At 42.4% G+C, this 144,179-nt stretch overlaps 2 protein-coding genes and 1 non-coding gene across 3 annotated transcripts; all 3 read right to left on the reverse strand.

Annotated features, from left to right (window-relative positions):
- Nucleotides 1-6,569: 6,569 nt before the first annotated feature.
- Nucleotides 6,570-14,085, reverse strand: LOC141991579 (bone morphogenetic protein 2-like). Its single transcript, XM_074959919.1, has 5 exons — nucleotides 13,794-14,085; nucleotides 13,045-13,184; nucleotides 11,977-12,093; nucleotides 10,494-10,695; nucleotides 6,570-7,021 (listed from the first exon to the last, which is right to left on the reverse strand). Exons 1-5 carry the CDS (start codon nucleotides 14,083-14,085, stop codon nucleotides 6,570-6,572), a joined length of 1,203 nt encoding a protein of 400 aa, XP_074816020.1.
- A 12,200-nt stretch (nucleotides 14,086-26,285) lies between these two features.
- Nucleotides 26,286-103,881, reverse strand: ERCC6 (ERCC excision repair 6, chromatin remodeling factor). The gene is made up of 20 exons (XM_074958591.1): nucleotides 103,448-103,881; nucleotides 96,521-96,641; nucleotides 94,062-94,170; nucleotides 90,507-91,251; nucleotides 77,327-77,455; nucleotides 72,182-72,340; nucleotides 62,582-62,717; nucleotides 49,691-49,861; nucleotides 48,927-49,103; nucleotides 47,259-47,375; nucleotides 44,831-44,926; nucleotides 41,848-42,066; nucleotides 38,740-38,850; nucleotides 35,479-35,598; nucleotides 34,036-34,130; nucleotides 31,321-31,466; nucleotides 30,505-31,224; nucleotides 29,710-29,911; nucleotides 28,311-28,389; nucleotides 26,286-27,824 (listed from the first exon to the last, which is right to left on the reverse strand). The coding sequence occupies exons 1-20, from the start codon at nucleotides 103,879-103,881 to the stop codon at nucleotides 27,393-27,395; spliced, it is 4,518 nt and encodes a 1,505-aa protein (XP_074814692.1). The 3' UTR covers nucleotides 26,286-27,392.
- Nucleotides 51,535-51,638, reverse strand: LOC141991763 (U6 spliceosomal RNA). Its single transcript, XR_012640452.1, has one exon. It is a non-coding gene; the product is annotated as a U6 spliceosomal RNA (small nuclear RNA).
- Nucleotides 103,882-144,179: the final 40,298 nt, after the last annotated feature.

Consider the following 144,179-nt stretch of genomic DNA (forward strand, 5'->3'; position numbering starts at 1 on the left):
CCTCAGAATCCACAACAAACTGAGGGCTCCGTCTCCCCTCAGCGGACAGATAAAAGCCTGCTAAAACAAAAGAAATCCTGAAACCCACAACAACCATAAAACTAAACACACACACAAAGAAAAACAGAGCACACAGTGATGCACACCCACACTCGACCTCACTCCCAAACACTCCCACAATCCTCAGCGAGGTCCAGCCCTACTGCTTTATAATTTCTATGCTTTATTTTTATATATATATTACATGTATATATTTGTATGACAAATATATATGCTGCAATAATTTACATAATGGTCTTTCATAATTTATCCACAGTGGAGCAACTTCAACAGGAAAACCTGAGAAAGCCTCAAACCAGAATATTGCATAACTCAGTGGCTGGAGGACTCTGAGACAAGAGAGACCCCTGTTCAAATACTTGGTCCCCTCAGGGAGAGGAGGGAATTGAACCTGGATCCCCTACATCCCAAGTAAGGACTGTAACTCATCAGATAGGTAGCTCCACCACTACTGCTGCCACCTCTACCCATTTTGTATGGACAAGGCAGAAGGCCTTATTCATGTCCCCAAAAATAGCCGAGGCACCTAAGCCTCCTGACCCCAGGCAGCAAGTTCCCATTCGTGGATCACTAAGCAGAGCTCAGGGCCTTCCTGCACCCTGGATTTAAGCGCCTATCTCTGTGAGGGGGTGGGGCATAGCACATCCCCCTCTGCTCAGCATCTCCCATTGGCTAATTTAGACGGCTCCCCACCTAGCGTGGTGGCTTTTGTGGATCCTGTTCTTAGACGCCTGTCTTCCCATTTATTATCCTAGCCATCTAAATCAGGCTTGGTGAATTGCAGTGGTCTTCTGGGTGCCTTTTCTAGGTGCCTAAAAGTTAGGCACTGTGATGCTGAGCACCACAATGCCTAAATCCCATTTTGGATCCCACCCTCAATCCCTCTGCGTCTATTTAGAATGTAAGTTCTTCAGGGCAGGGGCTGTCTCTTACTATGGGTTTAAACAGTGCCTAAAACAATGGAGCCCCATTAAGAGTTGGGGCTTCTAGATGCTACGGTAATTCAAATAAATAAATAATAATAATAATAATAATAATAGATATAGGTAGACTCCAAGTGAGTCACAGCCCTTTTCCATACTGTCTACTCTGGTAGACATCCACATTCCCTTCAAATCTCCTGCTACTTCTTTGATTAGGTCACGTAAACACATGCCTGGTTCAAATGTTGCAACTAAACCAATGCTCCAAAATCCATCAATTCTTATTTCTGGAATTCTTACTTAATACAGCTATTTAACAACAAGAAATTCACCTTGTTACTAAAAAAATAAAAGCCAACTTATGTGTAATTGTTATTCTAATTACAAGTCCTGGAGCAGTTCTCATTTCCCCCTCAGCATTATTATGAACCTCATTTCCTTACGAAGTCCAGGATAAACAATTCCAATATATTTTATTTTAATTATCAGTGTTTAATGAGCCATAATGAAACTATGTTGAGTGGTGCAGAAAAAAAATAATTTAAAGAACTGAGTGGTGGTAACTTGCTGTGCATATTTCACCTGTTGTGGCACAGAACTGTATTATCTAGTATTCAGCTATGCCATCACTTTCTTATTAATTATATCTGCTCTTTAATAGAAAACTTTCTTCTTTCTGTCACCTGAATCAACAGGGGCCCCATAAAGATGTCCCAGAGGAACCAGGTGACTCTTTGATGTGCGCATTGAGGGATATTATTGAATTGAAAGTGATTGCGTTAGGGGGCCACATTCAGTGTGTTTGTGTGCTTATATCTCTTGGTGGCATTGGGCTAATGCATGGAGATCTGTATTGTGCTGGGTGCAGATATTGTCTAAACTCATGGGTTCCCAGGTTTTTAGTGCTAGCCTTATAGTTGGAAGAATTTTCTCATCACAAACAGCCTTTCCCTCATAAGAATGACACTCACTAACACCGACACAGCCCAATCATCCCTACCAATAAAAAAGAGAAGAAGATATTACAGCGGAACCTCAGTTTTACAAACACCAATCTTACAAGTGGCCAGTTATAAGAATCATTTTTTTCATCAAGAAAAAAACCAAACACATAATGCTGGCAGCGGTGACAAAGAACAAGTCAACATCCCTTCGCATTCCGATGCCTTTGGTGCATTGGAAAGCCCTTTGCAGTGGTTTGAAGGACAAGAAAAAAGTAAAGCAGTGCACCAGACTGCAACCTATGCACCAGGACTCCTGTAGTTTTGAGGTGTTAAATTTTATGCACTTTTTGATTTTATGAACACCTCAATCCACTATTAGTTCATAAAATAGGGGTTCTACAGCAATAAAATCTAATTTGAAAAGAAAAACCCTACCCCAAACCAAATTTTTACCCAAAAATGGAGAAAAGCAGGAGACTCCACGAAGGCTTTCACTGCTGCTATTGTCTCTACATGGAAGGCACCCAGATACTATGGTGATGGGCAGTGCTATAAAACCCTAAAAGAGAAAAAAACAGCAACTTTAAGTTAACAGTGTTTTGTGTGTAGGAATATATATATTAGGATAGGGAGCTTACCCATCTTGCTGGCTATTGTCATGAGTCTCAACTTTACGTGGTGATGCAGCACTGGACCATCTTGTGGTGCTGGGGCACAAAAAGGGGAAGAGAACATTGGCAGGAGAAGAAATGTACAGTATCTGAAAGGAGTTTGGGTTCTCAAGCAGGCCCACAAGCAGCCACACGAACGTCTATGAGTCAGCAGCAAGGGTTTGAAACTGAGACCTCCAGCACCAAACCACAGACTTCACTTGCTAAAGGAGTAACTCCCTTAGCTGGATAAAGTAGTAGGCAGTTCTCCTCTTTGCCAGTGGTGTCCAACCTCCACTCCCTCCCATTCTGAGTCCCATCTCCACAAACTCCCATTCTCCCTTCTCATCCCTCCTGAAGTCAGTCACTGCCCCCCTCCCCAATGTAGGGTGCCAGGACAGGGAATAAAGTCCCTTGGACCATTTTGTTGCCTTCACAGGAGAAGGGGAACCAGTGGCAGAGATTCTAGTTCTTCCCCTCTCATCCTGGGAGGGTGGGGGAACCAGCAAGGGGAAAGACCTTTCTAAGAGAAGGGGTGAATTGGGATCTCCTTGCTAGGACACCTTTTCTTCCCCTGTCAAGGGCTCCTACTTCTCCCCGCACGGGTGGGAAGGCTGGGAGCCCTCAGTAGCTGCTACGAGGCACCGACATCTGCTGCTCCCACTTCAGATTCCCAAGCCTGGTGAGTTGGCAAACCCAGTGAGGAGGTGGAAGGAGGGAAAGCTCCAAGAGACTCCTGTTCTCTCCATCAGGGAGAGGTAGAGAAGCAGGAGCTCGCCTCTTACTTTAACCCCATGTACATTGTCTCTGCTTGTTCCTATTTAACAGTGTCATAACATATTTACATATTGAATGTTATTCCAAGGGATCTCAAAACACTTTCCAAATGTTATATTATTTTATTTAATTAATTTGTATTTAACTAATAAAAAGATGCCTAGGCAAGATTTTAGCACCTTACCAAGTAATCATTATTTTAAATGATTTGTACTGCAGTGGGCTGTCATGGTCCAGGACCCCATTGTGTCAGGTGCTGTACAAACAGAACAAAAAGACAGTCCCTGTGCCAAAGAGCTTGCAGCCGAAATAATAAATACAGGAAAGTCCCAGCAGCACTGAAATTAATTTTTCAAACAGGAATGCAGTCACCTGCAAAAAAAGCTCCTTTTTGCCCCGTTATCATTCTGGGAAGCAATCCTCGGCCCTCTCCAAAATGCGCATCAAACATGTCTTTTGCAGCAAAGGTGTTAGGAATCATTTCACCCAACACTGGCATGCAGCTACCTCTGGGGCCAAACAGGCTCACTTTAATACTTTTCCAAGGATGGAGATCTGGGAATGGTAGCCTTTGGCCTTTAGAGTGGCCTTGGCCAGGTGGTTCAGAGGAAGGTATAAAACATTCAAGGTCAAAGTCACTCCTACTGTAACTACACATAGGGCCGGATTACTAGAGGTATTCTTTTCAAAAGCATTGTAAGTGCCTAACTCCCATTGATTTCAATGAGTTAGGCAGCTCACCTCTGGAAATCTGGCCTGTACTCTCCTAAGTGGAATTACACCAGGGCTGAATTGGCCATCTAATGACGTGGCGCTGTACCATAAGAGCAGATGCCTTTCTGACCCAAGGTGGGGATCACTTTATGCTCTGAAGTTTATACACTTTATTGACAGGCTCTGTGGTTTAATGGGTAGCGCACTGGCCTTCTAGATCTATGACAGAATAAGTTATTCAATGGGCATGAATTTGAGCTACATGGAATTTGAGCTACATGTGGGGGTTAGACTAGATGACACTTGTGGTCTCTTTTAACCCTATGGCTCTAAAAAGCAGGAATCTTTATAATTTGGATCTGTTAATGTAATTGCAATAGCTTCATACAACTCTATATGCATGGGAGTGTATAATATAGAAACACAACTGGGCTTTTTTTCCTTAAGAACTTTATATGCCAACAAACTGAAACAATCTTTCAAAAAGTGTAGCTTGGGACTCAGATAGGCACTGGCACAAAAAGTGAATGGGGCTAATCCCCGTGGATCTGAGCTTGCTGATGGTACTCAGGCAAAAATCCTAGCAAGCTTTAGTGTGAGTTTTATTTGAATAACGACTACAGGATCAAGCGCATAGGGATAGATATTTTGTTTTGTTTATTCAATTTTGCCATGGGAGTTTAGGGCCTGATTCAGCACCCACTGAAGGCAATGGGAATGTGTCCATTGTTTTCAGTGAGCATTGGACCAGGCCTTAGAAGGGAAACTGACCAATGTAATAACATTGCAATAACATACATTGAAGACGTATTTCATAATTGTATTGGAAAATTAAATTACTCTATTACAGATTAATTAAAAATATTCCACACATTCGTTTAATACAGTAAAAACAATTTGGCAATTTGCTAATTGCAGAAGTTGCTATTTACAGAAACAAAGATAGTTCCTTACAGTATAAATATTTTCTCCAGCTCCCTGCAGCAGACGTCTCCAGAAAGTTACTGTTGAACTTGAAGAAACTACAATATTGCTTAACAATGTGTTTTGCTATTTCTAATGTCTGTCCTGCATTGTTGACCTTTAACATACACAGGTCCAGAGCACGTGACAGAGTGGAAAAAGGCACCAAGAAATGGCAGATATTTGCCATGTACACACAGCAGAAAAAGCTGTTCCTGCAGCCTGAGCACCATGGTCTGTCTCCCTTTTGCTTCAGAAACGGTAGGTGTCAGGGGAGGGTAATGGGCCGTGCTGGGCAACTGCCCATGCGGGAGCTGGTGTCCCAGGCAGGCGTTGGATCAAGGCTGAGGTACAGCTCTTCCACTATCTGTCCAGCACTGTCGGGGACCCCTTGGTACTTGGGTGGGACCTGCCCTATAGGACTGTAGGCCTGCAAATCTGGAGCCTATGCAAATAGAGCAATGCCATATTTGATAAATATGTATTATTTCATTTGCATAAAATCTGTCTCTTCCCACCCCCATGCCTGGTTCCCTTGCCCTAGCTCCTCCCTTTTCCCTTCCCACCTCCAGGTTCCAGCCCACTCTCTGAATCCGCCCACAGACACACTTGACCATAGAGCCCCTGCCTAAAGCATAGTCGCCAGATCTCCTGGGTTGGGGGAGGAATGTGCTGTTAGTGTCCTGGAGGACTTTTGGGGGTCTCTATAGTTTAGTGTCATAGTGGCTGTGAAGGACACTAACCATAGAGGAGCAGTCTACAGAGGCCCAGCTCCTTGGGAAATGGACAAATATGCAGACTGGGAGTGGGCCTGGCCTGGCCTGAGAACCAGCTGCAGAGAATGCCCCCTACTCCAAGCAGGGAATAGAACCCAGAAGTCCTGACTTCCAGACTCCCCTTTCCCCACTCTAACAACTAGACGCAACTCCCCTCCCACAGCTAGGGATGGAACCCAGGAGTCCTGGCTCCCGGTTTCTGCCTCCCAGAGCTGGGAGAGAAGCCAAGAATCCTGGCTCCCTGCTCCAACAACGAGACTCTAACCAAACAGAGGTGTTTTCTAACAATGGTTCTGCCTAAAATGCTCAGGGTTTTACGTTATAGCCCTGATTAAACCAAGTTCTGCTCTGTCCCACTGGTTTGTATATACAGAAACACCCCCCACACCTTCCCTGCATTGTCACTACAGGCCAGGCAGCATGGGACCCTTGAAAAGTCAGCAGGTCTGTAGAACTTGGCAGCATTCTCCTCTCAGCTGCTGTCCCATGGGTGGAGCCTGGAGGTGGAGCCTTTTCAAAGCTGACTGGCTGGCTCCCCCCTTATCTGACATGTTATTAATCTGAACATCACAAGAGCTGTGAATAGGTGCTGGAACTAGGGGTGCTATCACCCCCCTGGCTTGATGTAGCAATAACAACCCAAATACATGGTATCCGCCTTCAGCACCCTCACTATAGAAGTTGTTCCAGCACCACTGGGGCTGTGGAGAACGAGTGCACTGAGTCCAGATGCGAGTCAGTTGCAGGCAGAATGGGCTCTTGTTAATGACAACCACAGCTTGTAGCCACCATGTCTTTATAATTCTTAAGGACAACATTCTCATTGTCGTCAAAGTACATAATACTGATAGAACTCAGTTTGTCTGGGACACAGCACGGCGTGCTGACGTCTTTGGTCAGTTTCAGCGTATGCACTATGGACTGGACGGTAGCATGGTTGGTTGCTCTTAGACTTTCCCCTAAGGGGAACAGGCAGGCCCCTTTGCAATAATAAGCCTTGTAGCCACGTGGGGAAATGATCCACCCCGCCCAACCAATTTTATGGAAGTCGACGAAGAGATCATTGAGCTGGCATGGCACAATTTTGTCTTTGTGGGATAAGGAAGAGGTATCCCGAATTCTTCTGCTTTTGTTCACTCTGATGTTTGCAAAGACCTCATTTTGGTGAGGTAGGTGTGATGAAGTATCATCTTCAGGCGAGGATGGCTGGAATTCTGAAAGCAAGAGGACACGACAGGGGTAAGTAAACCTTTGTCATGAAGAACACTGTATTTCTGTCTATACGTTGGGAGGAGTTTATTGCTCTCAAAGGAGATATTCCTCATGAAACACACAGATTTAAACAAAACTGGATAAGGACATGACACTTATGCTACATCTATACTATGAGTAAGGGGTGCGATTGCTCCTGTTCGGGTACACACAGGCGAGCTTTCATTGAGCGAACACGAATACAAATAGCAGGGTAGCCGCAATAGCGGAGGTAGTTGCATGCTACCCATGGCTTAGTCATGTCTCCACCGTGCTATCTGTGCTTCTGTGGCTACACTGCTACTCAAAGATAGCTAGTGTGAGTATGTATACACAGGCAGGGGGATCACATTACCAGCTCCTAGTGTAGACATAGCCTTAGACAATGACAGTATTATAAATCTTAAATACTTAGATATTAGGCTGCACTTCCCTCAGGACCAAATCCTGAGGTCTTCTTCATAGAGTCATAGATTCCAAAGCCAGAAGGATCCATTGTGATCATCTTGTCCAGGGGTTCTCAATCTGGAGGTTGGGACCCCCTCAGGGGGTCGTGAGCTTATTACATGGGGGGGTCGCAAGTGGCCAGCCTCCACCCCAAACCCCGCTGTGCCTCCAGCATTTGTAATGGTGTTAAATATATTAAAAAGTGTTTTTCATTTATAAGGGGGGGTCGCCCTCAGAGGCTTGGTGTGTGAAAGGGGTCACCAGTACAAACATTTGAGAGCCACTGGGCTAGTCTGATCTGTGTAACACAGTCTAGAGAACTCCTCCAGAAGGGTTCCTTTTGAACTACAGCCTATCTTTAAAAAAAATAAAAATCCAATATTGATTTAAAAATTGCCGGTGATGGAGAATCCACCACGACCCTTGGTACGTTGTTCCAAGGATTCATTATCCTCACTGTTCAAAATGTATGCCTTATTTCCAGTCTGAATGTGTCTCGCTTCAGCTTGGCATGCAAGGCCCAAAAAGCAGTGAAATTCCAAAACAAAGGGTCAGGAAATAATGAAAGTATTGGAGACTGCACAGCTCCCTGCACTACAGAGCCAAGTCTGGTTGTGTCTCTGTATAGGAAGGTGGAGGAGAAATGGAGAGAACCAGAGAAACATGGACTGCCCAGATTTATTGACCACAAATTGTAGATGGGGCAAAGGTTCCCTGCACTGAGAAGCAGGATTCCGTCTCCAAGCCACTACATAAAGTCCTTTTACTGGACAGGGAGCCGGAATTTCACTTAAACTTGGCACTATGCTGGTCTGTTTTACTTTTGTTTCTAGTCAGTTTCACTGTCTGGTTCTCATGAGCCAGCACAATATTGTCTTGTTTGGGTCCTTTCTGATGTACAAATAAGGCTGGAAAGTTTATTTTTAAGTTTTATTTATTTGGACTTATCAGGACTGTAAAGACTAATCTCCCTTAGCTCTGGTGGAGGATCAGTGGGAGGTGTAAGGGATGTTTGTTATAATTTAAGAGGTGAGGTATTGAACAGTCAACAAAAATTTCCCTTATTCAAAGTGTCAATTAGTCGTTGCAGTTAAATCGACATTTTAGAAAACAAAGCAAAAGCAAAAGCAAAAAAAAAGTTTTAAACTGCCCAACTAAAAACCCCCTCCCCTCTGGACAGCTGAACTTCCATTTTGTGATATCACCATTTGCATAAGCTCTCCAGTCATGTAGAATCTTCCAGCCCAGACAGGACCCGCAAGTCTAATGTAAATCAAGAAGAAGCAGAACCCTTCCCCCTTTTTAAACAAAAAAAACCAAAACACCCTTTTGGCTTTTATTATGAGTCAAAGAAGAAAAAATAGGTATAAACACAATATATTTTTCCTTAGCAGGTCACTTTCTTACCTAAATAAAACAACTAAAAGTTTTCTACTCCTTTTCCTTGCAGAGATAGACCTAAAATTGTAACTCAGCCCCTAAGGGAACCTTGGCACTGGATAAAAGAGTGCTACAGGGTTCCCGAGCCTCCTGAGTGAAGGGCCAAAGAAGCCTCTTTAGTCTCTCCGCGGGCTTTTGCGGACCTCAGAAGTTCCATAGGAGTGAAGGGGTTGCCTTCCTGATCTTCTGTCCCCCAAGCTTAGTGCTCACCAAGTCCCTTCTCTCTGTGGACCTCCTGAGAGGATTTGTAACTTGCAGGAATAGCATTCCCCTCTGAGGTACCCTGGGAGGTTTGTCAAATAGAGAATACAGATTCTGCACACTTCCATTTGCTAACTGCTTATGGCCCTGTCAGGATGTTAGATACATAAGAAGTGACAAATCATCACACTTAGTATTAAAGACATGATTGTGGGAAATGAAAGATAAAAACCAACGTTCTTTCAAGCATGCTTTCAATAGTCTACAGGGAAAGAAGGAAAGATGGAATGAACATCTCTCTACAGGGGCAGAGTTAAGGTGGCTTGAGTGCCTTGTTTGAGAAGGGAAACCTTACCTCTTCATTTCCTGGGTTCTCATTTTTGTTTGTGTTATGATGTTTGTTGTTTACCTGCTTGAAAGGTAATATGCACTGAAACCCAATATGAGCCTGCAACCTTAGCTTCATAGCCATCACATTTTTTGTGGGAGATGCATTTCATAAATAGGAAACCTTTGTAGTATAAATTCCAATTTTTTTCTTTAACTTACTAAAAAGTTGTATGGTGGACACGAGCGTGCACATGCACACACACAAATCTGAGTGACATTTCCAGCCCGTCTTCCCTTCTGGTCCTCTTCTCTTCCTTCCTCAAGTGTATATATCTCCTTTCCCTCCTTCTGCTTGCTACCCTCCCTATCATTTTGTGTCCTCTTCCCCAGCACTACCTTGCATCCCATGAAGTACAGAACTCCACATATTGGTGGAGTTGACATTGCATGCTCATAGGCTGGGAGTCACTGGTTCTACACCTTTGACTAGAATGATGGGCATGAAAAGAAGACATATTTAGGCCAGGACTGTAGATGGAAGACTACAAACTTTTGCTGGCATAGCATACTTGTGTTGGTCAGGGATGTGATGAGTTGTGTTTTGTGACTGACATAGCTGTGCTGGCAAAAGCACCTAGTGTTGATGCAGATATACCAGGAAAAACTGCACTTTTGTCAGTATAATTTGTTTCACTCACGGTGGGGCTGGAATAAGCTTCAGTTTTGCTGGTCTAAACTGCCTCCAAACTACATTTGCCTGCATAGAATACTAATATAACTATACCAACAAAGCGCTCCTACTATAGACCTGGCCTAAGATGTCTGGTGACCCACTACAGGAGGCAAATAATAAAATGATTATATCAAAGCAAGCTTTTGACAGTGGCAAACCAGAATCAGTTTCAGTGTCAGAACCTGCTTGTGACTCATGCAACTATCTGCAGAAAATGCATGAGGAAGTAACAGAACTAATTAAAGGGAGCTTCTGTTCAAAGAGTTACTGTTGCATTATCTTACCGGTGGAAGAGGGTAGGAAGCTGGAAGATTTCTGTCTTTCATTATTGGTGAAGAGGACCAAGAAAGCATTCCTACTGTCTCGCATATTGTGCTGGCTCTTGGCAAACTTGACAAAGTTGGATTCCATTTTGGTTTTAGATAGATGAGTTGTAGTGATCAAAAAGCCATGGTTAGTGCTACTGTGTCCCACCCATTTGGAAACCTCGGAACAAAAAAGAAAAGTGGAAAGGATCATTTGAATAAGTCTATCTCATTAGGACTAAGTAATATTTATATGGGGGAAGAAGGAATAGGCTAAAAGATTGCCAGGACATATGTATATTATTATGAAGACAATAGTTGTAACTGCCTAGTTAAGGTTAAATTGAGTTTTGTACTTAAACCAGGAACTCACCATCTTTGTGCTGTACGAAGCATACAGTGTAACTTCCCCAAAACCACAGCCCTTACCTTAAATACAGAATTATTTTTTGAAGAATTTACTAGTACATTGATTGATTAATCTAGGAGTCAAAATTAATTTTAAAATTGATCCTTGCCAGGAATTTAGAACCCTTTGCCAGACCTCTCTTTTCCCAAGTAATCTTAATAATGGAATAATATAGACTCCAGACTTTCCATATTGTTAAAACTCATTTAAATCTCACACACAGGCTACATCAGAGGAAATTAGCAATCAAGCTAAATTATTAACAATTGCTGAATCTGACTATTATGATTGTGGACTAACAGTTAAAGCTAAATCACTGGCTCAGGCCACTCTTAGCTCAGGCCATTGTAACCTCAGAGGTAATTCAACCAGTCAGCCACAGCATGCTTGTGAATCTGATCTTAAAGATAAAATAAAATAATTATATAAGGCTGATAGTAATGAGTTGCAAATCTGTACTGATATCAGATGGTTAATTTTCTTTTTTAAGTGAAATTCCCCAGACCAAAAACACAGGTTCAGCCGGAGATAAGGTTGAGAGCACATATCAATAATTTAAAGGCATCTCCAAAACATGTATTACAAACCAAAGAGATTTAGAGTTAAGGTTACATTTATAAGGATCTAGAGATATTAAGGTATGGAAAATACAAAGCTAAAGCACCTAAATAACCTTAACTCTGCCCTGTAGTGATGCCATGAGCGTAAAAAGAAAATGAAAAACCAATTTCTCCTAAGAAATCGATGCCGTCTACCCTGGGACTGCAAACATTAAAATGCTTTAATCATAATTATGTAGTTATTGTATGCTGTTACTATGAGCAGAGTTAAGGTCATTTGGCTGTTGCAGGCCGTATGCTGCTACCAGTTAATAAGCTCAGGTTATCAGGCTTGTGGCTTTGGAGCTAGAGAATTTACGGTTCTGTCTCTGCTAATGCCCTGAAGTTTTGGTATCCAGCGTAGTGGCAACCATGAAGTTCCTAGCCCATGGCCATGAATTTGTTACAATATCTTTAGCATAAAAAACAACGGAATTAAGAATTCTCCACTTACTGTCTGCGTGACATTGAACACCTCCCAGCCTTCGGTATACAAAGACAGTAGTCTGGATGAAATGAGATTTCTTCTCTGCAGCTTACTTCCTCTGTCCAAAAGCTCATACACATCCACCTTGAATATGGTAATACAACAAAACAAAATTAAATGGGGAACAATTCATTGTCTCCAGCAAAGAGGTCAGCATCAAAGAAACGCGTTTCCTCCACTTTCAGGATGGATTCACCCTGTCTGTTGACCTGGACTGAGACTAAAAAGTGGCTTCTGGTCAGCTTCACATAAGGGCAAGAAGTAATGTACATCTACTAGATACCTACAGATAGATCTATCTATATCCCTAACCCTAGATAGATATATACCCCTAATCCTTAGTAATTTTTTAGGAGTAAGTAATAAATAAGAACCTGTATATCTGGTAATCATAATGAAAAGATACATAACAAAAACAAAAAACAGTGAATATTCTCTCAGCACTTGGATATTATCTCATGTACTAAGAGCCACACAAAAACAAATATCTGCAAATGGAAAATCACCTGGCCATCTATTTTTTGTCTCTTTTGACTACTTGATATTGTCCCAAGTTTTCTATTGCCCCACATATTTGCCCATTGGGTTCGCAGGCCACCTGATTCCCTCGAGATGGACTGGAGCTGCAGAATTTGGATCTGGATTGCAAATATCTCAAAATCTGGGATAGCTTGGCTATGGTTTGAGCTCACCTTCAGGATCACCGAACTGTCCTGTTTGCTTTTGCACAGATAAATCAGTAGATTGTTTGGCAGCATTGATGTTTCATTGAAAAAGTTCAGAGGAAAAAAAAATAGCATAGCAACAAAACCAAAACCCTGGCTGTATTTCTTTGCTTGTTGCAGTCAAAGAAATAGATGAAACTTCTACATTGCTGGCAGTAATCACATAAAACACAGGATAGTTTCATGGGGTAGTTGGTTTCAGTCTCATTTCTTTCTTGCTTGATTTTTTAAACTTCGTTAGTTTAAAGACACTATCTGTCGATTAATTATTCATTTGTTATTATTGTTAATAATATAATCGCCCACTTACTTTGAGAAAATGTTGCCAAAAAGATTTTTGAGGCACATGGTTTTTATTTAGCTTGAAAACTCTGAGCTCAGCTTTTAGCATTTGTTCATTCCTCCCAACTGAAGAGATGTTGAAGTAGAAATAAGACTGATCAAAATAATCTAGAAAAAAAACAACAGGATTATTAATAACCAGTCCAACATACAAGACACAGAAAGAATACTCTGATTTTCCAGGAAATGGCAATATGTCACCTGCAGTAACAGAAAGAACTACTCAAATGTGTGTGTTAAAACAGTGATAGACATAGGACACTGAAGTGAAAATAGAATTAAAAATAGGTCTTCAGAGCAAACCAAAAGCATATAACCATGCAAGAGCCAGGCATCTAATAAAATGGAGCAAATTAAATTTTCTGTGCATGGGATATTTTAAAAGAATTAAAAAAAAAAAAAGAATAAGACCTGTGTTTATTTTGAATTCAGAATGTCCCACCCCCCACCCCACATTCACTAAGTAGCAATGAGTTTGTATCAAAGGCTTCCATATAAAAGTTTAATCTACAGGGGTCAGGTATATACAAAACACCTTACATCATCCAACACCCTTCCACATTCCTACACATGTACACACCTGCACACCCGATACAGCCCTGCTCTCCCCACAAACCCATTAGCTTCAGTGGAGTTATACTGGGGTGAATTTGCTTCCCTAGCTTTGTCTTGTCCCACTTATCCAGCCTCTCCCCCATCTCCCTCTCTGTGGCTTACCTCGGTCTTCAAGGCTTCGCACCACATTGCCCTCCAGCAGCCCTGGGGCCTTCGTGATCCCGTTGGAATCTGCCACCTTATTGAAAAGATCTACCATAAACTGGGGTGGTTTCCTGTGAGGCAGGACATCATGGGGCAGGGCCTCAATGTCAAAGACCTCCTGCAGTCTCCGCATGGCTTCGGCGAAAATCCCTTTTCTCTGCGTCCGCACGGACACCCTGGACAAGCGAGCGGGGTCACAGAGCAGCAGGAGCACAAATGCGAGGCAGCGCCAGCCCTGGGATGCTGCCATGTCAACTAGATCCTCTTCGGCTGTTACAGAAGGAGAAGTGCAGCTGCAGCTCAGGTGTGCTCTGGTCTGGAGTCTTTGAGGAGTGCAGAGCTCCAGGAGGTACTTGTCACTGGCAGCCAAGCCTCCCAAATGGGCTGAGAAATCCGCCCCACCAGCTCCTATAAGGCAGTGTGCAGGGAGTGCTTGGTTTTGCATGACAAATCTGAGCACCGGCTTGGTGGTGGTGTGGCCATGGGCGGAGTTCCTGCAAGTGACGAAGTGGACAAGCCACACAACTAGCTGGCTAAGCAGCTTGAATCCACACATCTGACATAATGCTTTATTCCAGGCCTTTGTCAGTGTCCCTGCTGCAGCTAGTCACCCTCCAGTCACCAGAAGGGGGTGGGGGCGGGGGAGATGGACTTTTGTGTTCTTTCTAGGTCTAAGATACAGTCCCCCTTTTCAGTCCTTGGCCTTAAACCTGATAATTGTGCTAAGCATGCTCTTCTTTCCCTAATCAAACACCCCATTGGATGGTGCTTTCCCTGGCCAGCTGGGTTATGCAGGGATGGTCTTGTAATGAGACCCACACCCTACCCCCATTATTGAAGCTTAAGGACTGTGAAAGTACAACATACAGGGATTCAGTCTCAATTAGGGGAGTGTCATTTCCACTCTTGTAAGCATCAAACAAGCCATTTGTTTGTAGTTCCCTGAATGTGCAATACCTTCAGTGATAGGAGAGATCAGTTTCTGTTCCTCCAGCTGCTTCTCTTCTTTGTCCTTCTGTACCCTGCATGCACTATTCGTTAGAGCAGGAAGGAAGGATGGGCTTGTGGTTAAGGCACTGGAGTGGAGCTCAGGAGATCTATAGTCAGTTCCCAGTCTCAGAGAAGAAAAGGCAGAAGTTGGCTGTGTGTGATCCACCCAGTGGTTTAAAGCAGTGGTTTTCAACTTGGAGTCTGGGGCTCACTGGAGGGCCGCAAGCTGGTTTCAGGGGGTCCGCCAAGCAGAGCCGGCATTAGACTTGCTGGGGCCCAGGGCAGAAAGATGAAGACCTGCTTGTACGGGACCCCTGCCATCCGGGGCTGATGCCAAAGCCTGTGGTGTGGGGCCCCAGGCAATTGCCCTGCTTGCTACCCCGTAATGCCTGCCCTGGCTTTTCTATGCAGAAAAACAGTTGTGGCCCAGGCAGGCCGTGGAGTTTGTACAGCACATTGGGGGTGGACCTCAGAAAGAAAAAGGCTGAGAGCTCCTGGTTTAAAGGGCGCACACGGCGGGTGAACAGAAGCAGCAGCGAATTCCCTTTGTTTTCATCTTGGCCTCATAAAATGCAATTCACAGAAGCAGGCGTGGATGTGGCACTAAAATGCAATATCAGACTGGAATGAGAAATAAGCCCAAATCTTAGGCTAGCTAAGCCACCGGATCGCCCTACCCCAGGAGCCTAATTGTGTTATTGTTCCCTGATACCAGCTCTTCCTCACCAGGTGAAGGACAACTACCAGTTGAGCCCAGAAACAATTGAAAGAATCATTATGTGCATGTACAGTGCCTCGCACAATGGAGCTGGGGACTCAACGCTACCGTAATACAAATAAATAAAAATACAGAAGAACAGCTGGGTCTGATCCAATCCCCTTGGCCAGGCACTCCCAAATTTTGCATGTATGAGGCTCAAATTCTGGATCTGGAATTGACACTGTCCAGGTCTATCTCTGCCTTTTGGGAACAGCAAAGGAGCCGTTTGCCCCTCTGTACATTGTGCATAACAACATCTCATGGAAATGCAATTGAGCAACATGGCATGGAGAATTTTGCTATTGTCCTTTCTGTTTCCCTTGTGCCGTTTTAAGTTTTAAAGACACAGCATGACAACAGGAGCCTAGCAGCTTTGAGGGTCATCCGCTCTGTAGGATCCCAAGCAGGTGACATCCACCTCTCCATGGCAGCTAAGCATGATATCACATAAGAAGATGACCTCAGGCAGAACATGAGCAGCAGAAGCAGATGAACTAAGCAATGAAGGACCCTAGGGCAGATCCTCTGTCTCTGTGCAGATGTCTCTCAGGCTTTGTCTATATGAACGTGTAATTTAAATCAGCGTCTAAACCAATTTAGTTAAGCTGATGTAGGCTCTAGTGTGGATGCTCTTATTTTGGTTTAAGTGGCTTACTGTGAGAGAGCTAAAACCAATTTCTAATTGATTTATGTTAAACTACAATAAGTCCTTCTTACATGGAAATAAGAGCATTCACACAGGGATCTGCACCAGTTTAACTAAACCACACCTTGAGTCAAAGCAATGCAGTTTTCTCGAGTAGACGAGACCTCAGTAAATAAAACTGCACAGAACCAGCTGCCTGCAACCCGTCCCCTCTCAGGAACTAGATGAAGTATCAGCGGAGTTGCGTCTAATAGAACATTTGTAGTGTTTTCCAGGACATGTTGCGTAGTGGGGGACAGAACTCGTGCATTCTCAGCTCTGCCTCTAGGACAAGTCACTTCATTGCTCTGCATTTCATTTTTCCCCCATCTGTAAAATGGATCTAATAATAATGAAACTGGGCCTCTCTTTGGTGCTTTCCATATGAGGGAATGAAAGGATTTTACAGAAGTTGTTTTGTTTAGTGCCATGATACATTTGTATTAAGTAACAAATCTGTTGCTGCTTGGGACTTCATGGTGGTCACTGTGCTGCACACTACGGCCACTTGTCACTTCGGGGTAACAACCAGTAGAGAATTCAGATCTTCCTGCTCTAAAAGCACGAGCCACTACCACTCAGAGGAAGAGAATACCTACCAGCTGCTAGCAGAATGGGGCTTGTGATACGCACCCCCATTTCTGAGCACTTAGAAATCCATCCAGTTGAGGGCCGTGGTGCACCTCCTCACTAGCCAGTTACTTATAGTATTATCAGCCTCATTTTGCAGACGGGGAAACTGAGGCAAAAAGAGGCTGACTGATTTGCCGGGGTCGCACAGGAAGTCTGCAGCACAGTCAGGCATCTGACCCAGATCTCTGGAGTCCTAATTATTAGCAGACTATCCTTCATACCTGAGCACAGCATGCTTATCGTATAGCTTAATACATTGCTTGGAAAAAAATTGGTGTGAAAACTAAGTGTGAAGTATACATTATTTTGATTTTAAAATAAGGCAACTCTCCAAACTGAGCATTTTACTAAAGCACATTCTTATTGTAAAGACAGATACATCTGTTCAGAGTTCAGGAACGTCACTACGTGTGTTGCATGAAGCCTAAAATGTCTGGTAAGTCAGTATAACACGATGGAAGCAACTACAAGCATGGCCGAGAGCTCTTTGTGTTCAGTAGATCAGCAAGGTGAATCGTTACTGGGTGTCATGGTCGGTTATCATGCAATTGTTAAGATCTGAGCCATTTTGACTTTACACATTACACCTGCATGGTTCACAGCTGCAGTAAGGCATGACTCTATGCCATGCCAAGAGTCCTAGACCATTGTGATATCAGGTTTCAGAGTAACAGCCGTGTTAGTCTGTATTCGCAAAAAGAAAAGGAGTACTTGTGGCACCTTAGAGACGAAAGCTTATGCTCAGATAAATTGGTTAGTCTCTAAGGTGCCACAAGTACTCCTTTTCTTTTTGTGATATCAGAGTTAACTCAACCAGTCATCACCCTTACTCCACAGCTAATTTGAATGCAAAGATTTCATTGGTTATCTGAGCGAGAGACTGCACAGATCATGAATTACTTGGCTCAGTGGCCACACCCGTGCTCCCAACTGCCACCTGTACAAATCAACACAAATCTCCCAGCAAAACCCCTCCGATACAAACCAACACAACTCCCCCACAACACAATCAGCACACAGTGACCCCCAAACACACATTGCTGCAGCACACACCCTTTATTTGCCACCCACACAAATCAATACAACTATCCAAGCACAACTCACATGGGCACTCAACCTCACTCATACCATAAAATCATACACTTGAGTGGCAAAGCTGTGCTCCTGTTTATAGCCAATTGGTGCGCACTGCGAGCAGGGTTGCATTTGAGAAGGCTGCATATGAATCCATGCGCTTCAGAAACACTGTTCACTAATCCGTCATTGCTAATTGTTAGTCGCATAAAAACAAAGCCAAGAAAAAGAAAATATTGATGAGGATAACAACATCTCACAGTCCCATTCCACCACTCAGGCTGACAGTTCTCAGGGGTGTAAGAAATCATTCATGTACAGCAGCACTGAAATGCAGCCACTTCTGGGGTGGAGTTTGGCAGCCGGACAGGAAACACTGCAGCGTATGTAACACTAGTGTAGATGGGAATGATCTTTTTGGCCAAGGTTGTAGCGGCAAATCCCTGCTTTTGTGAGAAGAGTCATGGGATCATTAATGTCTATGCTGAAAGGATATGCTTTTAGATTATGTTGTCTTAGGGGGGGATCCTTCTTAACGTGGCATCACATGCTGTGTATCACTTAGCACATGCCAGCACAAAGCTAGCCTGTATTCATAGAATCATAGAAGATTAGGGTTGGAAAAGAACTCAGGAGATCATCTAGTCCAACCCCCTGCTCAAAGCAGGACCAACACCAACTAAATCATCCCAGCCAGGGCTTTGTCAAGCCGGGCCTTAAAAACCTCTAAGGATGGAGATTCCACCACCTCCCTAGGTAACCCATTCCAGTGCTTCACCACCCTCTTAGTGAAATAGTGTTTTCTAATATCCAACCGAGACACCCCCACTGCAACTTGAGACCATTGCTCCTTGTTCTGTCATCTACCACCACTTTGAACAGCCGAGCTCCATCCTCTTTGGACCCCCCCTTCAGTTAGTTGAAGGCTGCTATCAAATCCCCCCTCACTGTTCTCTTCTGCAGACTAAATAAGACCAGTTCCCTCAGCCTCTCCTCATAAGTCATGTGGCCCAACCCCCTAATCATTTTCATTGCCCTCCACTCGACTCTCTCCAATTTGTCCACATCCTTTCTGTAGTGGGGGCCCAAAACTGGACACAGTACTCCAGATGTGGCCTCACCAGTGTCAAATAGAGGGGAATGATCACTTCCCTCGATCTGCTGGCGCTGCTCCTGCTAAATGCAGCCTGTTATGCCATTAGTCTTTTTGGCAACAACGGCACACTGTTGACTCATATCCAGCTTCTTGTCCACTGTAATCCCCAGGTCCTTTTCTGCAGAACTGCTGCTTAGCCAGTCAGTCCCCAGCCTGGAGCGGTGCATGGGATTCTTCTGTCTTAAGTGCAGGATTCTGCACTTCTTCTTGTTGAACCTCATCCAATTTATTTTGGCCCAATCCTCTAATTTGTCTAGGTCACTCTGGACCCTATCCCTACTCTCCAGCATATCTACCTCTCCCGCCAGCTTAGTGTCATCTGCGAACTTGCCAAGGGTACAATCCATCCTATCATCCAGATAATTAATGAAGATGTTGAACAAAACTGCCCCAGGACTGATCCCTGTGGCACTCCGCTTGATACCAGCTGCCAACTAGACATAGAGCCATTTTTGTAGCGTATTAATTACGTATGGTGTGTCCTGCCCATGTGTCTACACCTCTGAATTTCATTAATATGCTGCTTATTGTAATGAACCTCTTGTGATGGGAAGGAGCAGTTGTATCAGTATAAAAGAGGCATCTGTGGGAAGAGAGCCCACCTAAATCTACCTACCGCAATTACGGTGATGAGAGTTTTCACTAGGTGGTGTAAGTCAAGTACTTTGAGAGTTACATGAAAGGTGCAATTTAAGTGCATAGTATTATGGCTGGGTGAGGGTATCTGCATAGGCATGGCAGGGGTGGAGTCTGAGCAGGGAGCAATACGGGGATTTCCTGCCTTTTTGCTAGTCTCTAAGGTGCCACAAGTACTCCTTTTCTTTCTGACTTTTTTGGTAATTGGAGGATTTGCGGCCACAAACATGGCTAAAAGGAACTACACATCAGGGATGGGTGTAAACCAAATCCCTGGATCAGAATACCAGGAAACTTCAGAACACAAACCCAGCTCTGGTTCCAGATCTCATGGCTGGCTCCTTTTTGGCTTTCGGTCTGAACCAAATCCCAGGCTCTGAGCGCCACTGAATATCGCAGGCTTTACCATGTACCTCCAGATCCAAATTTTGCAGCGGGGGCTGGTGTAAGAGCCACCTGTGCCCACTCTAAAACCACTTGTGGGACTCCTCCTCTAGGGGAATCCCCAGCTGGAGGGATCAAGCTGCTTTCTATGCCACTGGCTGGACTGCAGGTCCGACCTCTCTGTTGTGAAGTTAGCCTTCAGAACAGAAACTGGATGCTAGGGCTATGTCTGCCCTTGTGATTTCACCAAATATTACTGGCTGTTCTCTCCTCTTTCTCCCATGCAAATATCCCACCTTTCTCCGGTGCCTGCTTCTGATAGCTGGTCTCTTCCTGGCTCCCACCGAGAGATGGAAACTCTGCCAACCTCTCCATCCAGGGATGCACTGCCCTCTTGGGACTTGTCCATGCTGGAGATTACATCGTGTTAGAATACAAGTAACACTAACTGTGTTAAACACAACACAGTAGTCAATGTAGACAAGGTCTGCAATGCTCAGCGTTCTGCCATCTGCTTGTGGGACCACGCGTTAACCACAACCAGCAGCTGGATTAAAAACGCAACAGTTGTTGTCTATGCTGAGGGACAGACACTCAGTTGGGGAAAACTGGGGTCGCTCCATTGGTGTCAATGGTTTATAGCAGCTCAGGAGTCACACGGTGTGGTTAACATTAGATTAGTTAATGTTCTGTAACACCATGCAATTTCCCAGAGTTCTTGGGGATTGTACTTTGGGAGGCCTATTTGAAACAAGATGCTTTCTCCAGTGGTCTGAGGAAAGCTTGATGTGTATTTCCTTGCTAAATAAAAAAAATTAATCTACAAGTTGGAAACAGCTAAGTTATTGAGAAGGCCTTTTTGACTTCAGGTAGCATTAGGATCAATTTTGCTGGAGCACAGGCAGTTGCCATTGATTTCCATGGGCGTTGTGGCAGCTCAGCATTTCCAAGGTGCTGTTGAAAGGTTACCATTGTTCCAGTTTTCACAAGGTCCTGGTGCTGCTAGACATTTCCTGTCATGGCCAAGAGTCCTGGCTTCTGGGGAAACCCACAATGAATGTGAGATACAGACCCTGTAACGGGGGGAAGTTACATGGGGAATTTCATATTCGGTGTAAGTGTAACCCACTGGTCAATGTGTGTTATATGGCCAACTCAGTGCCCGATCTACAGAGGATGAGAGTCTGTTACAACCCCAACTATAGAACTTGGCTATTTAGCTCAACCCACAGTGACTCATGAGGATTACTGGTTCAATCTCTGGTGTTGGTCATGATGGCACTGTCACACCACTATTAGAGGTGGTAGCCAAGAAATTCACACAGGGCAGAGTTAAGGTTGTTTGAATGCCTTAGCTGTGCATTTTCATCCCACAGCATGTTTGGATTTCCTGTAAGGGTAATGTTGACTCAAAGTTTGAGTTTGTAGTGCTTGGTTCTGGTGTAATTACAACATTTCTGTAATGATTTTTACCCTTGAAGTTAGTTACATACTTTCAACCTTAATTTCATTTTTGCATAGTGTGTTGTCTTGGAATGAAGCAGGGTGAAGCTTGCTTTCCTCTCTCCTGGCCTCCCAGCAGCCTTCCCCATTCTCCCCTGTCTCTGCTGCATAGCCCCTGACTCTTTGCTAGCCCATGATGCATTCTCCTCTCACCAATAAGTACTCCTTTTCTTTTTGCGAATACAGACTAAACACGGCTGCTACTCTGAAACCTAGCAGTAGCGTTAGTGATTCAGTAGGAAGCACTTTTTCTTCTGTCAGTAGTGAGTCGTTGCCCCCACATGGTGTTAGGGGGCGCCTGTGCTGCTGGCTGCGATGTCAGATACGATGTAAAAGGTGTCAGAGTAGCAGCCATGTTAGTCTGTATTCGCAAAAAGAACAGGACGACTTGTGGCACCTTAGAGACTAACCAATTTATTTGAGCATGAGCTTTCGTGAGCTACAGCTCACTTCATCGGATGCATTCAGTGGAAAATATAGTGGGGAGATTTTATATACACAGAGAACATGAAACAATGGGTGTTACCATACACACTGTAACGAAAGTGATCAGGACCTTGATTATCACTAAAAAAGGTCCTCCCCCCCACTGCCACGCTCTCCTGCTGGTAATGGCTCACCTTTCCTGATCACTCTTGTTACAGTGTGTATGGTAACAGCCATTGTTTCATGTTCTCTGTGTATATAAAATCTCCCCACTATATTTTCCACTGAATGCATCCGATGAAGTGAGCTGTAGCTCATGAAAGCTTATGCTCAAATAAATTGGTTAGTCTCTAAGGTGCCACAAGTACTCCTTTTCTTTTAACACTACTGCCTGCAGCAGCTGGCTGTTCCTGGGAAACCTCCCAGGCTAAATCATCTTCACTTCGAGGATATGACAGATCCACAGTCCAAGTTGGAACATTAAACAGATTCCACAAGGAATCAGCCCTGTACACAAGGGGACTGCAAGACTTAATACATTATCCCCCCCTTGGTGCTATTTATTCATATACCTAGCTCTCCCCCTTAACACTAACGCCAGCCTCCTCTATTAGAGCAAGGTATTACCCTTTCCTTGGAACAGCTTTGTCTGCGTTCCCCAGGTACTCCGTGTTTTCTAGGCCCTCGTTTTTAAACCCATCCCGTTTTAACAATTTCATTTTGACAATCAATCCCTTTCATAACTTTCCCCCAGAAGATGCAGCTTTTGCTGGATATGCAATGGCTGCCAAGATGTTTTTCTCTCTGAAAGCTTCCTTAAGAGGCAGCAGATTTCTCCTGAGAATCCAACTGAGAAATACACAATATTCTTCTTACGGCATCGTATCTTGCCTTTGTTTCTTGCAGCTTTCAGGCTCTGCATTTTCAATCTGTTGGAAAATGTTCACAACATGGTGCTACCAACAGGCATTCCTCTGTGGTATTTCCTCACAGACATTTGATAGCATCTCTCTTTAAGGAATGGGTTTCCTTTATGTTCAGTCTCAAGAAAAAGCCAGAAAATCTCTCTCCATAAAGAAGCTCCCTGTGCCTCTTCTGGTTCTGGCAGTGTTGCATATGGGACCATATTTACTCAATATCAAGCTGAGTTAGTTGGTAGATATGGACAAATGGATTCAGCTGAGCTAATCCAGATTTACACCAATGTAACTAAGAGCAGTTTCTGACTCAGTTATCCATATACAGCAATCACCAGACACTGGTGTCAGAAGTAGCCAAAAACCATCGTGTTATGAATTGGACAGTAGAATGAGGACAGTGGTCAATATCTCCTCTCCTCAAGGTTTCTGAAAGTACATCACAGAAGCTATACAGTATATGAAGTCCGGTGACCAAAAAACCCCAACAAGATCATCCTCTGTAAAAAGCATTTTATCAGCAAGAGAAAACCCGACCGGAAGCAGGCATAAAAGACATTTCCCAAATATTTAATGAGCCAGAGCTGTCAGTAACACAACTGCTTAATTATTTATTGTGTTGGGAAATGGACAATTAGTGTCTCAAATCCAAAACATACCCATGGAAATCGGAGAAATTGTTGGACTTGTCTAGGATTTTAGTATGCACCTGCTTAAAGAGATTATATTGCATATTCTGGGAAGAGCGAATGCCAATAATTGATGTGGTGGACCCCATGGGCCATATCCTCAGGTAATGTAAACTGGCATAACTCCATTAACTTCAATGGAATAGTGCTGATTTGCACCAGCTGAGGATCTGGCCCACTGCATAGCAAGCTTTGTAGCTGTAATGATTTAGCAGAAGATTTTTCAGAAGCGCCGAAGGGGTTGAGGAGCACAAGTCTTGCTAGATGCTTTTGAAAAATCTTCCCCCCTTATGCAAAGAATTCCACTACTACTAAGACTGGTCAAAACCAGTCATGGCCAAGTAGTCTTGGGATTATAGCAGACAAATGGAGGTAATCTATGAGTAAGGCTACGATTTAGTCACGGGTATTTTTAGTAAAAGTCATGGACAGGTCACGGCCAACAAAAAGTCACGGCCAGTGAGTTTTACTAAAATTGCCCCTAACTAAATCTTAGGTGCTGGGGGAGGCACTTCAGCAGATGCTGCTGCTCGAGGGGGGGTGCTCCGGTGGTCGCTGCTGCTCCTGGGGCAGGGGGAGTGGCCTGTGGCCCCACCACCACCACTGCTCCCAGTAGGGGGTAGCCCATGGCCCTGCCCCCGCTGTTCAGGGCAAGGGTAGCCCAGGGCCCCACTGCTGCCCCTGCTCCTGTGGGTGGGGAGGCCCCAGGGCAGTGCTGCTGCTCTGGGGTAGTGACCGGGACTAGTTGCCTGGGGCTGCCGCAGCTGCTCAGGCGACCCTGGGGTCAGCCACTGCAGCTGTGGAAGTCCTGGAAAGTCATGGAATGCATGAAAGACTCGCAGCCTTACCTATGAGTAAGGCTATCATTTTGTCATGCAAATTTTTAGACAATTTCACAGAAGAGGTGCAGAGAGGAAAAACTCAGTCTCATCAGAAGGTCACACTGCAGCAGCAGTTCCTGTCCCACAGGGCTAGGTCTGACTTCCCATTCTGGGTGTTGCAACCCAGTGTGCAAGGTCACAGCACCATTCAGGTTTGACACATCCGCCCCTCCAGCTCCAAACCAGAGTGGTGCTTGAAGCCTTTTTTAAATTGATTTTAATAACTTCGTATTAAACTACCATGTATTCAGCTTCTGTTGCTAGAGTTTCAAGCTCAACTGAGTGAAAATCATTTTTGGTGGTTCTCTCAAATTTGGAGACTTTAGGAACACACAAAGTCCAAGGACAGTGACTACAGACACCACCATAAGTACAAAGTCTTATCTGTACTACAAATTTTATTAACACTGTAAGTAAAGTTAGACTTACCCATGCATATAGAAACCCTGCAATAACCCATGCAACAACTAAGACTATAGTCATACTCACATCCTCAAAGATATTCTAGGGTCTGATGGACCTCTCAATAGATGATCACGATGATTTCTTCTGGGGTTTCCAGTGTGGTCTTCCCACTTTTACCCAACCAAAAAGCCTCTTTTATATAACTTAACCCCAAAAAACTGGAAGCCTCTTAGAAAACGTTTGTTTTTACTAGACATTTTATTAAGTTCATAAAAGTTGAGGAATTATAAAAGCATGTACAGCTCCTTTTATATCATGAACACATCAGAGGAGAGAGCTATAAACTTTCCTCCCTCTAATATAGGAAATATGCCTTTACGAATGAAAGCAGTATGTGATGCAGGGCATTCAAACTCTTTGTTAAGCACCAGAGATAAACACTTAATTCCTGCAGTTTCAATCAAAATCTGTACAAACAACTTTAAAGGGAACTGCAAAAAAATATTTGGTTTTGCCCTTTTACTGTTCTTTCAAGGTGCGTGAAGTCAGACTCAACATTTTCTACACATTTCTGCATTAGAAATATCAGCTCTTTGGTTTCCCTCTCTTCACTGGAAATCCTTGGCAAGTTTAGAGACTGTGTCATAATAGCCTGCAACGTGAACTGCGGCAATCCCTCCTCCAAACTGAGTGTGGAGGGGATGCCAGTTCTTGGCCAGTCGGACTCAGCAGCCTCTCTCATTCCTTTGTGTGGGAAGGCACTGCTGTAGCTCAAGTTATGGCACAGTGTGGCATCACTATTCAGGTAATGGAGTCCCACTAAGGATCTTTCAGCAAAGAGAGGGAAGCAAGAGCCCAGTATTTCTAGGCTAATACACAAGCAGAGGAAAGCCTATTTGGAATAAACTCAAGAGTTGTCTTTCTAAATCACACTGGAGCAGGAAAGTAGAACACTATTCTTGCTTCACCATTCTACTTTAATTTTTACTTGTACTTGCAGCTTGAATATCGTTAGTTAAGGGAAATTGCTTATTACGAATGAACTCAAATAAAAACCTGCAGCTGATCATCTTTGCCCTTCTCCCTATAAGGGGAGCCACTGACTACAATTGGTTATTCCTAGTTTAAATTATACAATAATGGTTTAGCTGTGCTGCAAAGAAATGCAGTTTTCTCATTTTGGCATTAAGCTGTATCACTTTTCCATTAAAATCTCTCTCTGTAGCATACTGGCATCATTCTTGCAGAGAGACTCAAGGTGGCAGTGGTGGAAACAGAAGTCAGGTTGACTACAGTGAATCCAGTTCTTTCTTCCTCTAAAGGAAATTCATGTTCATTCAGTGCGGGTTTGGAAGTGATGGAGATGGATGTTTTCTTTTTATCCACAGAACAGGTACAACAAGGAAATCTTCCCCATATACCCACAAATGTGCCTCAGCCCTGACCCGAAAGGACCAGGACAGCAGGGTGAGGGCAGTTCATTCTCCACAGCTAGTTCAGTTCTTGGGTCAAGACTGAAAACAGGTCACAATTAGCACCAATTTTGGAGAGATTTTTTGTGGTGTTACAGAGGCCACAGATGGCAACTACCAATCACCCACTACCAACTTACTTCTTACTATCACCTTGGTTTCAACGGGACTCTTCATGGTAGTAAGTATTACACCAGGCAAGTGCTTTCGGACTTGGCAGGATTTGAATTGGTGATTTAAAGGTAAAGGTATTCTATAACCTGTTACCAATCTGCTGACACATCCAGATGCTCTGCCTGGCTCTTTATTTTTGCAATTACACCTTCATGGTAATACAATTTTGTCCAAGTATTTAGTGACATACATCAATTACTGGCAAAAAGGAAAGCAGCAACAGTACAAACAAATTTTCAACACTGATGAAAGTCTCTCACAATGATTCTTGATACTGCGTCAGTATAAGTTACCTTTTTATACCCACCTAAACTGTTCATTATTAATGCTTCTGTTCATTGGTGTAATGTGCACCCCCTCATGACCAGTCAAACAACATACAGAAAATCAGACAAAGACCGAACTTCACAGAAATCGGATAAAAATCTGACGACATGGCAAAATCCATGGCTCTTATTGCAATAAAACGTTACTACCCCTGCTCCGCAGCCCATCTACATTAAGATTTCTTTAAAAGAAAAGGTGCTGTTATTTTGTATTGTTTCAATTGTGAGGTAGATGCCACTTTTTATATATAAATATCGTAAATAGGAAGTTGGTCAGTCATGTCTCCAGTGAGACATACTTAAGTGCTGCACCAGGTACAGTACAAGTCAGTAATTAAAATATTTACACAAAATTAAATGGAACCTTCCAGTTTAAAAGATGAATAGAAAGTCTTATGGAGCAGAGTTTTGGCCAAGCACACACAGATGTACTCCTAATCAAAGGGTCAACAGAATTCTGGCTTTAGTTTCCAGACACCTTCACCATTTGGGCTTCTATGGAAAGTACAAAGATTTCTCAGAAGTTCTCTGAACACACAAGACTGTGCTGCTGACAGCCTGGATTCGAACTCCTGCAGTATCTCCTGAGTACTCGCCTCTCCGTCCACATGAGCCTGAAATGCTATAAAGTTTCGTACATCCACTAGCAATTCGTCATGTTCCGTTGAAGTTGGGAGTGGAGCAGAAGCCTGAAGATTCTCAGCGCCCTCATTCTCCATCCTCTGCGGTAAAATAAGGTGGTTTCTTGCCCTCATCTTCGCTAACAAAGATGATGAATCTAGTGCACTGGATGATGATTCTCCTCCTTCGATTTTCCCATCAAAATGTACACTGGAAACATTTTTCTTTACCTTCTCTTTCCTTATTATATCAGCATCCTGCAAATAAACACAGACACGATAGGAAAAGTTGGAGTTTGAGATCCATGGAACCTTGGTGAATTTGCCTGCCATTCAGGCTTACACAAAAACAAAACAAACCAACCTCAACAAACTGCAGGAGTTAATTATGTGAATTAAAACATGTTTGAGTCAATGTGCGCTAACTTCACAAGTTGAATATGTATTTCAGTTGTTGGGTAACTAAAAAAAAAAAACAACTCTACTCTTGAACCAGAGTGAGCACAGCAAGATGAAATGAAAGACTGGTGCAACTGATTAAACTGAATTTGATGATTCTTTTTCAAGGTGTAAGATCAAATCTGTATGTAATTCAAGGCCTAAAACTTTGGAATTTTACGTACAGAGTATGGTAATTATTTATGAGACATATACCCTAAATAGCAAAAGTTAAACTAGAATGTTTCAACTAAATCAGCTAATACTCATGGAAAAGATACAGCAGTACTAGTTCTTGGGCTTTACCTTGCATTTCTTTCCAAGAGATGCAGTGGAGGAATTTGGGACAAGCAAAGTAGGGTTCCTTTTCTGACCAAACCTACTCCTAAAAAACATGCAAGAGAAGTAATTTATTACAATATCTCTCCTAAATATGCATTGTGACACTTTGTAGGATACTTTGATTGAATTACTGTTGTAAAAACCCGCTCCAAGTATTGTGGATCTTATCACCCCTTTAGCGATCAACGATAAGAATTTCTTAGAATTTACAGACCAAGGGGTTCTCACATACAGGATGCAATTGTCACTATCAGAGGCCCAAGAGCAATAGGAAGCTGTAACCTAGTACACAAGACAATTTACATTTATATATGCCTTTCATTCCAAAGTTGTCTACAACTTCGCCCACCTCTAGGGTAAAATGTAGCAGCAGTTTAACATGGCAACACCACACGTGAGGTTGAGACAGGAAGTGAAGACTTACTGTATTCAGCTGAAACTGCAAGGAAAGTTTTAGATAGCACCATATAATCTGACATTCACACTAGGATCTGACACCCAGGCTAACATGGAATGCGACACAGGATCCTTCAGGCTAGGAGAGCTCAGGACTTTGGTTTTATGTCCCATTGGAAGATGGTGGGGCAGATCCTGGCACCCACTCCATCCATTCTGTACCATTCTAGTGGTGCAAAGGACACAGGAAATTGAGTTACAAAGTCAGCCCCTAGATTACTTGTACCTGGCACTCCTCATCCACCACAGTGCAGTATTCTGGTGGGGGAGGGAGAGGAGGGGAGGGCATGGCCAGAGAGCACTGCCCCCCCTGCCTCCCCAGGAATCCCTGAATGGCAGAATGGCCCCTAGAAGGCTGCTCTGACTTGTGCTGGTTGCTGAATTTGCCCCAGCTGGACCTAGGAAAGGTACACATATGTTCCCCTTCTGAGGTGTGCAGGGCTAGCCAAGGCACACCTAGGGATCTCATCCAGTAACTCGGACAGCACAGCATCTGTAGCACCTTCCAGGTTTTCCATCCAGGTACTGATCCAGCTTGAAGCTGGCTTAGTTTGAACGATCACAACCCCAAAATGGTACTTTCGTTAATACGGACCCTTCATTCATTCTAATTATATCATCTCTTCTCAACTATATGTGATGAGGGGTAACATTTTCAAAAGTGCCTAAGGGGCTTAACTCACATTTTCAAAAGTATCTTAGGCACCTAAGTAAGCTAATATGGGAAAATGGGACTTAAGTGTTTCCAAAAATTTTATCCGAGAGCTAATATTTCAATACAATTCCTGTAATCAGCCCTGTATCTCATTTATAGTTTTTGAAGTAAATCCAGAGCAAATAACCAGCACAAAAAGCAGACTATGTTAAATGCTCCCTCTCTGGAGAAGTCATGTGGGTACTATCTTACTTTAGTCCGGATGGTGCACCAGTCAGACCACTGTTGCCTGTCCAGGTTGGCACACCAGAAGCTGCTCCTAAACATCGCTGTCGGGAGATCTTTAAGGCTCTCAGGGCATCCTGGGCCACTCGGGTTGCTTCTGCTTCCACTAACATATAATCTGGATTGGAAGCCTCCATAATAGCATCATGCTTCATCACACTGTGTACTCCTAGCAGAGTATGTACAATGGGCAGGAGGAGGAAAGAATGTGTAAGAATTAAGCAGTGAGCTTTTAAAAAAAACCTTAATTCATTTTTACACTGTCAGCGGAAACAGTCAATATTTTAATACATCCATTTATAACACAGATTCCTATTATATCAAGTGAACCGAATATAATAAACCACTTCTATTGCCGTTAGGGGGTCAAAATTCATTCGTTCATACTGGATCTCCCAGTTGTTAGTGCAGATTAGTAAGGTTCCATTGTATTGCTAGATGTAGGCTAAATCCACCTGGGCAACTTTATCTTCAGTGGAACTCCCAGTTAAGTGAAACTCAGTTACCTCCCTCCGCACCAGTGTTCCCCACCATACTGCTGTCCCACTTATTACCTTTGGCCAAAAAGACCTGTGGTTGTTTTCACTATATGAAGATTAAATCATAAATACTTTCAACAAACCATTTACATTAAAGAAAATGTTTAAAGTCACCTATTGTATTGTGGCTGCTAGCAATTATAATAATGGAAACCCACTTGTGTAGATTTTTCTATACTTTTTCCTAGCCTGGCACTGTTGCGCAAATGAATAAAAAGGTTACCTGATTTTTTGAAAAGTCTCTCCAAGACATAATCATCATTCTTCTTTTGTTCCTCCTCCTCCTCTTGGTTGTCCTTTCTGTACTGCTTTTGTTTCACCAGATATGGGATACGCTCCCCTTCAAATCTGGCACCTTTGCGATGTTTTGGCTTTTTAGGGTTACTCTTGTGGCCCTCAAGTGTCAGCATATCCATGCTGTGTTTAGTTTTTGAGGTGCGTTTGTGAGGATTACCACCTAGATGTTCATCTTCAAAGTTATCATTCTGTTTCCCCTGGGAGCTCTCTGTCTCACATACGAGACCATGTCTGCTCTCAGTACTTACAGTAGGTGCCTCACGCATTTCACCAAATAATGAACATTCCACGTTCTCTGAAGTCCATGCATTCCCTGGCAGTGCTTGGAATACAGACCCCTCGGCCGTTTTCAAACTTTTCTCCTCATCTTTAATCAGTGAATCTCTGTTATTTGTAGCTTGTGTACCATCTTTCGCAGAACCGTTTTGGTTGAAAGTTTCCAAGTTTCCTGTGGTTTCTCTAACTGGCTCTGTTGTTTTAGAAGAAGAATTCACCAACTGGCATGTAGAGGAAGAATGTGATGGCTTGTCATATTTAGGCGAGTTATGCTCCTTAAAATGCAGATCACCTTTGGAAGCACCATCAGCTGGCTTTTTAAGTTTCCGTTTTAATTGGCGTTTCGGGGCTTGAACATCTGAACCAGTACCTGATATAGGTATGAAGTTAAATAATAATAAACATTTTGCATTGTCTCTTGTACAAAATCTAGATTTCACAGTTTAGGTAAAATGATTTCATGTACCTGCAAAAATAGCACTAGTTTCTGTCCCTTGAGACCCATCTGGGCTGGTCAGAGTGAAAAGTTCGTAAAGATCGTTGGATTTGAAAAAGCGCCTTTGTTTTGGGTCTTTCAACACTCTGTTTGTTAAAAACTGTTTGAAGATTTGTCTGGAAAAATATTAAATAAAATTGTACTGCTGGCATGAAACAATGTCTAGCGATGTTTAAGTACTGAAGACAGTGCTCCAGCAGAAAACTTTATCATCATGAATTTTACCCTGCAGAACAATTAAGTGGTGGGAAGATGATGTTTGTTTCACAAAGACAATCTGAGTTAGTAACTTTTAAACAACCCACTAAATTGTTAACCATAAGAATTTATTGCATTTCAGCAATCCCATAACACACTAGGTACCCACCATCCTGAAGTGTCCTATGAGACTTCATTTATTCTAAGTAGTAAATAACTTCACAGCTAGAGGGTTTTTTGTACATTAAAACTGAAAACGCTGCATATGTAAACCACACAACCATCAGGAAGCTCTGTGAAAGAAGAGGGTGAGATTGTCAAAGTGATGAAGTTTAGATGGTATGATGTTGGTTAGAGAGGCCACAAATCACATAGGCAGTGCAGCAGCACAGAGCCCGACTGTATGCTGGTGTGGGCTGAACTACCCCACAGGGCTGGAGGAAGACCAAGAGCCCATCCAGAGGGACTGGGAGGAACAGAGTCTGGGGGAACTAAGCTGCCAGAACACTCCATTCAGTACTGGTAGATATAGGCTTCTGTTTAGCATTAGTCCACCCCTGCAGTTAGGCTCCGTTTGTACTACAGTATTCAATGGCAAGCTATTAATACTCTTTTCCCATCCACAATAGGCACGGCCTAATAGGATTGCAGAATAGTTCTCAAAACCATTTCCCCTTGTTCACACCACTGTTTTCAACCTAGGTAGGCCCTTGTCAACACTGTGCAGGGAAACTGTGTTAGAGCCCTGTTAGCAAAATCTGTGTTCAAAGACAGGTCACATTAACATGATTTTGAACTACAGCATAATGTAATAAGAATTCTTATGATTCTTATCTATCAGAGGATTTCAAAGGCATTTACAATAATTGATTAAGCTTCAAAAACCCCCCATGAAGTTGGTCAGTATTACTGCCATTTCACAGAGGGGGAAACTGAGGCAAAGAGAAAAAGTTGCTTGCTCAAGTCTCAGAGTGAGTCCATCACAGCTCTCTGAAAAGAACTGAATTTCTGATGGCTGTTCTAACCCTTAGATCAGACCCCACTTCCTTTGCGTGGTCAGGGTTAGTTAAACTGAACCAATGTTTGTCCGTGGGAAACGAGCCAACTAGCAGCGGAAGCCTTGTGTCTGTATGGTGAAACAAATAGCAAATGCTCTCCGTAAGTGCTGGTACTGGATTATTTAGAACTTTTCATTTATCGGCCTTTTGAAAGAGGATGTTCCCATTGTAAAGAGAAATGTACATCCAAGTGACGTCAAAGTACCTAAGTACATTCATTTGGAGTTCACATTAATGGAGTGATTACAATAACTGAATGGTGAAACAAACTAAAAAATAGCTTTGATTTAGAAGTATATATGTTTTAAGGGGTTTGGATGCATTTTAAACATACCTCTAAATATTTACCAGTTCTTCATGGGGACTTATTCATTTTGATATTTGGAAAATTAATAATTTGGGGATAGAAGCAAACTATAAAGTCTGGTGAGTGGCTATTTTGTTTTTTATACCATGTATCACATATATCATGCATAATACTAGAAATCTTATGATTTCAGACTATATACCTGCAACAGCACTCCCAGGTAAATATCAGGTTTTGGCAGGTAATGGAAAAGAAAATAATTTAAAACACATTTTATAACACTGAAATTGGTTCTATGCTGACACTTGTGTGGTGTACCACTGCATTCTGTAAATTTGTACTCATTCTACTTCCGCAGTGTCAGTACACAACTCTGTTGACAATGCATCAGAATTAGCGGACTCCAGCTCATTATGTTAATGGCTGCAATGGCTATGCACAGCTAAGAGGAATAAAAAAAAGCAGTAGCCTTCCTTTGGTAATGAAAGTAATCTGATCTGACTGAATCAACACAGGGAACATATCTGTTAGATTATTTTTAGTAGCAGTGGGTTATGTACTTACGCTTAAGGTCCATTTCAATTTTTCTACAGCATTCTCTTTGTTCAGAATAAGAAAATACTTGCAGAGTCCTATTTAGAATACTAAATGGTGTAACTCGTTACGATTTACTAAGTATACAAGGGGATTGCTATAAGGGGCAAAAATGAAGAATGATTTAAGCATGTGCTTAATTTTGCTTACATGGATAATCCCATAGAAATTAATTGGGTAGGTGTGGCCCAGCGCAATGTGTCCTGGACTAGGACTCAGGACTCCTGCATTCTATTATTTGCTCTGCCATTGGCCTACTTGGTGACCTTGGGGGAAGTCATTCACCTCTGTTCCTCAGTTCTCCTATCTATAAAGTAGAGATAATTATACCGACCTCCTTTAAATTGCTATGAGAGCTACAGATAAAAACTGCTATGGAAGAGCTAGGTATTATTATTACTACTATTATTGCTACTCGCTTGAGTAAGGTTGCAGACATGATTCTGTTTTTGCAGGATACGGACAAGTCACTCCAACCTTTCCTCCTCCAGCACAGTTCAGTTATCAATGAATATTGGTCCTACTGACCTGTGGTAAATCTTCTCTTCAATAGTACCTGCAGTAAGGAGCCTGTAAACAGTCACCTGTTTCTTCTGGCCTATTCTCCAAGCACGCTCTCGAGCCTAGAGCATAAAGATGTGTTTAGCAGACCCACCCTCTGGAAGCAAAGGGTTGTATTCACAGGCAGCTACTGATACTATTTTAAATCTACTTTGAAAATTTAACAAAGAGTTCAAGAGATTATAATGATCACATTTCTACACTGATAGGAAATGAAAACAATTCCATATGGACCAGCTTCCTAGAGAGATAAGACTCTAGTAACCATATCTACAAGCCCATGTAAAATTTCAAGAAGAAAGGAACCAGCATGTTATCTAACCGCGGTTTCCCTTGGATGAACTTCTCCCCAAGGAAGATCCATTTCAGAAATCAACTCTACTTTATGCATGTGCACCCCAACAGGTTTTCCCTCCTCCTTGAGTTACCTTGAAACTGGAAGGTCTTACAAAATATACCCTAGACAGAACAACTCGGGTCACCCAGACTGTCTGCGAAGGGAGTTTCATAGGGCTGTGCTGATGGTCTAATGGAGCTACATTTCCCCCCCTTTTTTCCGATGGGCAACTTGCATTTAAAGAGAGACTGAATGTATTGCTCCCACACCATATGAACATGCATTTTGAGAACAAAAGGACTGCAGAGTAATTTTATTTAGAAACGTGGCTATTTTACACAAAGCCCAACTCTTTCCAAAAGAAAGTTGCAGTGTATAAAATATAATCTCAGCAGCTAATGGCTTTACATGGCTTAATTTACAATCAAATAGGAAACTACCATGCTGACATGGATGTTTTTAAGGATGAATTTAGGGAATGCAGCCCCCATCAGAACACATGAGAAAGCAGAGAAATTTCAAAAGTAGTTTTTGGATGTGTGGGCTACTTTAATATTTGGCCAAAAACCATGTTCGGATTAATAAAAAATAGAATTTACCTTTTAAAACAATGCTAATGTCCCTGCAGCTTCATGCACTGAAATGGGACCAGAATTCCCAAAGGCCTACTGCGTATCATTAGATAAGAGAACTTCCTCAGATGTACATGGCATAATGGCAACTTCCACTGAGAGACCATTCCCGGCTAAAGAGATTCAGACAGCAGTTGGTGCTGTTTTGAACATTTATCGTTCATTCATTCTGCTTATTAAATAAATTTCTAAGGTGTTCTAATTAGGTACTGGAGTTTATCTTTAAGGGGAAAAAAGGGACATAGCAGTTCCCCTGCCATGCGAGATTGTGAAAGCTACAGGGAAAAACACTGAAATCTTTCAAACACCTGCAACGCTGAAACAGAAGCAGCATAACACTGATCTCTCACTAGTTATTTAAAATAACTTCGATTACCTCTTTCAGTCCTCATTTTTATTTTAAACCTAGCCGTTAAATGATACATTCTGAGCCAAAAATACCTGTGTGTCTGTACTGGGATTCCAATCAGGATCATAGATGATAACTCTGTCAGCACCTGTCAGGTTGACGCCAATACCACCTACTCGAGTTGTAAGAAGAAAAACAAAGATGGACGTATCCTGTAATACATGCAACACAAGACAGGATTTAGCAAGCACCCCAGCTAGAATGTCTGAAGTAGTGATGCTCTTGGATGTATTATGCACTTTTTTATGTAAAGAAAAGGGGGTTAATTTAGTTTCAACATTTACTATAGAAGTGAAGACCACCATCAATAATCCAGAGATCCAGAACCCAATCACAACAGACAAGTTATTCCATAAATTGCCCACCACAGGGTTTCTTGCACCTTCCTCTGAAGCGGCTGGTGCTGGTCCCTATTGGAGAAAGGATACTGGATTAGATTGCTCAACAAGCTGATCCTGTCTGGCAATTCCTATGTTCCTAAATGAAAGGTGCTATGGAAGCAGAAAGTATTCCCTCTCCAGGACTTCTGGATCCAGTTTACAAGTCAAATTATTATTTTTTCAGATAGTTACCTATCTGTCTTAAGGTGTTATAACATCACTCATCACCATTGTCTCCGAGCACCTTCCATGTAAAATGGATGGGCAATACTGAAGCCCTTAGTGGACTTTTCCCATTTTAAGGTTAAAAATCGCAGCCTCCAGTTGGCTTTATTGTCGGTTGGTTTGTTTCAGGCCTTTTAATTCATTTTTTGCAGGGGGGGAGGGCAGCTGGAAGGGGGTATCTGTGTTACAAGTGCCATTCTTGCTATGGTGGACTCTTGTTTTTTTGTTTTTTAAAGGAAAGGAAGGCTTTGCAATGTTTACTAAAGATAGTCACACTCGGACTGAGTACATGCCCATTGGTCACTAGATACATACTCGGAGCGGCTGGCTCCTTTGGCAGCTTGTGCTGCTATGGCTCTATTCTATTTTTAGCATGCTAGCTCTAATTGAGCCAGCGTGAGTATGTCTCCTCGAGCTGGGAATCACACCCCCAAGCTCAAAGTGTAGACATACCCCTAGTGAGGAGCAGTGTTCCCTCTAATTTTTCCCACCCATGTGCGGAATGAATTTTGTTATGTGCACCAATATGCAAGTGATGTGTGACATCACCTTCACATCAGTGCACGTAACAAAATTCATGTGATGAGGGTAGGGCTGAGTTCAGAGTTTGGGAGGGGGCTCAGGGCTGGGGCAGAGGGTTGGGGTGCAGGGGTTGAGGGCTCTGGCTGGGGGTGCGGTCTCTGGGGTGGGGCCAGAGATGAGGGGTTTGGGGTGATTTGGGGTTACGGCGGGGAGAGAGGACTCCCCCCAGCAGCACCTGAGGTGTGGGGGAGAGGCGCCCCTCCCTGCCACGGTAGCTTGGGGGCTGGGGCTGCAGGATAGGCACCCCTCCCCTGGCTCCCGCAGGTCTGCCCGGGGCTAGGTTCAGGGAGGGATGCCCCGGGCGCAACAGGTCTGGGCTGGGGCTGGGTCCGGGCTGGGCTGCCTGGGTTTATGCCACGCTGCCCTGGCCGCAGCTGGGTTTGGGCCAGGCCGTGCTGCTCCAGCCGTGGCTGGATTCGGGCAGGGGTAGGGATGCCCCAGCAGGTTTGGGCTGCGGCATAGTTGGGGCCAGCGGCGCTGCCCCGGCCGCGGCAGGCTGAGGGCCGGGCTAGGCTGGGGCAAGGTGCCCCTCCCCTGGCAGGTCCTTGGGTGGGTTCCTTGAGTGCCTGCGCGGTGCTAAACAGGCTGCTGCGCAGCCATTCAGCTTACAGGGAACTTAGGTGAGGAGTCAAAGTAGATGCAGAGGCTTCATCTCACTTTGACAAATAGGGGCTATACACCTTCAGTAGAATGTGGAGAAACAGTGTTACAATTAGTTCTTTTTAGAGTAACAGCCGTGTTAGTCTGTATTTGGAAAAAGAAAAGGAGTACTTGTGGCACCTTAGAGACTAACCAATTTATTTGAGCATAAGCTTTCGTGAGCTACAGCTCACTTCATCGGATGCATACTGTGGAAAGTGTAGAAGATCTTTTTATATACACACAAAGCATGAAAAAATACCTCCTCCCACCCCACTCTCCTGCTGGTAATAGCTTATCTAAAGTGATCACTCTCCTTACAATGTGTATGATAATCAAGGTGGGCCATTTCCAGCACAAATCCAGGGTTTAACACGAACGTCGGGGGGGGGTGGGTAGGAAAAAAACAAGGGAAATAGCTTACCTCGCATTGCAAGGTAAGCTATTTCCCCTTGTTTTTTTCCTACCCCCCCCCCCCCCCCAGACGTTCGTGTTAAACCCTGGATTTGTGCTGGAAATGGCCCACCTTGATTATCATACACATTGTAAGGAGAGTGATCACTTTAGATAAGCTATTACCAGCAGGAGAGTGGGGTGGGAGGAGGTATTTTTTCATGCTTTGTGTGTATATAAAAAGATCTTCTACACTTTCCACAGTATGCATCCGATGAAGTGAGCTGTAGCTCACGAAAGCTTATGCTCAAATAAATTGGTTAGTCTCTAAGGTGCCACAAGTACTCCTTTTCTTTTTGCGAATTAGTTCTTTGAAACATTTCCCCCTTCCAACTTCAATATTGCCTGGGTTGAGTTTGATCAAGCTGCTCTTCATTCAGGAGCTGATTTCTTGCAGGCATTCTGACATCTTAATAATGGCAGTGGTTGCCTCAGTGGAGAATGACATATGTTGGTGTTAAACTCCTGGGATCTTAAGATTGAGCTGTGTACTCTCTGCCTCTTCATCCCAAGTAACAGTGATTCTATAATTAAACCATAGCTACCCCTTCTGTTGGCAATGCAGGAGACAGAAAAGAATCTAGTTTGATTTTCCATGGGTGTATTGGCTCTGCTAACAAGTGTAGAAGCTTGATTTTGTCAAGTAAGTCAGCAAATATGACAAAGATGTAGGGGGAGTAGATACTTGGAGTGCATTGCCTTGCTTGCTCACTCACTTTTCTGACGATAATCACACTTTAAACCATCTAAACTTGATTTGTTCTTTTACAATGAAGTTCTCTTTCTTATTCAGTCTTGGGCTTTGTTTTAACAGAGAACCAAACTTCAGTTTGAGGGAAAATGGCGATTTCTTTCCCTTCACACTAAGATAAGCAGTTCTGAATCAACTCAAATGCCCAAAGCATGTTTCCTTAGACCAGACTGACCAGAGTGAGTGCCCAATGTAGTCTACTCTGAACTGAGCTCAGGCATCAATTATCAACATGGATTTATGGACAGGCTGCAATTTCTCACCTCATTGTATCTTGCTATAAGTGGCTGTCTGGATGCAATTGTTGTGGTACCATCCATCTTGAGGTAGGAATAGTTTCTGTCTCTCAGAAATACTTCAAGGATCTTCAGCATCTATTGTGATGGAAAGGATTTGAATGAAATCCAGGTATGAAGATTAACTGACTATCTGATCAAGTCAAAACTATTTCTCGTATTAACAGCAATTGCAACTGAAGAGATAGATCATGCACTCCTGGGTGGGAATGGTGGGGACTTACGAAGGCTAAAGAACAGAAAATTCACGAATTATACTAAGCTGTGAAACATATGTGATGTATGATCTTGTCGGGAAGGAGGGTGTTTGCCCTGACAGAGTGGAGCAAGGGGCATGGCTTCAAAAGACCAATTATCAGGGAGGAGTGTGGAACACTCCAGGGAACCTGCAGAGTCAAAGTGAAGTCATGCATCTGTGAAACAGAGAAGAAGGGAAGACCACGTATACACTTTGAACCTGTGGGATGGAACAGTTTTATGGGCTCTGCCTGTACAAGTGCCTATAGCAGACACTTCACATAAAGGTTACCAAAGCTGCCAGGCAGCCATGTAGTGGAGGACAGAAAACTGAACTGTCAGCATTAAACACACACAATTCTTTTCAGCCTATTTTTGCTACTCTGCAGGGGGAGCATGCCAGAGAATGGTTCTCCCCTAGCCGGCCATGTCACATGGAGAAGCTTCCAAGTGACGTTTTTTGACCCAGGAGAGGAGAGGAGATGCTGATGAGGCTCAACTTCCCACCTCGCTTGGGAAAACTGTTGGTCATCTGGGTGGACCTCTTTTATCCCCTCTGCCCCTAAGAAGGTAGTGACGTATACTGTACATGGCTGAAGATTTACAAATGTGCCACAGAAAACAGCCATGCTGCACATGCTTTAATACCCTTTACAATTCAAACATTACTCCTTCCTCTTAAGGAACCCAGTTTTTGGAAAGTACAAGAACAGTAGGGACCACAGCATTCATTAACATCCAAAGTTAAGGATAGAGATTTTTTTTATTTTAAACTATGTTTTCATTTCCACAACAACGTAGATCTAAAATGGACACTAATATACTAACAGAGACACAGGAGGGAAAGATGCTAACATTACATCACCCAAGAGAGAAGCAGGACAGTAGCCTTTGCCTTTGGAACATTCAGTAAGGAGAACAGGACAAGAAAAATCAGAAAAACATTCAGGTCATAACAAAGCATCTTTACAAGGTAATTTATACCATTCTTTGTCACTGGGGATTCATAGATTCCACAGCCAGAAGGAACCATTAAGATCATCTAGTATGACCCCCTGACCTGCCTGACCACAGAACTTCTCCAAAATAATACCAACAGCAGATCTTTTAGAAAAACATCTGATCTTGATTTAAAAATGATCAGTGATGGAAAATCCACCACGACCCATGGTAAATTGTTGTAATGGTTAATTACTCTCACTGTTATAAATGTATGCCCTATTTCCAGTCTGAATTTGTCCAACTTTAACTTCCAGCCATTGGTCCATGTTATACCTTTCTCTAATATATTGAGGAGCCCATTATTAAATATTTGTTCCCCAATTACAGAATGTAATCAAATCACCCCGTAAACTCTTTGTTAAGCTAAACAGATTGAGCTCTTTAAGTCTACTGCTATAACACATGTTTTCTAATCTTTTAATTATTCTCTTGGCTCTTCTCTGATCCATCTCCAATTTGTCAACATCCTTCTTGAATTCTGGACTCAAAACAGGAGACGGTATTCCAGCAGCACAATACAGAGGTTAAAAAAACACCTCTTTACTCGTACTTGAGATTCCTATTTATACATCCCAGGATTGCAGTAGCTCTTTTGGCCAGAGTCACACTGGGAGCTCATGTGCAGCTGTTTATCCATCATGACCTCCAAATCTTTTTCAGAGTCACTACTTCCCAGGATAGAGTATGCCCTACATTCTTTATTCCTAGAGGTCTACATTTACATTTAGCTGTATTTAAATGAATGCGGTTTGTTTACAGCCAGTTTATCAAGCGATCTAGATTGCTCTGAATCAGTGACCTGTCCTCTTCATTAATTTTTTTTTTTGGTCACCTCCAAACTTTATCAGTGATGATTTTATGTTTTCTTCCTAGTCATTGAAAAAAAATGTTAAATAGCATAGGTCCAAAAACCAATGCCTAGAGGACTCCACTGGAAACACAGTGTTCAATGATGATTCCCCACTTATACTTACATTTTGAGACCTATCAGTTAGTCAGTTTTTAATCCATTTTGTGTGTTCCATGGTAATTTTATATAGTTCTAGCAATTTATCAAAACGTCATGTGGTACCAAGCCAAACGCCTTACAGAAGTCTAAGTATATTATGTCAACACTATTACTTTTATCAATCAAACTTGTGATCTCATTAAAAAAATATACAGTGTCAAGCCAAGGAACAACTTTATAAAAGAAGTGATAGGAGAAATGGATGCTGAAATTTGCATTTACTCCTCCGACCAAACTATGAAGTGCAAGAAAGATACTACTTCAAACTTCCAAATTGTAAGAACTCCCCTTGAATAGCAAAAAAAACCCTCAGTACAATTCTGAGAGAATTAAAGACATGGCAGGAATACCTAATGATGTGTAACCAACTGTCACTGAATCAGAAATAGACTCATGGCCCAGGGCACTGTGAAGCCCTATCATAGACAGTTATTTGTACTATACTACAGTGCCAAACTCCACTCCTAGTTACACCACTGTAAATCCAGAGTTACTCCATTGGTTTCAAAAAGGACTTGTTTTCATTTTCACTGGCGTAAGTGACAGCAATATTTGGCTGGACATATTTTACTTGGGCAATACTTGGTATACCTTATCATGCTAATAAAGTTTATGGAACTGAAGTGTATAGAAGTCTGCCCTCCAGTTATTCAACATCTAAGAAACAAAAATTTCCCACTTTGGAATTTTGTTTTTTTGAGGAATCCACAAAATAAGCTAGTTTCTAGCTATAGGTCTTTTTAGATCACACAAACATCTAATTTGGTAGAGGTGGGTTTTTTTTATTGCAGTTACTACATAACTGTAATAAGTTTGTTTGTTCTTACCTGTCTCGACTGGGTAAAGAGCAGCACTCTGTGACCCTGCTTGTGCCATATTTTCAGTAAGGACTCTACCACTATCATTTTTCCAGAACGTTTCCAGTATCCAAATTGATCTGCTTCTTCTAACTCATCATCTGGCACACCTTTCAAAATCTTGGGACCACCAGAAAAGAGGTCAGGATGGTTGCATATTTTTCTCAAGGCTACAAGTCCAGAGAAAACCTACAGAATACAGGAGAGAAGTGTCCTTTTCTTGCAAATTTTTCATTTTACCATGGGTTACATTTAAGAAGAGATAATAATAGACCTAATTGATAGTCATGGAGCAGGTGAACACTGGTGCTCTGGTTTTTACACTAGTACACATTTGTTCCCATTTCAGTAAAAGGTGGTATACAGTTGATATAATACAGTGGCCAATGAAATACTGTGTTATTTGAGAACCCACTTTGGTGCTAATGTTACAAAAATTCTAACAGTTTCTGCATTCATGTAATCCATATTAGTCAGAGTTTTTCTAGCACTTCAGAAGCCAAGAAGTTCCATCCAGCTGCACATTACATGGTCTTCCAGCAAAGATATTCAAAATATAACACCTGCTAAAGGCTGCTATACATGCAGCTGGACTTGTAAAACAAGTACAAATTGTTTCTGTGCATAGGTTGGGTCCTAAATGATTTGTTTACATTAACTGAGCCAAGAGTGAAAAAATTAAAAATAAAAATAATAAAGAACCCAGGGAAAAAGTTACACTTATTATTGAATTGGTTCATTTTTCTTTAATCATAAAATGAATTTCTCTCCCCCAAAAGTCGTGCAAATTTGTAAGTGATGCTGTATTTTCAGGAAGATGGTCACAATTTTCCTTTTTTTGTCCTGAAAATAGGAAAATTGTGACAAACCAGATCATGAAAATCTATTCGAGACAAAAATGCACAAATGCTGGAAGATAATTTGAAGATGAAAAGAAAGTTTCCCATGTTGGGAAGTACAACCTCTAGGATCCACACTTACTTAAGCGTGGGTTGTCTCAACATGTTTCAACAGAACGTGTGTAGGGTGATGATAACGACCACTGTTTACATCACTGCATTAGATGGATTCTTTTCAATTATTCATTGGACATTTAAAATACCATAAGTATAATCCCTTCTCTCCACACTCAGAAAACTGTAGTTGCAAAAGCAACTGCCCCAGCACTGTACAGCTGAGTGAGTCAGAGCACCAAACCGATCTGTTAAAGGCCCAATGACATCAATGTGCAAACATTTAGACAGTGAAGGACAACTTCTAAGTATATAAAGATACGATGCTGGTAAAAACCCACTTATGAATACTTCTGTTATACACATTCTTAAACCTACTACTCAATATAACAAAAGCTGCAATTTGAAATAGCTGCCCTCACTAGCATCCCTACAAAATAAGGCAACAAGCCAGAAGGAACACATTGTCTAATTAGAGCTCAGAGAAATTTTTCAGATTAAATAGTATATTTGCAGAAAAATTCAGTTTCAGGTTGAAACTATTCGTGAATTTGTATCACATTTGTTAAATACTTCCAACCAAGCTAAAGAAGTCTAACTGTTTCAGTAAAATATCAAAATAAAACGTTTTGCTTCTACCTAAAAAATTTCATTTACACTTTCAGGCATTTTGACAAAAGTAATCAAAGGACTCACAAAATGGTCAGAAGAGACAGAGGTGGTGGTGCCTCCCTTATAAATAGGGCTTCTGATTTTTGGTTTTAACTGATAAAACACCCCTGCTACAGGCAAAAAACAAACAAAACAAAGGAAAACCACCGGGACCAGTTCATTGTACCTAGGGGCTTGTCTATACTGAGCAGTAAGGCAGACTATATTTTATTTTATTTTAATTTTATATATATATATATATATATATATATATATATACACACACACACACACACACACACACACACACGCGTGTGTGTGTGAGAGTGATTTCTAAAGAGCACTGCTGCGTAGATATTACTCGTTACTGAATAAACAAAGAGAAAGCCCCAACCCCCCCAATTTTTGGAGATTACAGAGAACTGAAATTTTTTTAAAAATAAACCTGGAAAAATGAAATTAATAAATCCCCCAAAACAGAAGCCCTTTGTATGAGCTTTAGCTCACAGGATAGTGCATTCACTTGGGATGTCAGAGATGTACGTTCAACTCTGCCATCTTCCAGATGTAGAGAAGGGATTTGGACTTGGATCTCTCGCAATAGAGGAGAGTGTCCTAGCCACTGGGCTTTGGTATATTCTTGTGTGGGGTTTCCAATCTCTCCTTAAACAGTTTCACTTTTGATAAAGTAATTAAAGTCTTACTATAACAAGGATTTGAAGCTGGACCTCCCACATCCTAGGTAACTGCGCAAACTCCCAGGCCATAGAGAGTGTCAGTCTCTCTCATTCTCTGGCCCAATAACAATCCATTGTCATTCATAGTAGATATTCATCATCATTCATACATTAAAAAAAATTATGAAGTATAATCTATAGGCTACATTCCTTCTGTAGATACCACTATGCATTATAGGCAGCATTTTCACTTCTAGAACAGAGGGTCCGACACTTCAGGGCATGTACTAAGGCAAAAGCTGCCAAGTTAAGAAGTCCTTTTAACTGCGATTGCTATTTGGGTGGAAGATGAAGATCCTAGTGATTTTTAGAAACGGTAACCCACTCCTTGTCCAGCATTCCCTCATTCACTAAAACTGGTTCCAATATCCAGTTGTGCGTGCATGCTATTGTTCAACACATTATGTCTTCCTCAGTCACTCTACCACTAGCCTCTAATTCATTACTATGTAACGGGCTCTGGGACATCTTGAGTATAGAGGTGCTTTTGTTTCCCCTCTAAGATCCTGCTCAGAGTGTAGCTAGAAAAATGCTGAAGGGCAGTCAACATCTTTATCCAGATGGCTACCTTTAAACTCTTACATGTCATCATCTACCTTAATTAATGCCAACCTGCATTTCTCCACTGAGAATCTGGTAAACTTCTTTGGAGTCAATGAAGTTTTGGTAGACTTGCCGTTGTTCATCTGTCAAACGGCAAAACAGAACCTAAAGAAAAAAAATTGGGCACTTATCCAGTTACCAGTCAACTTCATGAGATATGAAATATACAACAACAACAACAAAAAGAATAAAGCTTCACCAAGGAAGTCCTGATCATCAAAAGTGCAAAATTAAGAACAAGAGCCCACCAGAAGTTAAAACATTTAGAAAAAGGTACAGTATCTGTAGGGGGCAATGCGATAGTTAGGGATGAGTTTCAGCATCCATTCTGTGCTCTTCTCAGTTGCTCATAATTTCCTCCAACTGCATTTATTTATGCAAGCTTCACTTTCCTATTTCCTGACTTCATTGCTTAACTGTGCAATCTTAACGTTCCCTTAATGCAAGGGCTTTTTAAAGTAGAATTTATAGAATACTAAGTATTGGAAGCACTTTGTACAGTGTATCTGTTATGTCCCTTAAAATCTGCAATCCCCTTATGACCTCCTGGGTAAACAATAGGTTAGCTCATGTAATCTGTTCTGGTCATTGGGAAGTTTAGACTTGAAATTAGACAAAGGTTTCTAACCATCAGAGGAGTGAAGTTTTGGAATAGCCTTCCATGGGAAGCAGTGGGGGCAAAAGACCTACCTGGCTTTAAAATTAAACTCAATAAGTTTATGGAGGAGATGGTATGATGGGATTTTGGTAATTAACTGACCTTTAAATATTCATGGTAAATAGGTCCAATGGCCTGTGATGGAATGCTAGATGGGGTGGGATCTGAGTTACTACAGAAAATTCTTTCCTGGGTATCTGGCTGGTGAATCTTGCCCATATGCTCAGGGTTTAGCTGATTGCCATATTTGGGGTCAGGAAGGAATTTTCCTCCAGGGCAGATTGGAAGAGGCCCTGGAGGTTTTTCGCCTTCCTCTGTAGCATGGGGCACGGGTCACTTGCTGGAGGATTCTCTGCTCCTTGAAGTCTTTAAACCACGAGTTGAGAACTTCAATAGCTCAGAGGTTTTTCGCAGGAGTGGGTGGGTGAGATTCTGCGGCCTGCCTTGTGCAGGTTGGACTAGATGATCATAATGGTCCCTTCTGACCTTAGTATCTATGAATCTGTCATTAATCTTTGAAAGTGACCATGTAATGATATTTCACGTAGATTGATGGGCTAAAATGGAACAAAATCACTCGCTCACATCCTGCAAGGCAACAAACATTATGCTGTAAGTCAAACTCTTGTACAGCTCTGTGACTGACAAGAAAAATCAAATGATTTTAATTCACCTAGGAATGTGTTCTTTAGGGGGAAGCGGCCTACATTCTTTAAAGTGTACTGAAACCACGTTCCAGAGTTTGACTGAACAGAGAGCATGAGACTTCACAGCAGACACAACGATCTCCCCTGTTAACTCACTGCCCACCCCATAACACTGTCCCAATGTGGAATCACTAGTATGACTACTTGTCTCAGATGCCTAAAGGTGGTAGAAATTGAAAGGAGGAGCATATCAAGGAGCAGTTGTGAGGGGTAAGAAGGGGAGAAGGAAGAAAAAGGGATCCGGTAGAGAAACAAAGCCTGATGCAGGGAGGAAGTAAACCCTTAACCATACTAGAAACAGTGGTTCCTGGGAGTCACAGATATCTTTTTTGTTAAAAAAACACAAACCTTTCATTAACTCAAGAATGGCTGAAGGAATTTAGCTCAAGACCCTTCCAAAAAATATTCACCTTCAGGCACAGAACAAGCATGGAAAATTTCAGTCCAAAAAAGGGAAAATTTTGGAAGGTTCTTAGCATGTGCAAACAGGGGGTCAGAATGGAAGCAAGTTTGCAAGCTGAACTACTATTGCACACGCCATATTTCCCTGGTAATTCCCTGAGGTACCCTACAGGCATTGTTCTTAGGATGCCCAAGTTTGGCCATTTGAGGGCTGCACTGATCACTCTCCAGGAACCCAAGGGCTGAAACCAACTGGCATGAAATAGACTAGAATGCACCTTACATGCCCTTTGCTTTAACATGGATGCATAGCTGTGCGGAGAATACAAGGTGAGATGAAGCATTGCATGCTGAATCGTAGAGGAGGCTGTAAACTGTACAGATACTTTCCACATTACAGAAGTCCATCAGACTTTTGTGCCCAGATGATATGATAATCAGGTGATTTATAAATACCTACAAAATAAAATACCTCAGTAGATATTCAAGCTGCTAAACACACTTTGACTTCCCCAGCGCATAAGCCTTATGCCACTACTGAGAACTTAAAATGTGTAGCTTTAACTTCTCTATGTTCTTTTTCCACACTTGCTCTCAACAAAGTCAACTGAAGTTTTGCTATGGACTTCAGGAGGCAAAGGATCAAACTCTGTATATATTTTAAACAAACCTGTTCATTTTTATCTGGCAGTGACAGGCTCATTTTCACATCGGCCTTCATTCTCCGCAGCAAGTAGGGATTTATGGTGTCCCGTAAAACACATGCACACTTGTAGGCAGTTTTTACCTTTAGAAGGGAAAAAAACAGCATTTAAGAGAGTTCTTAATGTAGAGGGTTTTTTGTTTTTATTTAAATGAGATTCATTAACTAGGAGTAGGAAAAAGTAAAAAAACTAGATGGCACAAGCAGACACATTATTTATATTTTCTACCCTTTAATGGCTATATGGGATAGCTCAGTGGTTTGAGCATTGGCCTGCTAAACCCAGGGTTGAGAGTTCAATCCTTGAGGGGGCTGTTTAGGGATCTGGGGCAAAAATTGGGGATTGGTCCTACTTGGAGCAAGGGGGTTGGACTAGATGACGTCCTGAGGTCCCTTCCAACCCTGATATTCTATGATTCTGTGATATATGAAGTTACAGTAATTTTTGTTTAGTATTCAATATAATGTGATTTGTAATTAATTCATGTTAGCCAACAATAATATTTAATAAATAGACTCTTTCATATCAGATACCATTCATTTATTTTGGCTTACTTTGGTGAAATTTATTTCACTGAAAGGAGACCAGAAATTATAGATGTATTGACTAGTAAGACACACTTCCCCCTAGGCAAGCCCCTTTTATCAATGAATCCGTATGTGTAATCTTGCATAAACCAAAAACCACACAGAGAACTGCTCATATACAGACTGAAGATCAAAACGAAGCCTGAAGCAATGGTGGGTAGCAGACAATAAGTGAAGATTAGTGCCCACTTGAGACTATTAAAAAAATCGGTATAAGAAAATCCCTATGATCACAGAAACTAAAGGTCATTCTGGCCTTAAATGGAGCATATGGTTCTGTAATGGGTAATGGATGTGTGAGATGGGTATTAACTGTACATAATGGCTAAATATACCCTCAATTCTCTTAAAGCAAAACAAAGAATATAATAAATTATTGATACATAAAAATCAAACTGGCCATTCAATTTAGTAAATTACCAAGCCTCAGACAAGTGAAGCACTTAAACTCAGAATGAATATAAAATTATAAAAAAAATGTGGGCATAAAACATTACCAGGAATGTTAGAGTAGAAATAATTTATATTCTAAGCATTTATATAGAACTTTTAATCTTCAGCTAACTTTACAAACAATTAATCTAATAACTAATTTAATAAATGCAATGCAGGTAAATGTTTAAAAGTCAGCTAAATAAAATACTTGCGATAACTGCAACCATTGCAAAGATGAACAGATATACTCGTGTTTAAAAGAATAATCCTAGGCAGTTTATGCTCCAAAATCAGATTTAGTTTAAAAATACTTTCACAAAACCTGCTATTAATAGGATGGAAATAGTTTGTTTTTAAATGAAAACTGTTTTCAGTATGGATTTAAACATTTCTCTACAGTGTCTGAAATTCAAATATTACAGCATTTTGCTAATGTTTGAAACCCAGACAGTAATGTAATGTATATATAATGTATGTAAATGTGTTTACTCGATTAGGGCATAGGACACCCAATATAATATACATTTTGAAGTGAGTTTTGAAACAACACAACAACCATTTCCTTCAAATTAATGATCATCAATTAGTAAAAATATTTTGCTGTATCTTTACCTGCACGGGAGAGGCATTGGAATATCCTCCCATGGTTATTGGAACAGAGAATTGCTCCATGAAGACAGGCAGTGTTCCCAATTTCCCTGGGAATACAAAGTCAAAGAGGGACCAGAGCTCCTTTAGGTTATTCTGCATAGGGGAGCCAGACAAGATGATTCGATGGGGCGTGCGGAACTATTAATACAAAACAAAACAACTTAGTAGTAAGACATTTTCATGAGTTGGCTTGTAATGCAGATTCCTACCGCAGAGGCTATCCAATTTCACATCAATGAGTTGTCACATTTTAAAATATATAGCGTATTTTCTCTGAAATAAATATAAGCTTCTTGTGAAATGCTATCTACAAAAATGATAGCTCAAACAGGACTTAGCATTAATACACCACAAAATAAAATGAACGTAACAATCTGTTTTGGATATATACGATTCAAACCCACATTTAACACTAATTTACAGCAAATTCTAATAAACTTTGAATTTATCCTATTATGATAACACTACTGATTTTTAGTGACTGTTGTAAACAATTTTAAAAATGCCAAATAAATTAAGTATCCAAGCAAGATTTTAAAAGACAGTCTCATGACATATGCCTTTATTCTTTGCTCAGATTTAAATCTATGACTTTATGATTCAGCAATCCATGGTTACTATCAGATTCTGAGCTTATTTTTTCAAATAATTTTTTTTATTATTATTATTATTATTATTATTATTTTTACAAATGAAGATATTTGGTTTGTTTTCTGGTACAGTACCTGTTTGCACGCAAGTGTTACTGCGGCATTTGGATTCCGGATTTTATGACCCTCGTCTAAAATCACATAATGCCAGTCATAGCTGTTGATATTATCCTGCATCAATCGAATGTATGAATAGGAGGTGATTAGAATGCCATGGCATGCTACAATTTCACGAATTAGTTTCACCTGTAAACAGAATGATTTGTTGTCATTAATTTAGCATTAAGATGTCAAATTAAGACCAGCTGAACTGTGTGTGTGTGATCCTGGTTGTGTTAAAAAGCAGCTGAAATAACTAAGTATTCTTTGTAAATAAAATAACTATGCCAAGACCAGTACTACCTCATCACAAAAGAGCTAACAAATACATATGACGGAAAAAGTTCTGTTTAGATACAATGGTGCAAATCCTAAGTAATTCCAATGATAAGGAAAGTGGTAAGTCGGGACGAGAAGGATTGGGACACCCTACTATCCTACCTTATGTTTGCAATCCGGGAGGTACCTCAGGCCTCAACTGGGTTTTCCCCCTTTGAGTTATTATACGGACGCCAGCCCCGTGGCATACTAAATATTGCAAAAGAAATCTGGGAAGAGAAACCCAATGAGGGGAGAAATATAGTTGACCATGTGTTGCAGATGCGAGAACGGATAGCCCGGGTCACCCCTATTGTATGGGAACATTTGGAAAAGGCGCAGGAGGCCCAGAGAACCCATTACAATTGCCAGAAAAAAGTCCCACAGTTCCAACCAGGGGATTGGGTGATGGTGTTGGTACGCACAGCAGAAAGCAAGCTTTTGGCCCAATGGCAGGGGCCCTATGAGGTGGTTGAACCCATGGGGGAAGTAACGTACAAAGTGTGGCAGCCAGTATGCCAGAAACAAGAACAAATTTATCACGTTAACCTCTGAAAGCCTTGGCACCAACGAGAGGTGTGTGTAGTGGCCCAAGAGACCCTGGATCCAGGGAAATAACATGCAGGAGCAGATCAGGATATCCACTGATCTGACACGAAACCAGAAGAAGAAGGTAACTGAAAAGATCAACTGATACCAGGACGTGTTTTCAACCAAACCAGGTCGGACCGCCGAAACATATCACCACATCATCACAGACCCTGGGGCAAAGGTAACTTTAAGGCCCTATCGGGTCCCAGCGGCAAAAAGGGAGGAGATCAAGGCAGAGGTAAAAAGGATGTTGGAGCTGGGAGTCATGGAAGAGTCCCACAGTCAGTGGTCAAGCCTGATTGTGTTGGTGCCCAAACCGAATGGCACCACTAGGTTTTGTAATGACTTTCGCCAGCTGAATGAGATATCTAAATTCGATGCATACCCCATATCGATGAGTTAGTTGACTGCCTGGGCAATGCCTGATTTTTGACCACCTTTGATTTAACAAAGGGATCCTGGCAGATTCCCCTTGCCAAAGATGCGAAAGAAAAAACGGCACCCAATCATCTACCTCAGCAGGAAACTCCTCCTGAGAGAGCAGAAGTATGCCGTGGTTGAAAGAGAGTGCCTAGCTGTGAAATGGGCCACGGAAACACTACGTTATTACCTTCTAGGACGACGGTTTACCCTTGTGACCAACCATGCACCCCTCCAGTGGATGGAGCAAAATAAAGAGAAGAACGCAAGGGTGACCAGATGGTTCCTGTCCCTACAAACTTTCCAATTCACCATACAACACCGGGCTGGAAGCCACCATGGCAATGCAGATGGCTTGTCACGGGTACACTGCCTGCATCCCAAGTTGCCCAACCCCGTGGTGTTGAGCGGGGGGTGGGGGGTGGGGGGGTGGAGGGAGAGAATATGTGACGGGGTTGGGCCAGATGGTTAGAGGAGAGTGATTTTTTTTTTTAAATATGCAACGCTTCATGAATTTGCGTGTCATCCTTGCGCAGGGGCCATGCTAATCTTCTCTGTATCGTTCCAATTTTAGTATATGTGCTCAGGAGAGAGTGATAAAAGGCAGATATATTAGCCCCAGGTTAAGTAGGTCCCTTTTCCCTGGGTAAGGTAACAGGGAAGGTTCTAGAACAATCAGGAACTTTCTGGAAACAATTAAGGCAGACAGGCTGATTTAGAACACCTGCAGCCAATCAAGAAACTGCTAGAATCAATTAAGGCAGGCTAATCAGGGCACCTGGGTTTAAAAAAGGAGCTCACTTCAGTTTGTGGTGCATGTGAGAGGAGCTGGGAGCAAGAGGCACTAGGAGCTGAGAGTGAGAAGGCGTACTGCTGGAGAACTGAGGAGTACAAGCATTATCAGACACCAGGAGGAAGGTCCTATGGTGAGGATAAAGAAGGTGTTGGGAGGAGGCCATGGGGAAGTAGCACAGGGAGTTGTAGCTGTCACACAGCTGTTCCAGGAGGCACTCTAGACAGCTGCATTCCACAGGGCCCTGGGCTGGAACCTGGAGTCGAGGGCGGGCCCGGGTTCCCCCCAAACCTCCCAACTCCCGATCAGACACAGGAGGAGTTGACCTAGACTGTGGGTTCACGAAAACGGCGAAACTGAGGGCTGCCGTGAATCTCCGAGGCGAGCAAATCTGCCAGTAAGCACAAGACCAACTAAGGTAGAGGAGGAACTTTGTCACCCTAGTCAACACTATTCCAGGAGCGGTGCACATTCACTGCTGACCTGGGACTTGATCCTACAATAGTCAAATCAACGCGAGGTTTCCCAATGACGTTAACAGAAGCAACTTTTGGACACCAGCACAAAAACAGAAAAGAAAAAAAGATGACAGCCAGGGTGTCTTCTGATCTTTTAAATTCCCAAGGAGAAAACATGAAAATGTTTGCCAACCTAGTACGTAACAAAAAAGATTATGTATGTAGCAGACTTTGAGCTTATAAACAAAGGTGTGCTTTTTAAAAATCAGAATTTTTTTATTTCATTTTTTAAAAAACACACTGCTTTCCTCCCTAATGATTCAGATGAACATCTGATAAGCCACAAATCACTTTCTGTAAAATAAATAAATAAAAAAAAATTTATAACTGATCCCTATATAGCTGAAGACATGACATAAAACCCCCCCACAACATCTTCCAGTTCAACCTGCTTTAGATTTTCTACTCTTTGAACGTTATCTACCGACATAAGTGTAACATATGCAACTGTTAAAATAAAAGTAGAAATTAGCTCCTTTATTCACATAACATGAACTCTTTTTATAACATTCTGTATTACAGAAGCAGTAGTATTCCTAGGCAGATTCACACACACAACTTAACTTCACCTGATTCATTCCTAGTATTCTGTAATTGTGTGTTCTAGATGCTCAGTAATGGCCTATCGCAGAATATTGTAGACATCTCTACCCAAACACTTCAGACAAATCATCTCGGGCGATTTCAAATTAAAAGCTTGTAAAATATGTAACCTCTCCTAGTTTTTGCAATTAATAGGGTATGTCTGCAATTAGCCTGACTTACAGAATGCTACACTGTTGTCATTAAAAGATGTTTTGTGAAAGTGCTGCTGTTATTATGGAGGCTCAGGAGACCAATCCCTCCTAGAGGGCAAACAGTGGACTGGTAGAAAAACAACAGCCATAAATCACATTGTCAGATAGCAGAGAGAACAGGAGTGAAACATAGGCACATGAAGGCCATTCACTAAACACAGCACAGCAGATTCCTAGTCAGGATTTACTGAACCTGTAATTAATTAAAATTTCCTTCAAGCTAAATCTTTAATAAACAAGGATTTGTGCTGACAAAGAAGAAAAACACAGCAAACACAATTTTAACAATGCACACTACAACATTTATTACCTATCATTTCAATGTATCTAGTGGATACTTGAGAGGGTGTATGGTGTAAGTTACAGCTCTTAACATAATTTAAAAGGAAGAGGGTTTTCACAGATTTCAGTGTTAAATTTTTATGTATTCTGTTCTGATACTGTAGCATTTCAGAATTCATGCTACTTTATCAGCTGGTGTATTTTTAGTCTTTAGTTTGCAATCTGCTCACAATACTCTCTATTTTGCTTAAATTAAGATGTACTTAATAGCAATGTTTGCTTTACTGGGATGTCTCAGGGAACCGATTTAGCCTAATGATAAGCAGCAGTCATTGCCATGCACTAACTGGGACAGCATTAGAATAAGTTTTGCTTAATGGGGACAAATTCATCCAATGCCTAAGGGTTAAGCAGTGGTTAATTAGGCTTGAAATTCTGAGTTCTGGTATTAAGAGAGACAGTGTCAAGAAACAATGACAAAATGAGAACCTTTTTAAAAAAATCTTGCATTTTTATTCAGAACAGTATTTTCCTGCCTTCAGACTTGAAACAATGATCTTTTTTCCTAAATCAGGGTGAAATACTGATTGTCCAGGGCCTCCCAATTCAGATGGGTCTAGTGTCCACTACAGGGCAGCATTCTGACAAGCAGCAACCCGTTTTTTTGGGCCATGTCCTATTTCTGATTATGAGCACCAGAGAAACGCCTCTAACTAAACACATTCTTCCCTCCTGCTGAATATTTAAGTGTTATATTGCATGGTTTTGCTGTGATACAACCTATGTATGTGAATGAAAAAAAATCTGAACAAAACCAGACCATGAACAACCACACCAGTAAATATTGAGCCTGGTGGAAAGAAAGGTATTTCTTTTTTGAAGAGACAATTTAAGAGTGAAACTATACTGCAGTTAACCATTTCTATGGATTGTGTCTTTTTCCTTTGCAGTGCAAGGTGCCTTTGTTTGGTTTGTTTTCTGAAGAAATATTTATTTATAAATAGATCAAAAATTGCTTATGGGTACACTGCAGAGACACATTAGCAGTACTTTGATTTCAAAGTCTGGCACTGCATGGTAAATTGTCATGTCAGAATCTGCCTGCCTTTCTGTCTTGGAGGACATGTAGCCATGCTCCTGTGCACTTATAACTGGGCTATTCTGCTCTTCAACTGCCTCAAACTGACTAGACATACAAAGATGACTCTGCAACTTTAACAGGTTGTGCTTCAATCTGTGCGCGGGTGCTCTAGTTACTCACGTCTGGTCTACATTACACAATTATGTTTATGTAAAGTAGCTTATGTCGACCTAATTATGTCAATGTCTACACTACAGCCTTGCTTCTGCCGATGTAAGTGCCCTACTCCACCTCCACAAGAGGCATAGGGCTTATGTCGGTGTAGTTAGCGCAAGGCAGTGTCTGTGTAGATACTTCGTTATTTACATTGGCTGATTGCTGTCTTGTCAATTTCACAGCAGGTGCTATGAAACTGACAAATCTACGCAGCTAGAGCCCAGGTGCCCCCCTGCTCCCAGCTGGGGCGAGAAGCTCAGGCACCCTTCTACGCACCCGCTCCCCATCGGGAGCTGGGGCGGTTGGACCCCGTTCCCCAGGGCCGAGAAGCTGTGGGAGGCTTCCCCTCCCTACCCTGACTCCCAGTGGGGAATGGGGAAGTGAGAAGCCCCAGGCAGCTTCCCCTGGCTCCCAGCGGAGAACGGGGCACTCTGTCGGGAGCCTGGGAGGCAGATGGGCTTCTGGCAGGGAGCTGCTAGCAGAGCTGAGATACCAGGCTCTAACAGCTCCCCATACTGCCCCTCTTAGGTTGGTGGAAGCGCTCCTGGTGAAAATGTGCACGACTGACCCAAGGAGGGTAGTGTGGACATGCATCACCGCAATAATTATTGAGTGTAGTGTAGACATACCCTCAGAATTTTGTTGGGTGAGGAAGGTCTTTCCAACCCTCTTCTTTTCCCAGTGATGAAGTGCACTACTGGAAAGCTTTATGCTCCACTTTTATAATGGTGGTGGTGGTAAAGAAAAAACAAGTTAACCTCCCATAGCTTCAAAAACATATATTATCCCTGGGTGAGAGGAATACAGCAGATTTACAAGACTGATTGGTACAGTTCAAAACTTAGTCACCAGCACTAACAGCTTTTTTTTTTTTCTTTCTGAACTTCAAATTCTCGTCTTGTCATGCCACATAAAAATTCTCAACAGGAAATGTCTGTTGCGCAGTTTTTAAAGTTTGATGGTTGGAGTGATCTGAATTGGACCATTTTGACTTTATAGTTTTTTTGGTCATGTAGTAAGAATCTCTGTGCTGCAAGACCTCGTTTGTACATTTTAGTGATTTGCTTAGTTAACTGAACTTGCTCTTGCATTGTTAAGTCTTGCACATGACTTGGCTCATTTTGCGCCCAAAGTTCCATGCGAGAATGTTCATTGACATTAGGATGTAGCTCATATATTGATATCTTTAAAAAGGAGAACAAAGAAAACTTAGGAAATTATAGAGCCATCAGCCTAATTTCAGTACCTGGAAAGATATTGGAACAAATTATTAAACAAGTCTGAAAGCATCTAGAGGATAATAGGGTCATAAGGAGTACCCAGCTGGAGGGTTACTGGCCTAGTGCATAGGGGGAAGAGCAGTAAATGTGATATATCTTGATTTTAGTAAGGCTTTTGATACAGTTCCACATGATTTGCAGTCTAGATGAAAACTATAAGGTGGGCGCATAATTAGTTGAAAGACTATACTCAGAATAGTTATCAATGGGCTTGCTGTAAAAATGGGAGGGCGTACCCAGTGGGGCCCCACAGGGGATCAGTCCTAGGTCTGGTAATAGTCAAGATTTGCATTAATGACTTGGATAATGGAGTGCAGAGTATGCTTATAAAATCTGCAGATGACACCAAGCTGAGAGGTGTTGCAAGCACTTTGGAGGACAGGATTAGAATTCAGGATGACCTTGACAAATTCGAGAACTGGTCTGAATTCAACAAGATGAAATTCAATAAAGACTAGTGTAAAGTATTTCACTCAGGAAGGAAAAATCAAATATAACTACAAAATGGGGTACAGCTGGCTAGATGGCAGTACTGCTGAAAAGGATCTGGGTTTATAATGGATCATAAATTGAACAGGAGTCAACAATGTGATGCAGTTGCAAAAAAGGCTAATATCATTCTGGGCGGTATTAACCGGAGTCCAATGTTTAAGACACAGAAGGTAACTCTCCTACTCTACTCAGTGCTAATGAAGCTTCAGCTAAAGTACTGTGTCTAATTCTGGGTGCAATGCTTTAGAAAAGATGTGGATACATTGGAAAGAGTCCAGAGGAGAGCAACAAAAATGATAAAATGTTTAGAAAACCTGACTTATGAGGAAATGTTGAAGAAACTGGGCTTGTTTAGCCTTTGAGAAAAGAAAACTGAGATGAGACCTGATAACAGTCTCCAAATATGTTAAGGGCTGTTATAAAGAGGATGGTGATCAATTGTTCTCAGTGTCCTCTAAAGACAAAAAGTAGCAGGCTTAAATCTGCAGGAAGGAAGATTTAGATTAGATATTGGGAAAAACTCTCTAACAGCAAGGGTAGTTAAACACTGGAATAGGCTTCCAAAGGAGGTTTTGGAATCCCCATCATTGGAGGTTTTTAAGAATAGGCTGGACAAACATCTTTCAGGGATGGTCCAGGTTTATGTGGTTCTGCCTCAGCGCAGGGGGCTGGACTTGATGACCTCTTGAGGGCCCTTCCAGCTCTTCATTTCTATGGTTCTACAGGGCTGTAAAGTATCATAAGAGCCTGAGCTGACAAGAGACAGAGCTAATGAGACCAGTATTTTATGTTATTCTCTCCTATACAAAGGCCTTATTGTACACCATAAGTGGAACATTATTTATGACATGCAATATGGGGCTTATTTCTTCAGCCTTTTTCATCCTGAAAAATTTCAAAGCACTCTACACATCCAGGAATCACTTCACCGATCATTGAAATGAAGCTCTTTCTAGGGTGAGATACCATAGCACACAATATCAAATAGCACATAACATTCCATAGCAGGCTAGGGCAGGAATACTATATCTAGTTCAAACTGCAGGTTGAATTCAGCAAGGAGGATGTAACTATCCAAATTTGACTTTTACTTGGACTCCAGGGTTATCACCCTTTATCGTCACAAAATGACCATGGTATCGTCAATGATTGTAAATGGGAAGACCTCAGTTTTATATTTCAGCCAAATGGTCTCAGAGTTTCTGCTGGGGCTGGAGCAGAGTTAAGGTGGCATGGGTGACCTTAACTGTACATCATGTTGCTTTCAAGTGTTTAGCGTTTCTGAATGTTAACAGTAACGGATGATTTCTTTTCTTATTTTATTTTAAGCAAAATAACAGTGTTCTTTTGATTAAAAAAACAATTTAATTCTCAACTTTCTTGCAAGGCAAAGTCACTGATATGTACTTTGAAATCTTAAATCCAGTTTAGTTTCTTTTTCCCCTGAAAATTGAAAGTGGCTGGTAACATTGCTGAAAGCCCATTTAGGCTCATGGTAACTAAAAGTAAGGAAAAGTGGTCCTAATAATCCAAAAACACTTTAGGATTGTGCCATTAACAGCTATTTGAAAAGCACCCCAATAGTCCAAAAGGTAATGCACCTCAGGCATGGACCAATAATCTATTAATGCACACCATAATGTGGCTTATAGCTGTCATGCAGCGCAACCATAGTTCTGGTGAGAAAGACAAGCAAATTTGGTTAGGCACCAGGAGAGATGCCTAACCATTCTGCCGACTTCGAGGCGGGTAATTGGCACTACAAAAAGGTTTCAGTCATTTTATATCCAGTCTGCATTAGACAATTTCCCTATAGGTTTATGCAATTCAGAACCTTTGACATTTTTATACCTAAGAAAGCAATAAGACCAGAAGACGGACAGTAGTTAAAAGCAGCACATGGAGCACCGCCTGGCACAGAAGTCACATCAGAGTAGTACTGAGGTTCAGCGATTATGACAGAGATGTTGAGAATAAAACTAAGGGACAAGTATATTTAAAAAAAAGTCAGGTCACAGAAAGCCAAAAAGTCTGCTATTTTCTTGAGTAAAACAGGAAACAGTTTGACAGTTCACAATTCTCAGAGACTGGTAGAGCTTCCACATTTACTCATTGGAACTGGTGGCTCCAGTGTCACTAGACTAAATAAAGCTTAACGCATTGCCCAGTACTAGTTCACAGGAAAACAGTCATGGTTACATTTCTATAATGTGCAAAGTGCAACTTGGGGGGAGAGGGGGAATCACAGCTTCAGAGGCACAGTATACCTGGATGTAAAGTGAATACAATTTTTGGGAGGGTTAATGTTTGTAAAACGCTTGGAGATCCCAGGATGCAAGGTAGTACAAGAATAATAGTACGGTGGATCTAGGTATTTTCTCAACTTCTAGTTAAAGAATTCAAGGTTCATTTGAAGATTTACAAAACTCTTGTCCTGTTGCCTCTTCAGTATACTATGCAGTTACTACCATGTCCAAAGGGCCAAGTCAATTCCTACTCAATTTTTTTTTGCCAGATAGCTAAATTTTATTCATCAACTGTAGGAGCTGAATACTCTTGGCTTCTTGGGAGTCATTTGCCCCTCTCATGCACCCCAGAGCTCCTCTTACAAGACTACTGTTGTGAATGTTCTTCTGGCCAACTGCAGCTGTCTGCAGCTTCCCCTGGAACTTGTTAACATTTTTCCTGTAACCTCTGGTTAATTCAGAGGAGCCATGAATCACTCTGCAGGCCTAGCCACCGCTTCCCGCAGCTCCCATTGGCCGTGAACGGTGAACCATGGCCACTGGGAGCTGCGGGCAGCTGTGCAAAAGTAAGCAAATGGTCTGGCGACCCACCAGTGGATTACCCTGACGAGCTGTGTGCAGCCCATGACCTGCAGGTTGCCCACCACTGCTCCCTCCCAATCAGGGGCAGAGTATGCTACCACTGCAGGGCTCCCAGATCCTGTTTGCCTGAAAAGCAAAAGTATCAAGCTCAACACTCATGTGTCACATGGTAACACATTATGATATACTGCTATATTAATAAGCCAGTCCTAGAACTGTCAATTAAGAACCAAACACATCTAGGTTGTACTGAGAGAACAGGTGGATTCTGATTTTACTTTTTATCACTTTAATTTCATCTTGAGAGAAAAGCAGTTTTGCTTACTTAATCACAATTTTCATATTTATTTACTGAACTCAGTATTGGCAGCACAAAGGGGCAGCACGGTCCCTGAAACAAAATACTATACAATCTGAAAAGATGAACAGCAAACTACACGTAGGTCACAGGTTTCAGAGTAACAGCCGTGTTAGTCTGTATTTGCAAAAAGAAAAGGAGTACTTGTGGCACCTTAGAGACTAACCAATTTATTTGAGCATAAGCTTTCGTGAGCTACAGCTCACAGCTCACTTCATCGGATGCATACTGTGGAAAGTGTAGAAGATCCGAAAGCTTATGCTCAAATAAATTGGTTAGTCTCTAAGGTGCCACAAGTACTCCTTTTCTTTTTATGTAGGTCACAGGTGATCAGGAGATGGAATCACCGCATTACTGTTGTGTAAACCTTCTGTAAGTGGCAGATCAGCACTGATAGACTTCAAAGAGTAAGTGTGTATTGAGGAGGAATTTGAAATAGGAGAAAACAAGTCTAATGAACTGTTTATTTTACAGGGTCAGATTTCACGATGTTGTAAATTGTATTTGTTTTGATGAAATGGTAACAGTAACAGACTCCTTCACTCCAAGACCAATGAAGGCTAACAGATTTTACGAAGGGTTTCAGAGTAGCAGCCGTGTTAGTCTGTATTTGCAAAAAAAAAAAGGAGTACTTGTGGCATCTTAGAGACTAACCAATTTATTTGAGCATAAGCTTTCGTGAGCTACAGCTCACTTCATTGGATTTTACGAAGGGATTTAATTTAATCAGACACACAAACTGATCCTTTTTTGGCTATGGAGTAAGTAGGAAAAATTATGGCATATAGCCATGAAAAATGTATATGAGTTTTAGACCATGCTGATTTTCCTTGGCACCCTGGAGTAAGACATTCTCTTTCAGGGCTCCAAGGTGTAGAGTGCCATTATTGCTTTTGATGTGCAGAGCCCACAGCCTATCCTGCTGATCATTATTGTGTTTACTTGTAATTCCCCCCACCCCAGTCTGTCTGTATCCATCTGTTGTTTCTTGTCTTATACTTAAGACTGTAAGTGGCTTGAAGCAGGGAGCACCTTTTTGTTTTCTGTTTGTATAGCACCTACCACAACGGGGTGCTGTGCTATGCTAACACAAATAATATTTGAAGAGACATTAGCAGAGGATATTTGATTATTCAGATGGTGGGACGGAGCGGGGAGCCCTGAAGTCTTCAGTGTATCTCTCCCCCTGCTTGTGAAAATTCTGTGTAAGTTAGACAGGTTCATTAATTAACAAAAACGGTAAAATAAGTATGTATGATTTAATTTAGAAAAACATGCAAGCATATTATTGTGGTCAGTAGACTTTTAGGGTTTGAATGAAGACACACCGAGTTAATTAAGCAACAGGAAGCTATTAGCACATTTCTCAGTGTGCTGTTCATTTTTTGCTGTGTACTGTAATTATATCGATTTCATAATATACTTAATCAAATGCAATTAAGAGCCATACCGTTGTAATAATATTACAATTCAGTAAATATTTAAAGAGAAATTTTAAAATGGTTTACTGAATTCTGAAAACTCATTTAAGCACCTGAAACTGAAGCCGAAAACAAATCTAAATTTTCCTCTCATTTTCTTTCTGACAAGTACCAAATATTGAAACTTCATGTGAAATGGATTTAATCAGTTTGACAAATGGAATAAAACTCTATAAAATTAAAGGTTACTCCAGAAGTGAAAGAGTAGCAGAGACACTGTCTGAGAAAAAAGATACACTGTCACTGCTCCAAGGAAGTGGGACTCATTGATTTAAACTGAGATAATGACCAAATAAATAAAAAATAAGTGGAAGTGTGTCTGTGTGTGTGTAGCTGGAATGAATTAAAGACTGGATCAAGGCTCTTCTGATGCAAGATAGCACGATGGAAGAATTCACCAGTACCACTAGTCTGTACATAAATAGGTTCTTAGATACATTGATCAGCTGCAGAAAAGAAGGCTAATAATTTCATACACTGTTTCCTAATTATATACAAGACAAAGGAAACAATTACACCATGGCCTTGCACAGTGGTGAGCACTTACTTGAGAGCACCTTACCTCTATGGGAATGTACAGAAAAGAGAGTTACTTAAATGATCAAGACTACACTTAACTCAGAGGGAGTTGACGATACTCAGCACCTTTCTGGATTGAGTCTTCAGACTCAAAAATTTGAAGAGGAGGAATATTTGTGCTCACCATGTGGACTTGTATTACACTGCAAAAGTACCTAGAAAGGACTGCATTGATTTAGAAGAGAGCAAAAGGAAAATGTGGACTCCTGGAAATTAAACTAAGATGACAAAAGTTTAGGTTAAACTGATGCAAGGACAACTCTCTCCCTCCATCAGAGCATGAGCCATGTTTGGAATTTTTTGCCTCTGGAGGTAGAAGAATACAATGTGACAAGATTCAAGAAAGACGTGTTGAATATTACATGGACATCACCAACACAATAGAGTGTAAACAGGGTTAGATGACATGGTATGGGAATTTATGCTCACATGAACATGGTTAAACTAGTCCTCAAACATGGGGGTCAAGAAGGATTCCCTTCCCCCAGGGCACATTGGAAGGGGTCTGGGATGGTTTTTAGTATGTTGGAATATTGTCAGCTATGGCATGGTGAACAATAAATTCCGTGCGAGAGCAGCAGAATAGCACTACTTACTATGGCAGCATGCATTAATGTTGAGACCAATACACACTTCTTGGTTACATTACTGTTTAGTCATCACTTTTTTTTGTTGGGTTTCCCAGAGAATCTATGCACATCACTGAGAATATTTTAAAGGATAAAACAATTAAAAAACCCTGAAAAGTCAAGCACACATACAAACCTTCAGGAATAATGGATATACAACCCCATGTACTGAGATAACACACACACACACTTTTCAAATGTTACCTTTTTGTTGGTGTAAGAGCCAGTTTCATGTAGAACTGCAACTCTAAAGGGAGGCCACCAACTGTGGAATTCTTTCACCCACTGATGCATCACTGTGGCTGGACACACAATCACCGTTGGGCCCAAACCTTTAAACCTAAAATAAAATATTCAGGAAGAAAACATTAATGTGAAATAAATACGCTATATTAAATGACCCATTAAAATAACCAACAGACACTCAATAGTTCAAGCAGAATATGCGAGCTAAGGACATTGATTGGCATTTTTTTTTAAAACCATCTGATAAAAGGGGTAAAGGGTACAGCTACAACAGTTGAACAGTTAATGGATGCATTTATCAATATAAATACAGAAATAGAAAAGCTCCAAACAAAATAGTAAAAGGGCACTGTGGTAATGCAAATCAGATTTAGGATGCACAAAGTCTCTTTAAAAGAACTGAAATTATCATCAACTGCCAACAGCTTTGTTACTTGCATGCTGGCTAAAAACAAATGGGGGCTTACATTCTCTCAAGTATCTTATTATACATAATGTGGGTGAAGTAAGGTCTTTTATTGCACCAACTTCTGTTAGTGAAAGAGACAACCTTTCAAGCTCCAGGGAACTCTTCTTCAGGTCTGGGAAGGTAAACAGTGTCACTGCTGAATACAAGGTGGAACAGATAAGGAGTTAACACATGTTGCAAGACACCATTCAAGACGAAGTGGTCAGTCATAGGGCAAAGGAGGGTTAGAGGGTTACAGACTGGTGTAATGAGACACAAAAAGTATCTCTTTTGCATACATGATTTTTAGTGTCTAGCACAGTTATGAATTTAAGCTCCCAGGCTCATCTTTTAAGGTGTTATGCAGGTTTCCTTTCAGAAAGAGGACTGAGAGGTCAGATATGAAAGTGATCTTTTTGTGAAAAAAGTGTTTGCCCACATCATTATACACTAACATTTTGCATTATGTTGGTAATACAGAATATACAGCTTTAAAACCAAAAATACCCAGCGTTCTGACTATTTTTGGGCTCTGTCTTGTATCCTTTTTATTAAAGACATACAATTAGAGCACATTTCATATTCAAGCTCTTTATAAGCAACTACTTCAACACCCTATGAGGCAATATCAAACACCCTTTTTAGAAGTGGGGATACTGAGGCAGACAGGCAAAACAATCTGCTGAAATCTACAGAGGAAGTCAGTGTCAGAGCTGGGATTAAAACTTCCCTGGCTCTCAATTCTTTTGTTCACATCTAACCCCTTTTCTCTCTCTCTCTCTCTCTCTCTCTCTCTCTCTCTCTCTCTCAGGAAGAGCATACTATTAGGAACAAACTCCAAGAAGCTACAGTTGAATTCATAGCTATCCTGTTCTTCAGAAGGAAAATACTTTCTCTCTCTCTCTTTTTTTTTTTTTTTAAATGACACACACACAACAGGGTTAGTCCAGGTAGAAACACTGACAGACTATCACAGAGAAGATACAACAGCAGGAAAAATCTCAACACAAAATGATACCGTTTTACTGTTCAAATATTCTCTACCTTGAAACATCAACATGAATAAATAAGTCATCTTTACCACAATCACATACAGCTGTGTTTTCAAGTCTTGCAAAACTGTTGTGGAAAATCATGTGCATTTCAAGAGGTATTATCTGTGAGAGACTAAAGACAAATCACTAAACACCTCTAGATTACTGATAAGTGGCCAGGAAGGAAACAAACTAGAACAGCCACAAACAAGGGATAACAGCATTTCAGAGACTGGGGACATTTTATGAAGGATTCCGGTTATTTAACGTATCGGTTTCCAGAATGACAAGAGATCCTCCCCATTGTAAAGATGGGGAATGGCAGCACAGAGAGATTAAATGACTTGCCCAAGGTCACACAGGAAGTTTGTAGCAGAGTTGAGACTTGAACCCAGGCCTCCCACATCTTAATCTACTGCCCTAACCACTGGACCATCCTTCTTCAGACTGTAAACTCTTCAGGCAGAGACCATGGCTTTTTTTTTTTTCTTTTTTTTCTTAAATCTGAAAAGCTCCATGCCAAGTTAACAAAGCGACAGGCTATTCAAATGTTTACTCATAAACAGCAGAACAACACAGGCTCCTCATTATAAACAACCAGTCTCAACTAGTTTAGAATAATCCCTAATTAGTATAATTCTCTGACATTTCTATCACTCTCGTAATCCCTGTCGGATACTGCTAATCCTTTGTCCCCTGTACACTTGTACTTCAGCAGTTTCTTTAAAATCACATGGGGTAAGCGTTTAGCCAGCCAGCGTGGACGGGCCCAAATATCATGTTTGACAACTGAAGCAGACAGCTCGACTTGAGCAGCTGAAGTAGTATTTAAAATGGATTCAGAAAACAAGGTACAGCACTTGGGTAGCATTGGCATAACTCCTCTCTGCCAGTGCTACACACTCAAAACTCCAAACCAAAAATCTCCCCAGCGGTGTAAAGTTTGCCACTTTTGGTTTGCAGGGGGTTTGATCAGTTTTGTAATCTGTTCCACTTCACAGGTGTTTGTGACCCACCCACCCTTCCCTGGAAGTTCATTTCAAAGTAACACACTGGTGGGAAAGCTTCCGATCAAAAACACATAAAACAATGAGTTGAAACTGTGAATCCCTCCCTAGAACTCAGGGGGTTCATTAAAAAAAAAAAAAAAATCAGTTCAGGTTTGTTCACTGGGTTCACAAACCTGGGCAAAGTTTGGAGGTCTGATATAACCCAAACCCAAGCAAGTTTCACCCAATTTCAAGAGCGTTTAAACACAGTTTAAAAACAAAAAAAGCTAAAACTATGGAAACAAACTGAATCAGAACTCACAAACAGCTTCCAATGAAGAGACAGGGAGAGAAGTGCAACCTGGCTCGTTCTTTGGCTCTCAAAAGGCCAACATCAAGAGATACGATGTTTTTGTGGGCACTTTCATTCACAATTGATTTAGTTCTTGGGTTAATATACCACACATTCATAGATATTAAGGTCAGAAGGGACCATTATGATCATCTAGTTCAACCTCCTGCACGACGCAGGCCACAGAATCTCACCCACCCACTCCTGCGAAAAACCTCTCACCTATGTCTGAGCTATTGAAGTCCTCAAATCGTGGTTTAAAGACTTCAAGGAGCAGAGAATCCTCCAGCAAGTGACCTGTGCCCCATGCTACAGAGGAAGGCGAAAAACGTCCAGGGCCTCTTCCAATCTGCCCTGGAGGAAAATTCCTTCCCGACCCCAAATATGGTGATCAGCTAAACCCCGAGCATATGGGCAAGATTCACCAGCCAGATACCCAGGAAAGAATTTTCTGTAGTAACTCAGATCCCACCCCATCTAGTATCCCAACACAGGCCATTGGACCTATTTACTGTGAATAGTTAAAGATCAATTAAGTGCCAAAATCATGTTATCCCATCATACCATCTCCTCCATAAACTTCTTTTATTGAAGCCTTTTCCCCATAATACGATATTAATGAGAGATCTGAGCAATAATCCAATATACCATACTCTTTCATTATGGATCACAGGATATGAATATTGATGGTTAACTGATTTGAGTCTGCTGCTTATTATTAGCACTGGCTGCAGCACTCAAAGGATTCCTACTGAAGACAGGCAGATTTTCATGTCTAGCCCCAAATTTCAGGGCTGGCTTTTTGTTTCCCTAGGCTCAATGTGGCATTCCGTTTTGTAAACTTCTAACAGAAATTAGACTGCTCATCAATGATCTAATGAAATCCTACCATCTTCTGATTTGTTCAACTGCAGCATAAAAAGCGAGACTTGTAATACAAGCCAAAGTAGTTATCAGATGCCTAGTTAATATAAAACTACTGAAAATCTTCAGTGCTGTTAGGACACTACAGACAGTATTGAGAAGGAACTTTGCCTTTAAACATTCATATTCAGTGGATTATCACTCTCAAAATTACCACAGCAGCTAGTTTCTCATGCTTGGTTTCAATTGAGATGGATTGTTTCGGAGGTTTAGAGAAAATCCATTCTAGCTACCTGAGGAGGTCGGAGGGAAAAAAAGGAAAATTATTGACCTGTAAATCTCAGAGGGTTTTAATTATAATAGATTCCTAACTCTTGAATCCACCTCCCAGTGAATTACCAGACTTGCAAAGTTATTAATTTTCTTCAGAGTGGTAGCCATGTTAGTCTGTATCACCAAAACCAACAAGGAGTCCCTGTGGCACCTTAGAGACAAAAAAATTTATTTGGGCATAAGCCCACGAAAACTTATGCCCAAATAAATTTGTTAATCTCTAAGGTGCTACAAGGACTCCTCGTTGTTTACACTTTCTTCACTGGCAGGCAGTGGGTGCTCCAGCTGAAAGGGTACACCAGGCCCTCCTGCCTCTAAGGTTGTCTAGACTTTGAGCTGGAGGTGTGATTCCCATGTCAAGGGAATACAATAGTGTAACCATGGCACTGTAAACCGCTAGGCTTCTTGAGTAAATACCTAACACATACTTGGACGGCCAGCCCCTCCTGACACCAGAGCTACACTCTATTTTTAAACACACTAGCGCAATCAAAACTAGTGAGAATATGTATTCTCGAGCTGGGAATTACATCTCCTCAAACTGTAGACACAGCCTCAGAGAGAAAGTGAAATGCATCAAAATGATATTCAAGACCCATGTGATTAATATAACTATGCCTTAGCAGGCCTGCCGAGGAAAAGCAACAAAAAATGCAGCCAGCCAACTAGCTGACCATTTGGACATGCTTCTCTTGGAGACAGTTTGACTTAATGCATCTGACTGAAGTGAGAGAAAAATCTGGAGGATGTTCTAAGGACCTCAGTACACTCCAGATGAAGGACAAGGGTCCTTTTAACAAAGCGTTTGTGAAGTTTTGCCAAAATCTGCACAGAAAACAGAGCAGAAATGCATCTACCTGCAGCAAATGAAACAGCAGCCAAATAAATTCTGATGGATAGGATCTGTAACCAAGAGTGAGAAGGGCAAAGAAGGTTGGTAAGCAGTTGTTTGGGAGATAAATAAAATGATCCACAACTAGGTCTTTTCACTCCAGTTCACAAACCTTTTCCAGTTGAAATTATATGTCAAAAGATGCCTTCTGGGCAGCTAGAATCACTTGAACACCTGCTCAGAAACAGCAACCTCTTCAATGTCTACCCTATCAGGAGCCATGCTTATAAGATTCCAGGGTATTATGCAGAGAAGGAACATGTTTGTCTGCTCATGCATGCCGAGGTCCTCATTTTGATGCGATCAGCAACTGCCAAGTAAGAACTAATTCTGTGTCAGTCAATCACTAATAGGTCAGAAGAAGTAGGGAGGCAGAGGGACGGTATGGCTTATGCGACGGTCCAAGTACACAGACAAGGGAAGACATTTATGGCCACTATGGTATGAGTCTCTGAGTCTGGTTTCTTATGTAGTAAATTAGCGGATGTGCCAGAGATACTTTCCCAGCCTTTTATCCAGGACCACTCATGATGGTATATTAGGGTAAGCTCAGTCTGTCTGCAAATAGTTTCGCCCATCCTTATCAAATAAGTGACATGCAGAAGTATCTTTTAGGGACAGTTTCCAATTCCACCCTGCAGGGCTTTCCAACAAAGGAAGTGAGACGCCCTCCTCCCCTATCGTATTCTCATCAGCGTTCTGTCAATCTGGATCAGATGTACCTCTTGAGATACTAAGGGGTAAAATCCTGGTCCCACTGATGTCAATGGCAAAACTCCCACTGATTTCAGTGGGGCCAAGATTTCACTGTAGATCTTCAAAACCCCAAACATCACAAACAGCACAAAATGCTACACTCATCTCCAGGCCATTTATATGAAGTGTGGATTCCTGAAGAGACTTATGCCAGCATTGTCAACCCTTGGTGTCTATAGTTAGGCTCCTGAATCTTTACTTTGTGGAAGCTGGGGTTGCTCTGCACCTCTGAAAATGAGGCAACTTCTATTTAGGGCATAACCTAAGACACCCAATTTGGAAAATTTGGCTTCTAGTGCCCTCATTGCAATGTCCCTCTCTGTGGACTTCCCATCCCATGACTGGAATCAGATATCTGAAAGTACTTTCTACATTGTAAATGCTCTATAGACTTCCCCCAAATAGTGCATCTCAGAGGGAGCCTGTCACCTGGATATGGTGAATCTGTCTTGCTTGTTGCCATGGGGCCTCAAGGGTTTATAGCGGCGACTCATGCAGGGGCCACATTTACCAGGAACATTGGTCTAGCCATTACTGTCTTTATTGAAACCTGATCTCTCTGTCAAATCCGTCATGCCAAGTACATCCTTCATACTTACAGGATAGGGGACTCTATCCTGGGCCACAGCGACTCTGAAAAAGATTTGTGGGTGATGATGGATAATCAGCTGAACATGAGCTTCCAGTGCAATGCTGTGGCCAGACGGGCTAATAAAATCCTTGGATGAATAAACAGTGGAATCCTGAGGAGTAGAGAGGGTATTTTACCTCTGTATTTGGCACTGGTGTGACCACTGCTGGTATACTGTCTCCAGTTCTGGTGTCCACAATTCAAGAAGGATGCTGATAAATTGGAGAGGGTTCAGAGAAAAGCCACAAGAATGATTTAAATATTAGAAAACACACCTGATAGTGACAGACTCAAGGAGTTCTAACTATGTAGCTTAACAAAGAGAAAGTTAAGGGTTGACTTGATCATCGTCTATAAGTACCTACCATGGGGAACAAAATTTGATAATGGGCTCTTCAATTGAGCAGAGAACGGTATAACACCATTCAATGGCTGAAAGTTGAAGCCAGACACATTCAGACCGGAAATTAAATGCAAATTTTTAAACAGTGAGACTAATTAACCATTGGTACAATTTATCAAGTGTCGTGGTGGATTCGCCATCATTAGCAATTTTAAAAATCAAGACTGGATGTTTCTCTATAGATCTGCTCTAGGAATTATTCTGGGAATGTTCTATTGTCTGTGTTACAGAGGAGGTCAGACTAGATCATCACAGTGATCCCTCCTGGCCTTGGAATTGATTACTCCAACAAGGGGGAAGGAAAACTTGCTTATGTTTCCCAGATCTAACCTTCACCTTGTCCTCATTCAAAGTTCTCCTCAAAACTCATTTTTGCAAAGCCTATCAACTCCAGTTCCCGCAATGAAATGAAACAGACGTAATTACCTTTTTAATAAAAGGACATCACTAACAAGCAACCCATACTGTCATGGCACCTTTTATATCTTGCTCTTCTTGAGAAAGGCAGGATCTCCCCCCGACTTCTGTCACCATTCCCACACTCTCCATAGCTTCAGCCAACTAATAATGTCAACTAAGCTTCAGTGTGTACTTTGTCTTTTTATTTTCCTGTGACGCACTATGCTCACTAATGACTGCAATATGAAATAAGAAGAAAGTAGGACAAGCCAGGCTGCTACTTGTCTACACTCGTACTCCCTGAGTTGTTAACCCTACTGCAACTGAACTACTATTAGCAACTGTTTAAAACATTTTGAAAAATTACTGTGGGCTACAAAGTTTAAGTAATAATTACTCAAGGAGAGACCGTGAGTAAGTGGCATGGCTGGGATTAGAATTTGAGGCACGGGGTTGTGTGTGTAGCGGGGTGTTTCCTGACGCCTAGTAGCATGCTTTACTAGTAAACCCATGCAGACATTTCAGTAATTATGCTACTACGGTATTTTCAGATCTATCACTGCCGCCAACTATCAAGGCCAAAGAGAAAATTCTGGTCAGATCATCTCTACAACATCTGAAATGTGATAGCACCTTGAGCACTCCAAGTATTAGCTGAAGATATCAGTATTTCCTGCTCAGCAAAAGCAAACTGTCTTCAAAAAGAAATTGGGGCATGAACTAGACAGCACTGAAGACAATTAGGTAAACATACTTTTGTTGATATGATATTAGAAAATTGCCACCTGTACTGAAACAGAAGCACTCCTATCTCAACAGAATTTAACACGTCCACTGATGTTGTCTGGAAGGGCACAGGAAAATAAACTACAGGGCTCCGCCAGTTGTATAACCTGATGGTAAAGTTCCTCTCTCTGGGGCAGGTCTCTCTCAATCTCTCCTCTTGAGGCTGTTCCACTCTGTATAAAATACTTGAATAGCCACTAGGGGGTGGGGGCAAAGAGGAAGGGAGGGGAGAGAGAAAAAATGACTATAGCCTGGTGGTTAGAATGCTCACCTAGTAGAACAGCTTCAATGGGAGAGACTGAGAAGATGTCTCCCCAGATTACTCTACAGCCCAGAGATTAGGGCACTCTGCTGTGAGGTAGGAGACCCAAGCTCAAATCCTTGTTCCACATCAGGCAGATGGGGAATTTGAACCAGAGTCTCCCATATCTCAAGTGAGCGCTCTAAACACTGGGCTAAAAGTTATAAAGGAAGACACGGACACTACCATCATCACCTCCTCCCGCTTTGTGAATCTAGACTTTTTAAAAGGCCCAGAAACAAAGCGGTTCAGGTCAAATGACATGCTTCATTTAACTTAAAATTGACTTTTGATTCTCTGAAATTTACCACAATTTTTGGCTTCAGTTCTGGTTGTAGTGAATTTTTTGGAAATCCCAGTGAACCAAAAAAACCAGTTATTTGCCCACCTCAAGGCTGGGGAAGGAAGCAATGTTCTCTATACTTGTGTCCTCTTCCCAGCTAGTAAAGCTACTTGGGGGTAAGATCGTTCTAGAAAGATGCTATATTTTGTAAGTCATTTTAACAGCATTTATGTCCATGCTAAGTATTCATTATACAAAGATTTAATTCAGTTTGAAAATCATCACTTATTTTCTACTCTTAGTAAATCTATTTAGTAATTTGAGATCCTAAGTTAGAAGGTGCTATAGAACTGCAAAGTATTAGTACTATTATGCATGCACTTGGTATTCCAGGATTTAGAAGAATCTTCTTCTGGTAATCTGTCTCATCCACAGATAAGAATAAATTCCTTCTTTAGGTTCTACTCAGCAATACATGGAAGGAATAATAAGGGGTGTGATATGGAAGTCTGGTCAACCTAAAGAATGGCTTTCAGAAGAAGAAACAGATGTAGATTTATCTGTTCTGGTCTTTAAAAAGATTCTGCAAGGATGTTCCATTACCCACCAGAAGCTCTGACTTTCATCCTGAATATGCTGGTTACTTCCTGTAAAGCATTCACCTGGTGTCTTGCCAGAACAAATATTTTAATGTAAAATTTAATAAATGGAACTAAAGGTATTACATCTAATTTAAAATTCCATATTGTGTAAACTATTGATATTAACGTAATTGAGTTTGTAAACAATCCATTTGTGTAAGCTAACCTTAGACATTGTATTGACCCAAAATATCTAGTGTGGCTCATCTGCAACATGAAGCATCAATGCCTGGAATTCATTAAAAGTGTTACATGTTTAATTTTTCCTGCCCTACAGCTCCATTGTCTCGTAAAAAATTTCCTTTGATGTCCCCCACTAAAAGAATTAAAGGAATAATGTAATTGAAATGTCATTAATAATTCACAGGACCCTCCTCCACCAGCAATACATCTGATGAAATATTAATTGAGCTCCACAGACTGACAGTCTGCAGAGGAGCACTTGCCTGTAATTTGAACCACGAGTCCTGATCTTGCTGTAGCTCAGACCTGCCAAGAAGGCAATTATCTGGATGGTCTTGCCCAATCCCATCTCATCTCCCAGAATTCCTCCTGCCTGCTGGCAGTGCAATTCCCAGAGCCACCTAACACCTGTCTGCTGGTACCTACAACAACAAGGAAAAAACATGGCAAATGTTTGATAATACAGATCATAACAGAAAGTACTCATGAAATAATCATTTGGCAAGGTTCTAATACTAGTTACAGTAACATGCTGCATGTGTGTTTTACATAAGTGCTGTATTTACAAGGTCATGCATTTTTGATGCACTTAGACATTATATGTGACAAATTCATTCTTTATGTAATGCTAAAGCATTTCTAATTAAACTGACAGACATGGTAATTACAGGGTATTTTATTTCATGTATTTTTAAAAATACTGTTAGAAGTAACTTGGGAAGCTGCTCTAACATCCACATTTTTATTATCCCTTCAGAAAGGGGAACTTTAACAGGTAGGGGTCTAGTAAGGTACACCATTTGGACTTAACTGGAAGCTTAGGTTTGTAATTGGTGATGCATGGGATTTATGCTCCACTACAAGAGGGGTTAGGTTTGTTAAAGCTTGTTTACTTTATATACAACCAGAAATTCATTTAACAGAATTCAGTCTTTTTAAATAAGGAAAAAGCTGACAGATGTCAAAAATATTTTGAAAGGCAAAGAAACAAAGATCTGTCTCAGAGAGTAGGATGTAGCAATATGTTACTAGAAGAGGATACCAGTGCGCTTACAATTCAAAGTGAAAGACTGGAAACAGAATGAACAGTCATGTAGAATACACCCCAATCTAAACACAGATTAACAAAAGAATGTAAAACGAAAAATCAAGAAGGTCGGATTTGGGAGGCCAGATCGAGACTGATTTTAGGACATGCTTTTTTATAATGATATGTAATAGTGCAAGCAGGAATTATACTAATTAAAACAGATGCAGTTTAAACTGAAAGGACAAGAAAGTGAAAAAAAATGAAGCAAGATAGACTTAAAAATGTAAATCATTTAAAGGGAAATACCAAGGTGGTTGAAGCATTTGTGTATCTCCAACATGCATATTGAGTGGAGCAGAGGTTGAGTATAGAGATGTAGCTACTGACAGAATGGGGACAGTTCATACAGTGCACTCTCTTACACTTTCTTTTGTAATTCGGTTTTCCTTCCTTGAGTGAAGAATATTTAGGAACACCCTGGCCTACTGACACTCATGTCTACAAACTCCTTATAAATGACTACTATGGTTTTACTGATCATTACACACATTTGGGATGTGGTTCTTAACTTAGGTATTTAGATGGAAAGCTAAACGAGATAAGAATGAAAAAAAGGATTTGAGAAGATCAAAGAATCATCGAACACCACAAATGTTATCACTTGAGGGATCACATCATAGCATGATGATGCCCCAAATGTATTACAAAAGGATCCCCCTAAACATAACATTTGTAGTGTGAATGGACCAAACATTTTTCAGGAAGGAAAAAGCTAAAAATGAAGAAAGAAAGGTTTGCAGAATTACAGTATTACTAGTTATAACTGGAGTTAGGGACCTCCCCAAGAGCAATAGCAGAGGTGCTATGGTCTGACACCTTAATGAGATCAATCAAGCCTAAGTTAATTGTATCCAGTTTGCAAATTAATTCCAATTCAGCAGTCTCTCGTTGGAGTCTGTTTTTGAAGTTTTTTTGTTGAAGAATTGCCACTTTTAGGTGTGTAATCGAGTGACCAAAGAGACCGAAGTGTTCTCCGACTGGTTTTTGAATGTTATAATTCTTGATGTCTGATTTGTGTCCATTTATTCTTTTACGTAGAGACTGTCCAGTTTGACCAATGTACGTGGCAGAGGGGCATTGCTGGCAGATGATGGCATATATCACATTGATAGATGTGCAGGTGAACGAGCCTCTGATAGTGTGGCTGATGTGATTAGGCCCTATGATGGTGTCCCCTGAATAGATAAGTGGACACAGTTGGCAACGGGCTTTGTTGCAAGGATAGGTTCCTGGGTTAGGGGGATAAAGTTGAATAAAGACTGGGAGTGGATGGGTCATTTCACAAAGTAAAACTATTTCCCCATGTTTATTTCCCCCCCTACTGTTCCTCACATGTTCTTGTCAACTGCTGGAAATGGCCCACCTTGATTATCACTACAAAAGGTGCCCCCCCCCCCCCCGGCGCTCTCCTGCTGGTAATAGCTCACCTTACCTGATCACTCTTGTTACAGTGTGTATGGTAACACCCATTGTTTCATGTTCTCTGTGTATATAAATCTCCCCACTGTATTTTCCACTGCATGCATCCGATGAAGTGAGCTGTAGCTCACGAAAGCTTATGCTCAAAATAAATTTGTTACTCTCTAAGGTGCCACAGGTACTCCTTTTCTTTTTGCAGTTTTATGGTGGGTCAGCTCTCCAGCCAGGTTATTTCTTAACTTCAGTCTCCTTCCAGGGTAACAAAGTTCAATGAATGGTTGTCCCTTTCTGGGATCTTCAGCCCCTTCTCTAGGCCTGTTTAAATTTGAGCTCCTTTCTCTGGCTTTTAGTACAGAGTATTAACCCCTTCTTGGGGCTTAGGCCACTTCCACAGTGGCTAGTGGGGGGACCTAGGCCTGCCCTACTACCCTGGGTCCCAGCCGAGGGACCCTATAGACAGCCGCCACATATTGCTTTCATTTAGTTGGTTGCTGCTGCTATTCCCTGGGCCGCTTGCCACTTGGTCCCATCACTTTCACCCTTTACCTTAGGTTACAGTCCTTAGGTTCTATTTGTCTTGTTCCCTGCTTGCACAGGGTCTCTCCAAGCCCTCCTTGCCTGGAGAGTTTTTCCAGCTTATCCCTACTTGAGCAGGTCCTCCCCCAAGCCTCCTTGGCCAGAGACTTTCTTCATTTCCCAGGACTTCGTCCCACTTCTGGTCCCAGCCAAGAACAAATATGCTCAGGCAGCAGGCCCTGCTGCTCCTTTTAACTGAGCTTGCTGTGCTCTAATTGGCTGCTTCCCTGCAGCCTTTCTAGGCATGCCTTGAGGACCCACCTTCACTGCTCCTTTTCAGGGGCTGCGTGTGGTAGGCCCATAAGGCCTCCAGCAGGGGGCCTCGAATGGCCAGTAAACTGCATCACATAGCTTACAATTAAGGCTATGAGTCAGTCACGGATTCTGAGATTTTACGAGACCACCGCAACTTCCTCAAAATTCCACTAATTCAGTGCCGGGCGGCAGGGCTCGGGCTTCAGCCAAAGCCCGAACCCCATCCCCCAGGGCTTCAGCCGGAGCCCCACCACCCATAATATAGCTTCAGAGGGCCCCCTGTGGCATGGGGCCATGGGCAATTGCCCTGCTTGCTACTCCCTAATGCTGGCCTTGTGTACATTTCCGTGATTTTGTTTATTGCCTGCATCCTGTCTGAGACTTTTTAATAAAGGCTAAGATTTTGGCATGGATATTTTTATTAAATCAATCCTGCTCACCAGTTTTTGTTTTGTTCTTATACTGGCATTCCTGAAACCTGGTTCCATCGCTATATTAAGCAGTAGGAACACAGTTGATCTAACTACACTTTCTGAAGAGCAGACAGGAATAGATAGTGAGGAAGCATTATATTGCTTAAACAGTTTAGTGAAAAAGTTAAAAGATCTGATATTACTACCAATCGGAACAAATGTGTTTTAGATTCGATTAAATAGTGTCAGAAAGCATCATGTAGCATTTACAACTGTAGGCTTCCTTAGGTCAATATTCAGCCATCTTTGTACTCAAATTTGGTCAGAACTCAAAGTTTAATGCCTATTGACTGAGAGCCTTCATACATTGGAGACTTGAACATTTAACTTAAAAGTCAGACAAATCATTCAACTCAATTGATCTTTTTAACCACTTAGGAAGTTTTGCCAACTGACTCATGCTTGCAGGGATACCCTTCATTAGTGAGGCTTATATCTCTAAGATTAATTTTTAGTTGCCTGCCTCAGTTGGATCTGGTTTTAGGAGGATTTCTGCATTATCTTTGTATAAACAATTGGAGACGATACATTGGCTGATCACGGTCTTGTCAACCAGATATTTATTCAATTACTCTTTCAGAGCTCAGATTTCAGAGTAGCAGCCGCTCTTTAATTCTGAGAAACTGTGGGACAAAAGTAGTAATTTCTTTGAGGTTATAAAACTAACTGTTCCTGATTAAATGGATACCATGCAATGTCTATTACAAAGCATAGCCATCTATAGAGCTAATTACTAGGATTTAAGGTTAATCTTTCCAGAGAGGAGATGATCTTCCTACTGTGCGGACACCACCAGCCACAGCTACACTCAAATCAATATTGCAGGAATGTCAGAGGGAAGTTATGTAATGAGCTGACTCATCAGCTGCCTTATTTGCATTGCCTTTTGTAATTGGCTTATTCAGAAGAGCCCAGGCTGAATGATTTGTAAGTGTCCCTCAGCATTTACATTCAACATTATGGTATCAAAGAAATGAAAGATGAAATGATTATTTAAAAATCAGACTGGACAAAATGTTCTAACATACAGAGGGTACTATTAATCCTGCAGCAGTTCTACACCCCAAGTAGGGTACAGGACTTCAGCCTCAGCATGTCTGAGCATTTTTTCTCGTCTAAGTTTAAATAGCAAGGTTTAAATAAAACTAACATAAGTTATAAAACAGTTCTCAAGATGAGATTTGCCCACAGTTTTTGCCAAGTATTTAAACTCTCTTCCCATCACACAAGTGCACATTTTCCTAATTTTTCTGCACCACAACTAAAGCAGCTGCAGCCACTGTATGCTAATCTTCAAGTTAAAAAACAAAAAGTTTCCTTCCACTCCATACCCCAGTTAAACATTAGCATTGCCAAGAACAGAAAGTGTTCTTTACAATAAAAAGCAGTTTTTAAATCTTTCTTTTACCACTAGACTAGCTGATATATAGATATTCTCAATAGTCACTTAATCATTTATTATCCATCTATTTTTTTAATAGAAGCCACAGGGATTACTCATCTGAGTACAGGATAGGGTACCTGGAAATGACAGCTAATAACTATTTATTTGCATGAACAGTCTATACAATATTTTAAAAGTATATGATACCTACTTAAAAAGCTTTCTGAAGAGAAAACCTGGTACTCTGAAACCCTCATCAAATTCAGCGTCACTTTCATCAGAATCTTCTTCTGCCATTCGACGTTCCTCTTTGTCCTTCAATCGTTGTTTATGCCATCTCCTATAAAGACATTAAGATTCACCATTCAATCACTGTGGTTACAAAACACAATATGAAATTAAACTGATCTATGCAGCAAGTGGAAAACCCAAGTTAAATTAGAAAATGGAAAAACTTCTTTAGTGTTTCTGCCCCCAAAAGAAAACACAGCTTTTGTATCGTGTCTTTCATACAAACTATATCACGAAATCTCTGAACAGAATTAAATAAAAATCCATCTAAGAGAATGTTGAGATTACATGGTTAAGCGCACAAAAGTTAGGAAATACCAAAAGTTGCATGTGGACATCTTAATTGTCTCCATGTGTACATGCATTTCACTATTGTCTTCAATGTTACTGAAGTGTTTAATTACACTTTTCTATAAACTTTGACTGCATTCTTTCCATATATCTAAGGATAACATTTTCAAAAGAGCCTGAGTAATTTAGAAGCCTAAATCTCAGTGAAAGTCAACAGGATTTAAGCACTTAAGATTCATTTTTAAAAGTGACTTGGGCTCTGATGTGCTTTTGAAAGTTTTACGCAAAATATTATTTACATAGCTCCTTTTACCTAGAAAAAGCCCACTTCACCTTATAAGCTATCCACCCTTTAGCTGTTCAACACTTACAGTTTAAGGCAGAAAATGATCATAGTCATTTGAAATTACAGAGAGATTTCAGATAGGCAGTGTAATTATCCAAGCCGGAACTTGGAGAAGTCACTGGGGTTCTCACTTCTCTTATAAGCAGTTAGCATCTTGGGGTTTTGTCTTATTCAAAATATTCACTTCTAATAGCACAGTGTTCCCCAATATCCAGGCTGGGAGAAACTGATTCAATATTGATTGAGTAGGAAGAGTACTGAAAAACTAACACCACTTCATGTAGCTTTTAGGCTGTCGTGGAAAGCCTCCCATCCAAGTGCTATCAGATCTAACTGTACTAAGCTTGCACATTCAGAGATTTTTCACATAAGGTGGTATAGCTATGGGACAGATGGAAAATGTGCTATCATGCTGCTGCTCTGGAGGCACGACACAAAAGCAGTCATCAATATTTCAGTTAATAAAAGGTTATCCCATACTGTAAGAACCAGATAATGAGTGAGTATTTCCTTATAGCCTTTTGAAAACTGGTTAGCAGGAAAGTCTGTGTCTGCTGAAAATCTGTCCCCCCTTCCCAATGAATCTGCAGTTTTTCCCTTTGAAACATGCAAATACTCTACTGCCCATCTTAAGTATATATCACACAGGAAACTATACACCTCACTGCAAAAACTATTATGAGGTGGAGGGATAGATTCAAATAACCAAATATGTAGAGCTAAATGATGACTTCAGGGGAGAAGGTGGATACAATAGCAGCCTACAAGTATTTGAGAAATGTAAGCAAACAAGCAGAGATATGAATTGTTTAGAATGGTCCAAAAGGTTGTAAATAGTAGCAAAAGGATGAAAATGAGCTAAGGAAAATTTAGGCTGAATACTAGGATAAGCTTCTTAACAGTGATAGCTATTATGTTGTGGAACAGTCTCCCCAGTGAAGTGCTGGATGTCTCAGCTCTTGAATCATTTAACTCTAGACTGGAGAAAGCACTGGAGAATATACTCTAGAAAAATTCTACAATGGCACAATAGGGGATGGACAAGATGGGACCCAACAGATCTTTAACTCTCTACTTTCTATGATGTATAAACATTACAGCTGAACAAACAGTGCAATTTCTCCCCGCAACTAACATTTGAGCTCTTAAGGTTTACTAGTGGGAATAGTAACATGTGAATTTTTAGTTAGCTCAGGCTCCCTCTGTTGACTAGACAGCTGTAACAGCAGAAAAAAATTATTGCAAAATAATGGATTAACAGGGTTTGTTTATTTTCAATTTCATCACAACAGGGTGATGGATTAAAGAGCTATTGATAATCTGAAGGATATTTACACACCTCTTCTGAAATTCATCCTTCCTTTCTTCACTATAATGCTTAATTTTTCTCTTAAGCATCTTATTATACAGTATTATGCAAAGTGTATTGCATCTCAAGCGTAAGTGTGACAAAGTGGGTGAGGTAATACCTTTTACTGGACCAACTTCTGCTGGTGAGACACACAAGCTTTCAAGCTTCCAAAGAGCTCTTCTTTAGGTCTGGGAAACTTAGGGTTTTGTCTACATGTACAGTGGTGCAGCTGTGCCACTGTAGCGCTTTAGTGAAGACGCTACTATGTTAACAGGAGAGCTTCTGTGGTTGGCTTAGTTAATCCACCTCCCAAAGACGGTATCTGTGCCAACAGAAGAAGCTCTCCCCTTGACACAGCACTGCCCACACTGACGAGGGTTATGTTAGTATAACTATGTTGCTCAGGGGTAGGGATTTTTCACACCCCTGAGCGATGTAGTAATACCGATATAGGTCTGTAGTGTAGACCTGGTCTCAGAGTCTCACAGCTAAATACAACGTGGAAAAGATTGTTTAGCATAAGTAGTTAACACATATTTCAAGGGACCACTCAAGATGAAGTGGCGTGTTAACACCCCTCCAGTCATAGGGTGGAAAGCAAGAGGGGGGAAAACAGCTGGGCGGGGAGGGGGGCAGGTTGCCAGGGGTTATAGATTGTTCTAATAAGCCGTAACTCCAGTGTTTCTATTCAGTCCATGATTTTTAGTCTAGCAAAGTTATGAATTTAAGCTCCATGGTTTGTCTTTTGAAAGTGTGGTGCAGGTTTCCTTTGAGGATGAGGACTGAGAAGTCAGCTATAGAGTGATCACTTTGTGAGAAGTGTTCACCTACAGGTGATGTGCTGTTTTTGTCTTATTTTTGTGCAAGAGTTCATTCAAGAGCCCTAATAGAACCTATGTGGGTGAAACCAGACAGACAATCACTACACTCTCAAATGAACTTTAAAAAGTCTGAATTAAGGAACAAAGACATTGCTCTGTGGTAGTTTTCCAACTAGAAAACTGTTACCATCCCAGGATTCCCTTACAGCCTATTTCTAGGGAACTCAGCAATAAACCTGTAACTTCGACTATGCAGAGCAATACTGTGGATGACTACTGCCATCTATGCATCAATTAATTACCTACAGAGATGGCTGGATTGTGAAACTGACCAGTGCCACATGACGCTGGTCAGTTTCACGGAGGCCAGTTCCATTAGTAAAGCACTTTGGTTCCACTGTATAGAGGCTATAAGCCTGTAAGAACAAAACTTATGAAGAAGAGACAGACAAATAAGAAATGAAGAGGTATATGCAGAAAAAATCAGAATATGGGGGGAAATGAATAGCTGAGGTCTTCACACTAACAGAATTTTCTAACAAAAAATTAAGTGGGTTACAAATATTTATAAGCAAGCTCCTAAACTGTCTCATTGGGCCACATTCCATGAAATAAAATCTTTAAACCCCTGATTAGTTTAAAAAGCAAGACACAGAAGTAGTAATTTTTTTTTAAGTAACATTCTTTCCCTGCACTACTTTAGATAGTCATGCACATATGACAGATGCACTCTGACTCGTTTAGGTATTTTCTACGACCACTAGCACATGTACTTTCCCTCACCCTGTCTAAAAATGCTGAGGAAATGCTGCATTTCATATACACACAGTGAATATATTCGGGGGTTTTCTGTTCCCTTCTACAGTGATGAGCTACCAGTCATGGTTTATGCAACAGCCCTCAAATTAATGGTTAATTGATGGTAAAATTTGATAAATGGTGACAAATCATAGAATGTAGGACTGGAAGGGACCTGTGGGGAGGGAGACATGGGCCAGAAAAAAATTTTACCAAGAAGAGTCAAACAGAGAAGGAAACATGGTTATAATCATGCTAAATACCTTACACTGCCTCAATACTGACTGCAATGTATCATGTAGTTGGCAAACTGGGCAGTAATTTGGATAAGGAAGGACCCAACCTCTGGTTTTATCCTTCCAATATGAATCACCACTAAGAAGTAATGAAAGTTCATTCTCCTCTGGGAATAAATATAGCACCCTCGCATGCATATTGGAGAAAGTGATCAAGGAACAGCCATAAGGATACTACATCCAATTGAAGTCACTGAAAGCTACAGGTGCTCAGTGCTTCCAATGTTTGGAAGCCAGACGTCTCAGATTGCACAAACGTATTTTGTAAAAAGAGGCCTGGACTATATTGGTTAAGTCTGCTAACTTTCTAGGTACCAAATAATTTTATGTCCACAGTCTGAGTTGGTGCATTATGCAGTTTATTTTTCTTTGGGAATGTTTCTCTTTTGCAAACTTTATATCTGTTATTTTAGTCAAGTGTTACACTACAGGAAACTAGTATTAAAAAAATTGGTGCTAAATCTCCTCCACAGGTTATTGTACCTTTCATTAGTACCAAGTTTATATGAAATAGCTGCAATTTGTGACTCTCTCCAATATTATCAACATTTTCCAAAGCTTGGTATTAGCTTACCATATGTATTAAGAAACCCTGTGAACATAATGCTAAGGCATTGTATTAAGGACCATTTGAGATACAATAGTCCATGATACTTTAAAAGTAAATAATGAAGTTTTGCAGCAACTTGTTTTAGTTGTAACGAAAGGATAGAAATATCAGGTTTGCTACAGTAGTTCAGACAGGCCATACAGTTCAGTATCCTTCCCTCAGCAGTGACAAATATCTGATGGTTTAGTGCAAGCCAGAAGCAGTTCAGTGTACCTAATCAATTGTACAATGTAGTATATGGGGTGGGGAAATTCCTTACTAACCCCACGTCAGGCCTTACTAGGATAACTGAGCAATAAAAGAAATACAGATGTTAATGTATCGTATACCATGCTGCTTGAAATTCTCAGCAACCTTACTGAGAAATCTCTTTATTTTTCATGTCATCAATGATCACTGACCCAGAAGCAGCCTCGGTCTGCAAAAGTAGTGGAAAAACCATCCATCATGCAGTTAAATCATTCTTAATATCGGAGTGAATTTAGATAGCAAACTCATATTCCATTTATTTCAATACCCAAGAAAGAAATTCCACAACAGAAGCACAGTAATGAGCACAATATGATTTAAAAAACATATATTCAGGAACCAAGCTGAGTGTTTAATATAGTTTACACTTCCGTAGCGCAATATGTTCTCTATTTTAGACAGCTAAGAATCCCTTACCGATTATTCCAATCTGCTAAACTGAGCCATTTGGTGTTACTTTTCTGATCTGACTTTTTATGTCTATGAGTGGATTTAATTGGTACGGCCTCGCAGATGAAATACATGCAGTTAGTAGCACAAACCTCAGAGAGTAAATTAAGACTGATGCAGACAATTACGCACTTGAGCTTGGAATGAAAGGTGTATTCAGAGAATGAACCGGAATACATCTTCATTTGCATGTTGGCGTTGTCATTTTAAAGAGCAGTCAGGATGCTCTGTCTAAGAGAAGGTCTTCAAGGAAAGGTACTGTTTCAGCATTTTCTTTTTTTTAATTTACACCTCTGAAATTATGAAGCGTTTGAATCACTGAATCTCCCTAGTAGGACAGAGATATATGTAAATGCTGGCCTGGCCAGGGAAAAAAGCAATTCAGTTTTCATGTCTTGACATTTTTGACTGAATTCTTTGGGGCCAATAGCCATTTGCACTTCTATGAACTCAGGGGACTCTGTCAGACACACTTTGGTTGGGAGGAGTAGAAAAGGGAAGCCTTTCCAACCCTGACTACCTGCCCATGGGTACATCTACATGGGGATACAAGCCCCAAGACATGGCCACCATTGGCCCAGGTCAGCTGACTCGGGTTCACAGGGCTTGGGCTTGCAGGGCTAAACATTGCTGAGTAGATGTTTGGGTTCGGGCTGGATACAATACGATACAAGAAAACCCAAAGATGTTTACTTGCCAAGAGTCTGACAGATCCAATAAGTTTTGTATATAAATGTATATAAACTTTACAAATAAAAATGCACAGTACTAATATTTATTTGTATTTGTATCATCTGAACTTAAATAGAGGAAATCAGCAAAACATGCAATTTCTAATCACGAGCAATTAAATCTTCAAGTTAATCAGCTTTGTCTTCACCCTACAGTTACAAGGAAAAGGAGGCAGTATTTTAGGACTCCATAGGCCTAACTTTAGGCATCTCTGCCTTATGAGAGCTGTAGTTTAAGTGTAATGAACTGCGACAACATAAAGACACCCTGTCTGTTAGCAGGGATCGAACCCAGGATCTTCAGCACCAGAACTATGGGACTCTACTATAGAAACTGACAAACTCTTTAGCCAATAATTATTAGAATGAGAGTCAGTGGGCAATGACGACACATTTATATTTTTACTTAAAAAAAAAAAAAACCTACTTGTTAGAGCTGATTCAGAACTGGGAGGTTATACATATTAGCAGCCTCTTACCCTCTCTTATTGTTTGTTACTCTTACTTCTTGTGCCTTGTCTTAAAAATTAGATTTTAACTGCCTCAGGCTGGGATAATGCTTCCCTATGTGTCTGCACAACAGGCCCCAAACCCTGACTGGGGGCTCTGGGTGCTATTGTAAAATAAATTGGAGTGGATGTAGGTTGCGAGCTGTTCTAGTCTCCAATTATAGCCACTAGAAGTGAACATGATCATACGAACTAAGCCATTTTTTTTTTTTTTTTTACACAATACACTTAAAGTCACAGAGGGATGCACGCTCAATTCTGTAACTACATTTCCTCTCTTCCTCGCTACTGATTACATCTTGCTTCATAGAATTAGGCCTCCTGCTTCCTCAAAGTAACCTTTTGAAGAAAAGAAAGAGCCCAGAACTATCACATACTTGGCCTGTTTATTGCAAGAACACAAACTTCCCCTTTGAAATGGTCTCTTGGTCTAGAAGGTCATAGCAGTACAACACCTGGCTAATTATCAGACTTCAACACCACAGTACTTTCACCCTGATGCAGGACAAACCCTTCAACTCCCACTCCTCAAAAAGTTTTATGTTTAAGACTTGTTTTCTGCCTTAAAAAGCAAAGCACTTTACTCAGCATCTAGCCCTAAACTACCGCTCTGTTAAGTAATCCTAAAGGGTTTCCCCCTCCTTTCTCAGGGATAAAATTTACTGAAATTTCATCCAGTCATTTGTATCCAAAACTAAAAACTGACATGGAACTAGACAGAAATGTTATTTGCTCTCATTTACAAGGCATTCTTAATATGCTTCTTAATTCACTGCATTTTATTTTCTAGTAGCATTTCCCATAATGAAGATTACCTGGGGGTATCAACGTAAAAACGTCAATGTGGACAGCTGCAGTTTAACAGCCACAATAACTGTAGCTATGAAATTTTTAAGAGATGGAGTGTTTTGGTGGCAATTACAGTTATTGATATTTCTAAAATTCATTTAAGCTTTTATTGTAACTTTAGCAACTGAAAGAAATGTAGTCTATGATATGACTTTGCTAAGGATAAATTGTCACAATCTTAACATTATTAAAAAAATCGGTTTGAATGAATTTAAACTGTGAATCATATTAAAACTTTCAATCAAAATAAATTACTCTTGATGAAAACACTGAATTAAAAATGATTTAATATTGACCTAATTTAATGGAAGAGTACAGCTTCATTCAAGAAAGTAGTAAATATTTTACCAATTAATACATTTATTAATACTTTAGCACAGCCTACAAAAAAGCCTGTCTTTGGCCCTATGGACATTGCGCAGATTAATCCCTCATTGACGTCCCCATACAGAAGAATTACATAACTAACGTGGTTTTACATTGAAAAGTGACATCATGTGATTCCATGCCTATTGTCTTATCAACTCCAGCTCTGCTCTCTCAATCTGGAATCTGAAAGTAAAACCGAATTCTTTCTAGCCAAGGCATCCCCACCAGTAAGGATTCTGCAACTGGAACTTGAGTTAATAACCATTTTCACCTATGCTATCTGGGACCAACATCTTCTGTAAGGACAGCTAGGCTTCACTTCTATTAGGATTGAATAGAGGCAGTGGCTGTCAAGGTTACAGGGCTAGTTGCACCTCCTGACACCTTCTCTGAACTCTCTGAGTGCACCACCTCTGATGACTGGCCCTCAACCTTTACCTCCCTGGATTGGAATCTCATGATTCTCTCGCTCCTAGAGTCCTGGGCTAAAGCTTTCTGTGTACTAACTACAGTTTCTCAGCAAGTCCAACTGGACTCGACACCTGCAAGTTTTCCCTTCAGGAGCTGTGACCAGCGTTCAACAGAGTGACCAAGCAGCTTTCTTAAAATACTGTTTAATCTTAACAGTAGGAACATAGAAAAGCAGAAGAGTAAAACAATACAACAGTCTAAATAGGTGTCTATCTCACCTGATGCTTACCATCTCCTTGGAAGGCCCAACTACTTCAGAACCTTGCTGCAAGGCCTGATTTTGTGTCATCCGGTTGCTCACATACAGTCCCTGACAACTGCTTCTCCCCCACATCTCTAGAGAGAGCAAGGGTATGTCAATACAGAGTTAGTGCACAGCGAGCTGTGGCGTAGTTGTCAGCAGGCTAGAGCACAGGGTGAACCCTGCGACGCGATACTAAAGGTTATGTGGTGTGCTTTGATCTATCTAAATAATCAGGTCACATACTATATTCATAAATTACAGATCAGCCCTATGTCCTTCATAGTGGTCAATTTAAAGAGGACATCTTTACTAAGGGCATTTTTAGCCTCACTTCCTTTGAGAACAATGGGAGATGGCCATCATTCTCAAAGAGGGCAATTCATAGTGGAATTCTCTGTAGCAGAAGAAACTTTCAATTAAGAAAAATAATAGCAAAAATTACAATTAATCTTTATTAAAAAAGAAAAAGGCTTCAAAGTAGCCAATACACAAGATTTCAATGAGTCAAGAGTATGGGAAGGTTGAAACATTTGTCTTATTCCATTACTTACTAGAGACCACCTAACCAGGAAGAAGAGGTGGGTGAGGCTTTTTTTTAAAACAACTAACAAAATCAGCCAAAGCACAGGACTTGGTGGTGATGGGGGACGTCAACTACCCAGACATCTGTTGGGAATATAACACAGCAGGGCACAGATTATCCAACAAGTTCGTGGAATGTATTGGAGACATTTTTTATTTCAGATGGTGGAGAAATCTACTACAGGAGAGGCTGTTCTGGATTTGACTTTGACAAATACGGAGGAACTGGTTGAGAATTTGAAAGCGGAAGGCAGCTTGGGTGAAAGTGATAATGAAATGAAAGTTTATGATTCTAAGGAATGGCAAGAGGGAACAAAGCACAGTAAAGGATAATGGATTTCAAGAAGGCATTTTTAGCAAATTCAAGGAGTTTGTAGGTAAGATCCCATGGGAATCAAGTCTAAGGAGAAAAACAGTTAATGAGAGCTGGTAATTTTTCAAGAGCCATTTTTAACGGCACAAGAGCAAACTATCCTGCTATGTAGGAAAGACAGGAGGTACAGCAAGAGACCACCCTGGCTTAACCAGGAGATCTTCAATGATCTGAAACTCAAAAGAGTCCTACAAAAAGTGGAAAGTAGGTCGAATTACAAAAGGATAAATATAAACAAAACAGAAGCATGTAGGGATAAAATTAGAAAGGCCAAGGCAAACAACGATATTAAACTAGCTAGAGACAGAAAGGATAAAAAGAAAACATTCTACGAACACATTAGAAGCAAGAGGAAGACTAAAGACAGGGTAGGCCTGTTACTTGATGATGGGGGGAAAACAAGAACAGAAAATGTGAAAATGGCAGTAGTGCTAAATGACTTTTGTTTCAGTTTTCACCAAAATTTTTTGTAGCAATTGGATGTTTAACATAGTGAACACCAGTGAAAATGAGCTGGAATATGAGACTAAAACAGGGAAAGAACAAATTAAAAATTACATAGACAAGTTAGGTTTCAGAGGAGCAGCCGTGTTAGTCTGTATCCGCAAAAAGAAAAGGAGTACTTGTGGCACCTTAGAGACTAACAAATTTATTTGAGCATAAGCTTTCGTGAGCTACAGCCCACTTCATCACGAAAGCTTATGCTCAAACAAATTTGTTAGTCTCTAAGATGCCACAAGTACTCCTTTTCTTTTTATAGACAAGTTAGAGGTCTTCAAATCACCAGGGTCTGATTAAATACTCAAGGAGATGACTGAGGAGCTATCTGAGCCATTAGCGATTATCTTCGAAAAGCTGTGGAAGACGGGAGAGATTCCAGAGGACTGGAAAAGGGAAAATACAGTACACCAATCTATAAAAATGAGAATAAGCACAACCCAGGGAATTACAGACCAGTCAGTTTAACTTCAGTACTCTGAAAGATAATGGAGCAAATAACTAAGCAATCAATTTGCAAACACCTAGAAGACAATAAGGTGATAAGTAAGTCAATGTGAATTTGTCAAGAACAAATTGTGTCAAACCTATCTAATAGCTTTCTTCGACAGCCCTTCTTCAACAGCCTTGTGGATGGGGGAAGCAGTAGATGTGGTATATCTTGACTTTAGTAAGGCTTTTGATACTGTCTTGCACAATCTTATAAACAAACTAGGGAAATACAACTTAGATGGAGCTACTATAAGGTGGGTGCATAACTGGTTGGAAAACCGTTCTATGAAAGTAGTTAACAGTGGTTCACAGTCAAGCTGGAAGGGCATAACGAGTGGGGTCCTGCAGGGATCGGTCTTGGGTACAGTTCTGTTCAATATTTTCACCAATGATTTAGATAATAGCATAGAGAGTACACTTATAAAGTTTGTGGACAATACCAGACTGAGAGGGGTTGCAAGCTGGAGGGTAGAATTAAAATTCAGAATGATCTGGACAAACTGGAGAAATGGTCTGAAGTAAATAGGATGAAATTCAGTAAGGACAAATGCAAAGTACTCCACTTAGGAAGGAAGTCAGTCAGTCACATACATACAAAATGAGAAATGACTAGGAAGGAGTACAGAGGAAAGGATCTGGGGGTCATAGTGGATCACAAGCTAAACTGAGTCAACAGTATAACACTACTGCAGTAAAAGCAAACATCATTCCGGGATGTACTAGCAGGAGTATTGTAAGCAAGACACGAGATACGGGTTGATACAGCCTCAATAGGAGTATTGTGTCTAGTTCTGGTCGCCACATTTCAGGAAAGACATGGACAAATTGGATAAAGTTCAGAGGAGAGCAACAAAAATGACTAAAGGGCTAGAAAATATGATCAATGAAGAAAGTTTGAAAGAACTGGGTTTGTTTTGTTTGGAGAAGAAAAAACTGAGGGGGGATATGATAATAGTTTTCAAGTACATAAAAGGTTGTTACAAGGGGGAGGGAGAAAAATTATTCTCGTTAACCTCTGAGGCTAGGAAAAGAAGCAATGGGCTTAAATTGCTGCAAGGGAGGTTTAGGTTGGACATTAGGAAAAACTTCCTATCAGGGTAGTTAAGCACAGGAATAAATTGCCTGGGGAGTTTGTGGAATCCCATCATTGGACGTTTTTAAGAGCAGTTAGACAATCACCTATCAGGGTTGGTCTAGATCAGTGCTTCTCAAGCTATCTGATGTGGGGGACCGGCAATTTTTTTTCCCCAATGTGCGCGCAGACCGGCAGTCGATGACTCGCAGACGTACCACTTTGAGTAGCACTGGTCTAGATAATACTTACTCCTGCCTTGAGTGCGGGGGACTGAACTAGAAGACCTCTCAAGGTCCCTTCCAGTCCTACAATTCTATGATTAAGGTTACTCAGGTCCAAAAATGGTGATCTGACATAGGGTGCTACATTTCTTAAAGGATCAATTTAATTAATTTTAACCCACACTAACTGAACAATTTACTTGTAAATTCTCAGAAAATTCATTCTGTACTCAAAGAGCAAGTGCTGTAAGTCTCGGAAGGATACTCTGTTCTTCTGACGTAACAATATGGTTGAATCCTGCTTAAATGTGCAAAATTCAACTCAACCTTACTACAGCATCACAACCAGCATTTCCATAACAATTCTGGTGTTGATACATGAGCCAGAATAGAATCCAGTTTCCTATCTCAAACTTGTGCTGATTTAACAGAGCTAAAATATATTTTAGTCACTGAAGCAAGCAGGTAAGAAAGATCCTGAATACACACAAGGAGCAGGTATGTTGAGTAAGCGGGTACCATTTTAAAACACAGGCACCCTTATGACCACGATAACAGCATCTTTAAGCACAAAAATCAAAATTCCAATGACCAATACTGATCATATATTGTAATATATTTGCATATTTATTTAAACAGTGTGAGGTAAAAAAGCACATGGATTTGACATAAGGAATACCCATACACAAAAAATTAAGGTTATTCACCTGTAACTGGAATTGTTCAATATGGGCACTGAATATTCACACTCAGAGGCTACACAAAGAAAAACAAGGTCTAAAACTAATTTTCATTTAGTGCGAATGGGCACTCAGCTACAGACATCAAAACTTCCTGTTGAAAGGCCTCCAAACACTCAACAGGCTATATAAAAATACTACTGTACAAAACTACCACTAATTCGATAGTTATTTCCTCTTGGGCAGCACAATCAATGGGTTATAGCAGAAGACTAAGACTCAGAACTCCTAGCTTTTATTCTCAGGTCTATCAGTGATTGTGTGCACAAGACATTGGGCAAGTTACAGTCTCCCCGTACTTGAGTATTCTTATCTGTACAATAGGAGGAATGATACTTGCACATCTCTGTAAAGCATACAAAATCCTTTAAAAAGTGCTACAGAAGTCAACAGAATTATTATGTAGTAATACCACACAATCCCCCAAACTGCCTTATTTTTCATGTATTGATTTTTGGCCACACTGAAAAACAGTGAAGTAGAAATTGTTTATTTCACAAAGCAGGCTCTTTAATAGCAGGAAATCAGACACTGAGGTACTTATTATAGAATAGTCCCAATATCTTAACAGCCTTTTAGAAGTCTGCATGTGGATATTTTTTTTGGCTCAGTCTACGTTTAATTTTACAACCCCATCCCTTCAGCTGAATTCTTGGAGGTATATTTCAGCCACTGTCTGTGTGTGTGTGATATCATCTATAAAAGTTACTAATATAAAGCCTTCTTGGACTAACCTTAGCCTTTGTTTATAGTAATCTTCATCTCCATCATCTCTGCATCTCTTTACTCTACGATTTCCTACTGTGTTCTCTTCCTCTTCCTCAGAGCTTGGGAAGAAGTCTTCATCCTCCTCAGCTTCTTCCTTAAGGTTTCTCTTCCCTGAATGTTTTCTTCCTCCTGGCAAAGTCTTCAGTTCGTAATCAGAATGATCCTCAGCATGAAAAAATGCCGCCGCCTCCTCCTCTTCCTCCTCCTCCTCTGGATTAAAAAGCTCCTCATCAGGCACACATTCTGACTCTTCACTGTCATCCCCTGGTTCACCTCTCAGCTTCTCCTTGACCTCAGGACGTCTCTTTTCCTTTGGCATTCCTATCTTAAATTGGATCTGAAGAGCATGGTTCTGAAGTTTCTTCATGTGCTTTTTCAGGCGCTTGTCTGTTTTTGACAGGGTTCTGGTTTTGCCCCCCTTTCCCTTTATGACTAACGTGGGAGTTTCACACTGAATGTTCTTGGCCTGTGCTTTATTCTTTGGTCCCTTCTTAAGGGCTGACCTTTTCCTTTCAGATGACAGCTTAGCCTGATCTGCCAAATACTTCTCAAAATCAGATGCTTCATTTAGCATTAACCTGCGCGGCTTCTTTTCTATCTTCTGAGGGACCTTTGTTCCAAAAGGGGTCATCTGACCAGTACGAATGAGTTCCTCCCATTCCGTTTCCTGGACTGGCATGAGCATACTGCCAAGAGACGATGGACCAGGCTCTGCAAAGAGACTCAGAACATTCATTTCTTACTGCAGACTCATTTATGTGCTCTAAGTAATATCCCGCAGTTCAAACAGATAAGCAGGTTTGTTTTAACCTTTAAATTTATTTGTTTTAATAATATATAAAGCATCAATCCTGAAACTAGCACCCTTCCTCATACACTGTACAGAATAAACCAAAATTACATCCAACTAATTCAATGGTTAGAGAAACCAGCCATACAAACTAAACTGGAGGGAAAAAGAGAAAAAAGCATTCCAAAAAGGAAAAGAATGAAATAGAAGGCCAAAAGGGTCAGATAAAAAGTGCTATATACTGCACATGTAAAATGTTATCTCCAAACTACACACACAATGCAATCACTTCACCCACCACTGAAATGCAGCCATTTCTGACATGAAGCATATCTGCAAAGATAATCAGAAATTAAGTCAATATCCACATCATCGATCTCCAAGCATTAACCCACTGCCATCACAACACTCAGTACCACTAACGTCCTCTCTGACATACTGACTTTCCACAAGTCAAAAAACTGAAATTCCCACAGACCACTTTAACTTGATCTTCCAACACTACAATTAATAATTTAATGGCTATACTCTTAAACTTGCACTCTTGGCATTTCTTCACACCATACATCAGAGAACGGACACAAGGCTGATTATACACTCAAAGTTTCTTACCTTATCGAATACCCTACCAAACATCTACTATAGATCACTGCCATCTACCTTCTGATTATGACTTCAAAAAAATAGTAACTACACAGAACACAAAACAAAACTGTGCACAAAAATTACTGAAATGTTCATACACCACACACACTGGTCTATATGTATATACATTCACAACATGATGCATAACAAAAAGTTGGCAGGTACACTAAGTGACTGGTGCAGTATCTGAAACCACTTTTAACTCATGTTTTAAAAACTGAGTGGTTAACAAGATGCTGGTATCTCTTAACTCCATTTCTTCGATTCAGTGCCCAATTCATGTCCTTGCCAGATACTCACACTGCATCCACAAGCTCATTTCCTTCAGATTCCTTTTTATTAATGTTTCTTGATGAGACTACAATTAATATCTCCACAATACAACTGTTCCTCTTCCTCAGCCTTCTCACCAGAAGGACAGAAATTACAGTTCCAATCCTGTAAGGTACCTAAGGGTACACCTGCATCAGATTGTAGGACTGGGGCCTCTGGCATTGAACCAGCATAGTAGTTAAGCTTGTACTTAACTTTAAGCATGAGTAGTCCCACTAAATTCAGTGAGATTACAAATGTACCTAACTACATTTCTGTATCAGGACCCGTGTTAGTAAATGCCAAATATAGAATTTAGTTAATTTGTGTAGTCAATTTTTTTTTACGGTTGTACCATATTCCAAAATGATTCAATTGCACACTTACTTATCCCACTCAAGGGGAACCTAATTTAAAATTAATGCGTAATTTTAAAAAAATGCTATTTATTTAAATTACTATGGTTCTTCTGCTACACATCCTGAGTGTGATGAGCAGGTGTGCACGTAACTTGAGTTTAATGTTCTTTGAACAGATACGATTGCTCTTCAAGATCAACTATACCCTGCTACAGCTTCATGTTAACTTTTTTATATGTTTGCATGTTATATCTAGATATTTATAAGCTAATGACCATAGCATCAGAACACTATTTCCTTCAAAATATTTATTTACAGAAGACAAGGATTCAGTAATCACATATGTAGCTATTTCCGTAAACTCATTACTTTACCAGATTACATAACTGTAAGCTTTCAGAAATAAGAACATACACTAGACGTAAAGACCTCGTCATGACTAAGCTACATTTCCTCGTACCAAATGCATGAGTTTTAGTGCACAGAGCATAAAAGGAAGGATCTTATGGTGTATTTCTATTCACAAAAGTGACAGTTAGAAGTGGCACATTCTTATTCCATAGATCTATTCCAACTCAAATCTACCATTTTACTGTCAAAAATAAGCCTTTACTGCTTTTTACTCCTTTATGACCTGCAGATCCAACACAGATGTGAGAGAGAGAGCAGGAACCTATTCAAGTCATGTGTCAGAACAGTATTATAAATTTCAATGCGCTACCCCTGTACAAACTCACTGAACTCTAATGGGGTTGCACAGATCAATGGGTGCCTATTTTGGCCTTCAGAATTTTGATTATTAGTGATGACGTACAAGACAGAAAGATACCAGCTTGACTCTAAGAACTCATGCTGGGTTTGCAGAGGGAAGTAAGAAAAAACAACAACAGATGCTCAGTTAGATTTGATCTTGGACACATTGAGACAATTATCAGGGTATTCCATAAGAAACTACTGTTCTCACACTGTACAGCTCGTATAACGTAAACATTTTTTAATTTCTAAAAAGTGTTTCCTACCAAGATATGAAAAACCAATTTGGTGATTACTGACTGATGGCTGATTATGAAATGTAATTCAATCACTACGTTAGCTTTATCACATTAGCTGTGAAAAATGTTAAGATTTCCAATTTATTAAGCCCAATACTCTAATGTGCATTAACTCTCCCTACTGAACTAAGCACAGATCTACTTTCAGTCTTTAAAAATCCCCACATGGATACTCTGAGATCTGCAATTCTGCAGGTGCAGAGAATTAAGTGTTCCTAAAATCAGTCTTTGAAAACAAACCACTGAAATTTATTTACTCATGTTCACTAGCAAAGATCTTGGCAATGAGTTTCAAACAACAAAAGGCATTACATAGAAATGACAGAAACTCAGAAAAAGATTTGCAATGGCATTTTCCCTCACCTTCATCATCCTGAAATTCAACATCATTTGTTCCAATGAGAGTCTCTGCTCCACCAAGAACTGCTTGGAGACGCTTTTGTTTTGCTTTGATCTTTTTTAACTGTTGCTCCTTGAATGACAATAGTGTACAAAATTTAAAACTCTTGGTAGCCGACTTGCTTTTCTTACAAACAACAAGGTTCAAGCTGTTATTAATATGTTAAGTAGCAGGTTAGCATTTTGCATCTGAAACAAGTTCAAATTTTGATATGGTTCTATGTGATAAAAATGCATGCGGAAGGTGTCATCCCAGCACCTGGTGGATACTTCTCTACATAACACATACACATCCACACCCCCAGTTTGGCATAGTTCATCATGACTGGGGCACAAATTTCTAAAAGTGCACTAATTCAGGTGTACATGCACAGCATATACATGCAAACACCAGATGGGCATGCACAAGTTAAGGTTGTGCACACAAACAAATCTTATGTGCATCAGATACTTTCACATACACTTGGGTATGCATTTTTTATACTTGGCCCTAGGATCCAGTGAAGAAAAGCCCCATAAATAGCTTATGAAATTTGCACTAAGCATATATTTGAGCTCAGTCAGTGCCAATCCTTCACTTTCATATATGCTAATTACAATAATAAAATTAAGTACAAATCTTCTCTTCAACACATTTGTTTTGAGATGTGTTGCCACAAAGAGACTGAAAGAACTCAAAACCAGTCAATGTTCTTCTTCATGCATGAACAGGTATTATTACACCAAGTGAGCTCAAGAGAAGACAACTAATTTATTTGCAAAAAACTAACACCACAGTGCTTGTAATCATACAAGAGTGAGGGAATTCAAAATTACGGGTCCTGTAACAATCGTAGCTCACCACCATTTACACTTCTTTCATAATCTTTTATCCACTTTTATTGTCCTCATAAGTGTTATAATGTGGCAAAGTTACGATTCCTAAGGTGATCAAGAAGGTTATGGACTGTGTTATACAGGTCATCAAATCATAATGGTCCCTTCTGGATTTGGAATCTATGAATTTCCTGATTTATAAATAAACTGATCAAATTATTAAACACACGAAGCAGTACAAGTTTTTATTACTTATAAACTTCATTCTTTCTAAATCTTTTCCCCTCCCCTCAGAAGCGCATGATTTGAGGATCAAGTTTTAATTTTTTTAAATTTAGTAAAACTACCCTCAATGAGCTGTTTCCTTGAGTGTCATTTGCTGAAAATCCTCCAGCGCACCTGTGTGCAGTTATAAAAGATACTTACACAAGCACTGACATCCCTGCTGTCATAATACCCATCTTATAAAGCACTTGCCACATGTCAGCACTAAGCTATCAAGAAGATAATTTCACATCTTAGCTGTTTATAAGGCAACGAACATTTGTCTCACTATCAAAAAAAATTTGGCTTTCACCTACTAAGGATTTTTTTTTAACTACTCAAAAAGGCGAAGTATTATTAAAAAAACTGAAATTGCACAAATTACAACACAAATAGGGTGCAACTTGTAATTTAGGGCCTGAATCTTGTAAACATCACACACGTAACTTCACTCATTTGACTAATGTCTTAAGATCAATAAGACTACTCATAAAAACAAAGTTGCTAAGGTTTTTCTATACAGTGATTTAGTCTAAGACAGCGGTTCTCAAACTGTGGGTCGTGACCCCGAAGTGGGTCATGACCCCATTTTAATGGGGTCACCAGGGCTGCCTTAAGACTTGCTGGGGCCTGGAGCCCAAGCCCAAGCCCAAAGGCTTCAGCCCTAGGCGGCAGGGCTCAGCTCACAGGCCCCCTGCCTGGGGCTGAAGCCCTTGGGCTTTGGCTTTGGCTCCCTGGCCTGGGTAGGTGGGCCTTTGGTTTGCCTCCCCCGCCTCAGGGTGGTGGGGCTTGGGCAGGCTCAGGCTTCGGTCCTCCCTCCTGAGGTCCAGTAGTAATTTTGTTGTCAGAAGGGGGTCATGGTGCAATAAAGTTTGAGAACCTTTGGTCTAAGACTTCAGCAGTTTTAGAAATGGCTAATAAAGAACACCTGATTCAAGTTAGCTATTATCCTGTAACTGGTTGTTCATTAATTCATTTTCAGATAACATGGACACAAGTGCGGAGAAAAAAAATCACATAACATTGCTAACACTCAAACACCACCATGAGGCCCTACAGGAATTTAATTACAATCATTTATCCAAACGAGCTCTAGAACTATTATTTTAGAGACTGGTCCAAAGCCCAAGTCAATGGAACAACTCCCACTGACTTCAGAGGCTTTGGATTAAGTTCTTATAACCTTTGGTAAAAAAACAAAAACAAAAAACAACACCCTGTTGAAATGGTGAAGGAACTGCAAGTTTAGACTCTGACCCTTTATCAGGATCCTCAAGTGTGAAACCTGACACAGGATCAGCGCCTTAAGCAATCCAAAGCACAAGCTAATTTTTTTCAGTCACCTTGTTATACTTTTGTCGTTTTACAGAGTCTAGTTTTCTGTTTATATCTTTGCTACTGACAGCTTGAGGAGTAAGTTGCTCTATAATTGTATTGATCTGTTTCAAAGATGTCATACAGGACCTGAAAAATACAAAGATGTTCATTTAGTACTCAGTTGCAATAATGAGACGAGTAAGTACATGACATTTTCAACTCAGAGTTTAAATCTAAAAATTATAGCCAAGATTTTAACAAACAGAAGGCTAAAGTTGGATTTCTAAATAAGTATGCTGATTTTCTTGGCCCTTGAATTTTACAAAGGCTAGTTTTTAAAATGAATCAAGCATTTGTAAAAATGTTTTTATGATTTTTTTAAAATGTTAAACAGTTCTGTTCAAATACAAACAACGCACTGCAGTATTTGGAACTCAATAATTACAACTCTGCTAACAACTACCAGGAAGTAGAGCCCTGCAGTGGGATTGGGATCCCCTGGGGTCCTGCAGGACCTGCTGCCATAACAGGAGTGGGATTAAAAAATAGTTCCGTGCAGGGCTCTACCAGGAAGTGAAACTGGGCAATCTACTTTTATTATCCAAGGTAAGAGAAGCGCAAGAAATAAGTATAAGCTGTGAAATAGTTGGGTTTCTTTTTTAAATGTGTTTTAATAATTTATAGTTAGAAAATACATTGGTATTGGCATTTATTTTAAATCTTATTTTAACCTTAGTGTCTCTTTAATTTAACAGATAAAATTATTTTTGTATTGTGCTGTAAAATAATTTTACGAAGGTACAGTAGTACTGAACCTTTCATGCCTAGGCCACTATATTTATTCAAATTCTTATATATAAACCTGCCACTGCCTCACGTAAAGCCTAGGTGGATAGTAACCAAAAAGTGTCACCATTTAACGACTGTTGCATGATCTCTTAAAATTGGCGGGGAGGGGGACTGTCTCATCAATAGAAATGACGGCACAAAGAGCCTACTGTACTGATTAGCTACAGATAAGAGGTAAAACTAACATTTTTTGAATATAAGATACTGAGTTCTTCTTTTCTCCATTGTGTACAACATCAATACATGATGTCACATTGGACCAACTGCAGCATGTGATAATACATTATCATTCAAACTAATAATCAGAAATGCAAAGGAAAGCATACCAGCCCAAACAAATAATGGTGGAGAGAGTGGATTTTTATATATACATTAAAGAAGCAAGCTTCTCTCTCTACCTATCCCTATTTTCACACTTTTCTATAACTTGCTGCATGACTAGTCTGCCAGCTAGCTCATTTATATAACAATGCAAGACCGAGTGATATTTTTAGATGCTAATATTAGGCCAAACAGAAATCAAACCATCAGACGCTGATGCAACAAACAGAGGTCTCTTTGGAATGTAACCAGAAATTACATGAACAAATGTGCAAACAGAGATGAAGAACAAGTCTCACACTGTTTGAGGCCCTATTAGCTAAATAGCAAGGGGCCAGAAGAGCTTCTTTGAGGACATAAAAAGAAAAGGAGTACTTGTGGCACCTTAGAGACTAACCAATTTATTTGAGCATAAGCTTTCGTGAGCTACAGCATTAATACATCCGATGAAGTGAACTGTAGCTCACAAAAGCTTATGCTCAAATAAATTGGTTAGTCTCTAAGGTGCCACAAGTACTCCTTTTCTTTTTGCGAATGCAGACTAACATGGCTGCTACTCTGAAACCTATCATTATTTGAGGACATACACACTGGATAAATTCACATTTACTCTTGCAAAGTGGCCTCTGTTGAATGAAATAAGTGCTACAATGTGTTTTTAAAGGAGAATCATAATTCGCCATTGCCATCCACAGTATGTGCAGCAAATGCATTGTGCAAAGCCATGCTTTTTCCACCACATTTTCTGTTATTAATTAGGTTTGGGGTGGAACGTACTAGTGAAAACATCTTCATGGATGTCTCCTCCCACTAAATGTGCCCCTCTTATGTCCACCCTTATGTGGGGGTCCTGTATTGGCCTCTGGCACATTTGCAAGTTCTAATGGTAGAATAAATATATCATCCTGATGCCCAGCTTTGCATCTCAAAAGCACTATGTAAAATAGTCACAACCCCTGTGACTGTGAGATGTCCATCTGTAAAATGAGGATAATGGCTAAACACAGCAATAGTCTTTCCTATTCTCAAAACCAACACATCTTCAATCACATCTCCCTTCCCCTTCAGCTCCAAAATCATCAAGAAAGCAGTTAAAAATCATTGCTTTGAATTCATCTCCTCCAAACCCATCCCCACTCCCCTCTTACTTATTATTTTGGGGAAGTTACACATTATAGTTATATGTGTTACATTATTCAGAGGTCAGACTAGATGATCACAATGATCCCTTTTGACCTTGGAACATATTACCCTAATCTAAAGGAGTACTTGTGGCACCTTAGAGACTAACCAATTTATTTGACCATAAGCTTTCGTGAGCTACAGCTCACTTCATCGGATGCATAAAGTGGAAAATGCAGTGAGGATTTTTTATACACACAGACCATGAAAAAATGGGTGTTTTTCTCTCCCCCCACCCCACTCTCCTGCTGGTAATAGCTTATCTAAAGTGATCACTCTCCTTACAATGTGTATGATAATCAAGGTGGGCCATTTCCAGCACAAATCCAGGGTTTAACAAGAACGTCTGAGGAACAGTGGGGGGATGGGAGGGGGGTAGGAAAAAACAAGGGGAAATAGGTTACCTTGCATAATGACTTAGCCACTCCCAGTCTCTATTCAAGCCTAAGTTAATTGAATCCAATTTGCAAATGAATTCCAATTCAGCAGCCTCTCGCTGGAGTCTGGATTTGAAGTTTTTCTGATGTAATATCGCAACTTTCATGTCTGTAATCGTGTGACCAGAGAGATTGAAGTGTTCTCCGACTGGTTTATGAATGTTATAATTCTTGACATCTGATTTGTGTCCATTTATTCTTTTACGTAGAGACTGTCCAGTCTGACCAATGTACATGGCAGAGGGGCATTGCTTGCACATGATGACATATATCACATTGGTAGATGTGCAGGTAAACGAGCCTCTGATAGCGTGGCTGATGTTATTAGGCCCTGTGATGGTGTCCCCTGAATAGATATGTGGGCACAGCTGGCAACGGGCTTTGTTGCAAGGATAGGTTCCTGGGTTAGTGGTTCTGTTGTGTGGTATGTAGTTGCTGGTGAGTATCTGCTTCAGGTTGGGGGGCTGTCTGTAGGCAAGGACTGGCCTGTCTCCCAAGATTTGTGAGAGTGTTGGGTCATCCTTCCGGATAGGTTGTAGATCCTTGATAATGCGTTGGAGAGTTTTAGTTGGGGGCTGAAGGTGACGGCTAGTGGCGTTCTGTTATTTTCTTTGTTAGGCCTGTCCTGTAGTAGGTGACTTCTGGTACTCTTCTGGCTCTGTCAATCTGTTTCTTCACGTCAGCAGGTGGGTATTGTAGTTGTAAGAATGCTTGATAGAGATCCTGGAATATTTCCAACACTCCTCTGAACAACATACTAATCCACAGATAAGCTATTACCAGGAGGAGAGTGGGGTGGGGGGAGAGAAAACCTTTTGAAGTGATAAACACCCATTTTTTCATGGTCTGTGTGTATAAAAAATCCTCACTGCATTTTCCACTTTATGCATCCGATGAAGTGAGCTGTAGCTCACGAAAGCTTATGCTCAAATAAATTGGTTAGTCTCTAAGGTGCCAGGAGTACTCCTTTTCTTTTTGCGAATACAGACTAACACGGCTGCTACTCTGAAACCTACCCTAATCTAGATTCCACCCTCCGCTGCTCCACTGAGTTATGATCTATTCCTCACTTGGTCTCAGGGCTTTTACTCCTTCCTCACCATCCCTGACCTCTCTGCTGCTTCTAAACACTTTAGATCACCCCTTCCCTTCTCATGTTGTCCTTCTATTGATTTTGTGACTGTCCTTTCCCCTAGTTCTCCTCCTCCTTTTTTGGCCATTCCTTCAGGGTCTTCTTACAAATCTTCCTGCTTCCCTCTCCCATTTCTAGAGTCCTACAGAACTATATAACCTTGGCCACTTCCTCTTCTCCTTCTACACCTTTTTCTTTGTGTGATCTCATCTGATCACATAGCTTCAACTACTGTAGCTCTGACATCAATGCTGACAACACAAACATCTGCGCTTACGCCTGACTTGTCTGAAGCCATCCGGTCACTCACTTCATCCTCTTTCTTTGACATCTCCTCCTGGGTATCTTTTCTATCACTTTTGACTTAAAAAAGTAACATGGTCACAACTGAACTTTGTCTTTTTTCCAAAACTCTATCCACTCCCTCTTCTGTTACTGTTGAACACACCATCATCCACTCTATAACTGAGGTCTGTAACCCACGTCATCTTTGACTCTTTCCTATCCACAGCCCCATACATCTACTAGGCCATCTCCAAATCTTGCTGCTGCTGCTTTCTTTGTAACATCACTTAAATCCCCCCTTTTTCTCTGTCTACACAACTAGAACTCTCCTTTAGGCCCTTGTCACCTCCCATTTTGGTCACAAGAGCCTCATCCTATCTGACCTCCCTGACATCTGCATCACCCCCATCTAGTCCATGCAAAAATGCAGCTACTAAGATTATCCTTGGGTTCTGTCATTCTAATCCTTTTATCTCACTATCTGAATCTTTCACTCACTCCCCTCCACCACCACACCAAGTTTAACACTTATTTTTTGACTCTCCAGGACTCTGACCAACTCTATCCCTTTGCTTACATGCATCTCTTTTCTCATTGTCCCTGTCCCATCCAGTCTGCCAATGATACCAGAGTTCATGTCTCATTTGCTTACTTTGTCCACAACCATCTCCACACTGTCTTGCAAGCAGCTTCATACACATAAAACACTTTGTTAACTAGTCTGAAAAGACTACTCACCTTCCCTCATTTAAATCACTGTTAAAGACCATTTCTTCTGTGACACACACATGCAACTAAGAAAAAATAGTGGATCACAAATTGAATGAGTCATCAATGTGATACAACTGAAAAAAGGCTAACATTCTGGGGTGTTATGGGAGACGGTTACTGTCCTGCTCTACTCAGCATTAGTGAGGCCTCAGCTGGAGTACTGTGTCCAGTTTTGGGCACCACCATACTTTAAGGAACGTGGACAAATTGGAGAGAGTCTTGAGAAGAGCAATAAAAATGATAAAAGGTTTGAAAAAACCTGACCTATGAGGAATGAGTAAAAAAAGTGGGCTTGGTTAGTCTTGAGAAAAGACGACCGGGGGGGGGGGGGGGGGGCGACGACCTGATACAGTCTTCAAATATGTTAAGGACTGTTATAAAGACAACGATCAATGGTTCTCCATGTCCACTGAAGGTAGAACATGAAGTAACGGGCTTAATCTGCAGCAAGGGAGATTATGGTTAGATATTGGGAAAAATTTTCCAACTATGAGGAAAGTTAAGCACTAGAATAGGCTTCCAAGGGAGGTTGTGGAATCCCCATCACTGGAATTTTTAAGAACAGTTTAAGCAAACACCTGTCAGGGATGGTGTTGGTATACTAGGTCCTGCGGCACAGAGGGCTGGACTGGATGACCTCACAAATTCCTTGCAGCCCTACATTTCTATGATTATATGAAAAGTTTATTCCCCATGCTGTGCACCAGCCTTGAAAGAGTAAATGCATTACCGTATTGATTTTGCCCCACTCTTCCTGTGTCAACCCCCATGTACCCACTACCACCTTTTGCTCCATCACTGAAAGATTAAGGCCTAATTTCAGACAACTCTTATGCATCCTCTTAACTTCATGTGTGAGTAGATTCACTGATGTCAAAAGGATTAGTCAAGTGCATAAAGTTTTCTAAGTTCTTTGAGAGCAGTCTTATACATATTGTGATGCACTGTAAAAAAACAATTCTCGGGCACTGTAAAATAACAATAATGCAAAAACAGAGAAACTAAAGAATGAAGAGGTTGAATGAGATGCCCAAGATCACGTAGCAACTCAGTGGTTGTGCTGGACACTGTGAAGCAGAGCTAGGTTTAAAGTTCAGGAGTTCATGTCCCATAGGCTATGTCTACACTATAGACCTTACAGCGGCACAGCTGTACTGCTGTAACTGCGCCACTGTAAGGTCTCCTGTGTAGCCTCTCTATGCTGACGGGAAAGATCTCTCCTGCCAGTATAATTAAACCATCCCCAAAGACTGGCAGTAACTATGTCGGCAGGAGAGCATCTCCTACTGACACAGTGCTGCCCACTATGGTGCTTTTGTCGGTGAAACTTATATTGGTCAGGATTAGTCCCCCCCCACTCCTGACCGACAAAAGATTTACAGACAAAAGTGCTAGTGTATAAAAAGCCTTAGTCCCATTCCTCTAGACCTTACTGTCTACATACCACTTTAGCTTTCGGTTTTTATAGGGCGGATTTCCTGAATATTGTTACAAGAGCTTGGGACAAGATACTTTGTTCTGTGATCCACCAGTTATGGGATCATACGAAGCACATTACATGGTGCTATTTTTACCGGGTCACTTCTCCAAGCATAACTCCACTTAGATTTACAATACACCTTGCAATATATTGCGTGGGACAATTCTGCACTGGCTGGTCAGAAGAGGGATAAGATGACTTGGTGGGAGGCCATATGGGCTAGTGGACAATCAGGTAAACCTTGGTTCTATTCCCTTACTCTGCCACTGATTAGCTAGATAACCTCAGGTAAGTCACTTAACACATACCTGTATGTGCTTCACGTTCTCCACCTGTATAATAGTAATAAGGATTCAACTAATCAACTGTTTTGAGATGTGATGGTGAAGTGAGTGATACATAATCATTTCCATCTCTTACTTCTATGATTCAACAAACTTTTATTACTAGGTACCACATGAGTTTAAAAGTAGTAAGAGACTGCACACAAACTTACCTTAAATCGTCCAGCACCGATTGGTATTCTGCCTCTGCACTGCCTAATTTCGTGGCCCTGTTCGCGTCACTGATCGCATTGTCTACCTGCTGGAGGACTCCTTGCTCCAGCACATCCTGGTCGTACACGTCGACCCCCAGACCTTTCAGCTCCGCAACCTGGGCACTGGGCGCCACGGACGGGATCTGCTGCCTGTCAATGTGTAACAGCGGCTGTCCCGTGCGGGGGGGCTCCCGCGCGGGAACCCCGGAGGAGCCGCAGGGGCCATTCTCGGAGGCCGGAGCTCCAGGGCTGCCCCCCAGGTCGCTGTCGCACGGGCCCGTCCCCTGGGCAGTCCCCGCTTCCCCCGCGCTGCTCGGACCCGGATCGCTCGCAGCGGCCCCAGGGCCCCGCTCGTGGGACCCGCCCGGCGGGCGGCCTGTCTCCGTGGGCATCCTCGGCGCGCGCAGGGCCCGGGCGGGCGGGGCGATGGGCCCGGGCGGGCCGGGCTCTCGCAGGCAGGGCGCCAAGCCAGCCCACGCTGGGGAGCCGCGCCGCAGTGACAGGGCGACCCCGGAAGGCGGAGGCAGCCGAGCCCGGGGTGTCCGCCCCGCCCCCAACTCCGCCGGCCCCGAGCGCCGAGACTCAACTCAGCGCGAGGAACTCGCCGCGACCCGGACGGCACACTGCGCAGGTAGCGCATGCGTAGAAACAACCGTTCCCATGCACGCACCCGGCGCATAGAGAGCGCGCCGGGCCGCCACTACCTCGTGCTCCTCCCCCCCCCGCCTGAGCAGGAGACAAGAGCGCATGCGCTGCCTTCCTTTGGCTCTCCTGGAGAGAGGGGTAGGGCTGCGCATGCGTCTTCTCCTGGCTGACTGCATTTGTGCTGGAAATGGCCCAACTTGATTATCATACACATTGTAAGGAGAGTGATCACTTTAGATAAGCTATTACCAGCAGGAGAGTGGGGTGGGAGGAGGTATTTTTTCATGCTTTGTGTATATATAAAAAGATCTTCTACACTTTCCACAGTATGCATCGGATGAAGTGAGCTATAGCTCACGAAAGCTTATGCTCAAATAAATTGGTTAGTCTCTAAGATGCCACAAGTACTCCTTTTCTTTTTGCGAATACAGACTAACAAGGCTGCTACTCTGAAACCATGCAGATTAATAGTTTACCTCCTTAATGATGAGTAACATTCCAGGTATGCTTGGGAAACAACTGTTATGCTACTTGGTGAGGCTATGTATGCCCCATATCCTCACTCTTGCAGCCCCCAACTCAGCCTTGGGAATATACAGATTGCAACAATCTCTCCAGTGCAATTTACCTGACAGCTCTTTTCAATGTCATCTCTGTGGCACGACCGAAGGGCCCACAGGGCTGCAGTTAACAAGAGAGTAGCTTAAGTGAGCTCTAGTGATGCCCCAAGCATTTAAAACATTGGTATGATTCTTTTGCCTAATTTGGGGTATTTCTAACATGCCCACTACTGTGGCCTTTCTGCACCAGACATAAAATTAAGAGTTTCAGTGCATTTCTTCATCAAGGACCAGCTACTGTTACTTAGAGATATTTTTATCTTCTCCCATCTCCTCCTCATAGTCACCTGGCCTTGAGAAATGATACTGAGTTTTCTTTAACTCTCATTGGGGGAAGGCTTTTGTGACTAGCTCTGAAAATGATGAGGATTGAGCTTATTCCGATCAACAAGCAATGGTGCAGAAAACACTCTTCCCCCTGCTCCTCAGAAGTCTCAACACTGCCTAGCTTCTAGCCCTTTAAGGGCCGTAAAGATTAGCAACTTGAGATATAGCCAAAATTGGCTGAGGTACCAGGGCAGGGTGTATAGCATCTGTGTGATGTACTCTTGCCTGTCTTTCTTGCTCAAAAGATAGGCTACTAATGCAAATATCTTTTGCTCACTGGCTAGGATGAAGGTGCTTACTTTTAACCTATGTTGCCATCTTCTAAGTACAAGGAATGAAACTTTGTAATAATTGCTACAACAAATCTAAAGTATGGAGCACGCAGCCTTTGTGCCAAGTGAGAAAGAGCGTGACCAGGGAGCGTTTAAGGACAGAGCAACATGAAGTTGTTGTCAAAGCTAAACAGCTGCACGGAGGGGCAGTCTCTGTTTTCCAGAAGCTGATTAATGAGGAGCAAAACTATAAGCAAAGACTGTCCTGGAAAAAAACATACAGAGCTTTATGAGTTGCCAAAAGAGGCACTTTCAAATAAAAAGTTCCTTCCTTCCCAAGCTTGAGAAGAAAATGAGTTAATGGAGGGCTTCCCATTGGAAAGATGGCCAGATGTCAGTCCAACAGTAAGGGGCCATAGCCCCACATTAAATATTATTACTACTAAGGCAGGCGGCAATCACTGTAGCTCCACTGAAGTGTATTGTAGATAGATTATAAAAAGAAGGACCCCTGCCACCCAAAGCTTGTTCACAGATGAGCCATCTGCAGTACAAAAACCCCAGCCTTATCCAGGGGTGAATTTACAACATCGTTATCCTCAGCGGTGTTAAATGGTTTTGTCTTGTAAATACCTGGGAGTCGGAACCTAATCATCATTTAAACATGCTTCCAGAGCATGCCACAATCGTGGACTGCGCATTTCAGAGACTGTAGAAATATCGTTAGTTATTGTCTATGGTGTACAACAGAATCAGTTTGAAGCTGCATCCCCAGTGTGGTTATTTTCATGGGGTAGACGGATATCCTTCACACACACACCACCCCCAGATCTAAAGATGTAAAGGCATTAGCGCCAAATTCTGCTCTTGGTGAACATCGTAGGGTGGCTGGCCCCATTAAGGGGAAATGGGACCTAAGCCCACTTGTGACAAGAGCCACTTACCTCCCCAGGTGGGTAATAATGAAGTAATGAGACCATGTGATTAATTCGCACCAGGCAGCGAGGGAAGAGAGAAGGGAGGAAAAGACAGTCCCTTGGGAAAGGGAGCTGAACTTCACCTAAGCGGGGCTAGGAGTGCCACATAGGACAGAAGTCTGAGAAGATACAACTGTGCTGAGGAAGCAACTGCAGGTGTGTGCTGCAAGGAGAAAGACTAGCTCCTGCGGCAAGGAAGGGAACTGAGCCCAGCGGTGGGAGGGGAACTGAGAAGAGAGGAGAGTAGGTGAACTCCGAAGGGAAGAGAAATCTTCAAGGAGGAGTGGCTGTGCCCAGCTTGGCAGTGGGGTGGAAACTCTATTGCTTGTGTTCTGTTTCTGAAAGACTCTGGGTAAGTTCTGATTAACTGGACCCCAGCAAGGGGAATGTTTTAAGTATTTGGACTGTGTGGGCTGCTTTTAAGGGGCGCTGAGCAGAAGAGGTAACCGAGGCAGGTGCTGCAGACATCCCCAGCCTGTGAGGAGATGCTTAGGAGATGGCTGACCCTGTTACAGTGCCATTCGTGCAATTTCTTTGGAGCCAGTGGTGGTGTTACTTGGGTGTAACTATCAGTATTCTGTTGCTGGAGAGTAGAAAGTGAAGGTAAATAGTGTCCCTCTCTTCACTGTCAGTACCTTATGGCTAGTTGGCAAGGCTGCCTGCAATTTGTTTCGTTTATTAAACCAGAAAAAGATTAGTTTTCTGGACAGGTTTTGTTTGTTTCTTTTATTGTTGTCTTTTCAATGTAGTTGTGCTCTCCCCATGGTTTGCCTTAATCTGTGAGCATTAAAGATGACACTTCATCCTTGCTGGAGATGACCCAGGCAGCTTTTGAGAGAGTAATTATGCTCTTTGATCTGAACTAATGATACTGGGAAATTAAATTCTGGGAGCTTCCTCCCATTCCCTCTTCCATGTGGGATTACTGGCAGAGTGTCTAAAGCAACTGCTCGGAGCTCAGCTGTTCATGGATGGCTGTGGAAGCTGTCAGGGTTCCCTCTCCACTCTGAACTCTAGGGTACAGATGTGGGGACCCACATGAAAGACCCCCTAAGGTTATTTCTACCAGCTTAGGTTAAAACTTCCCCAAAGCACAAACTCTTTGCCCTTGGAGGGTACGCTGCCACCACCAAGTGATTTAACAAAGAATCAGGGACAGGACCACTTGGAGTTCCTATTCCCCCAAAATATCCCCCCAAGCCCTTACACCCCCTTTCCTGGGGAGGCTTGAGAATAATATCCTAACCAATTGGTTACAAAGTGATCACTGACCCAAACTCCTGGGTCTTAGGATAATGGAGAAATCAGTCATGTTCTTAAAAGAAACAGAACTTTAATTAAAGAAAAGGTAAAAAAATCACCTCTGTAAAATCAGGATGGTAAGTACTTTACAGAATAATAAAAAACTCAAAAACACAGAGGATTTCCTCTCTAGGCAAAACTTAAAGTTACAAAAACAGAGATAAACCTCCCTCTTAACACAGAAAATATTCACAAGCTAAAACAAAAGATAACCTAACTCATTTCTTTCCTATTACTTACTATTTCTGCAATACTAGATGCTTAGTTCAGATATAGCTTAGGGAGATGTATTTTTCCCTGCCCTGTTTCCTGGCTGGCTCCGAGAGACACAGACAAAAAACCTTCCCCCACAGATCTGAAAGTATCTTCTCCCCTTATTGGTCCTTGTGGTCAGGTGCCAACCACGTTATCTGAGCTTCTTAATCCTTTACAGCTAAAAGAGGAATTAACCCTTTACAGGGTAAAGAGGGATTTTAGGCTACCCTTAGCTGTATGTTTATGACAGAGGCATTGCACAAACAGAGGTCTAGCAGGAAGCTCAAATAGGATAACAACTTGGAAAGGAGCAACTTGATGCTTTGCCTTTGAAATCCTTAATGAAAAGGCTGATACTAGACTTCCCTGTCAGTGACAAGACTTAAAGGGACAGCAGCCTCTCTATTCTGTTTTGTACAATAAAATATTGTCCTTAAAACTGAGGGCATGGCTACAACTGCAGATGTAGAGCTAAACCAGCCTTCATAGAGTGCAGTAGGGAAAGCGCTGCAGTCTGTCCCTGACAGCTTCAAGCGCACTAGCGTGGCCACATTTGCAGCACTTGCAGCAGCATTGGGAGCGGTGCATTATGGGCAGCTATCCCAGCATGCAAGTGACTGCAATGTGCTTTTCAAATGGGGCGGGGGGGGGTGGAGTGTGACAGGGAGTGTGTTGTGTCTATGTGGAGGGAGAGAGAGTGGGTTTTTGGGGGGCTGAGAGCATGTCAGCATGCTGTCTTGTAAGTTCAGACAGCAGCAGACCCCGCTCTCTCCCCCCGCCTCTCTCTCACACACAGCACTCCACAGTAATGGTTGCTTTGTCTCGGAGCAGATAAGCAGCCGGCTGTCAGAAACAGGGCTTTGAAAGGGCAGATCCACATTCCTACAGCGATTCAAAAACAACGACAAGAGTGGCCAGTTGATTTAAGGGGATTATGGGACGTTTCCGGAGGCTGATCAGAGCATAGTAATGCAACACCTTGTTCACACTGACGCCTGGGCGTTGTAGCCAAGGCGCAACAAACGTTATTCCACTCGCTGAGGTGGAGTACCAGGAGCGCTCTAGCTGTGGAGTCAGAGCGCTCTACGTGCCTTGCCGGTGTGGACGGGGAGTGAGCTAGTGAGCCCGGGGCTCCTTTATTGCGCTCTAACTCGCAAGTGTAACCAAGCCCTGAGACTGAGGATAAGGTGTGAGGGGCAAAAAAGAGGTATTTCCCACTCCTGGGCTCGTACCTCTAGCAACGTGACTTATTTCAGGCATGTGTGCCATTGGCTGTTGGTATTCTGGAAGTGGGTGAGAATTATTAGCTGTGGCCTGGTTGCGCTGTTCTGTTTACATTAAACCAAATCCTGAATTCCTTGCTTGGTTTTTACTGAGACCCAATCCCCATTGACTTTAGTAAGAATTTTGACAGAGTAAAGGCCAAATGAGGACCTTAGGACTTGGTCTATTACTAGGAATCTGTCTCTATGGATTGAGTCCTGCAGCTATTCTTCACCTGAGTTTCCACTGATTCCAAAGGGGTCCCACCCATGAATACTATGGAATCATGCCCTAAGAAAATGGCCCCCTGTTCTACTACACTTCTGAAATGAGCAACCTAGGGACTCCCCACACATGTTGAGGTGGCTTTGAGATAGTAACAATCCTCTGCCTAAGGAACAGTTATTATTTATATAGCACTCTCAGTGGATGCAGCACTTTACTAAATATCTAAAGACACTCCTTGTCCCAAAGAGCTTGGGCAAAGATTTTCATTTATTCATTGTTTAAAGCCAGAAGGAACCATTAGATCATCTAGTCTGACCTCCTGCATAGCACAGGCTAGAGAATTTCTGAGTTCTTGCATCGAGCCCATATCTTGTGGTTGAGCTAGAGCCTCTCTTTTTAGAAAGAGCTCTCATTTTGACTTAAAGATCTCAAGTGATGGAGAACCCACCACTTCCCTTGGTAAATCGTTCCAGTGGTTAACTACCCTCATTGTTAAAAATCTGTGCCTTTTCTCTAGCCTTTTCTGTAGCTTTAAAAAAACAGGATCCTAAAGTTAGGGTCTTAAATCCATATTTAGACATCTAAATAAGTGCCCTAACTTTTGAGAAGTGCTGAGTACCCAACAGTCCCTTTAAGGATCTTCAGCCTGGAAGGCCTACCAGAGCTGGGCAGAAGGAATTTTAGTTTAAGGAAGTATAGCATCTCCAGCTTTCATCATCCTTGCAGTATCAGAAGTAGGTCTGAGCTTATTACAGTCCTGGCAGGCTCCTGGCCCAGCAGTGGGAGTGCTACCCCCGGAGTCACAGTGATACTTTTAAAACAAAATACCAGAACTAGAGAGTTATGATGAAAATAGAAAAATTATTTAGGCTGATGCATTACTTCTCAAGAGGGCATAAATGTTGGCACCATTGGCAGAAATGGGAATTCTATCCACAGTAATAAAGCTTCTCAATTTCTCTGTACCAGGAAGTCGAGTGGGCAGTAGCTCTCAGAGCCATGCCAGGGTAATCAATCTGAGAGAGATGCTAATTATGTGACAATTTGTATAGTTGGTAGGCAACAGCACGTCTTACTCCAGATATTGCTGAGGAATAGAATTGTTTTCCCTGCCACAATACAGCTAAGAAATTAAAAGCAAAAATCTAGTGCTAATGCAACATTAAGCGTGGAAGACCAAGGATTTAGATGTGAGCAAATTTGAGAAGCTAAGATTTTCCCCACACTAACTTGGCTATATTACATATCCTATATATCTACAGGACTGTATGTTTGTCACAGTTCAGGGCAACTGCATGTGTATTTCCCCTCAATGGTTCAGTAGGGGCACCCACTCTTGGCTTCCAGCTCCCCAGCCATTGACTCTCTTGGGTGGAGACTTGCGTCTTATTCCCTGCTGTCCGGGGTATGTCCAGGATGAACAGTTCCCTGCCTTCGCTGTGTTTGTGCTCTCTTCAGAGACTGACAGAGTGACAGCTACAGATGTGAGTTACCACACAGTTCTGTCCAAGCAAGCCGATTTTATTCTTAAGGTAAAAAACATTACAGAGAAAACATGTTATAAACAAATAAAAATCCCTACGTGCATGCTAATAAGCTTACCAGAGTTCATCCCCACTCTGGATGGGCTCTGGCAAGAGCAGTCTTTAATCACCCCACGCTAGGTGTTTCTTTGTGGTTACAAGTCATAGAATCATAAAATGTAGGACGGGATTGGACCTCGATAGGTCATCTAGTCCAGTCCTGCGCACACAGGCAGGATTAAGCATTATCCAGACGATCCCTTTTCATCACGGCTTCTGCTCAGAACAAGCACACCCATGACAAATTTAGCCCATTCTCTTCATACAGATGAGGCCTCTTTGATCTGGAGTTTCCAGCAGCAGATTATTAGTATACAATGGGTCACACCCTCAGGACAGAATCTTCAAAAGGTTGGCTTGGGAGGGGAGAACTTGTGTTCCCGTCACTGCAACGTATTTCCTAGGAAATCCACTTCACGCACATTGTTCCTCTGGCATTCCTGAGGTTGCATTAATCTTGTCTTCCTGCTAAAGATGTTCTATGCAATCTCAGGATAATGCATAAAGATTTGCATTCTAATACAATGTACTGCAAAGGTATAAACCTTATTGAGTTATGGTTAACTTTTATTGAATGACAATATCCTGAATGAACTTAAATCTGTCACAATGCTAACAGAAAACATCCCAGGGCTTATGACACTCCATCAGTAGATCTCAAAACTTTTTACGAAGCATCATTATCCCACATTTCAGATGGGGAAACTGAGGCACAGAGGTGCAGTGACTTACTCAGGGTCACTTGGCAGGCCAGTGGCAGAGCCAGGAATAGAGTCCAGTGTCTTGAATCATAGTCCAGTGAATGAGCTTCTAGGCCATGTTACTGTGTACTGAGCTTTAAGTATCCCAGATTTTCTGGAAAGTTCCACATTTGAATTGAATCCTGCATGCAAGTGAGGGTATGTCTACACTGGTAGAGTTACATCGCTGGCAGTTACATCACTGCTCAGAGAGCTCTGAAGGGAAGCTGCTGTTGTGTGTTAACACTGTAAGCTGCCTGCGCAATAGCGTGTTCACGCTTGCGGCATTTGCATTGGTATTTGGAGCGGTGCACTCTAGGCAGCCATCCCACAGAGCATCTCTTCCTCTTCTGCCCCTAAGAGTTGTTGAAAGGTGGAGGGCGTTGCAGGGCATCCTGGGTCCTGTCCCAATGCCCTGCGATGCATTGCTTCGCATCCCAGCAATCCCTGTGCTTCCGTCCGCATTTGGCGCCATCTTTCAACAGTTTGTGTACTGAGCGCTCTGCCTCTTAGGTCTGCAGGAATGGCTCCCGCACTGTTGACCAATATGCTGCTCACTCTCATTAACACGTCACAAGTGGCAGTGGAGTTATTCCTTAAATTACAAAGGTAAGAGGAGTAGGTGCTGACCACAGTGGAATGCTGCTTTTGGGCTTGGGAAACAAACACTGAGTAGTGGGATCACATCATCATGCATGTCTGAGATGAGGAGCACTGGCTGCAGAACTTTCAGATGAGGAAAGCCACATTCATGGGACTGTGTGATGAGCTCGCCTCAGCCCTGTGGCACAAGGATACGAGAATGAGAGCTGCCCTGTCATTGGAGAAGCGTGTGGCGATTGCACTGTTGAAGCTAGCTACTCCAGACTGCTACCCATTGGTCGCTGACCTGTTCAGAGTAGGAAAGTCGACCTTTGGATGGAAGCGTGTTGATGGAAGCGTCCAAGGTTATTAATCATATCTGGCTCCGAAAGACTGTGATTCTGGGCAATGTGTGTGACATTGTGGATGGCTTTGCACAAATGGGTTTCCCTAACTGCGGAGGGGCAATAGATGGCACACATGTTCCAATTCTGACACCAGACTACCTAGCCAACAAGTACATTAATCAGAAGGGGTATTTCTTTATGGTTCTCCAGGGGCTTGTGGATCACTGTGGGTGTTTCATGGACACTAACGCAGACTGGTCCAGAAAGGTGCGTGACGCATGCATCTTTCGGAACACTGGCCTATTGCAGAAAGCTGCAAGCAGGGACTTTCTTCCCAGACCAGAAGATTACTGTAGGGGAAGTCGAAATGCCCATTGTGATCCTGGGAGACCCTGCCAACTCCTTAATGCCGTGGCTTATGAAGCCATACACAGGGATCCTTGACAGTAGCAAGGAGCGGTTCAACAACAGGCTGAGCAAGTGCAGAATGACTGTTGAGTGTGCTTTTGGCTGTTTTAAGGCCCGCTGGTGCTGCCTATATGGAAGGCTGGACCTGGCTGATGACAATATTCCTATGCTTATAGCCGCATGCTGTACGCGCCATAATATTTGTGAAGGGAAGGGTGAAAGCTTCACTCAGAGCTGGACTGCTGAGGCTCAGGACCTGGAGGCTGGACTAGAACAGCCAGAGACCAGGGCTATTAGAGGGGCACAGCGCGGGGCTATAAGGATCAGGGATCCTTGAGGCAGCAATTTGAAGCTGAAACTAATATTTGTTGCTATGCTCGGGAGTGCAGAGCTTGTTATGCTAGGAGGTGATTGTGATTGGTGCAGACGATGCACTATGAAGGTTTAAGAAAATTGCCTGTTGCTTTGCAGGGCTCTGTTTGCTTTCAATTAATAAAATAAAGATTGCTTTCAAACCAAAACAATTCTTTTATTAAAAAACAACCACCAGAGGAGAGAGACAAACAAAAAACCACATTAGCACTGTGGGGGATGGGGGAATGGAGGGTCCCAGGAGGAGGTGGGGTCCCGGGACAGTTAAAGGTTTGTGTATGTCCAGGTAGCATATGCAACCTTGTCCTTTGGAGTACAGTGCAGTGGATACTGTACTTCAGCAGGACTAAACTGCAGAGGGACGGGTGTTGAGTGCAGTGGGTACTGGGAGTCCACAGCGCTGGACTGTGATGGGGCAGGAGTGGAATGCAGTGGGTACAGACTGGAGCTAGGAGGTTGATAAGAGTGTGTTGGTGGTGTCTGGGGGGCACATGGGAAAGGGTTTTGCGATAGCTGCTGCAGGGGAGGGCAGGCACACAGCTGCTCGGTTTGCAGTGCTAGTAGCTAGTGCGGGGCCTTACAATCATTACTGAACCTGTGGCAGCGGATTGTCCAGTATCTCCATGAGAGTTTTGTGGAGATCTCTGAGGCAGATTCCCGTGAAGTGAGAGAGTCAATCAACACCCTCTTCCGCCACTCAGACTAGGTATGTGGTGGTACGCGCATCATACAGACACAAGCCTGCTTCCTGCAACCCTCCTGCCCCCAACAACTCGCTTCAGTGATTCCCAAATTTAAAGCCACTTACCAGGGGCCTCCTCTCCTGTATGCGCTTTGCCAAGTTCTGACCGCTGTGACTGGATAAAGGGGTAAAGAAGAGCTCCTGGCTGCATGCATCTCTGACCTCCAAGTCGTCCTCTGCCTCTGGGTCCCCCTCTACATCCTCATCCAAGATTTCCTCCTCCTGGCTTGGTCCACTCTCAACTGGCACGCAAGCCACAGAAGTATCCAAAGTGGCCTTTGCAGTGGATGTGGGGTCACCACCGAGTATCACGTCCAGCTCTTCGTAGAACCGGCAGCTCATGGGCGCAGCACCAGACTGGCAATTTGCCTCCCGCAAACTTGTGGTAGGCATTCCGCAGATCCTTCACTTTGACCCTGCACTGCAGTATGTCCTGGTCATGGCCCCGTTCTGTCATGCATCATGAAATCTGCCCATAGGTATCATAATTCCTATGGCTGGAGCGCAGCTGGAACTGGACAGCCGCCTCTCCCCAAATGCTGATGAGGTCCAGCAGCTTGGCATTGCTCCAAGTGGGGGATCGCCTGGTGCGTGGAGCAGGCATGGCCACCTGGAAAGATGCCTTGAGACCACTGCATGCATCACTGAGCAAACAGGAAGGGGACTTTCAAAATTCCCAAGGAATTTAAGGGGTGGGGTTCACGGTTGGACACCTGAGGGCAGGGCAGTAGAGTTCAAACTGATGACCAGAGAGGCGAGAACAGGCATTGTCAAATTCCAGCTCCAAGAAATTGTGCCCACCTAAATTCTTTCTGCACTTCAAATTTGAAATAGGATAATTTTTCACTTAAGCTGTAGTGTTGCAGTGAGTTACTTTGTTCCCCTCCAGAGGTGGCTGCATTCAAATGATCCTTGCATATACAGTTGTCTGTTACTCAAAGTGTGCTACATGGAAACTAGAGAAACAAAGGCATCTCAGGCATGGAAATGTCAGGCATCTCAGGGCAGGTCTACACTACCACTTAAGTCGATCTAATTTAGGTCACTCAGGGATGTGAAAGACAGCCCATTGAGTGAGGCAAGATTCCATGACCTAAGTGCTGGCCACACTGCCCGACATGCTCTCCTGCCAACATAGCTTCAGCTGATGGAAGAGTGCTCTCCTGTTGGCATAGAGCGTCTTCACCAGACGCGGTACAGTGGTGCAGCTGCAACAGTGCAGCCCACTGTAGACCTGTAGTGCTTCTACTGTAGACCTGCCCTCAGTCCAGCAGCAAGAGAAGGAACCAGCTGAACTGGGTGAGGAGAGGCGGCAGGAGTACCGCCTACCCGTCAGCCAACGTCTCCCCTCCTCACAAACCTTAGGGATTTTCTGGACATGGGGATGGAAGCACAAAAATGTTGTTTAATCTTCCACTACTTGGCTTCATAGTTTTTTGGGTTTTTTTTAAAGTAAATTACTTAAGCATCCCACTCATTTTCATCCTGTTGCTCCTTCCGATGAGTACAATTCAGGAAAGCAATTAAGCATGTAACTTATAAGCAGGAAAGTACTTAAGCATGTTCTTGAAGCTACATGCTTAAGTCCTACTGATTTCAAAGCTCAGCACCTGCTTAAGCATTGTCTTGAAGAGGGATGACTTTCTGAATCGGAGCCTTAATCCTTATACCATCCTAAAATCCTTCAGCCTCTTTGGTGTGTACAACCTCTAATTATTAATTTTAATTTCGAGATTTTACATTAAGATTCTACAGAATGTGATAATGGAAAACAACTCACAAATCCAGGAAACTGAGACTCCTGTCTCAGAAGCTTAGTCACAATGAAGCCAGTTTGTTACATTTCTTTCCATTGCTTTGGATATGGACCATTCTGTACAGAAGGGAGGAAGTTGGCTCCACTTTACCATGTGCTTTTCTATCCTACCAGGTGCCGAGTGCCTCCTGAGAGCTGCTTGGGGGCTCACAGTGGCTTGCAAGGTTGGGCCTCATATTTGGTTTAACGCTTAGCAATGAAAAAATAAAGTAAAATGTTGTTTGTGGTTTGATACCCACAGAACCAGGGGATGACATGTGAGTCTGACTTAGATTAACCACATAGTGTAAAGCCCAGAAGTTCTAGTCTATATAACATGAATTCCTGCTTGCTAGGAAAGGACTAATGTAAATCAAGGAATCAATGCGTATGTCTACACTGCAATTAAAAACCTGCGGCTGGCCCATGCCAGCTGACTCAAGCTTGGGGGCTGTTTCATCACAGTGTAGACATTTGGGCTCAGGCTGTAGCCTGACCTCTGGGATTCGGGACCCTCCCATTTCACAGGATCCTAGAGCCGAGGCTTCAGTCTGAGCCAGAACATCGATGCTGCAATTAAATCACCTCTTAGCCCAAGCCATGAATCAGCTGGCATGTGCCAGCTGTGAGTTTTTAATTGCAGAGTAGACATACCCAAAGCTTCTCACTTCCAAAAAGATAGGCCTGGCTCTGTTAGCTGGATATCTGCCACCTGTCTGCTTTAACACCAGAGGCTGCGATTGTCCAAAAGAAATCAAAAGCCGCTGAAATAGATTCCAGTTTTAAATGGTCCTGTCTTGGAAGAGAATGAAACACTATTTTCTCTTTAAAGCCTTTGTTTTCACTGGAGCATGTTTTGGAGGCCTCATTTGTGTTTCAAACTGCACCTGGATGGACAGAAACTGAACCTTAATGATGAGACAGGAAGATTCAGTCTGAGATCCTCTGCTTTGTCCCAGCTGTCCTCTCCTGGGAGATCTTTTTGAGTGGGACTGGAGGTAATTCACTCCCTGTAAATAGCTCTCTGCTGAGTTCTTCTGTGAGCAGATTCTGAAAGCTCTGCTGAACAATAGACTTGGGATGTCTTAGTTCACGACTGACTGACACCTTAAACTGATTTTCTTTGTGACCTCTGTCTAAGTAGAACCTAGGGTCAAAGAGGTGACAGGTCAGTGGTTTAACAACTTCTTCTTTCCCCCAGTCACACACATGAAACTAGTGTGCCATTGCTGTAAATAGGCTATTCCTGGGTGGCGCAAAAGGGCCATAAAATAGTTTAAGAAGTGAGTTGGAGGTTCCCTGGGGGGAGGGGGATCCCTGTGTGTCACAGGGGGTGTATCGGGGTGAGCTGAGTGGGAAAGCTGTGGCCAGAGTGAGGAGCCTAACTGTTCTGAAACTGCTGTACTGGGGCCTGATAAAAACCTGGAGAGACACTATGACTAAAGTGTAAATTATGCAAACTTACACAGAAATCTGGCAGGTATTACAAGAAATTAGGAAGAAAGATCTAATGTCTAAATTACTGTCCAGAGTCACTGAGACTCCTATCTGACTTAGCCCCTAATGTGCTATAGACAGTGCCCAGTCCTTTTGGCAAGACTGGAAATGTCCCAAGGTACCCTGGCTAACATGGGACTTTTCCTGTTGTCCCTTATGCATCAGACTGTTCCCACTCAGTCATATTCTCCTTCTCATGAAAGAACTTTCCCGGTGTCTGTCTGCAGTTTAATTCCATTGCGTCCCTGGGATGCCTCATCATGCCTGACTCTCATCTAAGGCTTTTGAAACATGTGTTGTTAAAAGAAAATTGCATTGGGGAAGCTGCTGGTGCGGTTCCTTCAGCATTTTGAGCTGTATTCCTGCAGATCTGCAGTTATTACAGCACATCCCTCTCCGTTTAGAGCAAGGAAGATTTCTCAAGGTGCTGTTTAAGACTTCCTGGTTCGTGCTGGCAAATTGTTAATCAGTCCATGACAGCATAAATAAAATTAAAGGGTTTAATTAAAACTAATGAATGAGTGAATGGAGAATACACAGCATGTTCCACTTGCAGAGCCCTGGTGCTCTGAATAATTAAAATGTCACAAAGTAGGAGACGTCTTAGCAGAAGTGCCAGAGCTGCAAAAACAGAGGCCCTCAGCTGAACTTCTGCAGTTTGGGAGTGGATTTTTATTTATTTTTTTTTAAATTGGGGTTTTTGTGAACCAGAGTATGATCTGATAGAGGTCTATAAAATCGTGACTGGTGTAGAGAAAGTAAATCAGGAAGTGTTATTTACTCCTCATAACACAAGAACTAGGGGTCAGCAAATGAAATTAATAGGCAGCAGGTTTAAAAGAAAAGGAAGTATTTCTTCACACAGCACACAGTGAACCTGTGTAACTCTGTGCTAGAGGATGTTGTGAAGGCCAAGACTATAGCAGGGTTCAAAAAAGAACTAGATCAGTTCATGGAGGATAGGTCCATCAATGGCTATTAGCCAGGACGAGCAGGGATGGTGTCCCTAGTCTCTGTTTGCCAGAAGCTGGGAATGGGCAACAAGGGATGGATCACTTGATGATTACCTGTTCTGTACATTCCCTCTGGGGCACCTGGCATTGGCCACTGTTGTAGGACCGGATACTGGGCTAGGTGGACCTTTGGTCTTACCCAGTATGCCCACTCTTATGTTCAGAGTAAAGACACAAACTTATTTTTATTTTCATTAAACAGGAGTTAAAATCAGACCCTCAGTGCCACACCCTTTTACATTTTGGTTTTGGTTGGATCCAAATCAAGAAGGGGCCTGCTTGGCCCTCAATGTATTGGTAAGGTGACTTGGTTTGGCAGAATTCTATTTCTGTTTCTTATAATTTTGATGGACACTGATTTTTTTTAAAAAAAGATTTGTATCAATGTAAATGTTCACAGTTGCGGGGAATTATGTTGGGGGTGTCAGACAATTATTTAATGACAGTAGACATTGAGCTTCAAAGTTAAAGCTTTATGGCTTTTTAAATGCAAATTGTCAGCCTCACTTGTGGAAATATACTTACATTAACAAACCATACTTGTTTTTACTATTCATTGGCTTGTCCATTTGTAACAAGCCTAATTAAAAAGTGTAAATCTCTGGATTTTGACTCTAAGTTCTCAGCCAGCATTTTTTCTTTGCCTATCTGTAAACTTCAATTATCAGTGGAAATCTCTCTCTTTTTTTTTTTTTTGGTTGGCTTGCGTGTATGGTGAAATCGACATTTACCGATAATTGAATCCTTTGGAGCCTAAACATAATGGTCCTTTAAGTGGTCTTAAAAATCTATATGAAAGGTTGAGTGGACTTTGCTAGGAACAGAACTTTTCTCAAGAGATGCTAATAAGAACATAAGAGCGGCCATACTGGGTCAGACCAAAGGTCCATCCAGCCCAGTGTCCTGTCTACTGACAGTGGCTAATGCCAGGTGCTCCAGAGGGAGTGAACCTAACAGGTAATGATCAAGTGACCTCTCTCCTGCCATCCAGCTCCACCCTCTGACAAACAGAGGCTAGGGACAGCATTCCTTACCCATCCTGGCTAATAGCCATTAATGGACTTAACCTCCATGAATGTATCTAGTTCTCTTTTAAACCCTGTTATAGTCCTAAACTTCACAACCTCCTCAAGCAAGGAGTTCCACATGTTGACTGTGCGCTGTGTGAAGAACTTCCTTTTATTTGTTTTAAACCTGCTACCCATTAATTTCATTTGGTGGCCCCTAGTTCTTATATTATGGGAACAAGTAAATAACTTTTCCTTATTCACGTTCTTCACACCACTCATGATTTTATATACCTCTATCATATCCCCTCCTTAGTCTCATCTTTTCCAAGCTGAAAAGTCCTAGCCTCTTTAATCTCTCCTCATATGGGACCCGTTCCAAACCCCTAATCATTCCTTTTCTAATGCCAGTATATCTTGTTTGAGATGAGGGGACCACATCTGTACGCAGTACTCAAGATGTGGGCGTACCATGGATTTATATAAGGGCAATAAGATATTCTTCGTCTTATTCTCTATCCCTTTTTTAATGATTCCTAACATTCTGTTTGCTTTTTTGACTGCCACTGTACACTGCGTGGGCGTCTTCAGAGAGCTATCCGTAATGACTCCAAAATCTTTTTCCTGATTAGTTGTAGCTAAATTAGCCCCCATCATATTTATTGATTCTAGCCATCTGGTGGGATAAAATTGCAATTTTTTTTGGTGAATATTCCCACAATTTCCTTTTGCAGATAGTCACATGTCTGTGGCAAGAAAAAGAATACACTTATCAAGAGGCCCCATTCTATTAGGGAAAAAAAGGTTACATTTTCCCCCAACACAAAATCACTAAGATGGGACCAGTTTAGAATCTGCAAGGAAAGGTGAAAATTCTTCACTGTTGAGCATTTTAAATGTTGAGAATAAATTGCACAGCACTAGTCCAGGTTTTTCAAACCTAAAAATACTTTATTCTAGTAAAATAAATGGCTACAACAATACAGAAGCCACATAGTGCTGTGCAAAATAATAGTTAAAAGTAAGACATGGGCCTAAAACTTTCATCAAATGCATAATGCTTTGGCATTTTGAATAGAAGTGCCTACAAAATTTCTATCAAAATGTCTCCATGAGAAAATGGCCTTTTTGAGGAAATTTCAACATCTTGTTTCCATTTTCATATTACATTTTTGTGGGTTTTGTTGCAACCCCTCCAAATATTGAAGAAAAAAAAATATTATTTTTTTTAAACATTTCCCTACCAGCCCTAGTTTTGAGCCTGTTTGAAGGGCTGTGAATTTACATATAGGAAGTTGTGGGCTGTTCTGTGAGATACAATTGATAAGAACCTATAGGCAGTTTACCAAAGCGGCCTAGAATTTCTGGCTTGCTCTATAACAGAGAGGTTTTAGTTATCCAGGAAAAATAACTATCAATTAGAACTAATTAGTTAGAGTTATTTCTCATGTAAATTATCCCAATTTATGTGACTTCTTGGACTTTAATTGATACATTCATAATTAACTAATCAAGTACAAATGGGAAAGCCTATTCTGATTCACGGCTTCATGAGCTGGTTTTAATTAAAGAGTTCAGTACTCAGTTTCAATAAACCTTGGGCCTCACTCTGCTCCCAGTTACGTCTGTGAAAATCTGGAGTAACTCCAGTGTAGTCACTGAAATTAGTTTAAATTTACACATCTAGATAGGAGCAAAATTGGTCCCTTAGACTAAACCTTCTCTTCAGAGTGAATCCCATGTGATAATAGATCCCTTGATTTCAAGTTCAGCCTGACAAAGCATCACTTGGCTTTAATGGTACTCCTGTGAATCAGTCATGTTGGGCTTGGCCTGCTCTCATTGAAGTCCATGAGAAACCTTCCATGGACTTCACTAGAGCAAGACTAGGCCCTAAATTTGTTTAGAAACTGGTCCATATACAAAGAGTGCGTAGCTAAGTGGAGGTAACACTTTAGAGGCTGGTAAAAGTTTCTCAAATTCTAGGAGCCACCTAATTATGGATAGAGAAGGTGGGTTTTCCATTCTGGTGTGACTGGTCTGGACTACAGGGAGAAGGAGTTGAAGTGGCTTGGAGCATGTCCATGTGATAGGGTGGACAGATCTCACATTGGCAACTGGAGGGTTAATGAGAGCCTGCGGCCCCCAACTGGCCCTGCCCTGCTACCAGTCACAGACATGGAGATGGAAGTTTAAAGGAGACCTAGCCCAGTGCAGGGAATCCCAGGAAGGAAAGCGGAGCACTGCTTCTCCTGATGTGAGAGAAGCCTGTCTGCAGCCCAGAGATAGAGCCAGCTTGTCTGTCAGACGAGTCTCCTGCTAGAAGGGACAATCAGACCGTGTGGGGCTGGCTGAAATATGGACTATGTAGAGACAAGCCCTGAACAGAAGGGCAAGGTCCCACTGAAGGTTAAGCAGACAACCATGTGAGTTGTGGTGTTCTGTTCCTGGTGTCTTTTGGACCATCGCACCCTGGAAGGGGTAGGACTGAGGCATCTCTTGGCTGATGGCTAAAGCACTGTACCTCAGACTTCACAAGAGATGACGACTTGCCGTCAGAAACCAGCTGCTGGGTGACTGATGCCTGGATGGGCCAGAGGGGGCACCATGGAGTCATTCACAGTCCATCTTTGCTACATGGTAGGCAGAGTTCTGGGGGACCGCAGTAAGTTGGAACAACACAGACTTTTCTCCAAAAGAGTTTAAGAACATGGTGATGCTACCACCTACAGTGCAAGATCATCAGGGCCTCAGTCCACTCCTTCTTCTGCATGTATTCATAACTGTGTGCATGGGATTTCCAAATAACCAACAACTGCAAATCCAGGGACTGAGCAGGCTCTCAGGGAGTAGTCCAAGGCTTATAGCCTGGAGTAATGAGATTAAATTATGGCCATTAGTTTTGTTTCGGTGGGAGCAGAGTTGTGGCCCAAAGGGAATATGGATTGCCCTAAGCGCCCTTTTTAGCTCAAAAATGGAGCTAAGGCTAGTGTAGGCGATTAAATATAAGCTTCTATATAAAGATACAGGCAGGAGGTCTTGTGGGTCAAGCACTCTAGACAAACTCAGGAAATCTGTGTTTTGTTCAGGTCTGTGCTTCACTGAATGACCTTGGGTGAGTTTCTTAATGCCCCAGTTTCCCAGAAGTACTGGTATAATGCTCTTTCCCATTCCACAGGGATGTTTGGGGCACATTATTAATTTTTATGAGCTCCTTGGATCCTACAGTAATGAGTGCCATAGAAAAGCCTATGAAGACATTTAAAAATATACCCTTACAATTCCTCATGCAGATAAGTTAGTCTGCTCCATTTAGCTATGCTCTTTAAAAGGAAGCAAGAGACTATCTGGGACTATACAAACATAGGTTACACAATTCAGAGATACTCCGATCACCACTCTGTGGTGCTTTGCCCCTGCTGCTGGTGGCTGGGCCACATAGAGGAGCCTGATACAGAGCTGGGTGTCCTACCTCAACTAGCAGAGGGAGGTGCGTCTAAGATGCAGAGGTCCAGCGTTCTGTCCCTGATACCAATGACCAACCCAGAGGTGTAGCATTAACTTGGTAACAGGTCAGAGCCACTGTCTATCCTATTAGAACAGGATGTGCAGAAGGGGCTGTTGTGCTTTCCTCAGAGGCAGATTGTGGGGATTCCATGTTCTATCCCATTGGTAGGAAAATCAATGGTATATTTAAAATATATCTCTAACATTTCCTTCAGGTGTCTGGCACATGTCTCTCCCATCCCCAATGACTGCTTATAGCACAGCACCTCACTGCTGCCAGGATTTTTTAATGCACATACACTTAGTCTATAAGAGATCCATGCACAACTTCTTCAGGATTTTTTTCTTTGCTTGGCCAGAGTAATCCTGTGCATAAACTTGGAATCACACATAAGATTTCCGGGTGACCCAAGGGTCCCCTGAATTCACAGGCAAAGATAGGGAAGGGGATGGTGTACTGACTTATCTAGCAACATATTTGAGGAGAAATGTTGTGGTGACCCCAGGTTCTTTACCAGGACTATGAGGACAACATTAAGTAAAACAAAAAATTTAGACTGAAGGTCAAGAAACTTCTTGACCACAAGAATTATACATTGTTATCGGCCAAGGGAAATGCAGACTCTCCGTTGCTTGGGTCGTGTACAATTATACGAGACCCAAGCATTGGAGAATACACTCTAGGGCAGTGGTTCTCAACCTATTTACCATTGTGGGCTTCATATGTGGCCCACAATGTGTTATGTGGGCCACATCCAATACTATATGGCCCTGAGGATGTCACATGGGCCGCAGCTCTGCGCTGATTGGGCCGCAAGTGGCCCATGAGCCGCAGGTTGAGAACCACTGCTCTAGGGAGTAATCTTATCCATCATCCAGGATGATAAGTATAAAATGAGCAAATAGGGCTTTGCCTTCTCTAATTTTGATTAACTTGGTATAGCATGCTGCTTCTCCCTTTATTTTCTCATGTCCAGATAATGCCCTGGCTTTGAGCATTCCACACCTTGTCTCAGTGGTCCCCTAAATACAGTTAAGGCTTGTATGTGACTATAAGGCCCAAACCCATGATGTACATTCTCTTATGATGACAAGAGACTGGGCCCATGTGACACAATGGAGATATTTATGTACCACTTGAACATTGCAGACTTTGTTTAAACGATGGGCCTGATTCACCACTGTTACTCCAATTTTATGCCATTTGCACCAGTAAAAGATTGGAGTAACGCATAAGTGAACCAAGCCTGGTCACAAATAGGATCGATAACTAATTGTGTCTGTAAAGAAATTCTCTTGGACGGGGGGAAAAGAGAACGGCATCAGCATAAATATAGCATTATAGTCTGCCGCCCTCTAACCCAACATGTAAGAAAAAAGGTAGGCATCACTGACACAATTCACACAGCAGCAAAAACACAAACCTCAGCAAGTATAGAAAGCAAAAGCAATTTTGGAGCAAGCGTGGCAGAGCAATTCCCTCCACAACAGGTCTATTTAAGCCCAGATTGCTGCTTTTTACACAAATGGTTATAAATAAAAGCTAAAATTTTGTCAAAGCAATAGTGTAAACTTAACATATTGGCCCCTTGGTGTCATTTGAAGAAAATTAATGCAGGGGGCCAAAGAGACAGAGTTTGCAATTTGTAATGCTCATGAGACCTGCCGAAGATTTTGTTCCTAGTGTAGCAAAAATAAAATGCTCTTGGCAAGTTGTAAGGGAGAAATAATGACATGTGCACAAGTAAGATTAATCAGTAACACCAGAGTCTATCTCATGAGTCATCTTTGACATCATAAAACCTGAAATAGACAAGGTTGTTGCATGTCAAATTTTGCTACCACAGGAAAAGGAGAAGTTCTGCTTCCTCCACTTTCATGCAAAGCACACATTAGTCTTTGAAACTGCCAGTGTCAGAAAGAGAGGGGGTATATATGGGGGTGAGGGGAGGGCTCCTTTTTTTTCTTTCTTTCTTTTACTGAGAAATCCAAGAGTGAAATCCTGGCCCCACCAGAATTGACGACGGAACCCCAACTGACTTCAATGCGGTCACTATTTACCCTAGCTGTGCACACGCCCTGTTGTGGAAGGGCCAAATACTGAGATTCACTTAGTCCTTACTGGGGTAAGCTCACAAACAACGTAGTAGGAGTAAAAATAAATAAATACGTAAATAAATAAAGTGAAGGGCCTTTTGATTTTGCCTGACAACATGTGAGACGAATTGCGCTGTACTCCAGATGATGAAATGCCTTAAAGCGCACAGAGATGGACTGAAACAGAGCTATGGACTGGGTTGTCTCCTGGAGGTCTATGTGAGGAGGGCTTTGTGTATGTGCACAAAGTTCCCCCCTTCCATGCAGAAGGAAGGAGTGCTGCAGTCCATCACAGAGGGGCGTTGCAGGAGCTGCATGTGAAAAAGGCTTTACAGATCTGCAACACCATTCCCTACTTTGCTCCCAGTCCTTCAAGCAGAGGCACGCCCAAGATAGCAATGTTGATGCCAGGGGAATGATGCATCACTTTCCTTCTTAGTTCTTCCTGGGGAGGAGCCACCTGGCCCCCCGTGTCTCCTTTCTGAGCTATCACCTTTAGGGGAGGTGACACTACCTTCCCTTTTTTTTATCACCCTCAACACACCTTGGAGTATGTGGCAGATTTTCCCCTTATGCCCCCTCCTTCCTCCCCACTGGAAAAATGGGATGGGAGGAGCAGAAGGAGAAAAGGGGGAAGCTAACCAAAATGTAATGAGTTTTCAAAACCCAAAGAAACCCACCCACTGCAATTCAAAATGGAACAAAACAGACGTTTTTTGCTGTTTTTGTTGTGTCGTGTGCCCCCCCCCCCGCCCCAACCCCAGTTTCAAGTTTTTCCACTGGGAAAAAATTTAGCTGAAATCAAGCTGTCTTTGTGAAACACTCTTTTTGGACAAAATTGCTTTTTCAACAGAAATATTTTCTGTTCGAAAAATCTCAACCTGCTGCACTTATTAGTCTGGGGCTGATACCCTTGAGCCTAACCAGGGCAGTCGGCTGGCCAACCCAGTTTTAGCTTCACTTGGTTTCAATCCTGCACTAGATGTAATGCATCACCTCCTTCTCCAATGTCTCACATCCTTCTGTGTATTCCCCGTATAAGAAAATACCCATCCTCTCCCATTCTAGCGCTGCCGGGATCTGCTGTTTGCAGTTACTGCAGTTAGTTATAAAATGCCTTCACTCTATATTTGTGGAGCATTTCTATAACTTTACTCTGTGTGTGTGTGTGTGTGTGGTGCAATATGGCCATATTTCTCTCTTTCTGTACCTATTATCCTACCTGAGTGTCTTAAAGGTATATGCCTTCAAGACAGGGGTGTGTGTGAGGAACAGTACGACCTGGCTCTTGTTCAGATGGGGTTTTTTTGTGGGGGAGGGCAGAAACAAGGAACTTTCCATCCACAACCCAGTCCCTGCTTTCAGAGCACACAGGGGCCATTCTCCCCCAGGCCCCTCTGGGGTACAAGCCCCACTAAGTCAGGGAAGAGAAAGCAGGGTTTAAGGAATGCTGCAATTTATACACTTTCCCCCATGTGACTTGGAACTATTGAGCCTTAAGGACAACCCTACTCAGAGCTTCTTTTGTGGAGGTGTGGTTCTGCACTGCCTCCAGTACAGGCCTGGGCCTTCAAGGCCTCTCTGAGCTTTCGCATTTGGGTGACAGCTGCCATTTTGCACATTAGGACTTGAACTGAGGGCCTCCACAGTGAAAAGCAAGAGTCGCTACAGCTTGAGCTAAAGAGCCTGGCTCTGTAGCTGTGATCTGTATCAGACTTGGGGCCTCTCTCTCCATTAAACAGTAGGTTACACTAACATAGCACTGTGAAAGGTGCTCGGGTAGAACAGGGGTTTTGCTCTTCCAAACCAGCTGCAGCAATGGTGTTAAAACCCAGCTCATTGCCTAGGTCATCCTGGTGGAGGAGTGGCATTATATGCTTTCTTTCAGACAGAGTCAAATACAGTAAAAATCTTAAATGAATGAAACTGTACCATAGAATCTCTATGGCTAGAAATTCCATGCTTGAATAATAAGAATATAGCAGAAGGAATACACTACTGACCAAGATGGTGGCTGTAACTGTGAAATGTTCAGGGAGATTACAGAGGCTATAAAAATAGAAAACTCAATAATAATGGTGGATTTCATCTATCCCCATACTGTCTTGGAACACATCACCTCAGGAGGGGAAGCAGAGATAAAGTTTCTAGACTCCATTAATGATGGCTGCTTGGAGCAGCTAGTCCTGGAACCCACAAGGGAAGAGGCAATTCTTGATTTAGTCCTAAGAGGAGCACAGATTCTAGTCCAAGAGATGAATATAGTTGGTAATATACTATACCAGTTGGTACCGGTTGGTAATAATGACCATAACATAATTAAATCTAACTTTTTTGGGGGGGGTGGGCACCAAAGAAGCCCCCCACAGCAGCATTTAATTGTAGAAAGGGGAACTACACAAAAATGAGGAAGATAGTTAAACAGCAATTAAAAGGTACAGTGACAAAAGTGAAATGCCTGCAAGCTGCATGGAAACTTTTAAAAAATGCCATAATAGAGGCTCAAATTAAATGCATGCTCTCAAATTAAAAAAACACAGTAAGGGCCAAAAAAAAAGTGCCATCAGGCCTAAACAACAAAGCAAAAGAAGGGGTTAGAGGCAGAAAGGCATCTTTTAAAAACAAATGGAAATCCTATGGAGGAAAATAGAAAGGAACATAAACTCTGGCAAGTCAAATGTAAAAGTATAAACAGGCAGGCCAAAAAAGAATTTGAAGAACAGCTAGCAAAAGACACAAAAACTAATAGCAGTATTTTTTTTTTATGTACAGTAGAACCCCGTTTATTCAACTCTCCCTTAACCGTCTCTCCACTTTTACCGAACAACCAGGACTCCAGGGCCAGGAGCGGGAGATATCTCCTGTGGCCACTAGATGGCACTGCAGCATTCCATTTTCCCATTCTCCAGTTTATCTGGAGTTTTGATGATCTGATCTGGTCCCTGTCCTGATTAGACTGGATAAGTGGGGTTTTACTGTACATCAGAAGCAGGAAGCCTGCTAAACAATCAGTGGGGTGATCGGATGATTGAGGTGCTAAAGGAGCACTTGAGGAAGATAAGGGCATTGCTGAGAAGCTAAATTAATTCTTTGCATCCTTCACTGCAGAGGATGTGAGGAAGGTTCCCACACCTGAGCCATTCTTTTTAGGTGGCAAATCTGAGGAACTGTTCTGGATTGAGGAGGTGTCAACAGTCAATCAGTTGTGGAACAAACTGATAAATTAAACAGTAATAAGTCTCCAGGACCAGATTGTATTCACCCAAGAGTTCTGAAGGAACTCAGACATGAAATTGTGGAACTACTAACTGTGATATGTCATTTAAATGAGCTTCTTTACCAGATGACTGGAGGATAGCTACTGTGATGCCAGTTTTTAAATGTTCCAGAGGTGATCCTAGCAATTACAGGCTGGTAAGCCTAACTTCAGTACCAGGCAAACTGCTTGAAACTATGAAACAGAATTATCAGACACATAGATGAACATGATTTGTTGGCAAAGTCAACATGGCTTTTGTAAAGGGAAATCATGCCTCACCAATCTATTAGAATTCTTTGAGGGGGGTCAACAAACATGTAGACAAGGGTGATCCAGTGTTATAAAGGCCAAGACTATCATGGGGTTCAAAAAAGAACTAGATAAGTTCATCAATGGCTATTAGCCTAGATGGTCAGGGATGCAACCCCATGCTCTGAGTGTCCTTAGACTCTGACTGCCAGACGCTGAGACTGGATGACAGAAGATGGATTACTTGGTGATTCCCCTATTCTGTTCATTCCCTCTAAAGCACCTGGCATAGCTGCTCTCAGAAGACAGGATCCTGGGCCAGATGGACCATTGGTCTGACCCAGTATGTCTGTTCTTATGGATGATTAAACAGTGAAGCAAGGAGGCTGGTGTTTGAGGCTGCAATCAGTGTGTGTGTGTAAAATGCTGTCCTTCTAAACTAGTGAGGAGTCTGACAGGTGTCATGCTCTCCCAGGGCTAAGAGCAATAATCCTTCCTGCCAAGGTCCAATCCTCATCTGCTCCAGCCCTGATAGTCTAAGCAGCGCACCTGGCACCCCAATGTGTACTAGGAAATGAACCAACAGAGACAGAATGTGACCAAGCATGAGGCAGAATGATATAGAATGGAAAAGCCTACTTTGTCCTTGTAGCAGGGTGCTGGTGCAAAAGCACCTAATTAGCCCCTGTCCAGTCAGCTCCAATCAGGGGAAACAGATTGGGGCTGATGGAAAAGGCCTGATGCTGGTTTGAGGACTGGCAACACCTGCTCGCCTGACAAGCCAAGGGCTATAAAGGCTGGGAGGGAGCCAGAAGTCAGTCAGGGAAGTCAGAGAGAAGTCAGTCAGGGAACTGGAGGCCTCCTAGCTGAAGGTTGACTCTGCTTGTAAAGTAGGTGACTAATCCTGCAAGGCTTGTATATAGATAGACACTGGTGGTGGGATACTGTAGGTAAATAAAGACATGGGTGCTGCACAACCCTGAAGCCTCTCTAAGCCTTATTGGGGGCAGCAAGCGGGCCCCAGGAAGAGGTGTGGGTCGTGGACCCTGTTACAGTCCTACATCACATAGTAACCATCAAAAGCCTCCACCCTGTATCTATGGCTGATGTCTGGTAACAAATAAATAGATACACACATACTCCAATACTATAATGCACACATGGGGGAAAATGATCTATGCAACATCGATCACTGACCAGTAGGTGGCACCCAAGTGCAGATAGAAATCATTGCAGTAGCAGGCTACAGAAGAGTTCTGAGGGTTGGTGTTGTGGGCCAGCATGCCAGGCTGGGTTTGTGGTTGCGCAGGGCAGATGAGGCAGCAGTGCCCCGGGAGCTTGTCAAACACTGATGCCCAGGCAAGCACGCAGCCACAGAGGGCAGTGATAGTAGGGGCTTTGGCATCTTTTAGTGGGAACTCATAAGTGTTTATAATGGATAGTTATGGGCAACTTTAAATAGTAGGTTTTCTGCACCCCCCCCATCCGACCCATAGTCCTAGCAAAAGATTAGGTTAAGCACTCTCAACCGTAATATTTGAATCAGTAATGTAAGGGTTAAAGTCATTACAAGAATGTTGTAATTCTCACACAAACAACACTACACACCTGCAAATTCAGATTTAAGGTTACACGTAAGACATCCCAATGTGCTGTTGAATGGAAATGTACAGTTGTGATACATGAAGGGGATAGCTCCCTTTGATGGACACCCAGCCAGTCAGTTAGCTATAAAATCCCTCTTGGTGTCTGTTCTCTGCTTGCTTTACTCTTGGTGTCCATCAAAGGGAGCTATTCCCCCCGCCTTCATGTATCACAACAGTTGAAGTACCCAAACCACCTTAACTCTGCCTGCCAGTGACACCATGAAGAAAACTAACATGTCTTTAAAAATTAAAATTAATATTCTCTAATCTGGGCCCACAAGCTCTGCAATGCCTATCGCATGGATCCATGCTGTGAATGAACCTACCAGCTGAACCTCAACACCCCCTCATCCCCCTCTTTTGCTGGGCCACGTTGAGGGTTACCACCATGGTCTCCTCCTTTAAGGGGACGGGGCACTGTCCTCAAAGATGCATTATCTGCTTCTTGGGCCCCAGTGCAGAGAAAGTGCCATGGTACCTAAGTGTTTGCCCGCTGCATCTGTACAAGTGAGGTTTAGGATTCACTCCTCTCCCTCACTCCCTTTTCCACACAGCCATCCGTTGTCTCATAGCACAAACATCCTCAGCTGTGCAGCTGTCATAACACTTGGAAACCAGTTGCCCTTCTTGGGAACAATTACACTTCACCCAGCCTCTTGCCATGTTTGCTAACTGATCTCTCCTGCTTCCCTGAGTCAGGCTCTTTCCTACCATCCAGGCTTCCCTAGTTCTCAGCACCATCACCTCTCTGTCACTCACAGTGCCCCAGCTCTATTGTTTTCCAATTTGTGCTCAGGATTCTGTGACCTGGGGACCTTTTTGTCAGTTATGTCCCACAAGGACCCCACTTAGCACACAGACCCTGTCTGAGGCCCCTGTCTGCCTGAGATTCCTCCCTACACCTCTTCTGAATTAAACAACAGGCTGATTTATCTTTCTCCTAATTGCATTGGATTATTTGTCAGCTCCCTTCTCCTCTGATTTAATTTTGTCTCACCATTTCTTCTCCACAGCAGAGACTTGAAGCAAAGCTGCCTGACAATGATTTATTGAGCCCTGGCAGCAGCTTAACCGGCACTCATTTAAATCCTCAACCTGCCATATTTCTTGCTGCATCCTGGGGAAGTGTGAGCAGAGATCAGGAGGAGAGTTGTGGGAAATCCACGTGGTTTCACCTTCTGTCACAGATCAGGTTTGTCAGGAGGCTTGCTAAAATGGACAGACCATTCTGGAGAATCTGGGTCTCTGAAATAAAACTTGGAACTGGCCGCAGTCAAAGTTAGAGCTGGGTCCAAGCTGGCAAGTTCTGATCAGCATCCAGATCTGGGTTTCTCCCAAAGTTCAGCGGTGTTTAGGTCTGGTCAGGATTTAGCTTTGGCCCCCTATAGAGAAAGAGGGACCAGTCACAATGCATTGATTAGGTATCTGGCTCCATCCAAACTCCAAAAGTTCTTTGGATCCAGATTTCTGGTCCAACTTTACTTCTCACTATGTGAATTTGCAGTACAGTCTTGGCCAGTTTTAACATAAGCCAATGTGAAATCTGGGAGTTTTCACTGAATTTTGTTTTAAGTTTTGCGTTCATTTGAATTGAAAAGGTTTATCCAGCCCCCTGTGATGTTAGAGTTGATCATTGCTTATTTTTCACAAGGCACACCCAGCTTTAGAGAGGTCTCTTTCCCCTGTGCTCTAGTCAGTTTCTGCTTATATCAAATGCCACATTGTGCCATAGAGAGAAATAACCAGGCCAGAAATATGGGCCAGATTGTTTTCCTGGGATTTGCATATGTGTAATGACCTCTCCACTGCAGTGGCTCAGCATGGATCCAACTCTGGATCTTCAGCACAGACCTCTTCTTCCTGAATGAAAGGACAATTCCTTTAGCTATGAGTTGAGTAGCAGGGTCTATAGTTACTGTGAACAGCTATAGGGGGAAACACGATCACATGCACTGGGGTAGAGGAGTACATATCCTCCCTGATCAACCAGCACTGACACACAGCCCTACATTAATTACTACTCTGTAATTTCACCTTGCCATGGGTCATGAGTTGGGCTAGAACCCAGGACCTCTACCATCACCACTACTCACATCTTTTCCATGTGAGCTTAGCTAGCAGAATAATTCCAATAGCAGCCAGCAGTAAGAGGCTGTTATCCTCTATGGTGAGCAACCACTAGAAGGGGGGAAAACAACATACTCACCCTGTACAGGGATGTTCATCCCAAGCATCAGGATTTCAAATTCCAATATAGGCCTCCTCTTTCTATCAGTCCCCACCGTGGGTCATCAGCAGGGATTGAACCTATGCCAGAAGGCAGATCTGGACAAACAGTTTTCGAAAGGACACTTTTCTGTCGAAAAATGCAGCTGCCCTACAATTGCAATGTTTTGTGGGGTCGTGCACATTTCAACACAGTTTACAACAGGCAAAAGTCAGTGTTTGGTTGCAACGATGTCAAAACATTTTGAGAGACAAGATGGGTGAGCTAATGTCTTTTATTGGCCCAACTTGTGTTGGTGAGAGAGAGACAAGCTGTCGAGCTACACAGAGCTCTTCTTCAGGTCTGGGGCCCTCTGAGTATGTTTCCCAGACCCGGAGAAGAGCTCTGTGTAGCTTGAAAATGTCTCTCTCCCCAACAGAAGGTGATCCAATAAAAGAGATTACCTCACCCGCCTTATCTCTCTAATAACCTGTGACTCTAGCACAGCTACAACACCACTGCATAAACCACTTTGATTCACTTTGTTTAGACTTAGTGGTAGGTATATTAGATTTCATAGTCTAAACAAAATGAAGCATTTTGACAACGCCCAATTGAAATGTTTTGGAACAGCTCATGGGAATTTTTGAGCTTTATGGTTTGGATTGACTTTTTTTCTCCAGAATTTCTGTTTGGGGGGGAAATTCTGACATTCCAGTTCCCAACCAGTCAGCACAGGCTTGGACCAGTGGAGCTAAAAGTGTGACTGGCATTAAGTAGCAGGCTCTATAGGGGCTGGAACCAGCCACTAGATGGCAGTGATCTCATGCAGTAGGTCACTGTATTACAGATGGAGAAGACTCTGAGGATGACTCACTGAACTAACCCCATAGATACCCCAGGGAAGTGCTCCTCTGAGAAGGGAATTGTTATCCCTGTTTACAGGTGGGGAACTGAATTACAGAGACTAAGTGATTTGACCAAGGCTAACCAAGACATCACATCAGAGCTGGAAACTGAACTCCTCTCTCCTGCATCCTACACCCCTGCCTTTGTCCCAGGACCATCCTGTCTCTCTGATAACCCACCCTAGTTTTCATTTCAGTTCCTCATGGACTTGTTTCCTGAGAAAACAGAACAGGCACCTCTCCACCTTTATCTTAATCCTGAGGAATTATTGCAGGCAGCAAATTGGTGTTTCAGTGTGTGTCCATCGAGACTCCCGGCTCCACTGGGTACACCCTGGGCCAGCCTCTCTAAGTTTCAGCCTCTCAGTTTTAGTTGTTTCCTCCATGGAGGGTCTGTGAAACAAAAGTTAGAGCGGGGGGGGGGGGGGGAGGTGCAGGGGGAGTGAGATTATACTTGAAAATTCCCCCCCAAAACTTGAAATTGTCAAAATTTTCCACTTGGAAAGTTTTCAGCCAGGTCCAGTACAAGAGCTCCTGAGGGATTTGGGTGCAGCTTCATTAGAAATAGGAGATAGAGGCCACCGCTGTCAGACATGGGTGCCTAAAATTAGCCACCTGAATTTAGGTTTGTGGGAGGGGCCTAACTTTAGGTATCCAAATTTGGAAATGTTTGGCTCTTAAATTTTCCACTCCGGAGTCCAGATGCGCCTCCTGTGCTGGGCAGGTTCATCTGTCTGAGGTACTTCTCTGGCCTCCATCACCATAGTGCATGAGCTCCTCACGCTGTCCCTGAGGTGCTGTTATCCCCAGCACATGGGGAAACTGAGGCACGGAGTGGCTATGTGACTTACCCTAGGTCACACAGGGTGACTGTGGCAGAGTACAGGATTGAATTTGTGCCATGTGAGGCCCAGGCTTAACTTCTTGACCTTTGTCTAATTTAGGGGCTGGGAAACCCAGGGCCTGCTGAACACAGATTCAGAAGCTGCAGAGTCAGGTCGCACCATTAAGTCAAAGAAAAGGTGACGCTGCACCCCTTAGGACTGGAAAGCCTGCTGTCTCCTGGGTAGCTAGCCAGCTCTTCTGAAGTGCATCAGATGAGGGATGGTCCCTGCACAAAGGGTGTAAACTGAGGAAAGCTCCTGTGTGCCCTCCCACCCCTTGCAGTCTTGCATGAGGGTCAGGCACAATGTGGCTCTAGATAAATAGGTGAACTGGCAGAATGAAGAATTGGGACTGGGAGTCAGGGACACACAGGCTGGGTTATACACATGCCAATGTACATACAAAATGGGCTGGTGGAAACATACGAACCGCCTTAGCCACCAGGTTGTATGCAGTCTAGTTGTAGCTGTGTCGGTCGCAGGATATTAGAGAGACAAGGTGGGGGAGGTAATATCTTTTATTGGACCAACTTCCATTGGTGAGAGAGACAAGCTTTCAAACTACACAGAGCTCTTCTCCAGGTCTGGGGAAGGAACTTGCAGCATTGCAGCAAAATGCCAGGTAGACACTGGATTTATGGCTTATTACAACATTCTGTAACATGAATCCCCTCTTTTTGTCATATGACTGCAAAGGTGTTAACAGGCCACTCTACCTTCAATAGCATATATTATAAGGGACCAGCTACTTATGCTAAACAATCTGTTCCACCATCCATTGTCACAGCAAAATGTGAGTTCTTTTCCCAGACCTGGAGAAGAGCTCTGTGTGGCTCAAAAGATTCTCTCTCTCACCAACAGAAGTTGATTCAATAAAAGGCATCACTTCACCCATCTTGTCTCTTGGCCACTAGGTGGCATCCTCTAACTGCTTTTACATCAGAGCTTGTTAATTTCTTAGCTACCTTTCAAGCAAGTCATTGCTTGGCACTTGGTAAATAGAGTTGCCAATTTTGGTTGGATGTATTCCTGGAGATTTAATCACATGACATAATCTTTAATTAAATATTAATCTTTAATTCCTGGAGACTCCCGGCCAATCCTGGAGGGTTGGCAACCCTAAAAAGTTGTCTAACTTCTCCATTGAGATTATGTGAACTGCTAAAGAAGTTATTCAAAGAAGGGCTGACCTAAATGGCTGGGCAGTTCATATTTTATCCTATATATATACACAAACAAACCCACAACTCCTGCCCTGCCAATGAGTTACTGTTACAACAATGCAGTAACGACAACCCAGCAGCATTAAAACATTATGTACGAATAACACACCCACTCAGTTTACCGGCAGCATTAAACAATTGAATGGTACCAAATTAACCCAGTCACACAGTAAATTAAAGCAACAAAAAAAGTTCATCATCATGGCTTTTGTATCTGAGGTCACTTTGTCTAATGGCTCTCCTGAAGGTATATTGGCCTGCAATTTTATTGTGGACATGCTGGTTATGACTCCTTATTTAAGGCAGAGTTTCATTTAGCATTTTTCAGAAAGGCTGGATCCCTGCTTTATGTGAGAAAAATACAGTGTATCCTCTCCAAACATATAGCACTGACTCTTTGGGCATAGAATGAATTTTCTGAGAATTTGCAAATCCTGTGAAATGAAAAAGTATTTAAACTTAATTGAATGATGGGTCCTTTAGGAAATTCAGCAACTGTCTTTTTGTCACATAATGCAATGACAAGACTCTTCAGACTTTCCATACAATTGAAATTCATTGAAATCTTGTGCTTAGGCAGCATTTGAAGAAATTTGTAATTACGCTCTTATGCATACTACTTTTGATTGATACTGTCAGAGATCTTTGCAGCAATGAGACTGGTCATAGACAATAGCCCTTGAAAGGAAACCCAGATGCTGCTGTAAGTGATTCATAATAAATAAAGATATTAATTTGTACTGCCATAGTGCCTAGGAATCCCTGTCATGGATCTAGACCTCATTGTGCCAGGTGTTGTACATACCTGGGACACAAAGACGGTCCCAGCTCCAAAGAGATTACAAACTAAGAAGAAGCCAAGCGCCAACAGGTGGCTACAGACAGACTGGCAGGAGGAGTACAAGAAAACAATGAGACAATACTGGTTACCATGATAGGTAGTTGTTTCTGCACACCAGCTGCCTAACGTTTGTCAAATTTATTCCAGTGACTCAGTAGGGGGCAGCACTGAACCAGTGCCCAGCAACATGCTAGCTGTGCCACGGGAGGTGTCACTTTTTAAAACCCAGGTCTTGCCCACCCGTTGTCACTAAAGAGCTCATGGCACTTTTCACAAAAGAAGGGGCGTTCTACTGTGCTATCCTACGTTCAGCCTGGGTAATTGAAGCCTGCCTGCTGAACATCCCCCCTGCAGATTCAACTGAATATGAGATTCCTCTTCACTTCCTGTCCTAAAGTGTATGGGTAATGTTGCTGGGCATTATTTAACAGCGGTGGCATTTTGTCCCACATGTGGTTGAATTTCTGTAGTGGGTGAAGGGATCCCCAAAATGTAGGGCTTTGGGATGCAAGACAATCCATGACTTCCATGGGATTTGGCTCAGGCCCTAGGTGAAGAGAAGATAGTATTGTTATCTGCTCATGCTTGTAGACTCTAGGTGAAATCCTGGCCTCATGGAAGTCAATGGCTAAATTCCCATTTACTTCTCTAGGGGCTGGTTTCAGCCTGGCTGAGTGCGTAAGCTAGGTTTGAAAATGCCATGTGATCTGATGGTGTTACACCACATTGAAAATTATTTAAATCAATGTAATTAATAAATAATTGTGTTGGAGTATGTTATAGCAATAATAGATATGTAGTTATAAAGCACCCCAGGGCCACAGGATGCCTGATAAAATATTAGACCCTCTCTGGTAGCTTAGGTACCTCATTTTCTAGGTACCTAAGCTACCTGACACAATATCATTTAAACTTTACAAATGAAAAGGACTGCTTAAGTTGGACCTGGTTGTACAAGGTACCATGAGGCTGTCCTAGTAGCTGGGAATTGCCAGAGCACTACTGCTCCTTGGCCATACCTCTTTTACCCACCCTATCCATGCCCTACTGGCCCCAGCCACACCCCCAACATGCCCGGTGTGCTGAGGGAGATTAGAGCAAGCTACGTTGGCCATATAGAATCATAGAATATCAGGGTTGGAAGGGACCTCAGGAGGTCATCTAGTCCAACCCCCTGCTCAAAGCAGGACCAATCCCCAATTTTTGCCCCAGATCCCTAAATGGCCCCCTACAAGGATTGAACTCACAACCCTGGGTTTAGCAGGCCAATGCTCAAACCACTGAGCTATCCCTCCCCCCGCCATTGGAGGCTTCCCCTGAAGAAGGAGGATCCTCAACTGGCCACTTTAGGCTTGATCCTATGCTCCTTGATGTCAATTGCAAAGTTCTGATTGGCTTTAGCAGTGCAGGGGAAGGGCATGAAAGTGTGCCTCAGTTTCCAAATATATAAATTAATTAGTATCTATCTGTCTTAGGCCAGGGGCGGGCAAACTTTTTGGCCTGAGGGCCACATCGGGTTTCCAAAATTGTATGGCGGGCCGGTTAGGGAAGGCTGTGTCTCCCCAAACAGCCAGGCATGGCCTGGCCCCTGCCTCCTATCCGATGCCCTCCCTCCCCCCGCTTCTTGCCCCTTGATGGCTCCCCCAGGACTCCTGCCCCATCCAACCCCCCATGTCCCCTGATGGACCCTCCGGGACTCCTACCCCATCCACCACCCCCGGATCCCTGTCCCCTGACCGCCCCCAAACCCCTGCCCCTGACTGACCCCTGCCGCCTCATCCAACCCCCCCTCTCATTCCTGACTGCACCTCCCCGGGACCCCTGCCCCATCCAACCCCCTGTTCCCTGCCCTCTGACCACCCCTCCCCCTATCCACACCCCCATTCCCTGCCCACCACCCCCGGCTCCCCTGCCCTCTATCTAACCCCCCCTTCCCCCTTCCCGCACTGCCCAGAGCACCAGGTCAGGCCGCAGCTCTGCAACTGCACTGCCCTGTTGCCCAGAGCGTTGCACTGGCGGCACGGCGAGCTGAGGCTGTGAGGGAGGGAGGACAGCGGGGGAGGGGCCGGGGGCTAGCCTCCCGGGCCAGGAGCTCAGGGGCCGGGCAGGAGGGTCCCGTGGGCCGCATGTGGCCCGCAGGCCGTAGTTTGCTCACCTCTGGTCTTAGGCAGATGTCCATCACCACAGAATGTAGGCACCTATCTATCTCACCAGAGCATTGCGGGCATTAATTTTCTTATGTCCGTAAAGCACTTGGAGCTCCTTAAGTGGCAGGTGCTACATCATGGTGGGGGGAATATTATTAATTAATTATAATTATATTATATTATAGCTGCAAATGTTACATCTCCAGACTCATTTCCCTTCTGTTTCTTGTTTTACTTTTAATCAAGGGCGCTGTGAGTTTTCACGTCCGTCCTTTGCTTTTTTAATCCCCATCAAAGGGACGTGTGTAATGCAAAGCAAGGGAGCGGTGATAGAAAGCTCCCCTGTAAGCTGTTTGCTGACGACAGTGATAGTTTCTGGAGCTGAGCGACTGTATCTTAGGCACATGGCACAACTTCCCCCTTTAGCTCAGGGAAACTCTCCACATACTGCATCAGTATCCAAAGTGTTAAAGCTGGCAGGAGTCTCTGACTACTTCCTCATCCCCTAAAAGTGTTATCGCGCCGATCTAATGTGTCTTTATGGGTATGAAATCTCCCCCCGATTATGGAGCTGAAAGGAACATGAGCGCAATTTGTTCCAGTTAATAACCAGCAGGCTTAACGTGAAGTGAGTCAAAGTGAAAGCAAGTGCAAACCAGATGTACAGAGGCCAGAGCTGTAGCCTGATGAGGAAGTGATCAGGGCTCCTTGAGTGGTTTTCTTCTTTTTTTCTCAACACCATTTGTATTAGAGAGAGAGCGAGCGCATCAAATCCACGTTCACAGAGTGCAAAGGCAGTCAGTGTATGCAGCTGGCTGTAAAGATCGGCATGATTTTGAAGAGCACGTGAGGGCAAAAGCTAAGATGATTGTTGAACGGAGTCGTCTTAACCCGTTGCAACAGAGCCTTACAGCAGCCGTCCTGGGGTTCCCAGACAGACATGGGCTGGCTCAGTTTTTTCTTGATCTTATGGTTAGATATTGAAAAAAGTCATAGTGTCTCTGCCTATTTTGGTATATGGCTCCATTCCTGGTTTTTTAATCCATACTAAGGTGATGGGCCCCAGGACTAGATAGGTAGCTTTGACAGAGCCTGAAGTCTGGTTATAGTATAGCAGCAATTGCAAATCACAGACACAGAAGGGAAGGGAGAATGCTTTTGCGAGGTCTAAAGTTACAATAAAACAGGTGACTGACTTGTAATGAGTCATAACAGCACATTCACCATAAATCAGATTGTTTGTTACCTTTATCAGGCATTTTATCTGTTTACCAATATATCTCCAATGGACTCTCATGCCTGATACCACGATAACTGGATACATGTATTAGGAATCAAGTATGGTTCTAGAACATGAAAGTTCATGGGAGCAGCATGGTGCTGAATGTTGCCCAAAGCGACTTGTCCACCCTTATGCCTGGTCCATATTCCCTGTTCCACACCAAGGAGCAGTGGGCAGTCGCTGTATCAATCTGAGGAACAGCCCGAGCTTTGCTGGTAGCAAACCAGCCTCTTAACCCTGTGGACACCTTAATAGTTCAATTTATTAACAAATGGTGAGGGGACCGAGATGTGAAGTTGGGACCCACATCCCGATTTCCCTGATGTTTATGGCTTGTCAGATCTAGGGTCATAGCCCAGCCCATGACGGAGACAGACACCAGCCATGCTTGAATCCAGAACTGAGAAAGTCCAAATGCTGGGAGGTGCTGAGAGCTGGGCGTTTGGTTGGGAGCCACCACTAGCAATAACAGCAAGCTCTTTCCTAGATATTGGGTCCTTACCAAGAAGGAACCACAGCTCCAGTTGTGCTGATGGAACCACAAGGCCTTTTCACGGCCCTACATCTCTCCTGCCACTTCCTGAGCATTCATTGCTGCTCTTTGTGACTTTACTCATCCCGCTGTGCCCCAGGAAAACCTGGGGAGAGTCGTGGGGGAAAGATCAGAGAAGACACAGAAACAGAGTGGAGAGCTCAATTAGAGGAGGACCCAGGAGAGAGGAGGTAGGGAGCTCCCTCTTTCTCTGCGAAAGACCTGGGGAAGGTATGCTAAAGAAGGCCACACAGACAAATCAATCACTGGAAAGGGGACAAGGCACAGAGAGGCAATCTTGAGGGGTTAATGTTCCAGCAGAGAAAGGAGCTGGGAGGACCTAAGGAGAAGCCAGAGACCTGGGAACCAGATGAGAGGCTGAGTTAAGCACAGGTGGCAGGGAAGAAGCACACAGGGCTGGGAGGTAGGACGTGGCCCAGGGAAAGAGCAGCACGTCTGAAGGAGCAGACCTAGCCGCTCAATGCAGCGTTCCTGGGTCAGAATCCAGAGCAGAAGGTGGGCCTGGGTTCCGCAAGCAGCCCTGAGGAAGGGGCATACAAGCCCAACGTAAGGAATACTGAGCTCAGGATGGGGCTGGAGATTGAACCTAAAGGATGGGCTGAGGAATAGCTCAAGAGGAGACATCGCTTGTGTTGGGACGTTTCGTACTTTTGTCACCCCAGAAGGGGTCCGGACTAGACAGAACTTAGCCAGAGAGCTGAGTCATGATGGAATCAGCCCATCGCAGGGCCAAAGAGGTGACCAACATGGAGTGCTAGATGGGAAGACCTCTTCAACACCCCAGCCTCCTGCCAAGCAGTGCTACGGTGGTGAGTGTAACCACTTATAGCCTCTTTCTGAGTCTGACCTCTTGACCCCATTGTATAGTGGTGTAACTATTGATTTCAAGGGAGTTATACTCGTGTAAGTCAGGAGTTGGCCTGATTCTCTTTAAACACTGCCGTGTTGAGGACCTCATATGTTCTTTGGCTTCCTCTCTCCATGGAGGGCGATGCAGTAGCTACCTGCTGTGTACCTCATGCTAGCCCTACAGCTGTTTGTGCCAGCAGTTTTTGGTCTCTGTGGGCTTTGCTAGTGTGGAGACTATATAAACACACGGCAGACATTTATTGCCACAACCAGGCTCCAAACATTGTTTTATCTTCATGATTTTAGTATTCAGGTGGGATTGGCTTGGGTTTCTTGGCTAAGGTAGGGGAATTTATCCACCAATTACTTGGATGAGTTATAGATTGTAGCAGCTTTATGAAAACACTAGTGGCTGAACAGGGCTTCCTTTCCTCCAGCTCACTAAGCCATTTAGCGTCCGATTACAGTCCAGATGAAATCCTACAAATCCAGGGTAATCTGATCATTGCCATTTGGCTTGTTTTAGCCAGAACGAAATCCTTATTCAAACAAAAACCAGCCATGGCTCACTCAGTGTTAAAGGAGTGAGTGCATTCTAATCACTTAAGAAAGGAAACCCAAATCTGGCAAGAGAAGCCCTAGGAATGACATGAAGTTGGAACCATTCATAATAGCACAGGGCCAGGTTCTGCTGAGCCCACACACGGGTGCATGGTAAGGGCTCGAATGAAGTCATTGGTAGGATCAGGCCTTAGGAAGGAAGGAGTCAGGAGCTTCCCACGCCCCAGCGCAACCTGGATAAGAACCAAGTAGAATTACCATCCCTTCTCTAAAGGGGAGAAGAGCAGTGGCTCCCTCAGAGTTCCCTGTGTGGAACATGGTGACCCAAGGTGGACAGAGTGGGGCACGAAGTGAGCAGATCAGCCTGTGCTCTGCTGGTAGGCTGCATGGTGGGAACATGCTGCCTGCTGTGAAGGTAGGTGTGTGTGTGTGTGTGTGTGTGGTGGGGGGGTTGGGAAAACAACAATAAAATTCACACGTCACCAATATTTTTGGAGGGAAAAAAAAATCTCAATTAAAAAAATAGAAAGTTTTTGAAATGTTGTTCATGTTGGTTTTTTCCTCCCCCGCCCTCCTTGTTTCTATGTTGCTACTGAAAAAGGGGCAGGGGGAAATGAAAAGCAAAAACATGTTTGTTTCCATTGAGAACTGCCCCAAAACTATATGTACGTGCATGTGTAATTTTCTTGTTTGGGGGGAAAAGGCCCTTTTTTGGACAAAAAAAAATTAGTGTGAAAAATGTCAGCTAGTTCTAAGTGTGGGAACTCTCTCTGCATACCAGGGAGGACCTGGGGCCTGGGATACAGCTGCCCAGTGAACCTTCTCTGCACACAGGGTGTGCCTAACGGACCTGAAATGGCCCTTAGTGATTACAGCAGACGGCTGTTACTCTGAAACCAGCAGAGGATAGGGGAGGTAGGGCTCCTGGGTTCCTTGTACACATGCAGGGTTCTTGACTCATCTACTATCTTGGATAAAACCCCTCACTGTGACCGATACTGACCTACAACCCAGGGGGCTGCAAAGCTTAATGAACATGCACAGAATCATTGACACGTTTCGTACGGGAACTAATTTCAGTTCCAAAACATGGTTACGGATTACACAGAGAGAGGGTGAAAATAATTCTCAAGCCCAGAACAACCCGCTGGGCTATGGAGACAGATTCCATTCCCCAACAGAGGGATGCATGCTAGGGTTGAGGTGCATCTCTATGGTTACTTTCCAGCCTGTTGGAATGGCATGAGAGCCACAGCCTGGGGGTGCCCCACTCCCCCAGGCAGGCACTGGGGCCACTGGAATTCTGTAAGTGTCCAGTAGCCCCTTCATCTGCATTGACTTGCCTTGTATGTCGGGTCTGCGGCTCCCCATCCTGGCATCAAGAAGGGTCAACGTGGGGCAAAATTTATACAGAACAGACCCTTTTAAAGACTTACATTAATAATCTGAATGGCCCATTTGATGCAGTTGTTTCATTTCCCTTCTGGCTTCTGCCTTTAGAACTCTGAGCTGTTTAAGCCCTAAGGTTATTTGCTTTGTTTCAGTCTGTGCTTTATAAATCTTCGGGGGTTATTCACCATAACATCAAACATTACACTAACACCAGGAAGCTAGGGAAAGAGATACAAACAGGCTGATACTTACAGCTGGTCAAAAAAAGGAATTACTGTCCTATAGGAAATTTAATATTGTGACATTTTGTTTTTTTGTCTCAGATGACACACCTAGGCCACAGGGAGAGACCACGGTGCATTGTGGGAGATGTAGTCTGGCTGGGGAGCAGGACCCATAGGAGAGAATGGATCATGTGGGACATGTATTTACAACTCCTATGAGACACTGCAGCAGCCCAGTTGGATGCAGAGATTAATGCTGACCCAAGCCAAAATGAAACATTTCCATTTGAATTTTCCTGCTGGAAACATCTGCTGAAATCAATCATTCCCCACAGAAAGTGTCAGTTTCAATAATACCCCATTTTCCATCAGGAAAATGTTTCCTTCAGAATATTTCAACCAGCCCCACTAATAATACTCTTTGGTTTAGAAAGGGCCTGGTTCTAAGTCAGCATTGTACAGTTAGACCGTTGTAAAACCAGCATTAGATCAGATCCACGCTCACGGTGTTTATTTCTTTTCTCTACAGTGTACAGAGGGGACTAGAGCAATTTGAAACAGTTTGAAATAACCATTCCCTCCTATCCAAGGATAAATAAACCAGCACGGATTTTTCTCATTCAACCAAACACTTAGGAAAAACATTGTCCGATCTGTCGTAACATGCCAGCTTTCGGTTGTGATTGGAAGAGAAGTAACGTTAGGAGAGAAGAGAATGGGATGGAGTTTGCACATACAGCATGTGACGCCCCAGATGCTTGACATTGCTATTATTCCTGGTGTAACAGAAATAAATATTGTAGACAAACATTTCGGGCAGGTGAGCCAGACCCCTTTTAAGTAAGATTAATTGATGCACTTTGCATCTACTCAGTGAGTCATTATTC

This window comes from Natator depressus, chromosome 7 (assembly GCF_965152275.1).
Source record: "Natator depressus isolate rNatDep1 chromosome 7, rNatDep2.hap1, whole genome shotgun sequence".
Lineage (NCBI taxonomy): Eukaryota > Metazoa > Chordata > Testudines > Cheloniidae > Natator > Natator depressus.

What these genes read in the sequence shown, in the direction of transcription:
- LOC141991579 (XM_074959919.1), bottom strand. Translation starts at nt 14,085, where the DNA reads ATGGCAGCATCCCAGGGCTGGCGCTGCCTCGCATTTGTGCTCCTGCTG. An exon ending in TTTGGCAACATTTTCTCAAA is followed by an intron (nt 12,094 to 13,044) that starts GTAAGTGGGCGA and finishes ACCATATTCAAG; the next exon opens with GTGGATGTGTATGAGCTTTT. An exon ending in CTTCCTACCCTCTTCCACCG is followed by an intron (nt 7,022 to 10,493) that starts GTAAGATAATGC and finishes TCTTGCTTTCAG; the next exon opens with AATTCCAGCCATCCTCGCCT.
- ERCC6 (XM_074958591.1), bottom strand. Translation starts at nt 103,881, where the DNA reads ATGCCCACGGAGACAGGCCGCCCGCCGGGCGGGTCCCACGAGCGGGGC. An exon ending in GCTCTTACACCAACAAAAAG is followed by an intron (nt 49,862 to 62,581) that starts GTAACATTTGAA and finishes TTCTGTTTACAG; the next exon opens with GTGAAACTAATTCGTGAAAT. An exon ending in TGCCAGATAAAAATGAACAG is followed by an intron (nt 44,927 to 47,258) that starts GTTTGTTTAAAA and finishes TTTTTTCTTTAG; the next exon opens with GTTCTGTTTTGCCGTTTGAC.